We start from the raw sequence: 107,604 nt of genomic DNA on the forward strand, positions 1-107,604 counted from the left end.
GTTCTTGAAAAACACTATAATAGAATAACAGAGTTGGAAGGGACCTTGGAGATCTTCTAGTCCAACCCACTGCTCAAGGAGGAGACCTCATACCCATTCTGGACAAATGGCTGCCCAATCTCTTCTTTAAAACCTCCAGTGATGGAGCACCCACAACTTCTGAAGGCAAATCATTCCACTGATTAATTGTTCTAACTGTCAGGAAATTTCTGCTTTGTTTTAGGTTGGTGGTCTACGAATAAATAAATAATAAGAATAGAAATTTGTGGCTCTCTATTCTTCTATGTATCCTTTTCCCTTATCAGACCCTCACTAATCCTTGTTTCCTTCTCCATTTTTGCCTTATTGCAGCTATTTGAAATTGCCCTTCCAATACCACATTTTCTGAGTCCCCCCCCCCATGTTTTTAGCTCTTTTTCCCCTGAACTTCTCCTGTCTTTTCCTATTATTTCATGACTAATAATATGGTTTGCCAATCTTTGATGAGGGTCATCACTTAAAAAAAATTAATAAACTTTAGTAAACATCAGTAAACTTTATATACATGTGGATGGTCCATCAATTTTCAAAATATATTGGTTTTTCTTTTCTTTTTCTTTAAAGTGACCTTTTTTTGAATACAGTGTGATTTTTCTTCTGTTTAGTCATCCTTTCCACAAATATGGCTTGAATATATCAGAGTGATGATGGCAGCATCAGTCAATCAGTGACAAATGAATTCACTGGCAAGGCAATTTTGGGGGAAACCCCTGAAGTTGGTACATTCCAATGACTTTTTGCCTCTTTTGGATTTTTGCTCCCTGAATTTGGCACATTCCAATGACTTTCTGACTCTTTTGGATTTTTTGCTCTGACTGATGAAGCTGCTTGGATGAAACATCTTAGTTTAATAAAGTTTGGTCCAGTTGCCACGATTCAACCTTGAGACGCCTTTGGCCTGGATGATTGAGTCTTCACTGATAAATTCTCTTGGGAGTTTCTTCAAAACAGACCAATCAGAAGCCTACCTAGATGAAGAACCCATGAGAAACCAGATTTCTTAAATTCCCATGACATGGACCAATCAGGGATTAGTTACAAGAGTCCAGCCATCTCTGCTTCAGTTGCCTGTGGCGATAAATTCACTACAAAGCAACTCAATTTCCAGCCTCGGAAATTGCCAGCCACAACTTCTGGAACAACATCAGGACACCAGAAAACTAGCCATTCAGGTGTCTCCCAAGGTGGCTCAGTGGCTAAGACACTGAGCTTGTCAATCAGAAAGTTTGGCGGCTCGAATCCCTAGTATGGGTCTCCTGCTTGAGCAGGGGGTTGGACTAGATGACCTCCAAGGTCCCTTCCAACTCTGTTACTGTAACTTCGAGAGGCTGAAGCTCATCCTGGCTTCATGAGACAAGCAGCAATAAATGCATTTCTCTTTTGGGGAGCACTTTACAAAAAGAATCATGAATATTCCAAGAAAGAAATATAAGGAAATAATGCACAACCGAGCAAATAGAAAGCTTTCTGATATCACCCATCCATTTACCAGTTCTAAGACTTACATTTCAATATACAGGTAGTCCTCGATTTACCACGGTTCATTTAGTGACCGTTCAAAGTTACAACGGCATTGAAAAGAGTGATTTATGACCATTTTTCGCACTTGCGACCTTTGTAGCAGCCCCATGATCATGGGTGATCAAAATTCAGACGCTCGGCAACTGGTTCATACTTATGACTGTTGCTGTGTCCCAAGTGATCCCCTTTTGCGACCTTTTGACAAGAAAAATCAATAGGGTGAAGCCAGATTCACTTAACAATCGTGTTGCTAACTTATAAACGGCAGTGATTCACTTAACAACTGTGGCAACCAAGATCGTAAAATGGAGCAAAACTCACTTAACAAATGTCTCACTTAACCAAAATTTTGAGTTCAATTGTGGTTGTAATTTGAGGACTACCTATAACCCCCATATCAATATATGCCCAGCCTTATTTAGAGCACAGTTGGCGTGGGGGAAATAGATTGAAGAAAAAGTTATTTTCATATTGTGTTTGATTCTTTCTGTTTACATTTTTGTAGGGTCCTTGGCGCTCTCTGAGTTTGTTTTCTTGCAGATACTTCATTACCCAACTGGGTAACATCATCAGCGCTAGAAGTGAGTGGGATTTGGTCTCTGTTTATATATAGTGGTTTGCCCTGTCATTGTTGATAGGAGTGTTGTTTTCTTCTTGCTAGTTCCACGATTAGATGTTATTTACAGTTCGACTATTTGTCTGAGTTGGTGGTTCTGTGATTGAGGTATTTGTTTCTTTGACTGCTTGTTTGTTGGTCTGGTATTAATCCCCGTTTATCTGCATGTTGATTGCTGGCAAAGAGGTGTTTTGTTTTTGTTTTGGCATATACCATATTTTTCAGAGTATAAGACGCACCTTTCCCCCCCTAAAAGTGGGTGAAAATTTAAGTGCTTCTTATAGACCAAATATGGGCATTTTTCGCTTCCTGAACCCTTTGCGCATCATGTTTTCACCCTCCCCGGCCCCCAGAAGCACTCTTCAGTGCCCCACGCAGCCCATTTTCACAAAAAAATGAGCCCATTTTTGGGCTCCCAAGCCCTCCGCGTGTCGCGTTTTCACCCTCCCCGGCCCCCAGAAGCACTTTGCAGGCAAAAGTGGAGCACTACAGAGTACTTCTGGGAGCCTGGGAGGATGAAAACGCGATGCACGGAGAGCTTGGGAGCCCAAAAATAAGCCCATTTTTGGCGAAAACAGGCCATGCAGAGCACTGCAGAGTGCTTTTGGGAGCCTGAGAGACCAAAAACTATTTTTTTCTTGTTTTCCTCCTGTAAATTTAGGTGCATCTTATAGTCTCGTGCATCTTATAGTCCAAAAAATACGGTATATGCTTAAGGGAATTAATAGCTGTCCCCACCCCCCAACCCTTATGTCTGCATGAAGAGATATAGGTTAAAAGCATTTTGAGGGTTTTTGCCAAAATTTACAACATAGGAGTCTTGTTTGAGCCTGACTTATCCTTCTAGGCCTTCTGTGTTCGCTATCTGTGTGTACAATATTGGCTATCTAGGATAAGGTGTGGCCCATTAAGAATTTGTCATCGGCAACCAGCCCAGGCGTTGTGAGTAATTCCCAAAGATAACTTGCCTCCAGCCTTCACTTTCCCAGAAAGTTTCCATGCAGAAGTGATGCAAGAACCAAAATGTCTGATGAATTGTCTTTTTGAAGGTGATCAACTTGCCAGATAAAGCTTCCATTTTCCCTAATAGTTTCGTTGAAATACTTCGTTCACTATTTTCCTAATTGCCTGAATTTAGTGGGGTATTTTCCACCAGACCACATCCATTCTAGAGGAGCATTTCAGATAGGAGAACAGAATAACAGAGTTGGAAAGGACCTTGGAGGTCATCTAGTCCAACCCCCTGCTCAAGCAGGAGATCCTATACCGTTTCAGACAAATTGTTGTCCAATCTCTTCTTAAAAACCTCCAGTGCTGGAGCACCCACAACTTTTGAAGGCAAGTCATTCCACTGATTAATTATTCTAACTATCAGGAAATTTCTCCTCAGTTCTAGGTTGGATCTTCATTGGTTTCCATCCATAGCTTCTTGTTCTGCCTTCAGGTGCTTCGGAGAATAGGTTGACTCTCTCTTCTTTATGGTAGCCCCTCAAATATCGGAACACTACTGTCATGTCACTTGTAATCACTCTTTTCATTAAACTAGACCTACCCAGTTCCTGCAACCGTTCTTCGTATGTTTTAGCGTCCAGTCCCCTAATCATCTTTGTTGCTCTTCTCTGCACTCTTTCTAGGGTCTCCACATCTTTTTTACATCATGGCAACCAAAACAGGGTGCAATATTCAAGTGCGGTACTAACACTTCATGTGATTTCTTCATTTCATGCATTTCATTGTTATTATTATGGTGATGGAAGAAAAACCAGGTCCAGTTCCAAGCTGGGAAAAAGACCCTGAAATAAAATGGAGGCAGGCTGCAGGAAAGGAGGTCTTTATTCTGGTAGCCAGAAACTTCAGTGACTGCAGTCCTGTCTTTGATCAGAGCAAAGTTCAAATGCAAGATACAAAAAAAATCCAATTCTTTTCATTCCACAGTCTTCATATTGTTATAACTATACAGGTAGTCCTCGACTTACAACAGTTCATTTGGTGATTGTTTGAAGTTACAACAGCACTGAAAAAAGTGACTTATGAGCATTTTTCCCACTTATGACTTTGGCAGCATCCCCAGGGTCCCGTGATTTACATTCCGATGCTTGACAACTGCCTCACACTTATGACGGTTGCAGTGTCCCAAGGTCATGTGATCACCTTTTGCAATCTTCTGACAAGCAAAGTCAATGGGGAAGCCAGATTCACTTAACAACCGGGTTACTAACTTAACAGCTGCAGTGATTCACTTAAAACAAATGTGGAAAGAAAACTCCTAAAATGGGGCAAAACTCACTTAATGAATTTCTCCCTTTAGCAATAGAAATTCTAGGCTCAATTCTAATCGTAAATCAAGGATTACCTGTAATCTTTAAAACTAAAAGATGTCTCTACGCAAGCCCCTTCTTCGCACACGAATGACATTATCTGTGCTCTTGGTGGATTGGAAAGCATTTTTTCACCTTCAAAATCACACCCCAATAGCCACACCGCTCCTAGGCAGGGCTATGGAATGCAACAATCAACAAACATTACAGATTAACCGCCATAATCACCCACAATACTTCATAATCAGAAGCAAAGGAGATAGGTTATGCCCAAAACCATCGGGCCTTGGATGCATGCTCCAAGATTACTCCCAGTTTGACTTTCAACCAAATGCATTTGGAATTAGTCATAGGGGAAAAAAGGAGGGGGGAGGGAATCTTAGGAAATTGGAAATGCCCTCTACATTGTAAAGGCACCAAGGTTACTTCTGGAGTGAAATGGTGTTTGGTGTATGACATGACACCCGAGAACTAAACTGGCTGGGGAAGCATCTATGGTTTTTCTCCATTCACACAATATTTTGATGCTCATGATTCAATCAATTAGATAAGCCTGAGAAATGGTGAGTAATTCAAAGACATCCTGTGAATCTCATGGTTGAGTAGGGATTGAAGCCATGGTCTTCTTAGTCCTGTTGACATTAAGCCAGGGGTCTCCAAACCTGGCAACTTTAAGACTTGTGGACTTCAAATCCCAGAATTCCAGAGACATTTCACAAGAAGAGTCCTCCACTCCTCTGCTCGCAATAAAATACCTTATGCTACCAGACTCCAAATTTTGGGCTTAGACAACTTAGAACTACACAGACTTCAATTTGACCTAAGCATAGTACATAAAATTATCTACCACAATGTCCTTACCTGTCAATGACTACTTCAGCTTCAACCACAACAATACACAAGCAAATAATAGATACAAACTTAAGGTAAACTGCTCCAAACTTGATTGCAGAAAATATGATTTCAGTAACAGAGTGCTCAATGCCTGGAATGCACTACCTGGCTCTCTAGTTTCTTCCCCAAACCTCCAAAACTTTAAGCTTAAACTGTCAACTGTTGATCTCACCCCATTTTCTAAGAGGTCTGTAAGGGACGTGCATAAGAGCACCCGCATGCCTACCGTCCCTGCCCTAATATTCCTTTTTTACTTACTCTTTTCATGTATCCAAATTATGTTTATACTTTTACCTGTTATCTTATATATGACTGACAAATAAAATAAATAAATAAATAAATTCATCAGCCAGCCTGAGGAATTCTGGGAGTTGAAGTCCACAAGTCTTAAAGTTGCCAGGTTTGAAGACCCCTGCATTCGCCCTTCCACCACATTAGATTCACCAGCCATTTTTAACACCTGAGCAGAACTGGCAAGGAAAGACTTAGAATGCAAATAAAATAAAATAAAATAAATAAATAAATAAATACTTCTTCTCCTTTGATGAGTGATTGGCTCAAGGTCATCCAGCTAGCTTGGTGCCTAAATCAGGACTAGAACTCACTGTCTCCTGATTTCTAAACTGATACTTAACCATTTCACCAAACCAGTGCTCCCTTTATTTTCTATTTAAACCTAAATTTTTCAAAAATGAAATCCTATTAACCTCCCCATCCCCTGACAGGACAAGGCCGCTGCCTTCATTCTTGAGCGTTGAGTGAAACCAGGAGAAGATGATGATCTCATGTTTCTAGGCTGTTTGTGATGGAAAAAAGACTCATGATACCATCTGAAACAACTGATATTTCTTTGGGCGTTGTTATGTGGAATAATCTGGTGATAAAAGCTTCCACCTCAAACACACAATACCACCAGTCCACCTCTCTTGACAAGGCTCCCCTCAAGAAGGGTCACTTCTGATGTTATCAACTCACACACCCTTGGTCACTGTGTGTGTCTTTGAGATAGTACGCCAGACAGTTCTTGTGGGAAGATACCATCCTGCAATAAACTGTGGAGTGCTGATTTCAGGGTCAACAACAAACTGTGAAGAACTGAAGGCAGCCTTGGATCTTCTCCATGTTTTCACAATGACCAAGGGTGTCCAGGAGGGGTGGAGTGGAGGAAAAACAGTCACGATGGCTCCATGGCTGCAGTGATCAAAGCACGCATATGTGGAAAAAGGAGGTGGGGTGCAACTTTAATTGCATAGATACCATCCTGACTTCCCTGTGGATGCTTCTGCCAATGATTATGTGGTGAAAACTCCCACCGTTTAATTGAAGGCCAGTAAAATCTCCCGCTTAAAACATACTCCTTCTTAAATATTATGTAACCAAAGTCAGCCAAGTTCTTCCCCAAAGTATTTCCTTCTTCAAGTCAAAAAGAAAAAATAGTGTCCTCTGTGTGAACTAGGGAGTTTTACAGCCTAAATAAATATCATGACGTTTTTATAGGAGAATATTTGATTTCATTTCAGAGGATGATCTCATGATGGTGGGAATCTTTTTTTTTTTTGGAACTGTGAGGCAAGTTCACAGATGTAATTGAAGCCGAAACCAAAGCTAGGGAAGATGTGATAGCTGCCTTCCAATATTTAAGGGTCTGCCACAGAGAAGAGGGAATCAATCACTTGAAGGCAGGACAAGAAGCAATGGATGGAAACTAATCAAGGAAAGAAGCAACCTAGAATTAAGGAGAAATTTTCTGACAGTGAGAGCAATTAACCAATGGAACAGTTTGCTTCCAGAAGTTGTAGGTGCTCCAACCTGGAGGTTTTGAAGAAGAGATTGGACAACCATTTGTCTGAAATGGTATAGGGCAGGGATGGCTAACCTTTTTGTCATTGTGTGCCAAAAGCAGGGGGAGCGGGGGGGGGGGGGTTGCACGCATGCATGACCACACCCATAATTCCATGAGGCCCCCACCCCGTGCATGTGTGTGCGACAACCCCCCGCTTTTGCCACGTGATGGCATGATGGGCCCAGTAGGCCCGTTTTTTGTTCTCCCCAGTTGGGAAACGGGCTGTTTCCGGCCTCCAGAGGGCCTCCCGGGGAGTGAAGAAGGCCATTTTTACCTTCCCCAGGCTCCTAGAAAGGCTCTGGAGCCTGGGGAGAGTGAAAAACGGGCCTTCCCCACCCTCCTGGAGGTCCTCCGGAGGCCGGAAACAGCATGTTTCCTGACTTTCGGTGGGCCCAGAAGGCCCAAAGATCAGCTGGCCGATGCATACATGCACACTGAAGCTCAACTTGTGTGCCCACTGATATGGCTCCGCGTGCCACCTGTGGCACATGTGCCATAGGTTCACCATCACGGGTATAGGGTTTCCTGCCTGAGCAGAGGGTTGGACTAAAAGACCTCCAAGGTCCCTTCCAACTCTGTTATTCAGTTAAAATTAATCAGTTATACTGAAGCTAAGGCAAATAGCCAATCTGGACAAGTCATTCTGGCTGTAGCTTAAGGTTGCATTGGATGCAGTTGGAAATGACACCACAAAAGTTTAAATTTTATATGTGGTGAGGGAGGCGTTCAATGGGTTTCAGAGATTATCTATGCACCTCTCTCGTGTTCAAGTCTTTGCACCAGGAAGAAATATAAAGATTGCAAGGAAATCCTTGGATTTGGGAAAGGGACTGAGCTGTCTGCAATGATATAGGACAGGGGTCAGCAACCGGTGGCTCTGGAGACACATGTGGCTCTTTCATCCCTCTGCTGCACCTCCCTGTCACCGGTTGGCGCCACACTTTTGAGAGGAGCTTCCAGTTTGGGGCGGGGGGGGGGGGAAGCAAGGCACACCAGGAGGAGACTCAATGGCAAGGGACAGGTTTTCTGGTCGGCTCCATAATTCAGTTAGGACAGGTAGAGGAAAAAGGATGCTGCATTAGGAGGAGACTCTATGGTAGGGGAACCGGACTTCCGGTCAGCTCCAGAATTGAATGGGGAGCTTCTAGTTAGGACCTTTGTGGCTCTTTGGGTGTTTAAGGTTGCCGACTCCTGTTATAGGGTCTCCAGCTTGAGCAGCGGGTTGGACTAGAACAGGGGTCCCAACCCCCCGGTCCATGGACTGGCACCGGGCATGCCAAAAACCAGGCCACACAAACAAGCGTAGCCCCATCCGTGGGATGCAAGCAACACACAAATCCACCTCCCCTCCAGTCCGCAGAAGAACCTCCCTTCATGGAACCGATCCCTGGTGCCCAAAAGGTTGGGGGGCCACACTGGACTAGAAGACCTCCAAGGTTCCTTCCAACTCTTCTGTTATTCTGCTACAATATGAAAAATGGGCCTTTTTGATCTTCACACCTCAGTCCCCACTTGTTTCGCAACAACCCAGAGAACAAGGGAAGCAAGGAAGTGAAATTATTTGGCTTGGAGATTAAGGAGGGATATGATCTCACAATACCTGACACCTCAGAGGAGATAGAGGAGTAATATGTGCAAAGGCAATTACAGAAGTACAAAAGGTCACACCTGCATCAAATGTCTTGGCTTCAGGAAATAAAAAAAAGAAGACATCCTTACAATAAAATGCACTGGACAAAGACGTACTTTTGTTCTTCAGGAATGTGTAAATACCTTTCTCCTTCAGGAGTCTGTGAAATCTGTTTCTTGAAAAGACATGAGCTGTTTCCGGGAACAATTGTTTAATTTAGTTCCTTTAAAGCAGACTATAAGTGACAGTTAATGTGAAATATGCAAATGTAGCTAAAAAAAAAAAGAATTACTGGTGCTGGAATTAACTCTTACTGGCAACAACAGCGGTGTGCAAGAAGGGGATATTTAACGCTTCATTTCCCAACTACAATAAGGACAACTATTAAGACATATAGGGGGGAGAAATTCTATTGGTACAACTTTATATCAACTGGTTAATCGGCCCTTATCGTAGAAGCACTAATCCCAGTGAAAACAAAGTCGCAGAGAAAGTAAAAATTGTCCTTGGGCAGATTGGCAAGAAAAGAGAAAAGGACGGGGATATTGGTAGAGTTTTAATTATGAGCTTTTTCAGTTGGGTCTAAGGAAGCTGCCAAGAATATCTGAAAGGGGTAACGTGTTCAGAAAAATGTCCCAAAGGTGCTTTTTCAAAAGAACTGAAGAAACTTCTTGGATGAGAAGGGAAACGTCTTCAAGGAAAAACAAAAAACATCCAGTTGCCTTTTGAAAAAAGCACCTTTGGGACTAACATGACCGGGATGATTGTGAATCTCCATAGACGTATTTAGAATAACAGATGAGGGACAGTTAAAGGAATCAATCCATTTTGTTGAAATAAAAAGATGATAGATGTCAGGTTTCTAAGGAAGAAAGTTAGTGATTATCCGGAGAACTGTAATTCCAGCCATGTCTAGAAGGTACCAAGTTAGGAACAATGAACATAATGGCTACTGCCCTTAATATCTTTCACAACTGTTGCATTCAGATTTGCACCTTTGGTATAACCCAAGGTGATTGTTGGTTAAGAAAAGACAAACAACTCATTCCGTTTAAATAAGAACCATTCTCAAAGCTCTAAACTAGTAATTCCGTGGTGGCAAACCTATGGCACACGTGCCACAGGTGGCACACGGAGCCATATCGGTGGGCACACGAGCTGAGCTTCGGTGTGCATTTATGCATCGGCTAGCTGATTTTCAGGCCTTCTGGGCCCACTGGAAGTCAGGAAACACACTGTTTCTGACCTCTGAAGGGCCTCCGGGGTTTGTGTGGAAGGCCCGTTTTTCACTCTCCCCAGGCTACAAGAACCTTTCTAGGAGCCTGGGGAGGGTGAAAACGGCCTTCCCCACTTCCCCAGAGGCCCTCCGGAAGCCGGAAATAGCCCATTTCCCAACTGGGGAGAGCGAAAAACGGGCCTACTGGGCCCACTGTGCCATCGCGTGCCAAAAGCGGGGTGGTGTTGCACACACATGCACGGGGTGTGTGTGTTTCATGTGATTATGGGTGTGGGCATGCATGCGTGCGACCCCCGCCCCCATGCTCCCCCCGCCCGCTTTTGGCACATGATGACAAAAAGGTTAGCCATCACTGTAGTAATCCATACTGCAAAGGTAATGCCATGATAATTGTGCCGAAAAACAACTACAAATAACAATTGTCACTTGCTTTAAATGTATGGCTGGAGGACTGGTGCCACAGTTATTAGGTGCAGAATCAGTGCAGTTCAGTAAACTGTTTGGTTGTGATTCTGGCTTCCTCCATTGACTTTGCTTGGCAAATGCCAGCTGAGAAGGTCTTAAATGGCAATAACATGGGATGCTGCAACTGTAAACCTATGCCAGTGGCCAAGTGCCAAATTTTGATCACATGACCATGAAGAAGCTGTAATAATTGTAAGTGTGAGGACCGGTTGCCACCTTTTTCAATGCTCTTGTAACTTTGAATGGCCACTAAGTGAATGGTTGTAAGTGGAGGGGTGACGGGTTTTTACCCTTTCTTCTATCCCATCCCATCCCATTCCATTGTCCCAAAGGTGCTTTTTTCAGGAGGCAACTGGACTTCCTTCTTTTTTCTTTCAAGACATTTCGCTTCTCACCCAAGAAACTTCTTCAGCTCTGACAGGATGGTGGGGAATGGAAGGATTTATAGTCCTTGCAGACAGCTGGACATTTGCATCCTTTTAGAGCAGGGGTCTCCAACCTTAGTAACTTTAAGGTTTGTGGACTTCAACTCCCAGAGTTCCTCAGCCAGCAAAGCTGGCTGAGGAATTCTGGGAGTTGAAGTCCACAAGCCTTAAAGCTACTAAGGTTGGAGACCCCTGTTTTAGAGGGTCCTTGAAGCACTTGGAGGTTTATCTGTATCCTCAGAGTCACCTGAGTGGTGCTCCTGGTTGCTGTAGTGTGCAATTTTTTCTATTCCACTCCACTCCACTCCACTACATTCCATTCCATTCCATTCCATTCTATTCTATTCCATTCCATTCTATTCTATTCTATTCTATTCTATTCGTTATTCCATTCTATTCTATTCAATAGTTTCCAATTCTCAGAGACCGCTTGGACCCATCTCTGCCATTTTCTTGGCAAGGTTTTTTCAAAACAGCTTGCATTACTTCCTTCTGAGGGCCGAGACAGAACGAGTGGCTAAAGTTCCCCCAGCTGAACTAACTGGTTTCTAGCTTGCTGCCTTAACCATTGCACCAAATTGGCTCTTGGATTATAATAATAACATCTAATACAAAACCTAAACCTAAAGAAAACATAAAAGAAAGGAGCCTTAAAGCTACTAAGCCTTAAAGTTACTAAGCTAAAGAAAAAAGGAGGGAAGAAGGGAAAAGAACAATATAAATGAGAAAATAAATATATGAAGACATGGCCTCCAATGTTCATGACAAGTATAAACAAATTTAGTCACTCTTCACCATCTCTAAAGCTACAAACATTTTTCTCTTCATCCCATTCAACAATGTCATTGTGTTGAAGGGTTACAACAGAAATTTCCGAGGGCAATTGCAACTGCTTTGCGGCTACACCATAACACTCTCTTTGGAGTGTTGCCTTCGGAAGTTGTGGGAGCTTCATCACTTGAGACTTTCAAGAAAAGATTGGACTGCCATTTGTCAGAAATGGTGTAGGGTCTCTTGGTTGAGAGGGGCGTTGAACTAGATGACCTATAGCCTTGATGGCGAACCTATGACACATGTGCCACAGGTTCAGCTCTGTCGTGCATGCGTGTGCACCTTCTGCCGGCCAGCTGGTTGTGGGGTCTCTGTTGCCCATGTGTAGGGGGGGCATGCATGGGGGGATACACACGCATAAGCTGGAGGCAGGGTATATGTGGGGCACACATGCACATGTGTGGGGGCATGCATGCATGTGTGGAGGCACACATGCATGTGTTGGGGCATACATGAGGGCCATGCATGCCTTGCATTTGAGAGGTTCCTACACGCATGCTTTGGGCACTCAGTTTGGAAAAGGTTAGCCATTACTGACCTATAAGGTCCCTTCCAACTCTGTTGATCTGTTGATCTCAACTCTCCCAGACAGTTTCTACAGAATCCCAAAATGTGTTCAAGCGTTGATTTTTTGCAAGGTTCCTAAGTGAAGAAAAAAAAATACCTCATGAAGTGTTGATGTTTCTTCTGATTCTGCAAGAGACATTTGTTGTGTAAGAATGCCAGTGTCTTATAAGATCCGGTGGATGAGTTGTCCAAGAGTCGCGAAGATTTCACAATTCTGTGAGTTTACCCTTTTTCAAAATTGCTTTTGATACCTGGTGCCTAAAAATGTTAATACCCTCTAAATCAGGTGTGTAGATAGATATAGATAGAAAGATATGATAGATAAATAGAGAGAGAGAGGGATGAGAGAGAGAGAGAGATATGACAGAGAGAGAGAGAGAGAGAGATGATAGAGAGGAGATAGAATAGATATAGAGATAGATAGGAGGGAGAGAGAGAGAGAGAGAGAGAGAGAGACTGTAGATAGAGAGATGATAGAAAGAGATAGAATAGAGATAGATAGAATAAATAGATAGATAGAGATAGATAGACAAGGACAGATATGATAGATAGATAGATAGATAGATAGATAGATAGATAGATAGATAGATAGATAGATAGATATGATAAGTAGATAGAGAGAGGATAGATAGATAGATAGATAGATAGATAGATGATACTGTAGACACACACAGAGAGAGATGATAGAGATAGACTAGAAAGATAGAGATGATAGAATAAATAGATATATGTAGACAGATATGATAGAGAGAGAGAGAGGTAAAAAGATAGATACAGAGATTATAGAGAGAGAGCTAGAATAGAGAGAGATGATAAGTAGAGAGAAAGAATAGATAGATAGATAGATAGATAGATAGATAGATAGATAGATAGATAGATAGATAGATAGATAGATAGATAGATAGATAGATACTGTAGATAGATATATATAGAAATTATATATAGAGAGATAGAATAGAGAGATAGATAGAGACATGATAGATAGAAGAGAGAGAGAGAGAGACAGACAGATATGATAGACAGACAGACAGACAGACAGATACTAGCTAGCTCTTGGCCCTCATTACTCTTTTCAAACAGGGTTTAGGAATTGAATAACAAAGGGGTTTCTGGGATAAAACTGCATAACCTGCTGAATTAGCCTATTAAGGAAGAAACCAGACCAGTCTGGAGCTGCTAATTGGTTGAATTGGGCTACTATGGCTTCTCCAAGAAATCACAACAAATGCAACCCATTATCAACCTGGGTACTGTGTAAAGTTTTTTCCAGAATTTAGTATTAACAGAAATCGTGGCTCAGGATGTAAATCGAATCATAGTTTGAAACTGTTTAAACAGTTTTTCTTTTTTTTAAAAAATGAATATGCAATAAGTAGAGTGGTTACATTGGCCAAGGGCGATGGGGTAAGAGGAAATGGACTTAAAACTCAGTGCCCTATTACCATCCTGAGGCTGGATTTCCCCAAACCCTCTGCATGTTAGTTGCAAAAGAGAAGATGTTTCCGCTTGAGACAAACTTTTTGGTCATGTTTGTTCAGGACACTCACAGAGAAACCTTCCCCTCACACCAGTGGTGTGTTGTTGTTTTTTACTACCGGTTCTGTGGGCGTGGCTTGGTGGGTGTGGTGTGGCTTGGTGGACATGGCAGGAGAAGGATACTGCAAAATCTCCATTTCCACCTCACTCCAGGGAAAGGATACTGCAAAATCCCCATTTCCACCTCACTCCAGGGAAAGGATACTGCAAAATCCCCATTCCCACCTCACTCTGGGACCAGCCAGAGGTGGCATTTGCCGGTTCTCTGAACGACTCAAAATTTCTGCTATCAGTTCTCCAGAACCTGTCAGAACGTGCTGGATTTCACCCGTGCCTCACACATACACAGACACTCTCATATGGCTTAAGAAGGCTGTAAAATTACCTACCTCTGTATTACCTACTTAGGCAAGCGCAAAGGTGCTGCATTTAAGGACAAGTTGCGTGCTGCCGGAAAGAGAGGAAGTATTGAAGCTGTCCCAACTTGGAAAGCAAAGTTTCGATTTTCGTTGGCCAGAGATGGAAAAGGGGGAAGGACCCATTGCAGAAGGGATGAGCCACTGATGTCTCAAGGATGATATACAAGGCAAGAGGTGGAAGGTGAAAAAGTGAAAAAGCAGAAGAAAGTGGAAAGATTACTAAGATTTACAAAAGACGGCCCAAAATGATTGTTATTGTTGGCTTTACTATATGAAGGAAGGAACGGCTCTGTTGTTTCTCCATTTGTCAGCTTCCTGAGTGTGCATCAGTCTTAGATTAACTAAGAATTTCAGGAAAAGTAGAACCGTCATGGCACGAAAGGGAAGCGGCCTCTACATCTGTCTTCTTCTGACCACAGAGCAGGCATTCAATCTAAGGAAGCAGAACTCAAAAGGGCAACGTAGAGAGAAGTAAAGGAAGGAACATGTGACTTGTCACCACCCTCCTACAATTCAGCTTTTTCAGAGAAGAAAAATGAATGTGGAAGCATGATGGTGTTATTGCATAGCCTATGTTATGTCATTTTTATAAATTCTTCCATATTCTGTAGGCGGAGATTGGATGGATGGATGGATGGATGGATGGATGGATGGATGGATGGATGGATGGATGGATGGAAAGAGAGAGATTGATGATAGAGATAGATAAATAGATAGACAAACAAACAGACAGATGATGGATGGAAAGAGACATAGATAGACAGACAGACAGACAGACAGACAGACAGACAGATGATAGATAAGAGATGGATAAAGATAAATATGGATAAATAGATAGATGGAAAGATGGATAGATATAGATGATAGATAGATAGATATAGATGATAGATAGATAGATAGATAGATAGATAGATAGATAGATAGATAGATAGATAGATAAAGAGATGGATAGAGATGGATAGAGAAAGATAAATATGGATAGATGGATAGATGGGTGGAGAGAAAGTTGGATAGATGATAGATAGATAGATATTGGATAGATGGGTAGATAAAATATAGTTAGTTAGATAGATGATAGATAAATAGAGATATAGATGGAGAGATGGAGAGCGATGGAGACAGAGAGTGAGACAGAGACAGAGAGGGGGAGAAAGAGAATACTGTATATGGGTTGATTTTTATCAAATTGATGTCAGCTCTTACCAACCACCTAGATTTTTCCAGGACGGTCCATTCCATCCTGGTGCTTCCACAGACCAGTATGGAATGACAGATTTGAGTCCTAAGACAAAATGAATTACAACCATAACTGAGCCTGGAATGACGGCCATAAGTCATTACGGTTGTAAGTCAAGGCATCACATGACCAGATTTGAAGTTACAGCCATTTTTTAATGATAGCTGTTAAGCAACCATGGCTGTGGTTAGGTGACTGAATTTTCCAGTAGGGGTGTTTTTCGCCAGAACTAGAACTCACCATCTCCTGGTGATTGGCTCAGTCACCCAGTTGGCTTTCATGCCTAAGGCGGAACTAGAACTCACCATCTCTTGGTAATTGACTCAAAGTCACCCAGCTGGCTTTTTTTTTTTTTTGGCAGAACTAGAACTCACCATCTCCTGGTGATTGGCTCAAAGTCATCCAGTTGGCTTTCATGCCTAAGGCGGAACTAGAACTTACCATCTCTTGGTAATTGGCTCAAAGTCACCCAGCTGGCTTTTTTTGGGGGGGGGACACAGAACTAGAACTCACCATCTCCTGGTGATTGGCTCAAAGTCACCCAGTTGGCTTTCATGCCTAAGGCGGAACTAGAACTCACCATCTCCTGGTGATTGGCTCAAAGTCACCCAGCTGCCTTTCATACCAATTGCGGGACTAGAACTCACAACTCCTGGTTTCTAACCTGATTCATTCACACTAGAGTAAACTGGCTCTCCGAATTACTTAGCAGCACAAAATTACTATCCTCTGCAGATGAGGACACGCTCATCAAGATAGAGGATATGATGTCATGCCTCAGGAGCAGTGGGAGGGGGGGAAGAGGTGGAAGGATATGCAGAAATACTACCACTTATTCACTGGAGCCTCACTCCTTAAGCCACCTTCTCACCCTCCAATATTATACAGGAATGAATAATTCTATCAAGGTATTATTTCTCAGCCATATGCAATTTGCAATTCTCAATCTTCCGACACCAACATGGACCCAAGTATTGGGGTGTCCCAAATCCTGGTTTTAGTACGTTGGAATTTTGAGGTCATCCAACTTTTAGGTGGTGCCAAGCTGGCAAATCTGAATTACGTAGCATATATGATGTGGCAGTAACAAGCTTGCATTTTGCCTGCAGTTTTCTGTGAAACAAGGAAATATGACTAAGAGTTGAGGCTTCTTGAGACTAACATCCTCCAGATTGCATTGCAAGTGTTCTTTTCAAATCTCTAGCAGAAGGAGGCTCTGTTAATCTGCTTCCACAGTTCCTACTTGTGGTTGTTAGCACGTGACTGGGAGATCACAAAGAAATCCCAGGATTACAGAACAGGCTAGGGAAGCAAACTAATATTTTGGAAGAAGGCCACGGCAAACCCCCCTGCACTTCTGTCAGGAAATCCAAATAGTGTAGTCCAGGGGTCTGCAAACTTGGCTCTTTTAAGACTTGTGGACTTCAACTCCCAGAGTTCCTCAGCCAGCAAAGCAGCCAGTAGCTGCTTTGCAAAGCAAAGCTGGCTGAGGAACTCTGGGAGTTGAAGTCCACAAGTCTTAAAAGAGCCAAGTTTACAGACCCCCTGCTGTAGTCGGAGTAACTTGATTTTCTGAGATTCTGAGAAGGTTGACTTTTTGCGTCTCACGATACATAACGGACAAAATTTGTAATCCAGAAGCTAAAACATACGAAGAATAGTTGCAGGCCAGTCTAGAGAAAAGAAGGACATGGGGTGGACATGATAGCCCTGTTCCAGTATTTGAGGGGCTGCCACAAAGAGGAGGGGTCAATTTATTTTCCAAAGCACTAGGAGGGCAGGACAAGAAACAATGGATGAAATTAATCAAGGAGAGAAGCAACCTGGAATTGAGCAGAAACTTCCCAATGGTGAGGACAATTAACCAGTGAAACAACTTGCCAACAGAAGTTCTGGGCGCTTCACCACTGGAGGTTTTTAAGAAGGGACTGGACAGTCACTTGTCTGAAATATTATAGGGTCTTCTGCTTCAGAAGAACAGAGTGGTCCAGCCTCTTTTTAAAAACTTCCAGTGTTGGAGCAACCACAACTTCTGGAGGCAAGTTGTTCCACTGATTAATTGTTCTCACTGTCAGGAAATTTCTCCTTAGTTCTAAGTTGCTGCTCTACTTGGTTAGTTTCCATTGCTTCTTGTCCTGCCCTCAGGTGCTTTGGAGAACAGCCTGACTCCCTCTTCTTTGTGGCAACCCCTGAGATATTGGAACACTGCTATCATGTCTCCCCTAGTCCTTCTTTTCATTAAACCAGACATACCCAATTCCAGCAACCGTTCTTTACATGTTTTAACCTCCTAACCCCTAACCACCTTTGTTGCTCTTCTCTGCACTCTTTCTAGAGTCTCCACATCTTTATTACATTGTGGTGACCAAAACTGGATGCAATATTCCAAGGTGGCCTTACCAAGGCATTATAAAATGGTATTAATACTTCAGGGGAACTTGAATTCTTGATTCTATCCCACTTTTGGACTAGAAGACCTTCAAGGTTCCTTTCAGCTCTATTCTGATTGGTTGATAGGTCACCATATATTTTACAATCACCAGGTGGCATACAATTATATGTGCTCCGATTGGCCTTAACTGATCTGTGCGTGCCATCTACTGGCTGCAAAGTGTGTTGTCATCTGCCTCTGGTTTTTAAAAAGAAACGCTGTTTGCAAAGCATTTTGCAAAAAAGTAGCATTTCCCAGATTGCACTGAAATTCAATCTCAGTAATTCCTCACCCCTGCTGGAAATTATGGCAATTGGTCTAACATAGGGTTCCCCAGTAGTCTAGTGGTTAAGGATTTAGCCCTTGCACTGCCACAGCTGGATTCAATTCCTGGTGACTTTTCTTTTCAAAGGAGTTTCTGTAGTGTAGTGGTTATCACGTTCGCCTAACACGCGAAAGGTCCCTGGTTCGAAACCAGGCAGAAACAGCTCTTTGGTCTTTTTAACAATTAATTGGTGGAAGAGCTTCCCTTCAGAAGTCTGCTCCAACACTGGAGGTTTTTTAACAAGAGACTGGGCAAGCCATTTGTCTGAAATGGTATAGGCTGAGTCTCCTGCTTGAGCAGGGGGTTGGACTAGAAGACCTCCAAGGTCCCTTCCAGTCTGTTATAGTGTTTTTCAAGAATTCCCCAGTCATTCAAAGCCCCAGAGATTGAAAACATCTGGGGACTGTCCTTCAGCAGTGCAGGAGTAAGGGGTTGGGGGGGGAGTCAATTTTTACCTTGCAGCTATCAATGACCAAAAGATACCACGCGTGGGTTGGAGAAGACACACTCTGGGGATGATGGAGAAAATAAGGACATTTCTGCATTGTGTCCCAAAGGTGCTTTTTCAAAAGGCAACTGGACTTTCTGGTTTTTCCTTTGAAGACATTTCACTTCTCATCCAAAAAGCTTCTTCAGCTCTGACTGGATGGTGAGAAATGGAAAAAGATTTATATTCCTTGCAGACAGTTGGCCATTTGCATTCTTTAAGCTCCTTTCTTTATCTCTTTTCCCTTCTCCTCTCTCTCCCTCTCCCTCCCTCTCTCTCTCTCCCCTCCCATCTCCATCTCCCTCATTCCCTTTCCTCTCCAGCTGTTTTCTCTTTTCCATTCTTTCTTCTCCATGTCTTCTCCTTTCTCCTTCCTTCCTCTAGCTCCTTTTTTTTTGTTCCATTCCTCCTCCAGCTCTTTTCCTTTTCCTTCCTCCCTTTCTTTCTTCCATTTTCCATCTCCCTCCCTTCCTCCCTTCTTTCCTTCCTTCCTTCTGCCTTCCTTTCTTCCTCTCTCCCTTCCTTCCTTTACTCCCTCTCTTCTTTCCTTCTTCTCCCACTTATGACTGTATGTCTGTAACCTTGTTGCTAGTATCCTTAAGATTTATATTGTTTCCTAATAGGATTTGTTTGCTTATTTGTACCCTATGACTATCATTACCTTATTTTTTATTTTTTCACACAGTATATATAAGCATAAGCATGAAATAATTATATAGTATATAAGCATATATATATATAAGTATGAGTATGTAATAACTATATTAATTGGATATAACGAAAAGAAACAATAGGATAGGAACGGTAGGCATGCTTGTGCTCTTATGCACTTTCCTGATGAACGTATCTTTTCTTTTATGTATGCTGAGAGCATATGCACCAAGACAAATTCCTTGTCTGTCCAATCACACTTGGCCAATAAAAAATTCTATTCTTTTTTAAAATAATTTTTATTACATTTTTTACTTTACATAACTCTAGTACTCTAGTACAAGCTGGCAGGAATAGCCAACACTCCAGAAGATAGGCTCAAGTTACAGAAAGATCTTGAAAGACTTGAACATTGGGCGCTATGTAACAAAATGAAATTCAACAGTGAAAAAAGTAAGGTTCTACATTTAGGCAAAAAAGCCAAAATGCACCGGTACTGTATATGTGGTACCTTGCTCAATAGTATTACCTGTGAGAGGGATCTTGGAGTCCTAGTGGATAACCATTTAGATATTAATCCATATAGAATAGAATAGAATAGAATAGAATAGAATAGAATAGAATAGAATAGAATAGAATAGAATAGAATTTTATTGGCCAAGTGTGATTGGACACACAAGGAATTTGTCTTGGTGCATATGCTCTCAGTGTACATAAAAGAAAAGATACCTTCATCAAGGTACAACATTTACAACACAATTGATGATCAATATATCAATATAAATCATAAGGATTGCCAGCAACAAGTTATAGTCATACAGTCATAAGTGGAAAGAGATGGGTGATGGGAACTATGAAACGATTAATAGTAGTGCAGATTCAGTAAATAGTCTGACAGTGTTGAGGGATGGTTTAGATTTAGATATGAGCCAGCAGTGTGCAGCAGCTGCTAAAAAAGCCAACACAGTTCTGGGCTGCATAAACAGAGGGATAGAATCAAGATCACGTGAAGTGTTAGTGCCACTTTATAATGCCTTGGTAAGGCCACACTTGGAATATTGCATCCAGTTTTGGTCGCCACGATGTAAAAAAGATGTTGAGACTCCAGAAAGAGTGCAGAGAAGAGCAACAAAGATGATTAGGGGACTGGAGGCTAAAACATATGAAAACGGTTGCAGGAACTCGGTATGTCTAGTTTAATAAAAAGAAGGATTAGGGGAGACATGATAGCAGTGTTCCAATATCTCAGGGGTTGCCACAAAGAAGAGGGAGTCAAACTATTCTCCAAAGCACCTGAGGGTAGAACAAGAAGCAATGGGTGGAAACTAATCAAGGAGAGAAGCAACTTAGAACTAAGGAGAAATTTCCTGACGGTTAGAACAATTAAGAAGTGGAACGACTTGCCAGCAGAAGTTGTGAATGCTCCAACACTGGAAATTTTTCAGAAAATGTTGGATAACCATCTGTCTGTGATGGTGTAGGGTTTTCCTGCCTGGGCAGGGGGTTGGACTAGAAGGCCTCCAAGGTCCCTTCCAACTCTGTTGTTATATTATATTATATTAACATAATCAACAGACTGCCCTTCTGCCTTACTCCCTCCCTCCCTCCTTTACTCCCTCTTCCTCCCTCCTTTACTCCCTCTTCCTCCCTTCACTCCCTCCCTCCCTTCTTTTCTTCCCCTTCTGCCTTCCTTCCTTTTCTTTCTCTCTTCCTCCTTTCCTCCCTCCCTCCCTCCCTTCTTTTCTTCCCTTCCTTCCTTCCTTCCTTCCATCCCATCCCACTCTCGGCCTCAATCTCCCCTATTCTTGGCGGCCACCAGATGGATGTCTAGGTGAGGACCGACGGAGAACGCAGCCACTCTGCCGGCCAGCCCAAGGCGAGCGCGGGCGAGGAGGCGGCGGCGTTGCTCCGCTCCCGCCATTAGCCGCCCCTGCGCCATCGGGAAGCCTCCAGCAGGGGCTGCGCTTGTGGAAAAGCGAAAGTGAGCAGCCAGCGAGGGCTGCCGGGAAAGGCGTCGGCAGGAACGGTTTGTGTCTGTTTGGAGCAGAAGGCAGCGGGTCCTGGGAAGGCAGGTAGGGCCCGGGCGTCGGGGATCCGGGAGTAGATAGAGGGGAGTCTTGCGCCAACGAGCAAAGGAGAAGCGGGCGGTTTCAAGATTGCACGCAACTGCGTTGGGGAATCGTACCTTTTCCCCTTGCGCTTTTTTGCAAAATGCACCCGAATAATAAAAACAGGCCCGCTGCTGCCTTTTTCACAGAGCGGGGCTTGTGTCCTCAGCGAAATTATTCGCATAATTAAACCCTCGCGTGGCCAATAAAGCCCGGGGGGGGGGGAAGGATTCCTATTACCGTAGAAAATTTCCACACTACAGGATGTGGGGCTGTCATCCTGTAGTGTGGAAATTTCCCGGATCACCTTCCCTCTTTGGGTGGGTGGGTGGGTGTGCTTATTTTGAATCACCGGTAACTCACTAGTCCTCATGATCTGACCGCCTTAGTAAAACTCACAGCTCTGCTTTTGATCTAAACACCCCCTGGCTAAATGCAAATGACTAAAGAATTACATCTTCCTGTGGGAAATGGCTCCCAGGGTCTTGGGTTGGGTTTTGCCAGAGGGGGAGAAAAAATATAGTCTCTGCCATTGATTGATGTACATCGTACTTAGAAAAAAAATATGCAGCCAGAAGCAAGACTTGATGGGGAGCACTGGGTGGCAATTAAAAGAGATGAATATCAGGATAATTAGGAGGAATTTATTTTTATTTATTTTGTCACAACAATATATATAAGTGTCATACAAAAAAATTATATAATGTATAAACATATATATGAGTAAATATTAGGAGGTATAAGCATATTTATATATGGGAAGAAGAAAAGAAAAACAATAGGACAGGAACGGTAGGCACGTTTGTGCGCTTATGCACGCCCCTTAGGAATGGGGTGAGGTCAATAGTAGAAAGTTTTTGGTTAAAGTTTTTAGGATTATGGGAAGAGACCACAGAGTCAGGTAAAGTGTTCCAAGCACTGATGATTCTGTTACAGAAGTCATATTGGCACTATTGAGCATTGAAATGCTCTGCTTAGAATCATGGCGCTGGATGGATTCCTTTCACAGAATGTTGTCCTGAGAAGGGGTTGGACTAGGTGACCTCTTTGATCCCTTCCATTTTTATGGATAAATGCAGGTCATCCACTGCAAAAGCCCTGGGCAATGTACATTGCAGGTAGTCCTCAACTTACGACTGTAATGGAGGCCAAGATTTTGGTTGCTGAATAAGGCAGTTAGAAGTGAGTTGTGCCACATTTTGTGACCTTTTTGCCCCTGTTAATAGAATAGAATAGAAAAATTTATTGGCCAAGTGTGATTGGACACACAAGGAATTTGTCTTGGTGCATATGCTCTCAGTGTACATAAAAGAAAAGATACCTTCGTCAAGGTACAACACTTACAACACTTAATGATAGTCATGGGCTACAGTTAAGTGAATTACTGCAGTTGTTAAGTGAATCACACCGTCATTAAGTGAACCTGGCTTCCCCCACTGTCTTAGTCGGAAGCCAGGTGGGAAGATGACATGCTGACCACATGACCTGGGGACAGTGCAACTGTCAGAAAGACATGCCAGTTGCCAAGCAACCAAATTTTGATCACATGACCATTGGAGATACTCCAATGGTTGTAAGTGTGAAAACCGGTTATAAGTGACTTTTTTCAGTGCTACTGGAACTTTGAACCGTCACTAAATGAATGGTTGTAAGCAGGGGTGAAATCTAAAAATTTTCCCTACCGGTTCTGTGGGCGTGGCTTAATTGGTGGGTGTGGCTTGGTGGTCAAGTGATTGAATGGGCATGGGCAATAATAATAAATAATAAAAATAATAAAGTATACAAAACTTGGGAGGCACCGGTCTACCTTCTTTAAAAATAGAGGCCCCGGTCTACCAATTGCCTTTTACTGAGAGGCACCGGTCTACTAATTGCCTTTTTTTGGCAGGCACCGGTCTACCTTCCTTAAAAATAGAGGCACTGGTCTATTAGCTGCCTACAGCGCTGATCAGCTGTAGTGCAGCCCTTTGAAGTGCCGCAGCAGTCATTTAAGGCCGTCCACCGAGAGCTTCAGAGAAGAGGAACAGCGAGGCGTGGGCAGTGGGGGTGGGCAGGGATTTTTGTTATTGGTTCTCCGAACTACCTGCCCCCGTTGCTACCGGATCGCACGATCCAGTCCGAACCGGGAGCATTTCACCCCTGGTTGTAAGTCAAGGACTACCTGTATTTTATGTAACATTCAACATTCTAAAATAACCTTCTGACCTTCAAAACAAGCTGTAGATTAGAGTTTCTCAACCTTAAGATATGTGGACTTCAACTCCCAGAATTCTTAGCAATCAATAGCCATACTGGCTGGGGAAATTCTGGGAATTGAAATCCACATCTTAAAAGTTAGCAAGGTTGAGAATCCCTGCTCTTTGGTTATGTTAGATCCAAGTTATTGTTATTGTGTTAACAATTAACAAGTGTTCTTGTAGAATGATGTTCTTCATCCAAGCACATGCGTTGTGACTTTTGTCACAGTTCCGTGTCAGGATATGTAATTGACTGGAAGGTATTGAAGGTGGGGCTGCCTACAGAAGTGTTCTGGAAAGTTTAGATAATTCAGAGACAAACTTAGTTAACCAGACATAGGGTGGAGATCACTCACCAGTTCTGAATCAGCTATATAACCTCTTTACCCTCTCCTGTCTTGGAGATGAATCCAAAAGTCAATCATGAACTTCGAAGCTCTGTTAACACTTGGAATTTGTATATATGTCCCTTTTCATATTGCCCAAAGTCAAGTTTCAAGTATCTTTACCAGGGGTGCTATTCAGCAGGTTCCGACAGGTTCTGGAGAACCAGCAGCAGAAATTTTGAGAACTGGCAAATGCCACCTCTGGCTGACTCCAGAGTGTGGTGAGAATGGAGATTTTGCAATATCCTTCTCCCAGGAGTGGGGTAGGAATGGAGATTTTGCAATATACTTCCCCCAGGAGTGGGGAGGGAATGGGGATTTTGCATTATCCTTCCCCCAGGAGTGGGGAGGGAATGGGGATTTTGCATTATCCTTCCCCCAGGAGTGGGGTGGGAATGGGGATTTTGCAGTATTCTTCCCTTGCCACGTCCACCAAGCCACGCCCACAGAACCGATAGTAAAAAAAAATGGAATTCCACTACTGATTTCCACCATCTGAGAAGACTTTGGCAACTAAGGAAACACAAGTGTGGCTGAGAAATCCTGGGAGTTGAAATCCAAAAATCTTAAAAGTTGCCACATTTGGAGATGCCCACAATAGAAGTTTAGGAGCAATGGACAAACTCTGATCCACTCAAGATTTTATTTGCTTGTTTTTTGTTTTTAAAAAAATTGGTAATTTCAGCTCTGAGGATTCCAGAGACAAGCCTAAGTAGCAAAACCCAAAATTTGCCAGATTTGTGATCTATAAGGAGGTTCTCTGGATTAGGTACCTTTTAGGTGTGTTGGAGTTTGTGACCTCCATCTTTTGACCTCCATCTCCAGTTCATGTAGAAACCGTGGGAATGGACCTAGCACATCTGGAGAGAACCAGGTTAAGGAAGGTCCTGTGGGAATGTTCATAGAAACAAGCAGCTTCGGCTACACCAGGATTTCCCAATCTTGACAACTTCCAGATGTGTGGACTGTGTGACATTCCAGGAGATGGAATCCATATATTTGGAACTTGCCAAAATCCCTGGGTTGGAGCAAGCTCAGCGACCAGTTTAGTTGGCATCGGTGGCTTCATTACCTTCAGTAGATTCATCAAAAATTCTTCGTCCATAAGAACCAGGAGTGAAATCCAGCAGGTTCTGACAGGTTCTGGAGAACCGGTAGCGGAAATTTTGAGCAGTTCGGAGAACTGGCAAATACCACCTCTGCCTGGCCCCAGAGTGCGGTAGGAATGGAGTTTTTGCAATATCCTTCCCCCAGGAGTGGAGAGGGAATGGGGATTATGCAGTATCCTTCCCCTGGAGTGGGGTGGGAAGGGAGATTTTGCAGTATCCTTCCCCTGCCACGCCCACCAAGCCACATCATGCCCACCAAGCCATGCCCACAGAACCGGTGGTAAAAAAAAAATGGATTTCACCACTGATAAGAACTAACTCTTTGGTGTTTCCAGCATGGATCTTTTCATAATCTAATTGGTGATACTGGGAATGAACGTGAGATTTTCTGCATGCAGAATGGTGTTCTAGCAGCAAGTTACAGTTGTTCCCTGTTCTTTGGGTGCTGGGTCCAAAGTTGGGTTGATTTTAAGGAATCTGAATCATAAACTTGGCTGCAGATTTAGGCACTGGGCAATTCATTGAATAGATTCCTAGGTCTGAAACGGTTTCATTTGAATGGGGGGAAAGATTAGTTGCGTGGGGGGGGGGTGTAGTGTATTTTAAGTCTGGGTGAGGATGAAAAAACATCTACCCTGTTTCCCCCAAAATAAGACATCCCCTGATAATAAGCCCAATTGGGCTATTGAGCGCATGGCAATAAGGCCAAGCGCTTATTTCAGGGTTCAAAAAAAATATAAGACAGGGTCTTATTTTCGGGGAAACATGGTAGTTCTGGAGTGAACTATATCTCCCACTATTGGCCATCTCCCACTATCCAGCAACATCTGGAGGGCTTCACATTGTCCCACCCTGAAGCAAGCAGGATGTATCGCAATACGGGAAACAGAAAGGCCAGATATGAAATGAAATATGAAACTAGAGCAGCAAAGATGATTTGGAGACTGGAGGCTAAAACATATGAAAAGCAGTTGCAGGAACTGGTTATGTCTAGTTTAATTAAAAGAAGGACTACGGGTGAGATGATAGCAGTGTTCCAATATCTCAGGGGCTGCCACAAAGAAGAGGGAGTCGGGCTGTTCTCCAAAGCACCTGAGGGCAGGACAAGAAGCAACGGATGGAAACTTATCAAAGAGAGAACCAACCTAGAAATAAAGAGAAATTTCCTGACCATGAGAACAATTAATCAGTGGAACAACTTGCCTCCAGAAGTTGTGGTTGCTCCAACACTGGAAGTTTTTAAGAAGAGACTGGACAGCGAATTGTCTGAAGGGGTGTAGGGTTTCCTGCCTAAGCAGAGGGTTAGACTAGTAGACCTCCAAGGTCCCTTCCAGCCCTGCTGTTCTGAAACCCCAGTTCTCTGTTTTTTTCCAGATTCTCTAGGTGTCAAGATGTTCTTTACTTGTGGCCCCAATGAAGCCATGGTTGTCTCGGGTAAGTGCTCCATTTCCTGTTCCTTTTTCTTAGCTTTCTTTTTTAAAAAAAAAAAAAAGTTTTCACATAGACATATTATAAATGTACAGTCTCTTATCCATTGTTAATCATATATATACTCTTTACACTTTCATATTAATTCATTCATCATCCTAAGAAATTTTTTACAAAATATAATTGTGTGTGTGTGTGCTTTCATAGGTTTTCACGGGTATAGGTATGTAGGTCTTGGCATATTCAGGTCTTTTCCCGTGTAAGGTTGAGAGTATCTTGGCGATGTTTCGACGAGGTCTCACTCATCATCTTCAGGCTGGTGTCTGCGGCTTCGTGCTTCTCGAGCAAAGAGTGGTCGGAGCTGCCGTCTCTCTATAAATAAATAATATAATATAAATAGTATATAATATATATTAATTATATATATATATATATATATGTATGTATGTATGTATGTATGTATGTATGTATGTATGTATGTAGGTAGGTCTTTGGTTATTCGGGTCTTCTCCCGCGTAAAATTGGAAGTGTCCTGGCGACGTTTCGACGAAGTCTCATTCGTCATCTTCAGGCTTCAGCTTCGTGCTTCTGGGAGCAATATATATATATATATATATATATATATATATATATATTCAGGGCTGCTCTTCTACCATTTCTTCTCACTTGTTTTACAACAATCCTTCTTTTCCTTCTTCTCTCTTTCCCTTCCCTCCCTTCTTCCTTTTCTACTTTCTTCTTTCCTCCTCTCCTTTCTCTTCTCTCCTTCCCCTTCCCATCCCCCACTCCTCACTTCTTCCTCCCTTTCTAACCTTCTCTCCTACTCTTTTTTTTCCTTCCTCTCCTTTTCCCTTTCTTCTGTTCCTCTCTCTTCTTCTCCCCTCCTATCTTACCCTCTATTCCTCTTTCCATTCTCTCTCCCTTGTTGTATTTATTTTCAATTCAATATTTTCCTTATTGGTATCCGAGCAGCCCCGATTTTCTAGTCATATTGACTTTCTTTTCAATTTCTTTTCCATTTAGCTAATTTCACACATATCATCATAGTTGTACATTTATGTAATAGCATTTTTTCCTTCCCCCTTTTTCATAGCTTTCTTATCCGATCAGTTCAGCCTTCAGGGCAGCCACAAAATGTGGCTGTATTCCTTTGTTCAAGCTAGCCGTGATTTCTTTCAGATTGCTCTGTTCAGAATGCAACGGATCGCTTTGTACATTCAACCGTTTTTGGCCTGTTCAGATGAAGTTGATGCTTTAGGATTTCGTTTGGAGACACCGTTTTTATTTATTCATTTTATTTGCATTTATTTATTTATTTTGTCAAGCATATATAAGATTACGGATAAAAGTATAAACATGATTGTGAATACATGAAATGCATAAACATGATTAGGAATACATAAGATGGTTACAAATAAATGGGGACAATAGGACAGGGATGGTAGGCACGCTGGAACGCTTATGCACGCCCCTTACAGACCTCTTAGGAATGGGGTCAACAGTAGACAGTCTTAAGTTAAAGTTTTGGGGGGGTTGGGATGAAACCACAGAGTCAGGTAGTGCATTCCAGGCATTGAACACTCTGTTGCTGAAGCTATATTTTCTGCAATCGAGTTTGGAGCAGTTTACCATAAGTTTGTATCTATTGTGTGCTTGTGTGTTTTCTCCTCTTTTTCTTTTTAACTATTCAGTGCTTTTATTTTCACAAAGTGGATTTCCTCCATAAAGGGCTGTCCTCCTGGTTGTGCCAGCTTCCCAACGGTCACATTTTGGCTGCACAGCCATTAAAGCACAGGCTCAAACTTTTTATTAATAGGGCTGTGCAGCATAGGGCAGCTATATAGTCCTAGGAAAAGACACAGCTGCTTTAAAAAGGATGTAAAAAAGATATTGAGACTCTAGAAAGAGTGCAGAGAAGAGCAACAAAGATGATTAGGGGACTGGAGGCTAAAACATATGAAGAACGGTTGCGGGAACTCGGTATGTCTAGTTTAATGAAAAGAAGGACTAGGGGAGACATGATAGCAGTGTTCCAATATCTCAGGGGTTGCCACAAAGAAGAGGGAGTCAAACTATTCTCCAATGCACCTGAGGGTAGAACAAGAAGCAATGGGTGGAAACTAATCAAGGAGAGAAGCAACCTAGAACTAAGGAGAAATTTCCTGACAGTTAGAACAATTAATCAGCGAAACAACTTGCCTCCAGAAGTTGTGAATGCTCCAACACTGGAAATTTTTGAGATTGGACAACCATTTGTCTGAAAAGGTATAGGGTTTCCTGCCTGGGCAGGGGGGCTTGGACTAGAAGTCCTCCAAGGTCCTGTCCAATTCTGTTATTCTATTCTATTCTAGATCACTTTTTTTCAGTGCTGTTGCAACTTCAAACAGTCACTAAACCAATAGTTGTAAGTCGAGGACTACTTGCATTACATTCTGTTTCCTATTCCTTTAATTCAAGGGTTCTCCAAACTTGGCAACTTTTAAGACTTACGGACTTCAATTCTGAGAATTTCCCAGCCAGCATAGAATTCTGGGAGCATAGAATTCTGGGAGAATTTCCCAGCCAGCATAGAATTCTGGGAGTCCCTAAGTCTTAAAGTTCCCAAATTTGGAGACCCCTGCATTAATTGGCCATATTTCTTCATTTTCCCAAAGAAGTGACTAGCTTCTTTACCTGCTGAGCTCTTTTTGCTTTCTGTTGAGCTCTTTTTGCTTTTTATTATCAGTTATCAAAAAAACCCCAAAATGAACAGTTGACCGAGAAATCTGATCGACTGGGCTGATCGAGGGATCTGATTGCCCTGAGTAGATACTGCACTGTTTTATCTCTTTCCCCAGGTTTCTGCCGCAGTCCCCCAGTGATGATCGCTGGGGGCCGGGTGTTTGTGGTACCGTGCGTACAACAGATCCAGAGGTAAATCTTTCTGTGGAGGCTCTAGGATCTCACCAAGGTTGGACTAGTCTTTTCAATGAGCAATGGTATCCTGTTGGTTTTATTTCAGTTGCCCATCCAAGTACTAACCAGGGCTGACCCTGCTTAGCTTGCAAGATCAACCAGAGTCGGTAGGATGCTGAAGCATTCAACCACGTTGGTGTCCTTCAAACATTAGCCTTATAGGGTTCTGTGGATTATAAGTGGAATACAAGTTCACCCTATTTGCCCTCATCGGGTGAATTGATAGAAACACAGGGTGACTATGAAAGATGAAATTGGGCTAAAGGGACTCGTTAGTAGGGTTTATAAGATTATAAACTCTGATGAAAAATTGCAAAGTGTGATGAAGACAAATTGGGAAAAAGATCTTAATATTGAAATACCAGAGTCAGATTGGAATGTGAATTGGAATAGTAGAATTATGAGAACTTTATCTATAAGGATTAAAGAGCATAATTATAAAGTTGTTTGGAAATGGTATTTGACTCCAATAAGATTGTCACAAATGGATAAAAAAATTAGTAAAAAATGTTGGAGGTGTGAGATGGAATTGGGGACTTATGAACATATGTGGTATAAATGTGATAAGATTAAAAAGTTTTGCCAACAATTGGAGAAAATGATATTTGAAATGATGGGGAAAGTAATAATATTGAGAGTGGAAACTATATTATTGTTGGTAATTAAGGAAATAGAATGAACAAAATATGAAAAAGAATTGATTAGAATTATGATTATAATAGGCAGAATTATAATAGCTAGATATTGGAAATTAGATGTGATTTTTAGAATAGAAGAGTGGAATTCTGAAATGTGGAAATTAGCCTTAAATGATAAAATGACATGTGATATTAAAATTAGAAGTGGTGTGTATAAAGAAGATATTTTCTGGAAGACTTGGAAACCATTCGTGGACTATGCGCTTGGAAAATTGGACGCTTCGGTACCTGTACCTCGAGAACGTGGATTTTGGCAATCATGAGGATATATCCGAAGACCCAAATCTTCCTTTTTTTTATGTATAGCACAAGGGTGCAATAATGTATTTTCTTTTTTGTTTATTGGAAAAAAGTAATAAAAAAATTAAAAGAAAAAAAGAAACACAGGGTGACATCTTTTTTACATCTTGAAACTTCATGGATGTGGGGCTTAACTCTTTTCTTTCCACTTTTACAGGATCTCACTTAACACTCTGACCCTGAATGTGAAGAGTGAGAAAGTTTACACCCGGCATGGAGTCCCCATTTCAGTCACTGGCATCGCACAGGTAATATTTTCCATTCAGCAGGACACTGAAGGATATCGTGGGAATATCAAAACAAAACCTGAAGGCAGGACAGGAAGCAATGGATGGAAACTAATCAAGGAGAGAAGCAACCTAAAACTAAACCTAGACATTTCCTGAGAGTGAGGACAATTAACCAGTGGAACAACCTGCCTCCAGAAATCGTGGGTGCCCCAACAGTGGAGGTTTTTAAGAAGAGACTGGACAGTCACTTGTCTGAAATGGTATAGGGTCTCCTGCTTGAGCAGGGGGCTGGTCTAGAAGACCTCCAAGGTCCCTTCCAACTCTGTTATTCTGTTCTGTTCTGAGAAGCAACCTAACCACTGGGGAAAAGCAGACTACAATCCCAACTGAATTCATTTTATTTTCCTATCTAGACCCGTTCCAGTCCGGCTTCCGGCCCGGATACAGCACTGAGACAGCTTTGGTCGCACTGGTGGATGATCTCTGGAGGGCCAGGGATAGGGGTTACTCCTCTGCCCTGGTCCTATTAGACCTCTCAGCGGCTTTTGATACCATCGACCATGGTATCCTGCTGCGCCGGTTGGAGGGGTTGGGAGTGGGAGGCACCGTTTATCGGTGGTCCTCCTCCTCCCTCTCGGACCGGACGCAGACGATGTTGACGGGGCAGAGATCGACTCCAAGGTGCCTCATGTGTGGGGTGCCGCAGGGGTCGATTCTCTCACCCCTCCTGTTCAACATCTATATGAAGCCGCTGGGTGAGATCATCAGTGGCTTTGGGGTGAGATACCAACTGTACGCTGATGATACTCAGCTGTACTTTTCCACCCCGGCCACCCCAGTGAAGCTGTCAAGTGCTGTCCCGTGTCTGGAAGCCGACGGGTCTGGATGGGGAGGAACAGGCTCAAACTTAATCCCTCCAAGACGGAGTGGCTGTGGATGCCGGCACCTCGGTACAGTCAGCTGCAGATGCGGCTGTCTGTCGGGGGTGGATCATTGGCCCCGATGGAGAAGGTACGCAACTTGGGCGTGCTCCTAGATGGTCGGTTGTCCTTTGAAGACCATTTGACGACCGTCTCCAGGAGAGCTTTTTATCAGGTTCGCCTGATCCGCCAGTTGCGTCCCTTCCTGGACCGGGATGCCTTATGCACAGTCACTCATGCTCTCGTTACCTCTCGCCTGGACTACTGCAATGCTCTCTACATGGGGCTCCCCTTGAAGAGCACCCGGAGACTTCAGCTAGTTCAGAACGTGGCTGCGCGGGTTATTGAGGGAGCGGTTCGGAGCTCCCACATAACACCTATCCTGCGCAGACTGCACTGGCTACCTGTTGTTTTCCGGGTGCGCTTCAAGATATTGGTTACCACCTTTAAAGCGCTCCATGGCTTAGGACCGGGCTATCTACGGGACCGTCTACTGCCAGCCTCTATCTCCCATCGTCCGGTACGTTCCCACAGACTCCTCAGGGTGCCGTCAGCCAAACAGTGTCGACTGGCGGCCCCCAGGGGGAGGACCTTCTCTGTGGGGGCTCCAACCCTGTGGAACGAACTTCCCCTCGGACTTCGACAATTACCTGACCTTAGGACCTTTCGCCGCAAACTTAAAACTTATTTATTTCGTATGGCTGGACTAGCCTGATTTTTATCTTTATTTGATGGGTTTTTAAAGTTTTGTGATTTTATGGGGGAGTATGTTATTTTAACATTTGGGCATTTAAATTAGTTTTTTAAGGGATGTTTTTAATTATTGTGTGTATTTGTATTTTATCTGCCTGTTCACCGCCCTGAGTCCTTCGGGAGAAGGGCGGTATACAAATTAAAATATTATTATTATTATTATTATTATTATTTCTCTGGTGGGTTTTAGGTAACGTTTCGGCCGTCCCTGAAATGATACATTATCTTCCACTTGCTTCCTTGTGCAAAATGCATCCAACTGGGCCTCAGTTGTGCCCAGCATTAAAATCACCGAATGCAGGTAGTCCCCAAATGACCAACGATGGTAATAGAGGCCTGCCCATCACGGTTGTAAATCAGGACAGTCGTAAAGCGGGTTGGTCCTGTGCCTGACCCAATTTTACAATATTCTTTGGATGGATGTCGTTAAGGGAATCACAACGGTTGTCAAGTGAACCATTTGTTCGCTATGGACGTGGTTTTGCCCAAAACCAGGACTAAATGCAAGGCTGGGCAAAATTGTAAACTGATCATATGAATGCAGGATACCGTAGTTGTGGCCTGGTTGCCAAGCAGCTGAAGGGCAGTCAGCTGACGGGGGGGGGCGGCATGGGGACAGGATTCAGAACTACAAATCCTGATTTTAAGTACAGTAGTCCTCCACTTACAACCCTTCATTTAGTGACCATTCAAAGTTACAACAGCACTGAAAAAAGTGACTTACGACCATTTTTCATGCTTAACAACCATTGCAGCATCCCCATGGTCACGTGATCAAAATCCAGCTCCTTGGCAACTGGGTTCATATTTATGACGGTTGCAGTGTCTCAGGATCATGTGATTCCCCTTTGATGAACTTCTGACAAGCAAAGTCAATGGGGATGCCAGATTCCCTTAACAACCAGGTTACTAATTTTAACAGCTGCAGTGAATCGCTTAACAACTATGGCAAGAAATGTTGTAAAATGTGGCAAAACTCACTTAACAATTTGTTATGTCCTCCTCGCCTCCGTCCGAATGATAGCTTAATTAACCGGCTCTTATTAGCTCTGGCAGCAAAAGAGCCAGCGTCTGCCAAGAGCCCTCGTTAGCTGCCAAGACGCTGGTGAGTTACAATCTTCGGCTCTAGTCAATCCGTGGATTTGCCTGATACAAAGAGACACACCAGCTCTTGCTGCCTTTTATATCCTGTGGGGTGTGGCTCCATGACTCAGCACTTCCTAGGCCTGCCTCTCCCCTGCTTCTGTTGTTCTCTTCTCTCCTGCCTATGAAACCTGGGATTGAACCAAGCCTGATTGCTGTCAGCTGGGTCTGCAGGCGTGGCCTGGGGGGGGGGGAAGAGTCAGGAGAAGGAGGCCTCGTCTCTTTCGCTTGGCCTGCTTCTGGCTCCTGGAGCTGATCCAGGGAGGCCGTTGCTTCCGAGGTAAGTCCTGATGGCCCTTCCCCCTCACTGTCCAAATCACTTTCTGGCAGCAGGCCTGGCTCCGAGTCACTTTCTGGCAGCAGCCCCGGCTCCAAGGCACTTTTGGGCATGGGGCCAATTTTGGGGGCGGGAGCCACAACACAATTGTTTTACTTAGCAACATACGTTCTGGGCTCAGTTGTGGTTATAAGTCATGTTTACCTCGGAACTAGACTGTGTTGTTTCTCTATGTCACATAATATATTTGGGCATATCCATAATTTTGTATTTATTTATTTTGTCATGTTTATGTAGTATATATTGGAGGTGGTGACCCTTCGAGAGCTGCATGCAACAAAATTTCATTTTAATGTATGCCGATTAGTGTACATTCAAAGTGACAATAAAGTTATTCTAAGTCTGTAACCCCAAGACAGATCTGTCAGAACCTTGAATGATTGCTGAGTCACTGGTCATAAGTCGACCACTGCCTGTTTAATGAAGGGACATGGTGGCTCAGTGGCTAAGATGCTGAGCTTGTCAATCTAAAGGTCGGGACGTTCAGCGGTTCAAATCCCCAGTGCTGCATAACAGGGTGAGCTCCCGTTACTTGTCCCAGCTTCTACCAACCTAGCAGTTCGAAAGCATGTAAAAAAAAAATGCAAGTAGAAAAATAGGGACCACTTTGGTGGGAAGGTAACAGTGTTCCGTGTACCTTTGGCATTTAGTCATGCCGGCCACGTGACCACAGAGACGTCTTCGGACAGCGCTGGCTCTTTGGCTTTGAAACGGAGATGAGCACCGCCCCCTAGAGTCGGGAACGACTAGCACATATGTGCGAGGGGAACCTTTACCTGTTTAATGTTAGGGTGACCTTAAGAGGTCTTTAGCCTTCAACCCAGGGCAGAATTCTCATAATTCTGACAACTGAACCTTTCCTTGATTTGCTGGAACTCTCTTTTGAGACCGAGAGGCAGTCCCTAGTTGCTTAGAGAAGAAACCTCCTTAGCCTGACAAACCCCATAGGGAGGGGGGGGAGGAAAGATCAGATATGAACAGGAAGCGCTTCCCATCCTTTCTTCTTTCACTTTCTAATCTACACCATCTTTTCCCACCTAGGTAAAGATCCAGGGCCAGAACAAGGAGATGCTGGCAGCTGCTTGTCAAATGTTCCTGGGCAAGTCTGAACCAGAAATTGCACATATTGCCCTGGAGACCCTGGAAGGGCATCAGAGAGCCATCATGGCCCATATGACAGTAGAGGTAAGGCTGCTTGTGAAAATGTGTGCGCCAGAGGTGGGTTTCAGTAGGTTCTGACCAGTTCTGGAGAACCGGTAGTGGAAATTTTGAGTAGTTCGGAGAACCGGTAGTAAAATTTCTGACTGGCCCCGCCCCCATCTATTCTCTGCCTTCCGAGTCCCAGCTGATGAGGAGGAAATAGGGATTTTGCAGTAATCTTCCCCTGCCATGCCCACCAAGCTATGCCACGCCCACCAAGCCACACCCACAGAACCGGTAGTAAAAAAATTTGAAACCCACCACCGGGGTGTGTGTGCAAGATATTACCACCGGTTGAAGAATCAGTGAGGTGTGGTGGAAACCAATGAAGGAGAGAACCAACCTAGAACTAACGAGACATTTCTGGAAAGGAAGAACAATTAACCAGTAGAACAGAAGTTGCCTCCAGGGTAAGGTAGGGGAAATAAGAGTAGGAGAGAAGGTTAGATAGGGAGGAAGTAGGGTGGAGGAGGAGAAAGGAAAGGGAAGTAGAGAAGGAGCAGGAGTGGAGAGAAGAAAGGAGGTACGAAGAAAGGCAGGAGGGAAAGGAGTGAAAGGAGAAGAAAGGATTGCTGTGAAAAGGAAATGGAGGAAAGACAATTTCATAAAAACTGAAATAGTTAAAAAAAAATGAAAGGGAATGAATATGAATAAAATATGGAGAAATTGGAACTTGAGGGCAAAAGAAGATGGAGTTAATAAAATGAGCAAGATAATATTAGGAAATAATATTATAAATAATATAATATTTATATTAAATAAATATAAATTTATTTATAAAACTATAATAAAATAAAAAACTATGAAAAAAGAATATTTTGGCAAAAACAGTTAACTAAGTAAAATATGTTTGAATATATTGAATTGTATAAGAGATGATATGGCCAATACTCTGTTCATGAATTGTGTATGTGTGTAGTGGGGGGAAACTAAAAAAATCAATAAAAACGTGTACAAAAAAAAGAAGAAGTTGCCTCCAGAAGTTGGATATGTCCCATCACTGGAGGTGATTAAGAAGAGATTGGACAGCCATTCGCCTGAAATGTTATAGGGCCGTGATGGCGAACCTATGGCATGAGGTGGCACGCAGAGCCCTTTCGGTGGGCACGCGCACCATTGCCAGCTGCTCTTTCGGGTTTTGTCATGCGCATGCGCGCTGGGCAGCTGCTCTCTTCTGGGTTCCGGCACTCCTGCGCACACTCCAGTTTCGGCACTCGGTGCCAAAAAGGTTAACCATCACTGGTATCTCCTGCTAGAACGGGGCGAGACTAGAAGACCTTCTAGGTCCCTTCCAACTCTTGTTATTCTGTTATCCTTAAAAGCTTAGCACCAGGGGTCTGCAACCTTAAACACTCAAAGGAGCCATTTGAGTTTCCCACAGAAAAGAAAACACCGGGAGCCACAAAACCTGGGTGGGCGTGGCCAACTCAACATCACTCATTTCCACCAGTTATATGACCTCCTAGCCATGCCTACCCAGCTGGTCGTTAGGGCAGAGAACTGGTTGTTAACAACACCAGGAACCACAAAACCTTTTTGACATCTCTCTCTCCCTCCCTTCCTCCCTCCCTCTCCCTTTCTATGTCTCTCTCTCTCTCCCCCTCTCTGTCTCTGCCCTGGCCGCTTCTCCATCCCCCAACGTCACCCTCACCTTCTCAGGCCAGGAGAGGCGTGACTGGGAGGGGAGGGCGAGGGGCAGGATCAGTCAGTAATGGGATCACCTGACAGGGAGCCACAGCAGAGCGCCCAAGGAGCTGCATGCGGCTCCAGAGCTGCAGGTTGCTGAGTCACAGCTTAGATGTTTTCTCTCCAGTCGAGTGCACCAGGCTGTTAACTGTAATCTAGCTTTTCAACAGTTTGGTATCCAATTGAAATGAATCAGGGGTATCTGATAGAGGGGGGGGTCAAAAAACTTGTGGCAACCACAAACGTATGATTACAACCGCCCCTCTTTTTTTACAAGATACATTGACAAGGAATGGGCTTTTGTTGACATGGTTGTCTATTTTAATCCACTCCCTGCAGACAATCCTGCACTGAATTATGATTTGCATTAGCCATGGGACACTGGGGCCTTGGAGGCCAACCCCCATGGAGGGGATTCGGTGAAGAAAGGCTGCTTTGAAAATTCACAAAGACACTACCCTAGGCTATAGGTGTTGTGACCCAGGCCCAAGTAGGTATTATTAAACGCAATCAGTTCGAAAACAGACTTTATTAGAACAGCTGAGAATTAAACTCATTCTCAGCGTAGTCCAAACTAATTCAAACCAAATTCTTTGTAACACAATTCTTCAGTCTTATCACCAACCTTGGTCTAATTAGACAAACTGCCAAAGGCTTTTCTTGGCAAAAGTTCAGAAGCAGAAGACGCCGACAAAAAATAAACGCAGCAAGACAAGAAACAAGGCTATCAACGTTGTTTTCCGACAAAGAGGCCAAGAGCCGTTGCTGGTCTGTTTTAAGCCTTATGGGAGGGGCCAATCATCTCTTGGCCCTACTCCCAAGTCGTTCTCTTTGCTTTAGCTGCTCTTTCCTTCTAGCAGCTCTTCTCATGCGTGCATTAGGAACAGGCTCCTCCTGTTCCTCTGCCTCCCTATTGTCAGCCTCTGGAGGCTCTGGAGTCCGCACTTCACTCCCCGATGGCCCTGGCCCCACCTCAGCCTCTGATGCAGAGCCCTCATCTGGGCCTTCCCCAGCCTCCAGGACTGGCCCATGTTCTTCCTTAGCCTCATTGCTCTCTGACTCCATTGCCAGCTCTGCAGGCTGCTGACAGATCACAATAGGCTAAAAAGAAGAGTTTATGCTGCTTTTGTCATCATCACCTTTTAAAGACCCCATAATCCCTTGCGGGGTGGAGTCTAGGCTACTGAATGGAGCGGAGTGTTTACTAGCCAGATGCCCTACCTGTCACTAATGTGGAGGTTTTTTCAGCAAATCTATTCTCACTGTGCGCAGAGAGAGAGAGAGAGAAATATCTGCCTCTATCTAGGTTCGAACTCACAGCCTCCTGATTGTGAGGCGAGAGCTCCACCTCTAGGCCACCGTGCCACTCTAGCTAATGCTGCTTCTAGAAGGGCTTAAAAATGTGAACAGAATCTCTGCTCGGCACTGACATAGTTTCCTCTCTTTGTTAAACAGGAAATCTACAAGGATCGTCAGAAGTTTTCAGAGCAGGTCTTCAAAGTGGCCTCGTCTGACCTGGTCAACATGGGGATCAGTGTGGTCAGTTATACCCTCAAGGATATTCACGATGACCAGGTGCACCTATGCGCTGTTTTGTATCGATGCAAACCATTGTCCATGTCATTGAGAATGTTCAGTCATAAAGCTATCTTAGGCAAGAGATTACCAAGGATGTCTGATTCACAATCTTTCAGCAATAGAAATAGAAAACCACATCAACCTGACCCAACACCAAATAGAATTGCTTAATTGGTTTTTTCCTTGCTAATGGAAAAATAATACAAGGTTCTTTCTGATACTGACAAGTTTTGGGCTGAACATATTTATTGACTGATTGGATTTATAGTTGTCAGTCCTTCAACATTGGCCAAGTCAAGAAATAATTATATTAAGTTCGACCAGAACTCTGTGGTTGTAGGCTATAGCAACAAAACCTTCAAAGTGTTCCCTTCCTATAGTGAATTAAGGTGGAGCCAAAATGATTTTTTTCCCCTCAGTTTCTTGGGCTTAAAACATGTTTTGTTGTTGCAACCATCATTTCCGCATTGTTTCTCCAAGAACATTTTAAGGTAGCATATTATTCTCTTCCTATTTTTCTCCACAATAACCTTATGAACTAGGTTGGGTTGAGAGAGAATAATGGTTCAAAGTGCTTCAGGGGGAGGATTAGAACCTGGGTTTCCTCACCTGGGACAGGATTAGAGCCTGTCCATTCTGCAGTTGTTCAGTCAGCAAGAAAAAAAAATCAGAATTCAGCCATTAAAAGATAAAAGGTAAAGGTTTCCCTCGCACATATGTGCTAATTGTTCCCAACCTAGGGGGCAGTGCTCACCTCTGTTTCAAAGCTGAAGAGCCAGCGCTGCCCAAAGACGTGCCAAAGGCACACAGAACACTGTTTCCTTCCCACCAAAGGTGGTTCCTATTTTTCTACTTGCATTTTTTACATGCTTTCGAACTGCTAGGTTGGCAGAAGCTGGGACAAGTAACTGGAGCTCACCCCGTTACGCAGCACTAGGGATTCGAACTGCCAACCTTTCAATCGACAAGCTCGGTGTCTTAGCCACTGAGCCATTTAATGCCCTTAATTCAGGCATTACCAGATTTTATTTGCACAATGAGTATTTTCTGGATTCTATATTGCTTTTCCTGATCATCATCTCCCCCTCTTGTCATTTGTAGGATTATCTTCATTCTCTGGGAAAAGCCCGAACTGCTCAGGTACAAAAGGATGCCAGGATTGGAGAAGCTGAAGCCAAAAGGGATGCTGGCATCAAGGTGAGCTCTTGGGCAATTGTGGAAGGTCTTTGCCTATGTGACTGTCTACCTGGCTTTAGAGATTGCTGGAGGTTTTTAAGGAAAGATTGGGCAGCCATTTCTCTGGCATGGAATAAGGTCTCTTTCCTTGGGCAGGGAGTTGGACTAGAAGACCTCCAAGGTCCCTTCATGCCCTATGATTCTAAGGAAGTTCAAATCTGGGTATGAATTGGATGGGAGACCACTTGGAAACCTCAGAGCTGTAGAAAGGAAGGCCGTGACCGCCCAACGATTTCCCAGTCGTATCAACAACCCAAATAGACTTTCCCATGAACTCAAACAAAAACTTGAGAATCTTTTTAATTTATTTAATTTATTTATTTATTTATTGTTTTAATTTGTATACCGCCCTTCTCCCGAAGGACTCAGGGCGGTTTACAGCCAGATAAAACAAGAATATAAAAATTAAGAACATTATTAAAAAGCTTATTCGATTTGGCTAACGGATAAAATTAAGTAAAAACTAAAAACTTAAGTTAAACTCCAATTAAAAACCCCATTTAAAATATTAGGCCAGCCCTGTGTGACAGAACAAGAATGTCTTCAGCTCCGGAGGTCAGGGAGGTCAGGGAGTTGACGTATCCCTGGGGGTAGCTCGTTCCAGAGGGCAGGGGCCCCCACAGAGAAGGCCCTCCCCCTGGGGGTTGCCAGTCGATATTGTCTAGCTGATGGCACCCTGAGGAGGCCCTCCCTATGGGAGCGCACTGGTCGATGGGAGGCATTTGGAAGCAGCAGGCAGTCTCGTAAGTAACCCGGTCCTATGCCATGGAGCGCTTTAAAGGTGGTAACCAACACCTTGAATTGCACCTGGAAGACCACCGGCAACCAGTGCAGTCTGCGCAGGAGAGGTGTTACGTGGGAGCCTTGAGTTGCTCCCTCTACTACCCGCGCAGCTGCATTCTGGACCAGTTGGAGCCTCCGAGTGCTCTTCAAGGGGAGCCCCATGTAGAGAGCGTTGCAGTAGTCCAGGCAGGAAGTGACGAGGACGTGAATGACCGTGCATAGGGAATCCTGGTCTAGGAAGGGACACAACTGGCGAATCAGGCGAACCTGATAGAAAGCTCCCCTGGCAACGGCCGTCATATGGTCTTCTAAAGACAGCTGTATATCCAGGAGAACGCTTAGATTGCGAACCCTTTCCACGGGGGCCAATGCCTCGCCCCCTACAGTCAGCGAGGGAGTCAGCTGACTGTATCGGGAAGCCAGTATCCACAGCCACTCAGTCTTGGAGGGGTTGAGTCAAAGCCTCTTTCTCCCTATCCAGACCCGTACGGCCTCCAGACACAGAGACATCATTTCAACGGCTTCGTTGGGGTGGTTAGGGGTGGAAATGTACAGCTGTGTGTCATCAGCGTACAGATGACACCGCAACCCAAAACTATGGATGATCTCAGCTAGCGGCTTCATGTAGATGTTGAACAGGAGAGGCGAGAGAACCGACCCCTGTGGCACCCTACACATGAGGCGCCTCGCGGTCGAACTCTGCCCCCCTGTCAACACCGTCTGCAACCGGCCAGAGAGGTAGGAGGAGAACCACCGATAAACGGTGCCCCCCACTCCCAACCCCTCCAGCCGTCGCAGCAAGATACCATGGTCGATGGTATCGAAAGCCGCTGAAAGATCTAATAGGACCAGGACAGAGGAACAAGCCCTGTCCCGAGCCCTCCAGAGATCATCAACCAACATGACCAAAGCCGTCTCCGTGCTGTACCCAGGCCGAAAGCCAGACTGGAACAGGTCCAGATAGACAGTTTCATCCAGGTACTGGGGGAGCTGTTGAGCCACCACACTCTCAACAACCTTCGCCACAAAACGAAGGTTGGAGACAGGACGATAATTTTCTAAAGCAGCTGGGTCCAGGGAGGGCTTCTTGAGGAGGGGCCTCACCACCGCCTCTTTTAAGGTGGCGGGGAAGACACCCTCCCTCAAAGAAGCGTTGACAATTCCCTGGAACCAGCCTCGCATAACCTCCCGGGTGGCCAGTACCAGCCAGGAGGGACACGGGTCCAGTAAACGTGGTCGCTTTCAGCCTCCCCAGTATCCTGTCCATGTCCTCGGGAACCACAGGGTCGAACTCATCCCAAATAACGTCACCAAGATCTACCTCCGTCATCCCGCCCGCATCTGCCCAATCTGCGTCCAGACCGTCTCGGATCTGAGCGATTTTTTCGTGCAGATATTGTCCATAGTCCTCAGCACGTCCTTGTAAGGGGTCCTCCCGTGCTCCCTGAAAGAGGAGGGAGCGGGTCACCCTAAACAGGGCGGCTGGGCGATTATCTGCCGATGCAATAAGAGCGGAAAAATACTCCCATTTTGCCATTCTTATTGCCACTAGATAGGTCCGAATATGAGACCTTACTAGTGTTCGATCAGATTTAGAACGACTGGCCCTCCACCCACTCTCTAGGCGTCTTTTCCGGCGCTTCATCTCTTTCAGCTCCTCAGAATACCAGGGAGCCAGTCGAGACCGACGCCGGGTCAGAGGCCGCAAAGGCACGACGCGATCCAAAGCCCCAGCTGCCGTCCTTTCCCAGGCGGCGACTAGTTCTTCAGGCAAGCCGTGAGCTAGATCCTCGGGAAATGGCCCAAGCTCCGTCAGGAACCTCTCCGGGTCCATCAGGCGCCTGGGACGGAACCAACGAGTCGGCCCCGTCACCCTGCGGCGAGGGTTGGCGGTTTGAAAGTCCAGACGTAGGAGCGAATGATCCGACCATGACAGGGGTTTGATGATTAAATCCCTAATTCTAGATCAAATCCCCTAATTCTTAATCAAAACTTCTGTGATGCTCATAGCTTTTGCACTACCGCTGAGCTCTTGCCTCTCTCTCTTCCCGTTGAGCACTGCCCCTGAGTTCTCCCATCTTTCCACCTAGGAAGCCAAGGCCAAGCAAGAGAAATTGTCGGCTCAGTTTATGAACGATATTGAGATGGCCAAAGCCCACCGAGATTTTGAGCTGAAAAAGGCTACTTACGACATCGAGGTGAACACACGGAAAGCAGAATCGGACCTGGCCTATCAGCTCCAGGTGAGCTACCCACCATGCAGCCAGTCAAGGGGATCGGCGGATGGCGGAGACAGAATAAGTCATAGCCTATTTTATTCTCAAATGAAACATGCGCAGAAAAATGTTTGCGATTCCTGCCCCTGGGCTTGGTCACATCCTTCATTTAGAGCAGGGCTGTCCAACCATGGCAACTTTAAGTCTTGTGGACTTCAACTCCCAGAATTCCCCAGCCAGCATGGGGAAGACTTGTGATGGGGAAGACTTAGAGCTGATGATTATGCCCTAGACCTGTGGACTTCAACTCCCAGAACTCCCCAGCCAGCAAGGTTGGACAGCCCTCGTCTAGAGCATCATCAGCTCTAAATCTGCCGGATGTTGACATACTGAGCCATGAACAAGCTTCACCAGGAAGTTTCTGAACACTTCAGAGCGGTGGTGGGATTCAAATAATTTAACAGCCTGTTCTCTTCTCTAATGACCGGCTGGGTGGGCGTGGCCATGGTGGGTGTGGCCAGGGTGTGTGACAGGCAGCACCCCACTGGGAGCAAAAACGTCATGGGGGAGAGCCCCCACCCCCTGTGGTCATTTTTGGCCCTAATAGGCCTCCCTGTAGCCTCCTGGAAGCGAAAATGGGCCACAAGGGGCGCTCCCATTTTGGGCCTAAGAGGCTTCCCTGCAGCCTCCTGGGAGTGAAAATGGGCTGCAGGGGAACGCTACACCCCCCTGCACCCCGTTTTGGGCTTAGGAGGCCTCCCTGCACTTACCTGGGAGCCAAAATGGGGCGCGTGGGGACTCCTGGAAGGGGCAGGGAGGGGAGGGGTGGAGCCAGACAGCAATTAGCCTACCAGTTCACACGAACCGGCTGAATCCCATCACTGCTTCAGAGTGTTTTTCTGTATCCTTCACTCAGGTGGCCAAGACCAAGCAGAAAATTGAAGAGGAGAAGATGCAAGTCTTGGTGGTGGAGCGAACTCAGCAGATTCAGATCCAAGAACAGGAGATGATCCGTAAGGAACGGGAGCTGGAGGCCCAGGTTAAGAAACCAGCCGAAGCAGAACGTTACCGCTTGGAGAAATTAGCCGAGGCTGAAAGGTATGGGCGTTAGACTCCCATGTCCCCCTCTTTTTTCCTCCCTGTCCAGAATCTGCTCCTATCCTCCTCTTTTTTCCTCCCTGTCCAGAATCTGCTCCTATCCTCCTCTTTTTTCCTTCCCGTCCAGAATCTGCTCCTATCCCCCTCTTTTTTCCTTCCTGACCAGAATCTGCTGTTATTCATCATAGAAAAGCACTTTTCAAGGAGGAAACTGATACTGGCTATACCCCTTTAGAGTACAGGGAATCCTTGACTTATAACCATAATTGAGCCAAAAATTTCTGCTGCTAAGTGAAACGTTTGCTAAGTGAATTTTGCCCCATTTTACGACCTTCCTTGCCACGGTTGTTAAGTGAATCTGGCTTCCCCATTGATTTTGCTTGTCAGAAAGTCGTAAAAGGTGATCACGTGACTCCCCGTGACGCTGCAACCGACATAAACATGAGTCAGTTGCCAAGCATCTGAATTTTGATCACGGGGATGCTGCAGCTGTTGTAAGTGTGAAAAATGGTCGTAAATCACTTTTTTCAGTGCTGTCGTAACTTTGGGCGGTCCCTAAATGAACTGTTGTAAGCCGAGGGCTACCTGTAAAGCTGGAAGGTTAAATAATGGAACGACTCTCCACAAAAATAACACAGATGGTCCTTGAGTTATGACCATAATGGAACTTGTCTGGTCATTAAGCAAACCAGTGGTTTTTAACGGGGGCTGTTTTTGCCAAAAGCCCAAAGTAAATTTCATGTATTTATTTTTGGCAAAACTGGTATAATGCAGTCGGGTGACCACAGTTCACTGTAAACTGCTATAAATGTGACTTGAATGCTGCATGTCAGGGGGTGTAACTGTAGGGGGTGTCAATGGGCAACTGTCAGAATTTCAAATCCGGGTTGTAGGTTCCCCACAGATACGTCTGTCCAAGCTTCGAACGGCCACTAAGCGACTAGACTACCTGTGCTCCCCACTCACCTGCGATGCGTAATCTGAAAGAGTAGAATCCCAAATCCCAAAATATCTCGTCGTACTAAGCGCTGATGTATCTGGGCAGTGCAGAGAACTGACCTGTGGCAAAGCTATCCTTGGACTGCACCGTTTGAGAATGAATTCTCAATGAGAATGAATTGAGAATGAATAAGGGGCGTGCATAAGAGCACAAAAGTGCCTACCGTTCCTGTCCTATTGTTCCCTTCATTATATCAAATTAACATAGCTGTTGCATACTTTTACTTATATATACATATTTTTCTTTCATGATGTGTTGTTTTTATTTATGACGATGTTTGTGTATACTGTTGTGACAAAAATAAAATAAAATTCATTTAAGGATGGTTTGTGTGGCTGAACGCTTAATTTTCAATCACATATCTCAGGATTCCTGCCCAGCGATGCAGCGTGTCAGGAAGACACAGCGCTCTTGTTGAGATACTTTTTCTAACTCCAAAACTCTTTTTAGAACCCTGTAGCCTTGGAGCAAGGGGTTGGACTACAAGACCTCCAAGGTTCCTTCCAACTCTGTTTCTTCTCTTCCCTATTTCAGATAGAATCAGGGTGAGTTTATACTGACTGTTTACAGGCCAGATGCCCTTCTCAGACACCATAAGTGAACTATTCATTCACATCAGATATATATTTTCTCTGCACCCTAGGAGAGAAACATCTGCCACTACCTAGGATTGAACTCTCAACCTTCCGAGTGGGAGGCGAGCGTCTTCACCACTAAACCACCAGGTCTAATTTTCATCCTTTGGAACACCGTTCAGTCCCGTTCTGCGATTGTCAGCCCATAAATTTCCCATTCTTTTGCCTCAAAAGGCAACTGAACTGTTGTTGTTTTTTCCTGGAGAAAGACAGTTATTTTTGTTTCTGAGGGGGAAAAAAAACCAGTCCAGTTGCCTTTTGAAAAAAGCATCTTTGAGACAATTGTAGATGACTGAGAATCTCCACAAATATTCCTTATCCTTTGCTGTTTGATGCGGACAAGACTTCCCAGCATGGCTTCCACGCTTGTAATCCTTTTTGATTTCCTGCAACTAACTCTCCACCTGAAAACCAGGGATGGGTTACCATGCTGGGCCCTAGAACAGGGGTCTCCAATCTTGGCAACTTTAAGACTTGTGAACTTCAACTCCCAGAGTTCCTCAGCCAGCTTTGCTGGGAGTTGAAGTCCACAAGTCTTAAAGTTGCCAAGGTTGGAGACCCTGCCCTAGAATAATAAGCTGTTTTCTTGCTCTAGGTTTGCCACCTCAAATTACTCTTAAACCCTGTCGTATTTTAACTTACTGCACCTGTGTATCGTTTGCCAATTGCACAGTGGCAGATAGGACAGCACTCCAGAGAGTTAACGTCATTGTCCAGAGGATCATTGGTTGCCCTCTCCCCTCTTTGGAAGAGCTTTATAACTCCCGCTGCCTTAAGAAAGGTCAAAACAGTCTTAGAGATCCATCTCATTCTGGGCACCCTTTTTTTGAACTATTACCATCTGGCAGATGGTACAGGACAATAAAAACAAAGACAAATAGGCTGAAAAACAGCTTCTATCCCAGGGCAATAACTATATTGAATTCTACTGTATAATGCGACACTAATGCAATATCAGAGGTTTTCAATTTACCATATTTTTCGGATTATAAGACGCACCAGAGTATAAGGCGGAGCAAGATTTTGAAGAGGAAAACAAGAAAAAAAAAGTTTTTGGCCTCCGTATGTCGCGTTTTTGCCCTCCCCGTCCCCCAGGAGCACTCTACAGGCCTCCCAAATCCTCTGCGCATCCAGTTTTGAAAAAAATGGGACGCACAGAGGGGTTGGGAGGCCCTGCAGAGTGCTCCTGGGGGTGGCGAGGGGCCTCCCAAACCCTCTGCACATCCCATTTTTGTGAAAAACGGGCCTGTTTTGGCCTCCCAACCCCCCCATGCATCCCATTTTTGCCCTCCCCAGCCCCCAGGAGCACTCTGCAGGCCTCCCAAACCCTCTGTGCATTCTATTTTTTCAAAAAACGGGCCTTGTTTTGGCGAAAACAGGATGTGCAGGCTGGGGTTTCAGGAGGCCAAAAATGGCTGTAATTTGGTGCATAAGACCGAAGTGTGTCTTATATTCCAAAAAGTACGGTAATTGTTTAGAATGTGAAGGATGTGTGTTTTTGTTTTATTTTTATAGTCTTTTTTTATGTATAATGACGATGGCATTTAATTTCATTGTACGAGGTGTATTCTATTCAATTCAATTCCTGGTCTTGCCCTCCATTTTGGGAGGCCAAAAGTGACCTTTGACTGTTGGATGCTGGGCAGACCATGTCCCTGTTTTCTTCCCAAACAGGACTCAGCTCATCATGCAAGCGGAGGCCGAGGCAGAAGCCATCCGGGTGAGCCATTTCTTCTTCTCTACCTCACGGGAACGAAGAGCAGGAAGAGGTGGACGAGAAGCTTAGCTTACCCTGAAATCCCGTTGTCGTTTTTTAGGTGAAGGGCGAGGCTCAGGCGTACGCAGTTGAGGCCAAAGCCCGGGCTGACGCCGAGCAGATGTCGAAGAAGGCAGAAGCTTTTAAGCAGTATCAAGAGGTTGCCATGGTGGACATGCTTTTGGAGAAGCTTCCAGAGGTAAGCACGTCCTCTTTGTGTAATCCCAAGGAGAAAAGAAGGGAGATGGAAGTGCCAAAGGTGCTTTTTAAGGAGGCAACTGGACTTTCTTATTTTTTTCTTCTTCTGAAGACGTTTCGCTTCTCATCCAAGAAGCTTCTTCAGCTCTGACAGGATGGTGGGGGAATGGAAGGACTTATATTCCTTGCAGATAGCTGGTCATTTGCATCCTTTTATCCAAAATTTTTATTGATTTTTACAACACAACACAACACAACACAAACATATATAACACAAACACATATTATGTGTTTCTATTTACATGTCAATTTCGTTCCACATACTTTCTGCTTTAGTATATACTTTCTGTATTCACCATTTTTTCCCCTCTTTTCTTATCTTTATCTTTACCATCCCTTTATATCTAGTTTTATTCATTTACAATATTTTATACATTTATCATGGTGGCTCAGGGGCTAGGACGTTGAGCTTGTCGATCGAAAGGTCGGCAGTTTGGCAGTTCAAATCCCTAGTGCTGCCGTGTAACGGGATGAGCTCCCGTTACTTGTCCCAGCTTCTGCCAACCTAGCAGTTCGAAAGCCCGTAAAAAATGCAAGTAGAAAAAATAGGAACCACCTTTGGTGGGAAGGTAACAGTGTTCCATGCATCTCTGGCATGGCCGCATGACCAGAGACGTCTTTGGACAGCGCTGGCTCTTCGGCTTTGAAACGGAGATGAGCACCGCCCCCTAGAGTCGGGAATGACTAGCACGTATGTGCAAGAGGAACCTTTACCTTTATACATTTATCACCTTCTCTTTGCCATCATTTATTCATATTTACTTTTCCTATTCTCTAACCAATCGTACCACTTAGTCCATACTTGATAGTCTTCTGTCTCTTCCTTTTATTTCTTTCGTTAATTTTGCATCCTTTTAGAGGGTTGTTGAAGCACTTGGAGGTTTATCTGTGTTTTTCCAACCTCTGAAACCTCCATTTGAGAGGCTAGGTGGGACTATATTCAGAGGATAAGACGCACCCAGATTTTCACCCTCTTTTTGGAGGGAAAAAGTCATACTCCGAAAAACGAGGATGAGGAAGGGTCTGAGGGAAGTCCTGCTTTAGCACTTGGCCATAGATGTACCCCTGATACGAGTGACGCTGAACTGGCCACACCCACCCCAGCCATGCCCCCCTCCCCCCGTCTCCCCTGAGGTCAAACACATTCCTGATTCAGCCCTCAATGAAATCGGGTTTGACCCCCCTGATCTAAATGGTTCCTTTGATGGTAATAACATTTTACTTTTATATACTATTTCGCACTGGAAAAGTCTTCAATTAGAATTTTTCCTAATTTTTTTTCCCACCCCAACAACCTTGTAAGGTAGGTTGGTCAGAGAAAGAAGCCCAAAGTCATCTCCACCGCTTTCCTGATCAAGGAGGAACTTGAACTGCAATCTCTATCCAAGTTTGCTATCTTAATCATTGGGCTACCCTCTGTCTTTGCCTTCCCTTCACAGATAGCCGAAGAGATCAGCAAACCGTTGGCTTCCGTGAATAAGATCACCATGGTATCGAGCGGGAACGGAGATGTGGGTGCCGCGAAGATGACCGGGGAAGTCCTGGAAATCATGAATAAACTGCCTGACACTGTTGAGAAACTGACCGGTGTTAGCATCTCTCAGGTATCGCTCAAGGATTGCTGAGCTGCAAGGAGGAAGGGGTGGAGCAAATATAAAGCCCTTATCAGTAGCAACTAGCTAGAGTAAATAGGTAGTTACCTATCCTAGCTTCCATTCCATATTTAGCGGATTAAGTAGAACCCGAAATTTGAGCTGTATGGAAGGAGGAAAAATAATTGGTTGGAGACAAAAGAGGCGCTCCTTAATTAGCCAGAGAGAAATCACAGCTCAAGTGATGAGCAATATCTTGTTGTTATTTCTAGGTTTCATCTCCTGGAAGTAGGTAGCCTGAGGTGCTTTTAATGAGTGTGCTTGCTAGGGATGCTGGGAGTTGTAGTTTTTCAACATTTAATGTGCCACAGATTGCCTATGCCAGAGGTCTGCAAACTTGGCTCTTTTAAGACTTGTGGACTTCAACTCCCAGAGTTCCTCAGCCAGCAAAGCGGGCTGAGGAACTCTGGGAGTTGAAGTCCACAAGTCTTAAAAGAGCCAAGTTTGCAGACCTCTGGCCTATGCCAATGAAGAACATCTCTGTTCTAGCGGCTGTTCCATCTCAGTCAACCTTGCCCAATCTAAACACCTTCCAGAATGAGAGCTCTTTAATTTCTAGAATTCCCCAGCGAGCATGAGTATTATTGAGATCTCTTGGGGATGAAGAAACATACCTAACAGCAATAGCAACAGCACTTAGACATATATATCACTTGACAGTGCTTTTACAGCCCTCTCTAAGCGGTAGTCAGCATATTGCTCCCAACAATCTGGGTCCTCATTTTACTCACCTCGGAAGGATGGAAGGCTGAGTCAACCTTGAGCCTGGTGAGATTCGAACTGCCAAATTGCAGTCAGCCAGCAGTCAGCAGAAGCAGCCTGCAGTACTGCACTCTAACCACTGCACCACCATGGCTCTAATTCATATTTCAGTGGGCAAAGTTTCCATGTTCATGGGAGAGATGCAGAGGTGGGTTTCAGCAGGTCCTGACCAGTTCTGGAGAACCCGTAGCAGGAATTTTGAGTAGTTGGGAGAACCAGTAGTAAAAATTCTGATTGGCCCCGCCCCAATCTATTCTCTGCCTCCCAAGTCCCAACTGATCGGGAGGAAATGGGGATTTTGTAATATCCTTCCCCTGGAGTGGGGTGGGAATGGAGATTTTACAGTATCCTTCCCCTGCCACGCCCACCAAGCCATGCCACGCCCACAGAACCAAGAGTAAAAAATTTTGAAACCCACCACTGACTAAATTTTAATTTTTGGGGTGGGTGGTGTCTCTCCAGCAGATGAATCAAAGAAAACCAGGACGGATGAACTGACGGCTCAGAAGGACACGGAAAAGTCTTCTTGAGGGTGAACACCCATGAATCATCATCAATATGCACCCATATTTAGCGTTCCTCCTATCGGTGCCCTCCTGTGAATGCCACACCTTTCTTACGGACAAGATTGTTGCATGTCGATCAGTATCTGCAAATGCTGAGGTCTTGTTACTCTGCTGTAGCACCGTGATAGCTGGTGATGTCACAGGGTGGGCCTGTGTAGACCGATGTCCACCATCATTTGTAAAACGGGATCCCTGTTGTTCCTTTCCTTGATGCTGTTTTTGCTACCTGAGCCCGCTGGTCCCTAGATACCTTTTTCCTACAAGTAAGCAGTCCTCAAGGATCTAACAATAGTTCTAGTTCTAAAAAAGGGCTGGGAAGGATTTAAGGATGGAGTAATGGATGAAGGTTGAAACCCAAGATCGGTGTTTTTTTTAAAGGCCGGGTGGGTGACTTTGTTTCAGGGATTTCTAGCGAGGTGAAGTAATTTAGGGTTTCGTCCAGTCATTTCCCTAAAATGTCTATTTGCCTATGTACAAAGAGGAATTCGGTTTTACAGTCCTTATCAATCCTAGTGATAAGTGCTGGTGGGTAGCCCAGTTCTGTTGATCTAAACCAAGGGTGGGGAATGATGGCCCCTTTTAGGACTTGTGGACTTCAACTCCCAGAATTCCTGAGCCAGCCATGCTGAGTTCAGCCATGCTGGCTCAAGAATTCTGGGAGTCGAAGTCCACAAGTCCTAAAAGGGGCCATCATTCCCCACCCCTGATCTAACCCTTCCCAACTTGCTTGATATATCAACATCTCCATGTGTGCCATAGTGTTTGGTGCTACCTGTAGCTAAGAGTCCTCAACCAAGCAAACCTCTTCCTTTTGGGTCTTGGTGTCTTTTTCTTCTGTCCTCACCTCCTCACCTCGCCACCACCCTCACTCTCCCAGTCCTTAATCTCATTTTTAGGGGGGAGCCTGTGTCCACAGCAGCTTTCCTGTGTTAAATCAGAAAGATCTCCCTCATAAGAAGGCAATCCACACAGCAACAGGAGATTCCCTCAGGCTATGAACGTTCTAATAGGCCTCTCTTCTGCCTGCATGTTCATCTCCTCTTAAAATCGTCATCTGAATGTGCCTTATATCTGTTGAACTAACAGATTAGATATACATCATCATTTCCCTAGAAGGGAAAAATACAAAAGGTCCTCATTTTCACTGTCTAGTTATTATTATCTCTGCCCCAAGTTTTTGAAGCTTTTCAGTTTTGTACGGTAACCACTGATGCTCTCACCTTTGCTTCTTGTCCCAAATTGTTGAAGGAGGCCACCTGCTCATATCTTCATGAAGCACACTTGGTCAGACGGTAGCCATTCTGCAGTGGCTTAAATATCACCCCTGGACCTGTGCTTCAGGATTCACATATGCCATGTTTGGCCTACTTGCTTGCTTGTTTGTTATGGCCTCAGCATGGTGCCTTGTCTATGTTCGTCTGAAGAGTAGGACAGTCCATTCTTCATGCTACTGAGATTATCAACTAAGAATAAAGGCCAAGATTAATTAATGCATCCCGTAGCCCTTCTGTGTATCCATTTCTACTTTCTGGTCCATGTTTTCACCATCTAATATCTGAACCTTGCTATGAGTACAGGTAGTCCTCAATTTACGACCACAGTTGACCAACTTCATGTTGTTAAATGAGGAATTTGTTAAGTGAGTTTTGCCCCTATTTTACGATTTTTCTTTCCACATTTCTTAAGTGAATCGCTGCAGTTAGTAACACAGGTTGTTAAGAGAATCTGGTTTTCCCGCCGACTTGGCTTGTTGGGAGTTTGCAAAAGGGGATCACATGACCCCCCCCCCCGGGACATTGCAACCGTCATAAATGTGAGTCAGTTGTCTAGCATCCAAATGTAAATCACGTGACCATGTGCACCAAGCCACTGCAATGTGCCCTATGTCACTGCAGTGGTTGTAAGTGTGAAAAATGGTCACAAGTCACTTTTTTCAGTCCTGTTGTAACTTTGAACGGTCACTAAACGAACTGTTGTAAGTCGAGGACTACTTGTATAGAAAATACATGGCGCAAACTGCATTTCTTCTGTTTTCACATGTGATCCTGCTTTATCAGTATAGATATAATATGAATTTTGTCTGCATCATCTCTAACATTCCTTTGGATTGCAATTGCAGTGATTATTATTATGGTTGGTTGCACAGTCATCCAGATTAGGGGTCTCCAACCTTGGCAACTTGAAGACTTGTGGACTTCAACTCCCAGAGAGACCCCTGATCCAGATGATTAGACTGGGTTTGGCATTTTTTTATCCACAAGTTCCTCCCAAGGACCTGGGATAGGCACAGAGTGTTGTGGAATATTAAATTTATCATCACAGAATGTAAGCTGTTCCAGGTAAAGCTGCCTTTTGTAATTGACCGATGCCGATTTTTGTCAATTCCAATGGTGTTCAATGTTGCTTGAGATTGTTATTATCATATCACACATTGATGGTCAATGCAAGAGAGAGAACCTATCTAATACTCCTGCTTTTTATATTCCCCATAACAACAACCCTGTGAGGAGGGTTGGGCTGAGAGAGACTGAGTGGCCCAAAATCACCCAGCCGCCTTTCGTGCCTAAGACAAGATTGGAACTCTCAATTTCCTGGCTTACAGGCCAGCATCTTAACCACTACACCAAACCGGCTCAAACCATGAGTAACCGTGAGTATCTAGGAGCCACAAATTGTATCTCTCTCAATATCTAAGCCAGGGGTGTCAAACTCGTGGCCCGCAAGCCAGATGCATCATGCGTTGGCCACGCCCATCCCCATTTTAGCGAAGGGGGGGTGGAGTTGTGATATGTCACGTGACGATGTCGCGAGCTTGACCACCCCTGGTCTAAGCCATGCAAGCTGCTATGTAAAGAGGTTTGAGCTGTCAGGGATTTTTACTGTGGATAATAAGAGATCATTTAGCTAATTTAGTGGATGGTTTCACATATTCTGTGAAGGCATTAATACCTATTGCTTCATTTGCTTTTTGTTCAGTATGTATGAACCCGGTCCCTTGTTTGTGAATCAAAGTGTATGGCAAAATATATAGATTTAAGACATTAAAATAAACCTTGGTTTTGCGTGATCCATAAATGCAACCGGGCTTGGTACAAGGCAGTGTTGAACCTCAGCAACTTCAAGATGTGTGGACTTCAACCCCCAGAATATCCCAGCCAGCATAAGTGGAATAACACAACCTTCTATGGGTGACCCATCTAGCCAAAAATGCTCCATCTAGCAAGTGGGCCGTTTACACCTTGCTGCAAAGAGGAAGTGTGACTCCGAAAGGGGAGACGGGAGGGCATCTTTCCAAGTCCAACGCAAATTCAGAGCACACACGACTGTTTTAAATAGAAATACAAGGTATTGGACACAAATGGGGATGCTTACCAGCTTCATCCAACTTCCCAAACGTGCTGTTGATGCATATATAACCAAATTCTCGGTCTAAGGTTGCAGTCTGAATCTGGTTGTCTAAAAAACAGTTTTGTCCATGCTGGTGGGTTGCAGAGGTGGGTTTCAGCAGGTTCTGACCAGTTCTGGAGAACCAGTAGTGGAAATTTTGAGTAGTTTGGAGAACTGGTAGTAAAAATTCTGACTGGCGCCACCCCCATCTATTCTCTGCCTCCCGAGTCCCAGTTGATCGGGAGGAAATGGGGATTTTACAGTAATTTTCCCCTAGAGTGGGGTGGGAATGGAGATTTTACAGTATCCATCCCCTGCCATGCCCACCAAGCCATGCCACACCCACAGAACCGGTAATAAAATATTGTGAAACCCACCACTGGTGAGTTGGGATTACAGCTTCCACAATTGCTGGCACTGAATGTTCTGGAGCAGTGGCCCCCAACCTGTTGGGCACCAGGGACTGGTTCCATAGAAGTTTTTTTCCGTGGACCGAAGGGAGTGTGGTTTCTGCGGATGGGGATTTGCTTGTTTGCGCAGCCTGGTTTCTGGCATGCTGCTTCCCGGTGCCTATCCTCAGACCGGGGTTTGGGGGACCCCTGTTCTGGAGGCCTCCACACACACACTCGGAAGGCGTCCCCTTGGCAATGGTTTACGTTAGAGGACTCCCATCAAATGAAGTTCTGTTGTCACACTGCATTTCAGAGGTGTATTTTTTGCAACAAATGGGCAACGCGGTGGCTTAGCGGTTTCTCGGCTGGAAAGCCGGCAGCCCACATTTGAGACTCGAGCGCCACCCGATGGGGCGAGCTCGCATCCTCACCCCAGCTCTGCCAACCTAGCAGTTTAAAAGCATACAAATGCAAGTAGATAAATAGGTACCACTTCGTTGGGAAGATAACAGCACTCGGTGACATCATACTGGCCACATGACCACAGAAATTTCTTCGGATAACGCTGGTTCGATGGCCTTGAAATGGAGAATGGGTACCAGGCCCTGTAGTTGGCAACGACTAGTGGAGTAAAATCCCAATAAACTCATTTATTCTTTTATTCTCTGTAACAAGCTGGGTGCTGACCCTATAAGAGCTGGCTTTAAAAAATTAGGGGCAAATAACGTATGATTTCACAATGCCTGACAATCCATAATACAAAGATCGTCCCAAAGGTGCTTTTTCCAAGAGGCAAGTGGACTTTCTGGTTTTTCTTTGAAGACATTTCGCCTCTCATCCAAGAAGCTTCTTCAGCTCTGACTGGATGGAGGAGAATGGAAGGACTGATAGTCCTTGCAGACAGCTGGTCATTTGCATTTTAGCGAGTTGTTAAGGCTATCTGGTGATTTATCTCTGTCATCAGGATCACCTGAGTGATGCAAATGGGTGTGGAGCCTTCTTGGAACTGTTGACTGTGTTGTAGATTGGAGATAGATGATGTATCCCTTGCCCTCTGTTGAGTCCAATTGTCTCTTGAAAAAGCACCTTTGGGACAACCATGACCTGGATAACTGAGAATCTCCACAGATACGTAGATACCATATTTTTCGGCGTATAAGATGCACTGGACTTTAAGACGCACCTACCTTTTTTGGTGAGGAAAACAAGAAATCTGCCTCTGCCTCCCAGCAATTTTACCTCGTTGCAGCAAACAACAAATAGCCTGCTTTACTTTCATTTTCGTTTTCACCATAGCTTGATTAGCACAAGAAAAAAAAAACCTGCTCCCAGCAATTTATCTCCTTGCAGCAAGCAGCAGAAGCCAGCGCAGCAACAGGCAATGCCAAGCCCTGCAGCCTGAAACAGCTGAGAGTCGGGAGGCCAATCCAAGGGACAATCAACTTGTGCTAATTAGGCTGTGCTGAAGCTGAAATGGGCTGTTTCTTCTTGCTGCAAGGAGGTAAATTGCTGGGAGGCAGAGGCCAAAGGGTGGGGGCCAGTGGGTGGGCTACATTTGGAGTATATGACGCACCCAAATTTTCACCCCCTTTTAGTGGGGGGGGAAGGTGTGTCTTATACTCTGAAAAATACGGTAGTTGATTACAGTTTGTCTAGTGGCCAAGAAGTTTTCAAAATATTGATGCATATGCAAGGATCATATTTCAACAGAGGGATAGTATCAAGGTCACCAGAAGCGTTAGTCTTGCTTTATACTGCACTGGTAATATCACCCTTGGAATACTGCATCTGGGTTTGGTCACCGCCATACACAAAGGATGTTGAGACACAAGAAAGTGCAGAGAAGATCAACAAGGATACAGGGGTCTGGAAGGGGAGAAAGGATTAGGGATACCAGGTCCAATAGCAGTCTTCCAATATTTGAGCGGCTAACACAAAGAAGAGGGGGACAGCTTATTCTCCAAAGCACTGAAGGCAGGACAAGAAGTAACGGATGGAAGCTTATCAAGGAGAGAACCAGGGTTGAAATCCAGCAGGTTTTGACAGGTTTTGGAGAACCAGTAGCGGAAATTTTGAGTTTGGAGAACTGGCAAATACCACCTTTGGCTGGCCCCCAAGTGGGGTGGGAATGGAGATTTTGCAATATCCTTCCCCCCAGGAATGGGGTGGGAATGGAGATTTTGCAGTATCCTCCTGCCACGCCCACAGAACCGGTAATAAAAAAAAAATTAGATTTCACCACTGGAGAGAACCAACCTAGAACTAAAGAGAAATTTCCTGACAGTGAAGAAGGTTAACCAGTGGAACAAAACACTGGGAGGTTTTTAAGAAGAGATTGGATGACCATTTGTCCAAAAAGGGCCGGTTTAGCTCACGCTGGTAAAGCCTGTTATTAAGAACACAGTAGCCTGCAATTACTACAGGTTCGAGCCCGGCCCAAGGTTGACTCAGCCTTCCATCCTTTATAAGGTAGGTAAAATGAGGACCCAGATTGTTGGGGGGGCAATAAGTTGACTTTGTAAAAATATACAAATAGAATGAGACTATTGCCTTATACACTGTAAGCCGCCCTGAGTCTTCGGAGAAGGGCAGGGTATAAATGTAAACAAAAAAAATTAAAAAAAAATAAAAAAAAATAGTATCGCACCGTGATGGTGAACCTATGGCACGTGTGCCAGAGGTGGCACACAGCACCCTCTCTGATGGCACGCGAGCTGTTGCCCCAGTTCAGCTCTGCTGCGCATGCACGCACGCCTCCTGCCGGCCACCTGGTCTTCGGGTCTCGGCACATGCGTGGGGGCGGGGCATATGCGTGGGGGCGGGGCATGTGCATGAGGTGTGCATCCATGTGGGGGGGCACATGCAGGGGTTGCACACGCATGCACGGGGCAGGGCACATGGCCCCTGCACATGTGTGCATTGCATTTTAGGGGTTCATGCATGTGTGCGCGCTTTGGTCCCTTAGTTTGGAAAAGGTTAAGCCATCACTGGTATAGCGTTTCCTGCTTGAGCAGAAGGGTGGATTAGAAGATTTCCAAGATCCATTTCAAGTCTATTATTCTGTTCATGACTCCTGGATAGGATTACGTTCTTCGTTCTGATTCCCTCCTTTCCCCACTCTTTAACAAGCTGCAGCTGAAACAGGCTTCTCATTTAATTCAGCAGGTTTTTAAATCCCCCCAATATTCTCACACGGCTTCTTGGATCCAGACACTAAAGCGGCCCTTCCTGAACTCCAATCCCCGCGTTCGATCTAGTGGGGGAAACGAAGTGAGCTGATCCCAGGCTGTGCGGCTGGGCGTGAGCACAATTCCACACTGAAGACGCCAGCTGCAAGGGGCAGAGCATTTCACAGCAGCCCTTGAAAGACGCAACTTGACAGATGCGCGGTTGCAAAAGAATGGCAGAGAACAAAAGGAACGTCTTGCTGGGCCCTCCTTCCTATGACTCAGGGCTGTTTCCTCTCCAGGATGACGTCAGGCTCACACATCCTGCCTGCAAAGGGACAAAAATCCATCAGGCTAAGCGCAGAGTTGGCTGCTTGCCGTTAGCTATTTAGCCGGCATGAAATTATTATTTTTTCCCAGTCTGTGAGGGGAACGGGGAGGGAAAAAAAACCAGATCAGAAAGCGATGTGCTTCCGTTTAATCATTCTTGAAAGGAAACTTTCTAAATTCCCGCCCATCTAGGTTCACCAGAACCCTGGTGAGTTCCCATTAGTTCCTTATGCTGCTCTCTGGCACTTGGCCTAGTTTGGGTCTAATGACAGTTTCCATAAGCCACAGTGCCTCAGAGGTTGCACCTGCGTAGAACTCACTCCAGGCTATTTCAAGGAATGCAAAACCAGCTCCATATTTTACCGTTGGCATCAACAGATATCTTATCAGGATCTACCAAAAGAAAAAAAGAGAGAGAGAGAGAGAGAACAGGAACAGGCAGCTTTCCTTCGATAGCTCAGCTGGTAGAGCGGAGGACTGTAGAAGCCTGCTTGAGTCATCCTTAGGTCGCTGGTTCGATTCCGGCTCGAAGGAAATTGTTTTTGGAGGCATTTTGTTCTCGTGGTTAAGGCACCTGTCTGGCAAACAGGAAACAGTGAGTTCTGGTCCTGCATTAGGCACAAAGCCAACTGAGTGACTTCGGGCCAGCCACTGTCTCTCAGCTCAACCTACCTCATAGGGTTGTTGTCAGGGGTGGGCTTCAAAAATTTTAGCAAGGGGTTCACTGCCCGGTTGCTGGGTGGGCGTGGCCATGGTGGGCGTGGCCTAGTCAGCCTCCTGCACCATGGGGGGAGAGAACATTTATGCCCTCCCTGGGCTCCTGAGGCTTTTCTTGAGCCTCCGGGAGGACGAAAACAGCCTCTCCAGGCTCTGGAGGCCCTCTGGAGGCCCTCTGGAGGCTGGAAACGAACTCGTTTCCAGCCTTCCCAAACTTCTAGTAGGCCCGTTTTTTGGCCTCCCCAAGACTCTGCACGTGCCCTGCACTTATCTGCATCCAAAACGGGCCATGTGGGGACTCCTGGGAGGGGTGGGGTGGGAAGGGCCAGCCAGGAATGGGATTTGGGGGTTCTCTGAACTGCACAGAATCTTAGCTAGAGGTTCTCTCGAACCCCTGTGAACCCCCAGCAGTCCAACCCTGGTTGTTGTTCTAGAGGAAATAGGAGGAGATGTGTTGGATAGGAGGACGAAGGGCGGTTCAGAAATGTGAACCACAAATAAATTAAATAAATCTAAGTTGTGCTAGCAGGCCTCCCTGAAGCCTCCTGGAATCAAAAACAGGTGTGCGGGTAGGGGTGCCGCACCCCACCCGCTGCACATGCACGCGCAACCCCCTCCACCCCCACCCCGTGTATGTGCATGCATCTCCCAGCAGAGACTTGAAAATCAGCTGGCCGGCAGGAAGCACACGGGCATGTGCGGTGGAACTGACCTGGATATTGGCTCGCGTGCCCGCAGAGATAGCTCCATGTGTCACCAATGGCATATGTGCCATAGGTTTGCCATTGCGGCTATAGGGCTTCCCCACTTTCCTCCTCCTTTCTATAAAGTGGAATCTATCTTTCTATGCAAAGCAGTAGTATTCAGGCCACTATGAACTTTATTTATATGTCAAATTAAATATGCAACATGTCCTTTTTTTTAGACTCCTGGGAAGATAATCTGACCGAGGTTTTTTTTAACTTGGCAAGTTTAAGAGATGTGGACTTTTCAACTCCCAGAATTCTCCCAGCCAGCTTCTTGGATAAGAAATGAAATACTTTCAAGGGGCGGGGGGGAAATCAAGAAAGTCCAGTTGCCTTTTGGAAAAAAAACACCTTCGGGATAACCATGACTGTGATGATTGTGAATCTCCATAGACAGACTCCAGAGTTCTGTAAAGCATTTCTTAGCATGAAAGGGCATGGGTCAACAGAGTTGATTCTGCAATTCATTAACCCAATTATGTCAAAATTACAGCTTTCTTTGCATTTTCCAACATACTGAGCCTACTTGGACCAAGGCTATATAATCACATCCCTCCCAAGTTTAAAAAGAATGGCAAAGCTTTCTTTTATGCTTACAGGTGTTCGCCATTTTCCTTTGTTTTGAATAGAATAGAGCTGGAAGGGACCTTGGAGGTTTTCCAATCCAACCCCCTGCTCAGGGGACCCTCTATGTTCTGTCCCCCTCGCCTCAGTCTGAGTGATGACTTAATTAGCCAGCAACTATCAGCTTCTGGCAGCAAACTAGTGAGCGTCTGCCAAGTGTCTGTTATCTCTCTTGATGCCGATGAGTCAACCAGGAACAAACAGTACTTCAGCTCTAGTTAAGCAGTTGATTTGCTCGCCACGAAGTGGTATAGCAGCCCTTGCTGCTTTTATATCCTGTGGGGTGTGGCTCTATGACTCAGCACTTCCTAGGCCTGCCCCACCCCTGCTTCTGTTGTTCCCGCCTCTCCTGCCTACGAAACGTAGGGTCCAGCCAGGCCTGATTGCCATCAGCCGGGTCTGGAGGCATGGCCTGGGGGGGGAGGGAAGAGTCAGGGAACAGAGGCCTCGTTGTCTCCTCCAGCTGGCCTGCCTCTGGCTCCTGGAGCTGAGCCAGGGAAGCCGGTGCTCCCGAGGTAAGTCCTGACGGCCCTTCCCCCTCACTTTCCGAGTCACTTTCTGGCAGGGGGCCTGGCTTGTGGGGCGCAGACACAACACATCATTTCAGATAGGTGGTTGCTCAGTCTTTTCTTTAAAACCTCCAGTGATGGAGCACCCACAACTTCTGAAGGCAAAGCTGTTCCACTGGTTCAGGGGTGTCAAACTTGATTTCATTCGGGGCCGCATCAGGGTTGTGTTTGAACTTGGAGGGCTGGAGTGGTGGGCGTGGCCGAAGGTGTGTGTGGTGGGCATGGATGGGTGGGGGTGGCCATGGTGGGCATGACACGAGAGTCGTGTCGGGGGGGGACACCTGTGGTGGCCAAGTGCAAGGCAGGACATTCCTGAGACCTCCCCCCACGCCCCATTTTCAGCCTCAACGGCTTCCTGCAGCACTGTGGCAGCCAAAACATGGTGCAGCAAGGCAGGTTCGGCACCCCTGTGCCAGTGGTGAGTTTCAACATTTTTTAGTACTGGTTCTGTGGGTGTGACTTGGTGGGCGTGGCATGGCTTGGTGGGCGTGGCTTGGTGGGCATGGCAGGGGAAAGTTACTGCAAAATCCCCATTTCCTCCCGATCAGCTGGGACTCGGGGAGGCAGAGAATAGATGTGGGCGGGGCCACTCAGAATTTTTACTACCAGTTCTCCAAACTACTCAAAATTTCCGCTACCGGTTCTCCAGAACTGGTCGGGACCTGCTGAAACCCACCTCTGCCCTGCGCCCTGTTTTCGCTAGCAGAGGCACCATGGGCTGGTCCCTTGCTATTTCCAGGCCATCCCTACAGGCCAAATCTAAGCACCTTGTAGGCTGGATCCGGCCTGCGGGCCTTGAGTTTGACACCCCTGCACTTTTTCCTTCATTCCAGATTGCTTGGTCTCCTTGATGAGCTTCCATCCATTGTTTCTTGCCTTCCTTTCCTTTCCATTCTCAATCTATTAGTTGCTCCTGCAAGCAACGGAGCTGGTCTCTCCAGTCATGGGGTTAGAAAATAAATCTGGTGAAGCACACAGGAAGTGTGATAGCTCCACACAGCGTGACCCGCTGGAGCCTGCCTGCTACCATGTATAGAAAGGCTGAGCCCAGACCCTCACCTCCCTTCCTTCTCTGGCAGCCTCTTTCCCATCTGGTTCAGTGGGGCGGCCTGCTTAGCACTTCCTCAGTCTGCTTTTTGCAGCCTTTGTTTACAAAGGGGGGGAAAAGTGCACCCCACAGGGAAATATAAGAGCATTTTCCTCACTACACCCCTGAGCAAACCCAGAAGGCAGTCCGTTTGGCACAGTACAATCTTGTCGCCGTTCATTGACATCTTTAACTGATGTCCTCCATACATGCTAGGCTCTTTTTCATGGTTTTGCAAATCCCAGACGTTTGGAGGGCACTCAAAATTGTATTGAAGAGAGCGCCTGTATGGTGTAGTTAAAAGGGGCTGGCTTAGAAACCAGAGAGGCTGCGAGTTCAAGTTCTGTCTTAGGCATGAAAGCAAGCCCATGGGGAGACTTTGGGCCAGTTACTCTCCCTCAACTCAATCCGTTGTTTTTTTTGGAAAATCGGAGGAAGGAGTATTAGGTATGTTTTGCTGCTTTGTGTTACTTATAAAGTAATAAAGATGGGATAAAAATTAATAAATCTCGGCTGATCCTCACCTCAATTCCAGCAGATTCTGATCTCTTTAGGACATGGTAGTAGTAGTCTCTCTGTGTGTGTGTATGTGTTTGGAGGGGAGAAGGGGGAGCAGCAGTAAATCTTGAGGTCTAGACACTAGACTGGGAACTCCTAGGAGAAATCTTTTAACATGCTCATTAAGTTATCTGGAGGAAACATCACTTGAAGCAAGCTGCTGTCTTTAGGCATCTGAGGTTTGATATAACTGAGCCATAGTTCAGTGTTTAAACATCAGCCTTTTCTGGATAGGCCAGGATCAGAGCCCACCTACCCAGTGCATTAACCAGCCCTCCCCATGAAATCTAGGTTTCTGCCGGTACAGGGGAAGCAGACAGTGACTCAATAAAAATATATGAATATTATCTAAAATACCAATGGAGTTATGAATATTAATTAAAACGTCAGTGGAGTTAATCAGGGCAGACGCCCATTAAGCCAACCAGCTTCTGATAAATTGCTTCTAGAAAGTCCCATCACTCGCGATGGGTCAACCTGGCTGGCCAGCAAAGTTGATCTAACAAGGTAAGGAATAAGGAACATGGCTGCTGAATTAAATAAGTTACAGTGTATTGTTTAATGCATCAATATTGTCTCCCCAATGGTGGGTGACAAACGACAGCACTGTGGTCTTTTCTTTAAAAAAAAAAGACCGTGTTCCCTCCTTTCCGGCATTTTCCCATGTAAATAATTTACACCTCTATAGCTGGTAACATGGTGGGAACACAGTGGCTCAGATGCTGAGCTTGTCGATCAAAAGGTCGAATCACTAGTGCCTTGTAACGGGGTGAGCTCCTGTTACTTGTCCCAGCTTCTGCCAACCTAGCAGTTTGAAAGCATGTAAAAAATGCAAGCAGAAAAATAGGGACCACCTTTGGTGTGAAGGTAAGTGTTCTGTGTGCCTTTGGCGTTTTAGTCATGCCGGCCACATGACCATGGAGACGTCCTTGGATAACGCTGGCTCTTTGAAACCGAGATGAGCACCACCCCCTAGTCAGGAACAACTAGCACATATGTGCGAGGGGAACCTTTCCTTTTTAGCTAGTAACATGTTTTCCAGTCAAACTTTGCTGATCAGATTTCCAGATCTAACCAGTTAGGAAATTTTTTAATGGGGTGAATGAGGCTCTTCCCACAAGGTGAATGATCAGATTCACTCAACGCAAAGAAAACATTAAAAAAAACTTTTATTTGTTCACAGGACTTTTCAAATATGAACAGGGATTTTTTTTTAAGAAGAAAAAGCAAAGAAGGCCAACGAGTGGAACAGGTGAAAAAAAAGTTGGATCAACAAGCAAGAGAAAGGCAGGACAGAGTCCATGCATCTTGGAAGTTGCTGAGTTGAGAAATACTGATCTTTTAGGGGTGACCCAGCTGGCCAAAAATTCTCCATCTAGTATTTGGGGGCAAAGAGTGAATGTGTCTTATGCTCTTCCACTTAGCCACACTAACAAAATGGCGTCCCTATACTTCATGCTTGCTACCACTTAAACAACACATTGGCCATCTACGTCTGCAACAAGATGGCAAATCATGTATTATTAAGTAAACCTGAAGCAAATATTTGAACGGGGAAAGATCCATCCCATCATGCATTGCCCCTTTGCTTTGCACATCCTGGAACATTTGAACTTCCTTCATATTTCTTTTTGGAGCAGACATACCCCTCAAACACATCTATCTCTACACTTCTCCCTAAAACAAATTTAAATCATTAGAACTTAACATGGCACCTTCCCTCCTTCCGATTTAATAGAATTGCTTCTTTGAGCAGCAATTAAGTGAAGTATCTTTATAGCACCTAATTTGAACCAGGTGGAAGTGAGCTTCCTTTTTAGTGCCATCTTATATTAAAATTCATTCTTAAAACATGCATGTACTTTTATGGTCCAAAACTGACACCGTCCCTTAGAAAGGCCTTTAGCTTTTCTGCCTTCATTGCCAAGACAGACAAAAGTCTCAAATGTTATTGAGGACATTTGCAAATGGGACCCTTCTTTGGAAGATGGATGGAATTGTAATCAAGAGAGGTTAGCAATGTTCTATTAAGAATTCAACAAAGATTAGGAGTTAAGATTAAAGCTAAAGTCTGAACAGATGTCCACTTTAGGAAGCAAAATAGTACTCTGAGGCTGGACCGTTGTGGTTGTGTTGTTTTTTTAGTTTTGGCAAGACGTGAAGCTGTGATAAATATCCTTAGATTTAGTCAGAAGATTTAAAACACAAACCCCGAGTGGGATAAGCCGGGTGTGGTGGACAGATGGGACATGAACACTGATGAAAGAAATAAGAGAGCCAAATCCAACCCACACAAGGATTTTTCCGTTGCAGATTAGAGGACGAACGCCTTTAAGGCAAAGACAGGAAGATGAAAAGGAGCATTTGGCAGAACAAGGAAGCGGTTCCATTTTAAAGGCATCACTTTTCCCCTAAAAACAACTCTGCTCCAAACTGTCTACTTCCTTGTCGTAGCTGGAAACCCTTGAAGCTGCAGTTTCGCTTAAGCTGGCAATAGAGATATTGAAGGTTGGGGAATAATAAATACAGTAAGAATGATAGGCAAGGAAAGAAGTGCATATTTTTTCCCAGTGTTTCATACAGCCTCCCCTGACCTGATTTTACTGGGTACCTGCCACAACTAAAAAAAAAAATTACTACACGTAAAAGCCAAGCCAACTTTAAACCATCATTAGAGGCTGCCCTGTAAGAAAAGTCTAGAGAGAAAAAAAGAGAGATGACAGGTTAGGTTTTGAGAAGAAGGAGAAGGAAACAGAGGGTGGAGATGCAATTTTTTTTTTAATTTTTATTTTGGGAGGACTTATTGAACAGGAGTCGAAAGGGCACGAGGTTTGATCTCAAGCTTCTTCCTCCGCCTCTTCTCCAAAATCCTCCTCTTCCTCAGCTGTGGCATCTTGGTATTGTTGATATTCAGAGACGAGGTCATTCATGTTGCTCTCTGCTTCTGTGAACTCCATCTCGTCCATGCCCTCGCCTGTGTACCAGTGTAGGAAAGCTTTACGGCGGAACATGGCTGTGAACTGCTCGGAGATGCGCTTGAAGAGCTCCTGGATGGCCGTGCTGTTGCCGATGAAGGTGACCGCCATTTTCAAGCCACGGGGTGGGATGTCGCACACGGCCGTCTTGACGTTGTTGGGGATCCATTCAACGAAGTAGCTGCTGTTCTTGTTCTGTACGTTCAGCATCTGTTCGTCCACCTCCTTCATGGACATGCGGCCTCGGAAGACGGCGGCCACCGTTAGGTAGCGTCCATGGCGGGGATCGCAGGCTGCCATCATGTTCTTGGCGTCGAAAACTTGCTGCGTTAACTCGGGGACTGTCAGGGCCCGGTATTGCTGGCTGCCGCGGCTGGTCAAGGGAGCAAAGCCAGGCATGAAAAAGTGGAGCCGAGGGAAGGGAACCATGTTTACAGCAAGCTTGCGGAGATCGGCGTTCAGCTGTCCGGGAAAGCGGAGACAGGTTGTGACACCACTCATGGTGGCAGAGACCAGGTGGTTAAGATCCCCATAGGTTGGAGTGGTCAGCTTGAGGGTGCGGAAACAGATGTCGTAGAGGGCTTCGTTGTCGATGCAGTAGGTCTCATCTGTGTTCTCCACCAGCTGGTGGACAGAGAGGGTAGCATTGTAAGGCTCCACCACGGTATCCGAGACCTTGGGAGAGGGCACCACGCTGAAGGTATTCATGATACGGTCAGGGTACTCTTCGCGGATCTTGCTGATCAGTAAGGTGCCCATTCCAGACCCGGTTCCACCCCCTAGAGAGTGGGTCAGCTGGAATCCTTGCAGGCAGTCACAACTCTCGGCTTCTTTCCTCACAACATCTAGGACTGAATCCACCAGCTCAGCACCTTCTGTATAATGACCTTTGGCCCAGTTGTTACCAGCTCCACTCTGGCCTGAAATGTGCAGAAGATCGGGAATAAATCATTAAATTGGGTTAGGAAGCCAGCTTTCCCTTTGACTGCTAGCGACTTCTACTTTCCTGGCCTTTTCCCATCAAATTTATATAGATGATCTTCTTGGACCTGCAACGCTATTCTTCAAACTCGCCATAGGAGGAACCTTCAAACCTTTTACACTCATAAGAGAAACTTCCTAACATGAGGGCAATGAACAGCCACTTATCTGAAATAGTGTAGGTTCTCCTCCTTGAGCGGGGGGACTGGGCCAGAAGACCTTCAAGGTCTCTCCCTGCTCAACTCTGCTCCGCTCCGCTCTACTCTTACATCTTGTATGAATCCAAATTCTGAGATCCTGGGGATACAGCCCAATTAAAGTAGGGAAAATCCATCCATATCTGTCAAACGCCTTTCTCTTAGAGGGGCTCTGGGCGATGACTATGCAATGGTTATTTGGTTTATCATACCAGACTCGTCCACTGCAGCCATGGTCTAAGCCAAAGCTGGCTGAGGAATTCTGGGAGTTGACGTCCACAAGTCTTAAAAGAGCCAAGTTTGCAGACCCCTGGCCTAGCACATCTGGAAGGCACCAGCACTTTAGGTATAAGCGAACTGCGACAGTCCCCTGAAAATTGGGTGGGCTTCAATTCCCAGAATCCTTTTTGTGCCAGCTCAGGAATTCTGGGAGTTAAAGTTCACACAAGCGGAGAGATCCAAAACCTGGAAAGGAAAAACTGAACATTCCAGAAGAAATAGCTACTCCAGCTTGCTCTGAAAATCACTTCTCTTTTCTTGCCCCTCTCTATTGTGTCAATGCTCTGCAAAGTCGTCTTCTCTTCCTTCTTTAATAGCAACATAAATTATCAAGACACATTTGACGAAAGGCGCTGGTTGTTCAAACCTAGTCTAGTCCCCCTATGTTTTTCCCCCATCAATTGTAAGTTACAAGTAGTAAAGGGAAAGAGGTAGATATTTACCAAATACGAAGTTATCTGGTCGAAATATCTGTCCAAAAGGTCCGGAACGCACGGAGTCCATAGTTCCTGGCTCCAAATCAACCAAGATGGCACGAGGGACATATTTGCCACCTAGAGAAAGAAACAACCAACAGGTGTAACAGAAAGTCCATTGCAGTAGCAAACTAAGGTTCCTCTGATGAAGGACCAAATTACAGTTGAGTTCTAGCTATCAGGCAGCTTGCTTCTGACTAGTTGTTAAGATTTCAGAGGAGAGGCTGAGCGTTGGTAAGGCAGTCAATGAATTAAAGGATGCCAGGCATTATCTATAGCAGGGGTCTCCAATCTTGGTCCCTTTAAGACTTGTGGACTTCAACTCCCAGAGTTCCTCAGCCAGCTTTGCTGGCTGAGGGACTCTGGGAGTTGAAGTCCACAAGTCTTAAAGGGACCAAGATTGGAGACCCCTGATCTATAGCATTGATTGGGGTCTCCAAACATGGGAACTTTGTGGATTCCCCAGCCAACACAATATGGGTGGCTGAGGAACTCTGGGAGTTGAAGTCCACAAGCTTTATAGTTGCCATGTTTGGGAGATTCTCGATATATAGGATGGGTGGAAGTGAACACAGAAGCGGATATCAGAGGTACAAAAAAGAGGGAGAGATGGAAAAAAAGAGGCATTTCCATATGGCATTAAAATTATTACAAAATAGTTATCTTTCCAATACTTGTTGGTGTATACCTTTCTCAATCCAATTTATTAGTCTATCTTTGTACGGTAAGCTGAAGTTTAAACCTGAGCCAGGCTTTTTCATTTACCGTATTTTTTTGGAGTATAAGAGGCAACTTTTTCCCCCAAAAAAGAGGGTGAAAATCTGGGTGCGTCTTATATTCCGAATGTAGCTCCGCCCAGCTTCTCAAACAGAGGGTTCAGAGGCTGAAAGAAGCTTCAGAAAAGAAACCCCCAAACAGAGCTTCGGAGGCCTTTTTTCTCAAGTTGTGTTTTGGAGGCTTTCAGAGGCAGAAAAAAGTTTTTTCTGAAACAGTTTCAGAGGCAGAAGAAAAAAAAAGCAAGGCACAGAGCTCACAACCAAGGAACTTTATTTATTATTTATCTATTTATTCAAGCGGGACTGGCATAATAGCGTTATTAATTTTAAATTGGGTTTTTATTGTCTTAGGGTCTTAATTTTAATATTGGCCTTTTGTAATTTGCTTAGTTTTAAATTTTGGTTTTAAATTGTATGTATATCAATTTTTTATCTTTGGCTGTACACCGCCCTGAGTCCTTCGGGAGAAGGGCGGTATAAAAATTTAATAAATAAATAAATAAATAAAAACTTGTTGCTAAAATTCACCTCTGGGAACAGCTGATTGGGGGTATTCCAGGAGGCCATCTACCCGCCAATCAGCTTTTTTCTTATTTTCCTCCCCAAAAACTAAGGTGTGTCTTATACTCAGAAAAATACGGCAATACAGGTAGTCCTCAAATTACAGCCGTAATGGGGTCTGTCCATTATGGTCAGAGGTTGTACAACTAGTTTTCTGTCACATGACGGCCTTGATTTTACAAATTTTTTGCAGCAGTTGCTAAGTGAGTATGGCAGTTGTAACGCAAATGCCATGGTCATTAAGCAAACCCAGGGTTTGCTGTGGAGGCGTGGTTTTGCCAAAAATCAGAAGTACCAATTTTCAGCAAAACTGTCATAAAATGCAACCACATGACTGTGAGATCTGCAAAATCTTAAATGCAGTTGTGTTGCCAAATGCAATGGTCACTTCACCACAGGAATGGGGAAACACCATCAGAATTTTGGATCTGGGTCATAAGTCCCCTTTTTGGGGTTGGTCGCAAGTCGAGTGTTAAGAAATAACTCTTAGTAGGTTACTTTTAAGTTCACGAAACAAATACTGAAATTCTTAGCAAGCTCAGACTATAACTTCCTGCCTGTATACTTATTTCTATATTCCTCTCATATTCAATTTTAATGTACAAGGACGTAACAGAAGGAAGGATTCTAGAGGAAACAATGAGGAAATTCCACAAGGGCTCGTATTTATTTGTTGGAAAACATTTGGATCAAATCATGCCAATACAGGGAGAGAGAGGAGGAAGAGGAGAGGAAGGCTTACCAGTGGCCTCATTGTAGTAAACACTGATGCGATCCAGTTGTAGATCACTGTCACCATGGTAGGTTCCAGTTGGGTCGATTCCATGTTCATCACTGATCACTTCCCAGAACTTCCAAGGATAAATAAAAAGAGAAAAGATTTGGGTTAGGATGGGGGTGGGAGAAAGCTGTATATTCCAGCAGCACATTCCAACTTATTTACACAAGGAAGTATTATTTTTTTCCACTTTCCAGGTTATATGCCAATTTTCCATTCTTAGACTCAGACATTCTTAGAACAATCTGTCAAGAAATTTATCTGCCCAACACTGTGAGACACACCCTTAAAAAGTCCCAAGTTTTCCCCAGCTTGGTACTCTCTTCTGTGGTAGACTAAAACTCTCCATATGCCTTCCCACGGCAAGACCTGCTGAGCCTGGTGGGGTTTCTCCACAGAAATGTCACATCTTGGAGAACCTTTCGACACTTTATACATCCTGTGCTACTAGCCAATTTATAAGCTGCTTAGTTTTATGCAGGGCCCAAGCATTTTGGACACAGAACAAGGAAGCTGTGAAGAGATGCCGTGCATGTTTTCCATTCGGGAGACCCACCCCCTCTTTAAATGCTTGGTTTCTCCAGTATGAAAGAAGGAACACAATCCACAAAATCTCTACCCTAATTAGAAACCACCACCCTCTTTCTCTAATCTGGTGCCCAGCTGTGATGGGATCTCTAGCCAGCACAGTGCTATTGGTAGGGAATTCTGAGGATGATAAACCACCTGGAGAACAGACCATTAAAATGAGAGCTTTTCTATGAGGATAGGTAAAAATAAAGGTTCCCCTCGCACATGTGCTAGTCATTCCTGACTCTAGGGGGCGGTGCTCATCTCAGTTTCAAAGCTGAAGAGCCAGCGCTATCCAAAGACGTCTCCATGGTCATGTGGCCGGCATGACTCAATGCCAAAGGTGCACGGAACACTGTTACCTTCCCACCAAAGGTGGTCCGTATTTCTCTACTTGCATTTTTTTATGTGCTTTCGAACTGCTAGGTTGGCAGAAACTGGGACAAGTAATGGGAGCTCACCCTGTTACGCGGCACTAGGGATCTGAACCGCTGAACTGCCAGCCTTTCACTCGACAAGCTCAGCGTCTTAGCCATTGCGTCCCCTTCTCAGAGGATACGGTGGGAGTTCCTTGTGTGTCCAATCACACTTGGCCAATAAAAATTCTATTCTATTCTATTCTAAAAATACAAGAATCTCTGGCACTGAACCAAATCATATTTTTGCAGTAGACCTAATTGGCTGCAGGCACCTTTGAGCCTAAAGCTCTCTCCCTCGCCTTCAAGGGCAAGATGAGTGAATTCAAGAAATTGTTAGAATTCATTGCTATCCCTTTTATACAGTTCCAAGCTGGAATCTGGGCACCATAAGTAGACTTCAGAGTTCTGCTCCCATCCAGGCCTGGACATGCAATTAAGGGGAAACCAACATGAATGCAAGTGAGAAGGATTTATGCTTATTTTAACAGGCCCAGCCACCCTAAGGCACCAATGATCTTCACATTAATCACAGTCTCCCCTTTTTTAAAGCAGCAACAAAAACTTCCCTCTCAAAGGACAGAGGAGTTGACTAAGCAGCTGCAAGAGTCATATAAAGTCTGCTTTGTTCTCCTGAAGGCCAGGCTTCACAAAGTAGCTCTTAGCTGCAGTGTAATCGTGTCCGTTGGCATTTTTCTCCCCCCCCACCCAATCCATCTTACAGGTGCAGACTACATGTCCCACCATCCCCTCTTTAGAAAACAACTTTTCCTTGCTTATTCATCAGAGGCTTCTTCCATTTACTATAACGGGTCTCCAACCTTAGCAACTTTAAGATTTGCGGACTTCAACTCCCAGAATTCCTCAGCCAGCAAATTCCGGGAATTGAAGTCCACAAGTCTTATAAAAGTTGCCAAGGTTGGAGACCCCTGCTTTAGAGAGGGTAGTAATTTAGACTGTGCAGAAATGAATAGATTGACTTTGATAATTAAAGAAAGAGAGGAATCGAAATATTTTAAGATATGGGGACAATTTTACTGTTGGTTAGAGAAGAGATATACATAGGGCAAACAGATAAATGTATTAATAAGAAATAAAAAATATGGGGAGAATGTTACAGTAAATGAATGGAAAATATTAAGAAATGATGAAGATTGGAGGAGTAAGAAATCACAAAAGACCTACCTAGATAATACATTGAATGATTATGCATTGTATGTATGTTTGTTTATAAAATAAAAAAAAATGTTTATTAAAAAAAAGTGCATGGGCATTTCGAAGCAAGGTTTTAAGATTGTATAAGCGCCCATGATGGTGAACCTATGGCTATGTACGTGTGCTATAGGTGGCATGCGGAGCCATATTGGTAGGCATGTGAGCTCAGCTCCGCCAGCTGATTTTGGGGCCTTCTGGGCCCACCCGAAGTTTCCTGCCTCTGGAGAGCCTGAGGGGGTGGGAAGGCCCAATTTTTGCTCTCCCCAGGCTCCAGAGCCTCTCTAGGAGCATGGGGAGGGCGAAAACTGCTAGAGAGGCTCTGGAACCTGGGGAGAGAAAAAAACGGGCCTACTGGAACCACCGCGTGCCAAAAGTGGGGGGAACGCGGGGGGTAGCACGAGCATGCGCAGAGGGAGGGGCGCATAGAATTTTGGGTGTGGGCACTCGTGCACGAGCCCCCCTGCGCTCCCCTCGCTTTTGGCACTCGATGGCAAAGAGGTTAGCCATCACTGGTATAAGCTGTGCTCAACAGTCCAGGATTCTCATTCTTTCTGTCCTTTTTCCACAGCTTTGGCCCAGACATGTTTCGCCGCTTATTAAAACAAGTCCCAAATCTTTGACTATTCACCAGCACTCACATATAATATTTCAGTCAATTAACCCAACTACAGCAATAAAACTAAACTGGCTAACAATCCATCATAACAGGAGGTATGTTTCCGGATTTTAGGAAGACGTGTTACAAACCAGCTAGTTTATTACAGGTATCAGTTTAATGCATAGCTAAGTTAACATATGTTTGGCTTAGTATGTTGTGCAAGCCCAGCTCGTTTTTAATAAACCTAACTGACTTAACATGTACCATGATATGCTAAGTTATAAAGATTGCATGAATGAATGAATCCATATACAGGTACTCCTTGATTTACAATAGTTCATTTAATGATATAACAGCGCTGAAATGTGACCGACTCTTTTTCATACTTATGACCTTTGCAGCATTTCTCTCCATTGTCATGTGATCAAATTCAGATGCTTGACAACTGACACATATTTATGATGGTTACAGAGTCCCTGTGTCATGTGACCCCCTTCTGAGACCTTCTGACAACAAAGTCAATGGGAAAACCAGATTCATTTAACAACTGTGGCAAGAAAGGTTGTAAAATGGGGCAAAATTCACTTTTTAACAAATGTCTCGCTTAACAACAGAAATGTCGGGCTCCCTTGTAGTCGTAAGTCAAGGAGAGAACAAGGCGCCTAGTGCAATGGCCTTCCTTTGGGCCATAGTGACCATTATTATTATTATTTTTTGCTAGATGCCCACTACTTTTAAAGATAGCAAATAAACCCCAAATAAATCACATTTTGGCTTAGAGCCATTCGTAACGCCAGTTTGCTTATGCTATTTGTGCGCAATCAAACCCACAATAAACGTATTTCTTAACCTGGCAGGAAATATGCCCTTTAAATAACTCCCCTCTTTGGAGATTGAGAAGAGAGATGGGTCTCACTAGCCTACCAGCTTTTATTGCATAGGCGGCTTGTATCTGCGCCTCCAAAGGCATTGTTAATGTTTTGATTAGCTACTCAAAGCAGCAGAGAAAAAGTAACCGCTTATAATCATTCCTGGGGAGATGAGAGGCAGATGGAAGATTTTTCACTATTTCACTCCAAGCAAGCTTTTAAAAAATAGACCAGGATACCTAATAAAAACATCTAGAATTGGATCCAAGCAAGCATCTGCTGACTAAGGACTGTAGGAGTTGAAGTTCAATAAATTGGTGGGGGGAGGAGGAAAAAGATTGGGGAAATTACTCTTTAGACTTGGAATTTATCATACATCTGTATGCCTGCTTTGATAGAATAGGGGATAATTAAAGAACTAAAAACAGCCATTTTCCAATTTAGTGCCTCTCTATTGGCTGGAAATTATAATTATAGTATGAAGAGAAAATAGACTTGCTGTTCCAATTTCCCCGAAGAGCGTAGGGAGAATCTAACTCTGCAAACAATTCAGCATCAATTGCAAAGATGGGTGCGTAGCTGACAAAAATGCTAACAATACAGAAGCAACTTCTAAGCATTGGACTATTTTCCAATGCTACAATGAAATTGCAGGCTATTGCAACTCATCTGTATCAAAAGTGTTACATATCTGTATTTGTATGCTATTTCCTAGACTGTATCGATAGATCAACCCATGGATTATTAAGGACCATCTCATACTTCTCCTAAGCCTCCTGTCTTATCTATTTAAAGATGAGTCACCTCATCTGAGCTGGCTCTACTGGGGCAGAGTGCGGGAGTGTAGAGCAAGAGTTGGCAATGACACATTAGCTAAACAATCAACCACGCTACTTGTGGGGTCCTTGATACTCCTTGAGCTTGGTTGTTTTCTTGTAGATATGTCACTACCCACTTACGATTAGATGGTGTTACCTAGTGTCCGCTTATGTGTAAAGTTCAGATTCCCTCATTTCTAAATTTTCTTTTAGGAGCACTAAAGCAACTGGATCCAAAAGGAAAAAGTTACTGTTAATCATTTAAAAAGTTTCCCTGTCCAGTTGTGTCCGACTGTCTCTAGAGATGTGATGGCGAACCTGTGGCATGCGTAGCCGTAGCGGTGGGCATGCGAGTTCAGCTTCATTTTCGTGCCTTCTGGGCCCACCAGAAAAAGGGGAACAGGCTGTTTCCTGCCTCTGGAGGGCCTCCGGGGGTGGGTGGGTGGGTGGATGGGTGAGGAAGGCCATTTTCGCCCTCCCCAGACTCCTAGAAAGGCTCTGGAGCCTGGTGAGAGAGAAAAACGGGCCTACCGGGCCATCGCATGCCAAAAGTGTGAGGAGCGTGGGGGGGGGGGTCGCATGTGCATGCACGGGGCACGTAGAATTACGGGTGTGGCACGCGCGCGTGTGACCCCCCCCCCACTCTTGGCACGTGATGGCAAAAAGGTTAGCCATCACTGCTCTAGAGCAGGGGTCTCCAACCTTTCAGACCTCAGGGACCACTAAATTCATAATTTTAAATCCCGAGGACCACTAATATGATTTTTAAAAAAAAGATAAATAGTAATTAGTGCAATATAAAAAATGCAAATAAATTTTCTCATGGACCACCAGTGGTCCACGGACACTGGTTGGTGACCACTGCTCTAGAGCATGGTGCTTATCTCCGTTTCCGAGGGAGCCAGCGTTGTCTGAAGACGTTTTCCGTGGTCATGTAACCAACCTGGCTATACACCAAAAGCACACAGCATGCTGTTACCTTCCCACTGAAGTGGTACCTATTTATTTACTTGCATTTGCATGCTTTTGAGCTGCTAGGTGAGCAACAGCTGGGGTAGGAACAAGAGCTCATTCTGTTGTGGGGTCTCGAACCCAGCTGTCAAGCTTTCTCGCTGACAAGCTCTGCATCTTTTAAGCACTACTCTGTGATAAATAAATAGGTAGGAAGCAGGGGGCCTTCTCTAAATCCTCAGTAGGATCCATCTCAAGATGCAGAAAAACAACTTCTTTTTCACTCTCTAGGCCAGGGGTCATCAACCTTAAACACTCAAAGAGCCACAAAGGTCCTAACCAGAAGCCCCTCCCCCCCAAGGTCAATTCTAGAGTGTCCTCCTAGTGTGTCATCCTTTTTCCTCTACCTGTCCTAACCAAAAGCCCTAACAATTGTGGAGCCGACTGGCGACAGGGAGCTGCAGCAGAGGGATGAAAGAGCCACATGCGGCTCCAGAACCGTGGGTTGCCAACCCTTGCTCTAGGCCGTGATTATCAGTGGTGAGGAAAAGAAACATTCCAAGCATTTTTCTAAAACTAGTAATGATTGATTTAAAGGACACGGGGCCCCATGAACAGCCTCTAATCATCCCTGCCCTTATGTCCCTCGAAGGAACATTTTTACAAAGACTTGGAAAGAAAGAAGACACACTTTCTAGAAGGAATTGTTTTTGCTTCTTGCAACTGAAAGGGCAAAGAATCTTGCAGGATCTGAAAGGCAAAACTTGCTTAATAATGTCCAGTGGAATGTGCTGTCTTTTGAGATGTCAAAGCATTCTGACAGGGTTCGTGCAAACTTTTAACTTAACCTTGTAAAACAACATGGCTAACCTGTTTTAGCATGTAATTGTTGACCTGTGTAAAATCTAGCTCTTTAACGAAGAACCTGCCCAGACAATCTTTTCCAAAAAGATACTGATTTCAGACAATGCAATGGGGACCTTCCCAAGTCTGGTGTCTTCTAAGTGTACAGTAAAATCCATCGGTCCAGGAGCCCAGCCTAAGCTTGAATGTTTCCATACTAGTTCATAGCATGTCTTCCGACTCCAACCTACTTTCTCCACTCTTAATATATGCAAAGTTCCTTCTTAAAAGAGCAGACAAAGGGGGCACAGAACCTCTTAGGGTAGGATTGTCAAACTCACAGCCTGCGGGCCAGATGCGTCAAATGTTGGCCACACCCACCACCCATTTTAGCAGAAGGGGGGAAAGTCGCGATGCATCACATGATGATTCAAGTTTGATACCCCTGTCTTAGGGCAGTGGGCTCCAACCTTGGCAACTTTAAGACTTCTGGACTTTAACGTGGCTGACTGATGAATACTGGGAGTTGAAGTCCACAAGCCTGAAAGTTGCCAACGTTGGAGTCCTGCCTTAGGGTTTGTAGACAATTTGGAACGTTCAGACCACATTGATTGATACTTTCTCAAAATGCCCGCCATGTTGTGTCTATTCACAAAATGGCTGCCATAGCAAGCATCTTTGTCCCAAAATACCCATTTATCAGAAGGCAAACAGGTGGATCTGTTCCCTAGAACCCTTGGAGATGATATTCACTTTTTTGCATTTCTGGACAGACAGGCACATTCCTACACATAATGTTTGCATTGTACTGTTGCCATCCAATATTTTTATTTTCTATAAATGCCCTTGGGAATAGTGTGATATGCCAAAACCTTCTTGAAAATAAAGCTGCCAGAAACACTTGGTTGACAACTAATTAATTTTCATTAAAAGAATCCAGAACATAAAATGCAGAACTAGTGAGGAGGAGGGGGGGGGACGCAACATGTAGGCCCCAGCTGAAAGATTTATCGGCACTATAATTCTCTTAGATATGCCTTGCTCTCTGAGCAGAAATTCCTCTTCCTCAAATAAATTGCTCAGTCCTTCTCTGAAATCACTTCATCCATGAAGCCAAACAGTAAAAGAAAGGGGAAGTATTTAAGCAAAACTTTGAACCATAGATTGGACAGGGAAGGGCTCAGTAAGCAAAATCAATGGACAAGTAAAAGCTGAAAAACCCTATTAAAAGGCCACAGAAAATCTAACTGTGTCTCCTCCCTGCCCAAAAATTCTATGGAAGTCTTATAATCAAAAATCCTCCTTTAGAGATCTCCAACCCCAGTGTTTTTCAGATAAATAAGACTTTCAATTCCCCAAATTCAGGGATTTTGTCAATCCCCAAATGACAAACTGGTATAAAAACTGCACTAATCTATCTAATTCAGGAAAATGTAAGAGGAGATTCATACGAATGCACCTTTAACCCAGTTCCAGCCTCCTAAGGAGCTGGCACCTGTATTCTTTCTATCTAAATGTGAGGATTAATAAAACCAAGTTACCCCAGAAAGTCTTTAAAGAATAAAAGGTAAACTCTCCTTCAATGTAAGTTGACTCTTGGCTATTTCATGAATATGCCCATGTAATTTTGTGGCTGACAATATAGAAAATTTTCAGACCGTCCTTGGCTTATTTATTTATTTATTTAAGAGCTGTTTGGAGTTATGACAGCACTGAGAAAAGTGACTTAGAACTGGTCCTCGCACTCATGACCATTGCAGCATCCATGCAGTCACGTGATCAAAATTCAGACACTTGCCAAACAGCATATATTTATGGTGGTTGGAAGGTCCCGAGGTCACTTGTAACTTTTCCCAGAATCTCTTGACAAGCAGTCCATGGAGGAAGCATATGTATGATTCTTTTTAATGACCACAGCACAAGTTCATGAAATTAGCTGCCGCTCACTTCAAGAGCCATGGTGGCACAGTGGTTAGAATGCAGCGTTGCAGGCTAACTCTGCCCACTGCCAGCAGTTTGATTCTGATGGGCTCAAAGTTGACTCAAGACTTCCGTCCTTTCGAGGTTGGTAAAATGAGGACCCAGATTATTGGGGAATAATATGCTGATTCTGTAAACTGCTTAGAGAGGGCCATGAAGCACTGTGAAGCAGTATGTAAGTCTAAGTGCTATTGATATTAACAAACACATTACTTAGCAATGGAATTTCTGGTCCCAAATGTGGTTGTAAGTTGAGGACTACCTGCATAGCATTTATCTGAGTTTTTTTTTTTTCAACTTTCTAGTCTGCTCACCAGCCAAGAACTTGATGTAGGCTTATTATCTATGAATTCACTAAGTCTAGCCCTGATAATATTCCAACCCCAGGCAAGGTTGGATTCTTGAGATAATACAGCTAAGGGACAATCCAATCAACTATTTTTTTTTCTTTGCATGGGTCTTCCAAACTCCCATTATGCATACGTCATCTCTAGAGTAATGTCATGTTGGTTAATAGTTAACATAAATTACCAATGTGTGTAGACAATTATTCCTAGGAGAATTCAATTAACTTATTCGAATTGCCAAACTTTCTGATCGACAAGCTCAGCGTCTTAGCCACTGAGCCACCTAGTCAGGACAATGATCAGAAACTTGTCTTTTTCTACAATGTTAAAATTTGGGAATCCAAAGTATTAAGTGTTTGAGAATGGTAATTTAAGAGGAATGAGAGAGAAGAGTACACGTAGACCTTGACTTAAGACCATAATTGATCCCAAAATTTCTGCTGCTCAACAAGACCCTTGTTAAGTGAGCTTCGTCCCACTTTACAGCATTTCTTGCCACGTTAAGTGAATCACAGAAGTTGGAACACGGTTAAGTAAATCTGGCTTTGCGTGACAGAAGGTCGCAAAAGTTGGATCACACGATCAATTGCCAACCACCCTAAATACAGGCCAATTTCCAAGTCATAGGGATGCTGCAAATGGTTGTAAAAAATGGTCCATTTTCAGTGCCGTTGTAACTTCGAACAGTCACTAAACCAATGGTTGTAAGTAGAGGACTACCTGTGAATCATTCTGATACAGATAGGTACAGAAGAAGAGTGTTGGAGAAGACAACTAGAACTATTTGGGGAGCTTCTGGTTGCCCAACTCTGGTTAGGATTATGGAATTTACTTTTTTATTTACGCATACTCCTCATGATCGCATACTCCTCATGATCGGTTGTCTACAGGTAGTCCTCAACTTACAACCACAAGCGTGACTGGAAATTCATGAGAATCAGATCATAAGCTGAGGTGCCCCATATGACGTTTGTAACCATTGTTAAGTTGAGGCACCCATGACTGGACTCCAATATTACAACCGTTTTTATAACAGTTGTTAAGTGAATCAGGTATAGTTATAAGTCTGAACCCATTCCCCTAAATGGGCGTTTGTGACAGAAACCATCAAAAGAACACCACAAATTGTCACGGGACAGGGATGCTACAACCATTTGTGAATTGGTTGCCAAATGCCCAAAATGTAGCCAGATGACTGCATTTTACAGGGGTACGTTAAAAAAAAGGCTGGAAGTGCATTATAGGCCATAAAGCACTTTTTCTAAGGAATTCCTAACTGTGAACCATAATTACAGAATATACTCCATGAAGACCTCTCATGAAGACATCTCAAAACAGAGAGAGCTTGCTCCTCTTTGCTTGTGCCACAAAATTCGGCAAATGTGTGTGCTGCATACATTAGCAATTCTTTTGAAAAACAGCCTCACATTTTCCTGGAACTATATGTAACAGCCTTTGCGACTGATTCTGGGAAATGATGCAGCTGCTTTAAAGAGCTGCACAAAGGAGCTGGACTCATAGCCCACTCCCCTTTTTCCAAAACACCATTTTGGAATCCAATCTAAGGCACCATACAGTCTGGCACAATAACTTTCTTTCATTGACAGCGTTGCTATGGAAGCAGACAATCCGAGACAGTTACAATGCGGTAAATAAGGCTAGTAATGTGGTTGACTGTGGCTACTACGTGGACAGTAATTCAAGAAAGTATTTGGTAAGGAAGTGCAAAATTCATGAATCCAAGTAAACAGTGTACCAGAGAAGTTAGAAATACTTTTTTTACCTTCAAAACAATCCATTGCAGGTGCATTTTGATAGTTTTCAGAAGTAAATATTCCCAACCGGGAATAATTTACTGTCAGAAACTCCTTATCTGGTCCCAAAATGGTACAGTTCAGTAAGAAATCTGGAAAAAACTGCAGATCGTTCCTATCTTGGATCAATGAATTCTGCATATCCTTAACATTCAGGGTTTTAGGTTATAGGTTTATCATTAACATCCTCTGCCAAAGTCTTCTTTTACTGTAAATCCTACATCTGCCCACTCCAGTTTTCATTATTGTGTATACAGACTAAAAAAGGAACATTTTCAGATTTGCCATCCTATACCAGCTGAAGCATTAGGAAGGCCCCCATCATTGCTTTAAAGAGGTGTTGACAGGATCCATTGTGAAAATTTTGAAATGAATAAAATGTTTTTCATTGTGACCATTATCATCATAATCATCCTCACTGCTACTAGTGCTTATCAACCTGGAACATCTTTTAAGATGTGTGGGAACTTCAGTTCCCAGGTTGGGGGATTCTGGGAGTTGAGCTCCGCATGTCTTAAAGGTGCCAAGTTTGAGAAACACTTGACTTACTAGCACTACCAGGCCAAATCAATTCAATCTAGAATGCAGCCTTTCCATTGATGATTATGGATTGAAATCCACCAATTTGTTAGAATGTAAATTTTTTTTTTCAATTTCTTGAAAAACTCAAGAGTGCCAAGGGTGAATGAATGAATGGACTACCTTTCATACTTAATGAGATTGGAACCTGGATGTCCCCATTTCTAGCCCAGCGTTTAATGTAACTTAACTTATTTATTTATTCCAACTTCACACTGGCTCTCATAAACTCCATCCATTTTTTTTTAAAAAAAGGTTCATTCAATCCGCTCAGAAGCCCTCCCTTGCTTTCCTATTTTCCAGTTCTCTGCGAATAAATGAAATACCACTCTAAATTCAGTTCCTAGTAGCCCTGAATAAAGGGAGCACTTAGGTGGCCACTTCTCCTTCAGGTTCAAAATCCCATTTGGAGCTTGACATGTCAAATAAGTTAACAGAATAACAGCGTTGTAAGGGACCTTGAAGGTCTTCTAGTCCAACCTCCTGCTCAAGCAGGGGTCTGCAATCTTAAAAACTCAGAGCCATTTGGACCCGTTTCCCACAGAAAAGAAAACACCGGGAGCCACAAAACTTTTCCCGTGCCCGACTAGTTCTTGAGCGGCCACAAAACTAGCATGTGTAGTTAAACGTTCTGTTTTCTTCTGAAACTTTTTTCTTTTTTGGGATTTATCCATGGTTGGCCTACCCTGGAGTTGAAAAGCTCAACAAATCGTGTGCTGGCGGGTGTCACACACTGGCTATTGTGACGCATATTTTGAGCGACAAGGAACTGCAGCAGAGGAGTGAAAGAGCCACATGAGGCTCCAGAGCCACAGGCTGCTGATCCCTGCCCTATACTATTCCAGACAAGTGGCAGTCCAATCTCTTTTTAAAAGCTTCCAGTAATGGAGCACCCAGAACTTCTGAAGCGAGCCGTTCTACTGGTTAATTGTTCTCACTGTTAGGTTCTAGATTGCTTCCCTCCTTGATTCATTTCCATCCATTGTTTCTTGTCTTACCTTCTGTTGCAATAACCTAATCTCAACCCTGTAGACCCCAGAACTAAGAAAATGTATTGCATAGTAAAGTTGGGGACAGCCAAAGGTATCATGACTCTTAGCTATGTTCTTCTCAGATCTTCTTTGGTCTAGTAACTTCCAAAGCAGTGGAGAAAGAAAGCATAGAGTGAAACATGATGAATGGTGTTCCCTAAAGCATCGAAAAGGAATGTGCTCTTTTCATAGCAATGGGGGAAGAACAGAGTAGATACTTCCAAGAACCAGACTTGGCTTCAAATGCCTTCCTTGTGGGTAGCTGAATCAATAGCCCATTTATAGTTATCCAGCTTCTAGCATAAGCTTGCTACTGACATGAGCAACGAATGAGGGGGTGTGGCCCATTGGCTGCAATTACATATATTAAGGATTATAATCAAATATGGCTTTCATTCATTGTAATACTTATAACATTTTACTCATGTATATTTATGTATGAATATATGTCCTGTAGGCATTTCTTTCTTTTTGTAGTTTTCTGTTAGGTTTTACCCCTCCCCAATTTCTATATAACTTTCTATAAATATTGTTTGTATTCAATTAATAATTTTTTAAGTTTCTATTGGTTGTATACGGATTTTAAAAATCCTCATTCAGTCATAAGAGATTCAGTTAGAAAGGATTATGCGTGTTGTAGTTTTAGAAACACATTTTTGTCTTCATAGGGATGTACTCCCCCCCCCCAAGGCAGATAGTAATGGTATTTTTGAAAGAAAGGCAAGAGATATATAACCCTCAGATAGTAAGGTTCCTTCATAGTTTGTGGGCAAAGACAGCTGACAAAATTGTTGTACTTTGTGCCTAAGAGATTGCTTCCAATGACCTTGTTCTTCCCAATGTAAATCACTTTTGTCTTCAATTTCAGATGTTTTTACAGGCACTATTTGAAGAAGAAGAAGAAACCTTGGCTCCCAAGGCACTGCAGATATGTGGCCAAACACACCCAAGGCACTGCAGATATATAAATTTTTAAATACACTAGTGGGGAGGAAGGTGGGGAATTGGGTCTAGCCCCACCCCAACTGCAGATCTAATCAGGAGGGGGGGGGAGACAGCATGCAGACAGACAGTGGTCCAAAAAGCCAATGCACACCATTGGAATGTGCATGGATTCCAAAGCTAGGAACTTTAGAGTTCCAGTGGGAAGATATTGTTCTAAAGGATCATGAGTGGGGATTCTTTCTTTCTTGAAAAAAAAAATGCTGCTGCTCTTTATCTAATAGAGGAAGCCTGCAGCTCACTTAGTCTGCTTTTAATTCATCAGGTGCCAGCAAAAAGCTGCAGACACACCCTCACGCATGCCGAAGTGGATGCGTATACCGCAACGTAGGTCATGTAGAGGTGATCAGGGTGGGGCAGAGCTGGGAAGCAGCAGACACTGGATCCCGGAACACCCCTTAAATACCTCTTAAACAGCCTTCTAAGAACAATGCAGCATTTTGGAAAATAAATGATCCCTGGTATTGATTTTTCTTTCCCCTAAATGCCAAATGCACCCTAGAACCAGTTTACCAGAAAGAGAACAAAGCCCAGAAGCCAATTCTACAAATTGTAGGATTCTGCTTTCTCATTGTATCGCTATCATTTATCACAGACACAGTGCAGGTGCTGGATTATTTTTACTACTCCTAAATCCACTGGCAATCCCCTATTCCATAACGTCTAAAATTATAGCATGATCTAGTTCAGGGGAAAAAAAGGGGAGGACAGGAAAAATATAAAGTATGAGTTAGTTATGCCTACAGATCCTTGAGATAACAATCTCCAAGATAGGAAAGCCGATTTTAGTTCCTGTCCTAAGGATACAGGTGAATAGTCCTCTCTAGTCTTTTGATGTAAGTAGCACAAAAGGAGGAAAAAAAACTGACTATCAACTCAATGGATACAGCCTATTGTCTGCTTGGTACAATGCCCTAATTTTAAGGGGTGGGCTTAACATGTGCCAGAAACCCTGATTCACCAAGGATGTCGGGTAGAGCATAATCCAACAAGCTTCTGAAGTGTAGCAACACACAAACTGTTCAAAAGTTTGATTTTCTCAAAAAGGCTTTTTTCTCTCTGAAGGCCTAACTGGGCATCCTTCCTGTCTTTCAACAATGGATGCAGAGCATCCATTGGAAGGGACCTTGGAGGTCTTGTAGTCCAACCCCCTTGGCTCAGGCAGGCAATCAGAATTTCTCACACAGCCAGAAATTTAAGAAAGCAAGAGTTTTTTTTAAAGATAAGAGTTTTTTTTTTAAAAAAATGGGGAATATGGTGGGTGGGCACTGACAACCAGCCATTGTCTCTCTAGCTATGATCTCCCATTCTTTTTTTTTTTAAGCCTGCTCAGCTGAAATGTAACTCAAGGTTTTTAAGAACATCTGTTTTATTCCTTTCTACAGGCTAATTCAAGGGAAGAGAGCAACAGGACGATTTCAACAGCTTGTGTGGGAGGCTTTTCCTATAATCGGGATTTACTGCATGTGAAAGCAGTGGACTGGCCAAGGATCAGGCTCTGAAAGTAATTCTGGGGCTTTTAGCCAGTTCAGTCCCCCAACCCCCCAAAAAAGGTAAAATAAAAAAACCGTTCTGGTATGTAAAAAATTAACCATTCCCCTGCGAAATCTCCACTTCAACCACATGCGAAATCTCCACTTCAACCACACGCCTCGCTGCCATCTCCACCCACCCACCCACCCGGGCGTTGTTTCTTCCCCACCCCCTTTTCTGCTTTCAGAGACCCACCCGGTCATTACAGCGGCCATTACAGGCGCCCACAAAACCCCGTGTCTGCAGCTGCTGCAGCCGGGGCAGAAGTGCGACCATAGGGCTGGAAGGAGAGCTGGGCCGGACGGACAGACAGGCAGACAGGATGGAGGGAGGGAGGGAGTGAAAGGGAGAGAGAGAGAGAGAGAGAGAGGCGAGCGCGCCCAGCGGCCATGTGCTTCCCAGACTGCAGACAAAGACGGCTGGAAATGGTGGGCGGGTTAAAAAAAAAAAAGGTGGGGGGACGGAAGATTTGGCGCCAGTAATGGCATCCGTTCTGCAGTAGAGGAAGTCGATTAAAAAAAAAAAACCACCATTGTACTGATCAAGCTTTGCAAGCCAAGTGTTGTCCCTTATGGTTCTTGATGAACGTATCTTTTCTTTTATGTCCACTGAGAGCGTATGCACCAAGTCAAATTCCTTGTGTGTCCAATCACACTTGGCCAATAAAAAATTCTATTCCAAGCTTTCCTCAACTTGGCGCCCCCAGCAATACTCTCTCGACTCCAGCTCCCATCATCCACCACCACCCCACACCCTCTCAAGCATGCTTGCCTATGAGGGAAGGAAGCCCAAGATGTCTGAAAACTCGTTACAAGGGTTATTTTATTTTTTTTACACTAGGAGGAGTTCCCTTTCCAAGCAACTTTTCCCCTTTTGTAACATTTCAGGCCTCGGGCTTGCAACAAAATTACTGGAGGCCGCGGTTTCCCCCCCCCCCTTTTCTTTCTCCTGGCTTAATCCGAGGTTATTATACTAAGAGGTGCAGCTTCCGCGGTTTGGGGCAGGGTGGCTTTAAGGAGGGCTTAATTTCAAGATGGGATCTAAATGTCAGATAAGGACTTACAAGTCACGGAACCTCTCGACACTCCTAAATAAATATGTTAAATATAAATATATTTTAAAATATATTTTTATTTATAATATAAATATAAATAAATTTAGGACGACCTTTTCTAAAAAAAGGGGGGGGTAGGATTTCCCCTAATTTAAATGCTGTTTTATTCAATCCTAACAAAAACGGATAATTCAAACCGAATTCCGGATCCTTTCCCCCCCCCCCCATGTTTGTGGAGATTTTGGATGGCACATATTATGGAAATAAAAGGATTTGCTTTTTAAACGCCTTTCAAGGCATACCTCGATAAGTTTTAAAACGGGAAGAGCGCTTCGTGGGACCTACTCCCGAGTAAGCCTACCCGGAGTTTGGCTCACCACGTCTTGCAACCCCAGCCGTGCTTACTATAGGAAAGGGATTCAATTTAGTCTCCTAAATTGGTGAGCCGCGCCTCTGGTCGAAATCCCAATTTGGATCCTCTCTCTCTCTCTCCTTTTGCCTCGATCCCGTCTCTTAACGGATCAGGAAATCGGGGTGGGGCTCGGATAAAAAAAGTGGGGGGAATCAACCGCGTGGACACAAGACGATCCCATGGACCGTAATCCGTTCAGAAGAAACCGGGATTCGCTAGTCGCAAAAAAAGAAAAGAGAAAGGGACCGATACGGCGTTGTTGGATTTAGGTGGGGAGGCGGGAAGGGAATCCTGTGTGCGAATCCTCCCGTCTTTTTTCCCCCCCGCTCCGGCTGAGTTCAATTTCAAGCCTGCTTGACCCACTTCGCTTTTTCAATATCTATATAACTATAGAGATCGGCTACACACACAAACACACACCCGCCCTTTCCATTCCGGCGCTGAGTAAAAAAAAACACAAAAGCAACAACAACAGGGCTTTTGTTCTCGTTTTGTCACTCGATTCGGCTCTCTTTCGAAATTGCACTTCCTTTCCTCAGCCGCTTTGGCGCTAGAATTTACAGGCTACGCCGGATTATATCTGGCGGGCATTTGACTCCCCCCTCCCCTCCCCGACTAGAGTGGTGTCCACGGACGGACCTCTGCCATTAAGGACCTAATCCCATTCATTTCTAAATCACAGGATTAAAAGGGAAGGGCGAACAAAGGCAAGGGCCCCTCCCTTTAGAAGGGAAATTAAGTTAAGATGGTTTTAGCGGGGGGGGCGGGGGGCGGGAAGAGAAGGGGGAGCCTCTTGCCCCAATCTTTTTCCCTCGGATAGCGGCTTTAATCTAGAGGCGATCCCTTTATATACGGTACATATATTTATACATTTATTTGTATTTATTATATATATATAAAGGAAAGCACCGCTGTAAAAGGGTTCGATAGCGATCACACCGGGTGTTGTTTTTTTTTGCAACGGCGATCGAACAAAAGGTTTGCCCCGCAGCCCTTAATTTCAAAATTTAACGCAGCCACGTGCTTCTCGCCGCGGGAGCACTTCCGTTTTGCCACCGTGGCAAGGGATGAGATAGAAGCAGCATGGCAAAGCGTTTTGAGCCGTTCCACCTCCCGCTGTTTTTTCATCTTGACTATATTACACGTTTAACGCCGGATGGGGTGGACGGGGGAGTGGAGAGAGAAAGAGAGAAAATTTGCCAGCCTCACCTTTGCTCCGATCTGGTTACCACATTGCCCAGCTTGAATGTGTACGATTTCCCTCATTTTGTCTTTTGCTTCTTAATGCCTCGCCCGCACTTCTGCTTTTTAATAATAATAAAAAAAGAAGATTGTGCTAGCCGGACGCCGCTGCTCCTTTAAGTATAATTTAGAACGTTGCGGAGCTCAAGGTTCTCTTCTCCGAACGCGGCGGCAACAGCGAAACGTTCTAAGGAAGATAGCTGGGTAGCCTGCGGAGAACCAGACAAAGCTTTTATAAACTGGCGGTCGGCTCACGCTCTGATTGGTTGAAAGGGATCAGGAGCGCGCGCTGATAGGGCAGAGGGGGGGGCCACGAAGAGCCACGTGGTAAAAAAGGGAGGGGGTGAAGGCAGAGTTGGGGTGTGGTCGGTGACTGGAGGGAGTCGGGGAGAAAAATGCGATCTCCCCCCCACTTTTTCTTTTTGTGGCGGTGATAAAATGGGAAGGGGCGTTGGAAGGCTTGGCTAATGGGCGAGAAATGATAAAAACCAACAACACATCGTCCGTCCTCTGCATTACAGCAATACGCCACGAGATCCCGTCCGCTTTTGTGTTACGTTCAGTGGGTGATTCTTTCCTTGCTGTGCTCGCCGCCCTCTTGTTTTAAAGACTTTCGGGCATGTATGGGGGTGCAAAACGCATTTGCTGTAATGACTTCATTTTTAAAAGGCTTCATGGTTTCTCAAAATGCCTAGTTAGCGAAACGCCCTTCTTTGTGGCGTGTTGCTTATACCTATCGGGAATAGGGAGGGGTCTTTCAGCGTTTGAAAATGGAGGGGGCAGAATATTATAGTTGGATGTGTGTATGTGTCCCCCTCCCAATCAAGGTATTTATTTAGCCTGGAAAAATGCATTATTCCTTGGTACTAAGGGTTCCCATGAAAGATTAGGAGTTAACCTCTTATACAATGATCTTATTCTTGGCTTTATCTAATTTCTTGTTTTCATGCTATTTATTTACCCTATCTTTTGTATTACTGCTGTAAAGTTGGGCTTAATAGGAGTACCTAGAGTAGTCTAGTTTTCTACAGTGTGGTCCTAGGACCCACGCGCCCACCCCCTCCATCAAAAATCCTCTCAAGGATTCTCAAAATCAAAAGTATTTGCCAGTCAATGTTGAATATATATATATACATATAAAATTTATGTGTACCCTATCACTATCATTAAGTGTTGTACCTTATGATTCTTGATGAACATTTCTTTTATGTACACAGAGAGCATATGCACCAAAGACAAATTCCTTGTGTGTCCAATCACACTTAGCCAATAAAAAAATTATATTCTACTCTTATTAAAATCCCATAATCCTGAGATGCAGTTGTGACTGTGATTGTGTCAATGTTAATTTTATACAGTAAATATTTATAAATATCACCCTAACAGACAAAAGGCTCTTATCCGTTATTTTTAAAAATGAGCAGGAGCCCTGAGAAAGAAAAAGTTTTAAGAAACTGGTTTTGGGGTAGCACGATATTTAGCCACCCTGCCACTGACGGCGAACGATAAAATGTTTTATAGTCCTAATGTGAATTGTGCAATATGTACTGCTAATTGCATTAATGATTTTGGAGATGTCATAGTTTTTTGCATTAATGCATTGTATTTTAATATGGACCCTTGAGGGCATATCTTGCTAGGAAGAGATAACATTGCTGACAATGAACCAGTAATAGTATTATGGGGAAAAATTGGGCGGGATTTAATTAATACAGATTGAAGCTTATTTATTATTCCTCCCCAAAAAAAGAGAGAAAATGCATTTGGGGAAAATTGCAGGAGGAGAGCTGCAATAGTCTAGGTTAGCCAAAAATCAAGGAGACCGTAGTGACTGTTTAGACCCACCAATATTATTTAAAAACCTTTGAATGAACTGCAGCTCCTTGAAACATTATATCTTTTAATAAAATCTTCTAGTGTATGTATGGTGGGTGGGGAGGGGGAGAAAGAAGGCCAGCAAAAAGAAAGACATTTCAGAAGTAAGCAAAATCAAAATGTTACACTTTTCCTTGGTGCGCGCTAATTATTAACCTAGAAAATTAGCAATTCATGTTTTGTACAGTGTTTTGTACATAGCGAGCAATCTTGTTTATTTCTGGCTTTACATTTTTTTTAAACTCTTTTTTTGTCTTAACCTTTTCTAGTTTCTCTTAAGCTTTTAGGTAGGTAGAAACAAATCTGACATTCCGTTATGTCACCATATACGAGGTTTTACATTGCTTACACCTAATCATTGAAAGGAAGGATTTTTGTCTATTATTTTTCACAGTATATACCTGATATACAATAGAACTAAAGTCAACTAGAGCAGGAAGTCCCCTAATAGTTCATATGCAGCCCTAAACAGTCAAACCATTAAAGAAGAAATAGCTTACCGTTCAGACACTAATTCTTGATTTGTGAGGCTGCCTACTATATATTCCCTCAGCTATCAAAAGTATTTCTCTGTTGATTTCCCCCAGGAGCTTCTTACTCTCTGCTCAAATTTCTCTTTTGTTTCCTCAGCCCATAAATTTTCATGGCATGTTCTTTTTCCAAGCTGCTAAATTGCTTTTTCGTTTAAAATCCCTAAGTTACTACCTGCAGTGGGTTGTTGTTTTTTTTGCAGCAGTTTCCTTCTGCACATGTTAAGCTCATCTTTCCTGACTCATCACTACTTTGGGCTTTCTCTATTTTTATACCTATGCCTGTCCTTGCTCCATTCCCCATAGTTGTTGTTTTTTTTTGGAAAACTCATAACCCTGCTGAATAATAAAAGCCCATGTCAGTCAATATACAGGTAGTCCTCAATTTAACGGCCACAATTGGGTCCAAAATTGATTTTGCTAAGTGAAAAATACGTTAAGCCCCATTTTACGGCCTTTCTTGCCATTGTTGCTAAGTGCATCACTGCAGTTATTAAGTTAGTAACACTGTTGTTAAGTGAATCTGGCTCCCCCATTGATTTGGCTTGTCAGAAGGTTGCAAAAGGAGATCACGTGACTCCGGGACGCTGTAACCATCATACATGGGAACTGGTTGTCAAGCATCCAAATGTAAATCACGTGACCACAGAGATGTTGCAACGGTCATAAGTGTGAAAAACGGTCCTAAGTCCATTTTTTTCAGTGCCTTTGTAACTTCAGTCATGAAATGGAACAGTTGTAAGTCAAGGGACGGACTTAAGGGATGCGGTGGCTCAGTGGCTAAAATGCTGAGCTTGTCGATCGAAAGGTCAGCAGTTCAGTGGTTCGAATCCCTAGTGCCAGATAATGGGGTGAGCTCCCGTTACTTGTCCCAGCTTCTGCCAACCTAGCAGTTCGAAAGCATGTAAAAAAAATGCAAATAGAAAAATAGGGACCACCTTTGGTGGGAAGGTAATAACGTTTCGTGCACCTTTGGTATTTAGTCATGCCAGGCACATGATCACAGAGACATCTTTGGACAGCGCTGGCTCTTTGGCTTTGAAACGGAGATGAGTACCACCCCCTAGAGTCAGGAACGACTAGCAGATATGTGCAAGGGTGACCTTTACCTTTAAGTCAAGGACTCTCTTGTATTTTTAATAAGGGCCAACCAACACCCTTGTTCCTCTACAACTGGTGTTTGATATTTGGAGATATGCTATCCCAAACTCAGCGAGGTCAAACACTGGGCCCTATCTAACAAAATGAAATTCAATGGTGAGAAAACTAAGAATAGAATAGAATAGAATAGAATTTTTATTGGCCAAGTGTGATTGGACACACAAGGAATTTGTCTTGGTGCATATGCTCTCAGTGTACATAAAAGAAAAGATACGTTCATCAAGGTACAACATTTACAACACAATTGATGATCAATATAGCAATATAAATCATAAGGATTGCCAGCAACAAGTTATAGTCATACAGTCATAAGTGGAAAGAGATTGGTGATGGGAACTATGAAACGATTAATAGTAGTGCAGATTCAGTAAATAGTCTGACAGTGTTGAGGGAATTATTTGTTTAGCAGAGTGATGGCCTTCGGGAAAAAACTGTTCTTGTGTCTAGTTGTTCTGGTGTGCAGTGCTCTATAGCGTCGTTTTGAGGGTAGGAGTTGAAACAGTTTATGTCCAGGATGCGAGGGATCTGCAAATATTTTCACGGCCCTCTTCTTGATTCGTGCAGTATACAGGTCCTCAATGGAAGGCAAGTTGGTAGCAATTATTTTTTCTGCAGTTCTAATTATCCTCTGAAGTCTGTGTTTTTCTTGTTGGGTTGCAGAACCGAACCAGACAGTTATAGAGGTGCAAATGACAGACTCAATAATTCCTCTGTAGAATTGGATCAGCAGCTCCTTGGGCAGTTTGAGCTTACTGAGTTGGCGCAGAAAGAACATTCTTTGTTGTCTTTTTTTAATGATGTTTTTGATGTTAGCTGTCCATTTGAGATCTTGCGATATGATAGAACCCAGAAATTTGAAGGTTTCTACTGTTGATACTGTGTTGTCAAGTATTGTGAGAGGTGGAAGTATGGAAGGGTTTTTCCTAAAGTCTACCACCATTTCTACGGTTTTGAGTGTGTTCAGTTCCAGATTGTTTTGGTTGCACCACAAGGCTAGTCGTTCGACTTCTCGTCTATATGCGGATTCGTCATTGTCTCGAATGAGACCAATCACTGTTGTGTCATCTGCGAACTTCAGTAGCTTAACAAATGGATCATTGGAGATGCAGTCATTGGTATACAGAGAGAAGAGAAGTGGGGAGAGCACACAGCCTTGGGGGGCCCCTGTGCTAATTGTACAGGTATTTGATGTGATCTTGCTTAGCTTCACCTGCTGCTTCCTGTTTGTTAGGAAGCTTGTGATCCACTTACAAGTCTGTAAGTGTAAGGCAAGTACTTAGGCAAGAAAAACCAAATGCACATGGATAGGTCATTGATGACTGACCTTTTTGCCATCGTATGGCAAAATCTAGGGGGAGCGCGGAGGGGGTTGCGCACGTGTGCCCACACCCATAATTCTATGCGCCCTGCCCCTACACATGCACGTGTGACACCCCCCCCATGCGACCCCTGCTTTTGGCACATGATGGCACAGTGGGCCCGGTAGGCCCGTTTTTTGGTCTCCCCAGGCTGCAGAGCCTCTCTAGGAGCCTGGGGAGGGTGAAAATGGCTTTCCCCCCCCCGAGGCCCTCCAGGGACCAGAAACTGCCCGTTTGCCAACTTCCAGTGGGACAGGAAGGCTTGTTTTGTGCTCTCCCCAGGCTCCAGAGCCTCTCTGGGAGTCTGGGAGGCAAACGCCTTCCCACCAAAGATGGTCCATATTTTTCTACTTGCATTTTTTTACGTGCTTTCGAACTGCTAGGTTGGCAGAAGCTGGGACAAGTAACGGGAGCTCACCCCGTTACGCGGTATAGGAATTCGAACCACTGAACTGCCGAGCTTTCAATCAACAACCTCAGCATCTTAGCCACTGGCTTAATTGAAAATGTCAGTTAATTTAACCATGGCTGTAAAAACCCAATTATTGCTTTACAGTAATTTCTCTTTGGCGACTCACCTTTAGGTCTTGACTTGTGTTACGACATCCTATTAACCATTTTGTTGAAGATATGAACATCAACCTGCCCTTTACCCCACCACAGAAGGATCTCCACTTTCCTTTTTGCCATCGTATGGCAAAATCTAGGGGGAGCGCGGAGGGGGTTGCGCACGTGTGCCCACACCCATAATTCTATGCGCCCTGCCCCTACACATGCACGTGTGACACCCCCCCCATGCGACCCCTGCTTTTGGCACATGATGGCACAGTGGGCCCGGTAGGCCCGTTTTTTGGTCTCCCCAGGCTGCAGAGCCTCTCTAGGAGCCTGGGGAGGGTGAAAATGGCTTTCCCCCCCCCGAGGCCCTCCAGGGACCAGAAACTGCCCGTTTGCCAACTTCCAGTGGGACAGGAAGGCTTGTTTTGTGCTCTCCCCAGGCTCCAGAGCCTCTCTGGGAGTCTGGGGAGGGCAAAAACGGCCTTCCCCACCCCCTTGTACGCCGGAAATGGCCCGTTTGCCAGCACTGTCCGAAGACGTCTCCATGGTCATGTGGCCAGCATACCTTAACGCCAAAGGTGCACGGAACATTGTTACCTTCCCACCAAAGATGGTCCATATTTTTCTACTTGCATTTTTTTACGTGCTTTCGAACTGCTAGGTTGGCAGAAGCTGGGACAAGTAACGGGAGCTCACCCCGTTACGCGGTATAGGAATTCGAACCACTGAACTGCCGAGCTTTCAATCAACAACCTCAGCATCTTAGCCACTGGCTTAATTGAAAATGTCAGTTAATTTAACCATGGCTGTAAAAACCCAATTATTGCTTTACAGTAATTTCTCTTTGGCGACTCACCTGTAGGTCTTGACTTGTGTTACAACATCCTATTAACCATTTTGTTGAAGATATGAACATCAACCTGCCCTTTACCCCACCACAGAAGGATCTCCACTTTCCTTTTTTTGCCAGGTTTCCAAAGTGGCGTTTTACAGTTCTTCACATCAGTTGTGCTGTCCAGTTTGCCTGAAATACAACATGCTGAACTATGGGCCCCTTTGAAGGAAGACAGTAGCTCACATGGTTAAGATGCAGGGTTGGAAGTTAGCAAGCCCCTGTTTAAGACCTGAGTGCTGCATTGGGGTGGGGTGAGCTCCTGTCCTTTGTTCCAGCTCCTGTCGGGGTCATGAAAGGAGCCCCCAACTGGCCATCCCCTGGACAACAGCTTCTGACAAGAGTGTGATGCGATAAGCCCCTTTGTTCCCAGTGGCTACCTGAGCTGCCAACCAGCAGTGAAATCCAATTTTTTCAACTACCAGTTCTATGAGTGTGGCTTGGTGGGATGACAGGGGAGGATACTGCAACATCCCCATTTCCTTCCCACTCCAGGGGAAGGTTATTGCAAAATCCCAATTCCTCCCAATCAGCTGAGACTCTGGAGGCAGAGAATAGATGGGGGCGGGGCCAGTCAGAGGTGATATTTACCGGTTCTCCAAACTACTCAAAATTTTTCTTCAGAACTGGTCAGAACCTGCTGGATTTCACCCCTGCTGCCAACCCTCTGGCTCCTGGCCACTGACTTTCAGGGCCATTTGTCTTTGGGAAGTGAGAGAACTGGGTTTTTCTACTGGGCCACAAGACTATCTGTTCAATTCTCTGACCCACCCTGAGGATCAGGAGAAGCAGAAAGAGAAGGACGATCTTTCTGAGTGGCAGTCCTGGCACCTGCGTATCTGTTGCTGCTGCTAGTGGCTGCCACCAAAAGAGGCATTTTCCACACTTGTCTCATTTGCGATGGAATCTGACTGTGAGTTGCAGGAGGTGGTGAGGGGGTTTAGGTGTCTTTCCCAAGGTGCTAAGAGGCAAATCAGTCTTGTCCTTGGTATGCAGAAGGAGGGCCAGGAGGAATCCTCCCTAAACCTTCATATGTCTGATAGTTTTGCAAAACGCGCTTTAGTCTGGCAAGATTCCTGCCTAGGAGTGAACAGCAGTAAAGAAACTACTCAGCAATTCGAGGTGTGGTTCTTGATTCCTTGTGCCTGACACCTTGCTTCTTTTGCAGACAGCAACACTTCTCTCTCTCTCTCTCTCTCTCTCTCACTCTCTCTCTCTCTCTCTCACACACACACACACACACACACACATACACAAACACACACCATCTGCTTAGTTGTAAGAGTTGAAATTGAGGTCAGCACTTCTATAAGCTGGCACAATTTCTTGCCAGTTCCCATCCTGGATGACAGTGAATTTTGCACACTGGTTCCTTCAGATCAGAGGAAAATCAAAAGCTCTCATTATTTTGTGGTGGCTTTCATCAGGCACCAAAGCCTGGGTTGTTCCACGTTCACATCCCTTTTGGTTATACCCTAGAAACAAAATCAAAGCAAATCATAACACTGGGATAAGGGATTTTTTTCTTTCCTGAAATAAACCTTAATATCGCAGGAAGTAAAGTCGTATAATTAGAAAGTTTGATGTCTTTTTTATTGTCATTCCCCATCCCTACACCTCCAGCAGCTGTACATAGCCCTGAAACAGCTGGAAGATGGCTTAAAACTGTAGGAAGTGAGCACCCACCCCTCTCCTAGAAGAATGAAGTATTTTAGGAAATATTAAAAAGGCAGAATATATTTCCCTGGATGAGAAATGGAGAAACATGATTTAAAGACAGAGCAGCTCCCACCTTCCTGCCTCCCCCCCCACCTTTGTCAATGGGCCAGAGCAGTGGTGGGTTTCAAATTTTTTTACTACCAGTTCTGTGGGTGTGGCTTGGTGGGTGTGGCAGGGGAAGGATACTGTAAACTCTCCATTCCCGCCCCACTCCAGGGGAAGGTTACTGCAAAATCCCCAGTTCCTCTTGATCAGCTGGGACTCGGGAGGCAGAGAATAGATGGGGGTGGGGCCAGTCAGAATTTTTACTACTGGTTCTCCGAACTACTCAAAATTTCCACTACCGGTTCTCCAAAACTAGTCAGAACCTGCTGAAACCCACCTCTGAGGCAGAAATTCATTCTCCCCACCTTTGTCAATGGACCATCATCTGCAACACAATAGGACCCATCTAGCAACACAAACTCACCACATGGTACCTGGGAAGATTACATCAGCCAGCAAGGCTAGCTAAGACGCCCACCCCCTGGGAGTCTGACAACTAATCAAGATACTCTTCCTGTGCCCCAGGAAGTTCAAAGCTCAGAGAGGGCACAAAACCCAGGCACTCTCAGTATCTCAGCCCTTTTCTGTTCAGGAACTCAAACCATGTGATCCTGTCCACCATTAAACCATCTTTCCAAGCAGTCTCCATGTTTCTAGTGTCTTTTTCCCCACTTGGAACTGAACCCAGATGGACATTTCTCCCAACAAAACAAAGAATAGGAAAATCACAGCACGTGTCCTGGTGTTCTGTTTCCCTTCCCCCAATACTCCCAGCAAAGAGTCCGTCAGAGGCCTTCCTTTTTTTTCCTTTTATTTACATAGATACATGTCCTGGCCACGTCTACCCACGGGCCTGCCAAGTTTCTGGAGATAACGAGGAAATTATAGATAAGGCCAGAATTACTCACGAATATATTCTTCCCTCCATGAATTAGCTTGCGCCAAATTCATTGTTTTGTCCGAGACAAAAAACCAGGAAGTCCCGCCTCCTATTTATAGTCTCTGCAGATGTCACTGCATGACAATTATGACTTGGCTTTGTCCCAACTCTTCCGCTGCTGCGCACGCCGATCAAGCCTTCGTAACCTTGCGTCCCTCCAAAACTGTTCTTGGGGCGCTACAATCAGAAGAAAGCCGGAGAATCAGGCCCCGCCGGCCCTCCCTCTGAGTGGGTGCCAGGGAGGGAGAGGGCTCAAGAGAAGCAGGGCTTGCCAGGTCTTCCTCATTTTCTGAATCATCGGAGTCCAGGAGTCTGGGTCCAGGAACCTGGGTCACAACACTATCCCTCACCGCAGGGCCCTTCCCCCGGGGCTGACGATCGGGATGCGGTCGGGCTGGGTTCTGCTCATGGAAGGCCTGCACCAGGTCAGGGGCATGAACGCCGGAGGCATCTACCCAGGAGAAATCAGTCCCGTATCCCTTCCACGCGATCAAATATTGAAACGACCTTTAGCCAGCGAGAGTCTCAGACGCTGTGGACTTCAGATTCCTCAGATCCGTCCTCAGCGACAGTGACGGTGCTGTTGGGCACCGAAGGGGACTCGTGTGGCCTCAGGAACCAGAAGGGACCGGTGAAAACGGGTGGATCCGCATGGATCGTGGCAGGGTCAGTCGGTAGGCTACCGGGTTGATGACTGCCTCGACAGGGAACGGGCCGATGAATCGGTGGTCCAACTTCTTTACCGGGCGGTCGGACGGGAGGTGTTTGGTGGAGAGCCACACCCGGTCTCCAACTGCCAGCGGGGGCGTTGCCCGTCGGGAGCGGTCGGCGGACCGTTTGTAGTCCTCCTTTGCCCGATTCAGCTGCTGACGTACCAACTGTTGGACCGCATGCAATTCCGTCAGGAAGGTCTGCGTTTCGGGAACAGGAGAGTCCGGTGGTGCCAGAGGGAAGAGCCGCGTGTAGCTGCTCTAACTGCTGCTGTACCTGCTGCTGATCCATCTTTGGTGGAAGATGTTTTAGTCAGGTCTCGGACAAAATGTTCTGTTTCCCTTCCCCCAATACTCCCAGCAAAGAGTCCGTCAGAGGCCTTCCTTTTTTTTCCTTTTATTTACATAGATACATGTCCTGGCCACGTCTACCCACGGGCCTGCCAAGTTTCTGGAGATAACGAGGAAATTATAGATAAGGCCAGAATTACTCACGAATATATTCTTCCCTCCATGAATTAGCTTGCGCCAAATTCATTGTTTTGTCCGAGACAAAAAACCAGGAAGTCCCGCCTCCTATTTATAGTCTCTGCAGATGTCACTGCATGACAATTATGACTTGGCTTTGTCCCAACTCTTCCGCTGCTGCGCACGCCGATCAAGCCTTCGTAACCTTGCGTCCCTCCAAAACTGTTCTTGGGGCGTTGCCAAATCAGAAGAAAGCCCGGGAGAATCAGGCCCCGCCGGCCCCTCCCTCTGAGTGGGTGCCAGGGAGGGAGAGGGCTCAAGAGAAGCAGGGCTTGCCAGGTCTTCTCCCTCATTTTCTGAATCATCCGAGTCCAGGAGTCTGGGTCCAGGAACCTGGGTCACAACACCTGGTTTCTTTTTTTACTAGGACATTTTGGCCTAAACAAGCACAAATGGAGTAGTAATTCTTAATCTCTTATCATACTGGTTTTCAGCATTGTAATATTTGATTTAACATTAATTGTGCTTTATCTTGTTGGAAGTTAAAACCCACCCCTCTCCTAGAAAAATGAAATATTTTAGGATATACTGAAAAGGCAGAATATTTCCCCTAAAAGGGAGGCAGAAACTCAGCCCCCACTCCACCTTTGTCAATGGGTCATTAAGGCCTAGGCCAGTCTATTCTACATAACAAAGATCTACCACCTTCAAGCAGAGCCATTTCATTGGAATATTGCATCCAGTTTTGGTCGCCATGATGTAAAAAAGATGCTGAGACTCTAGAAAGAGTGCAGAGAAGAGCAACAAAGATGATTAGGGGACTGGAGGCTAAAACATATGAAGAACGGTTGCAGAAACTGGGTATGTCTATGTTGTGTCTTGTCCGCTCTCACCGCAGCCGGGGTCTGCTTATCTGCTCCCGAACACGGAGGAATGTTTGCCTCCTGGCCCCAGTTCTGGCTCCATGCCCAGACAAGCTGCAGAGGAGGGGGCACCTCCCGGTCCCAGCCCTGGCTCCATGCCCAAGCAGGCTGCAGAGGAGGGAGCATCCCCCAGCCCCAGCCCTGGCTCCATGCCCAGGCAAACGGAGCAGCTAGACCCCTCCCCCTCCTCCACAGCATGTGAGCCTGAGGAAAGTTTACTTCCAACAACAGCTGATTGGAGTGACCCTTGCATCAGAAGATTGGATAGGCGGAGGCAACAGAAGGAAGGGAGGGGCAGGCCTTAATGAGTGCTGAGTCATGGAGCCACACCCCATGTCCTATATAAAGGATCTGCTTTCTGGCAGTCTCTGAGTCAGGCAAAGTCGAACTTATCTTGCTGAAGTCACTTACTGGTCTCCTGCCTGCTCTGAGGACTTTGCTAGGACTTTGGGCAGAGCTGCAGAGGCAAGCCTGATTCGGATTTCCCTGACCCGGCCGTCAGCGGAGGAGTGGGACACGACAATCTAGTTTAACAAAAAGAAGGACTAGGGGAGACATGATAGCAGTGTTCCAGTATCTCAGGGGTTGCCACAAAGAAGAGGGAGTCGGGCTGTTCTCCAAGGCACCTGAGGGTAGAACAAGAAGCAATGGGTGGAAACTGATCAAGAAGCAACTTAGAACTAAGGAGAAATTTCCTGTCGGTTAGAACAATTAATAAGTGGAACGACTTGCCTGCAGAAGTTGTGAATGCTCCAACACTGGAAATTTTTAAGAAAATGTTGGATAACCATCTGACTGAGATGGTGAAGGGTTTCCTGCCTGGGCAGGGGGTTGGACTAGAAGGCCTCCAAGGTCCCTTCCAACTCTGTTGTTATATTATTATATTATATTATATTATATTATATTATATTATATTATATTATATTATATTATATTATATTATATTATATTATATTATATTATATTATATTATATTATATTATATTATATTGCCCTTCATTGCATCACCCACCACGTTTCAACCAAACTTAGCACATGGACAACTGAAAAGGATAGCTATGACCTTTGACAGCAACCAATCAGGATACTCTTACTGTGCCCCAGGAAGTTCAAAACCAGAGGGGGTATAAAACCCAGGGACTCCTTTTTTTTTCTTTCATCCAACATCTTCAAGGCATGTGATCCATTAAAACCATCTTTCCAAACAGCCACCATGTTTCCAGTGTCTTTTTCCCAACTTGGAACTGTTGGAAGAAATGTCCATCTGGGTTGAGTTCCAAGTGGGGAAAAAGACACTGGAAACATGGAGACTGCTTAAAAAGATGGTTTAATGGTGGACAGGATCACATGGTTTGAGTTCCTGAGCAGAAAAGGGCTGAGATGCTGAGAGTGCCTGGGTTTTGTGCCCTCTCTGAGCTTTGAACTTCCTGGGGCACAGGAAGAGTATCTTGATTAGTTGTCAGACTCCCAGGGGGTGGGCGTCTTAGCTAGCCTTGCTGGCTGATGTAATCTTCCCAGGTGCCATGTGGTGAGTTTGTGTTGCTAGATGGGTCCTATTGTGTTGCAGATGATGGTCCCATTGACAAAGGTGGGGAGAATGAGTTTCTGCCTCTGGCCCATTGATAAAGGTGGGGGGAGGCAGGAAGCTGCAGGGAGCTGCTTTGTCCTTAAAACATGTTTCTCTATTTCTCATCCAGGGAAATATAATATTCCGCCCTTTTTAATATTTCCTAAAATATTTCATTTTTCTAGGAGGGAGGGGGGGTGCTGACTTCCTACAGAACTGAACCCAGAAGGATATTTCTTCCAACAATCTGTTGCATACATTTTGAGCCAGTCAGTCTCTCTCACTTGATACATTCACATAAGGTAGCTCAACTGCACCTCCCATACCCAGATTACAGTTGCCAGATTCAGTAAATTTAAAATGACTGCTACTCCAGATCTGGATAACACTGAAACTAAGTCTTTAGTTATACACAATGTGGATTAAGATGGCATTATCTACACATTTGGTCACTTCCCGACTGCCATCTGCTCCAGTCTCCAGTCTCTGGGGCAGTTTGCCACAATCTGCGTGTTAAAAGCAAGTAATATACTGTAAATTTCCTCCTTGATCTGTTGAAAGCACTTAAAAATTGAATTCTTTTATAATCTGATCTGATGCGGCCATCTTTATTTTCATTTTAATGCTATTATATTGGGAAGAGATATTCCATTGTTAAAGAAGGCAGTTGTTGAATTGTGTGCAATTTTATGACTTTACTTTTGCTACAGTTGTGAGTCACGCAGTTGTTAAAACAAATCCAGATTCCTCCTTTGACTTTGATAGGTGTTCCTGTTTTAGGAGGGGGCTGGACTTGAAGACCTCCAAGGTCCCTTCCAGTTCTATTCTATTCTATTCAAATGGTGATCACATGACCCTGGGATGCTGCAAACATCGTAAATACATGCTGAATTTTGTAAAGAAAAGTCACTGAGTTTTATTTATTTATTTATTTATTTTATTTTATTTTATTAGATTTATAAACCGCCCTTCTCCCGAAGGACTCAGATCACATGACCATGGTTGCGACCATTGTAAGTGCGAGGACCATCTATAAATCACTTCTTTCGATGCTATTTATTACTCTGAATGATCGCTAAAAGAACGGATGTAAATCGAGGAATAAATGCAGTTGCTGTAAAAAGCCACGGGGGGAGGTTTAGTCACCCTCTCCCTCAAATTTGAACAAAGCATCTCATCCACAGCATCTAAAAAAAAAAATCAGCTGATGTAGCAACTTGAAATGTGTGACAACTGATCCAAAAGTGACAATATCATGGAAATACACAACCCATCTTGGAGCAGGCAAGTGCCATGTGTCAGATACCAATAGCACTTAGACTTATATATTGCTTCAGAGCTCTCTCTAAGTGGTTCACAGTCAGCATATTAGCCCCCCAAACAATCTGGATCCTCATTTTACCAACCTCAGAAGGATGGAAGGCTGAGTCAACCTTGAGCCTGGTGAGATTTGAATTGCCGAACTACTGACAGCCGGCAGTCAGCAAAATTTGTTAGCCTATAGTACTCCATTCTCACCACTGCGCCACCCCGGCTCTTTTATTAACCGAAACATTTCTTGCAGCTACAACTATATCCATAGTTAACATGAACAGATACATTATTTTACAATGTGGCAGCATTGTAAAGTTTTAAGCTGTTGTTGGAAGAAATATCTTTCTGGGTTCAGTTCCAAGTGGGGGGAAAAGACACTGGAAACATAGAGGCTGCTTAGAAAGATGGTTTTAATGGTGGACAGGATCACATGCCTTGATGATGTTGGGTGAAGAAGAAAAAGGGCAGAGATGCTGAGAGTGCCTCAGTTTTATGCCCTCTCTGGGCTTTTGAATTTGAGCTTGTATTCTGATTGGTTGCCAGACTCCCATGGGGCCACAGAGGGGCAACTCTGTAGGCTGTGTTTTTGAGCCCCTGGCTTGGTTGAGCCTTGCTGGGTGATGCAATCTTCCCAGGTGCCAGGTGCTGAGTTCTGTTGCTAGATGGGTAGAGGGCTAATCCTACCTTTGTTGCATCTTGGGTGAGGGCATTTTGCCTATGAATAGACATAGCCATCTCTTTATCTCTTAAGAGCTGACACCTGCTGTGGGCTATTGAGGAGGTTGGGGGCTTTAAAGAGTGAGTCTGCTTCCTGCCTAAAAAAAAGCTGGCTGAGGAACTCTGGGAGTTGAAGTCCACAAGTCTTAAAGAGACCAAGGTTGGAGACCCCTGACCTAGGTCACCTCCACCATGGATGTGCGCACGCCAGCCAGCTGATTTTCGGCTGGCCCCGCCAACACGGCCCCTTCCTTCCTAGGAGTCTCCACACGGCCCATTTTGGATGCCAGGTAAAGTACAGGGCTCGTGCGGAGGCTCTGGGAGGATGAAAAACGGGTCTCCCGGAAGTCCAGAAACAACGTGTTTCTGACCTCTGGAGGGCTGGGGAAGGCTGTTTTCAACCTCCCCGAGCTCCAGGAAAGCTTCCGGAGCCTGGGGACGATAAAAAACGGGCCTAACAGAAGTCTGGAAACCAGCCGTTTTTGGCCTCCAGAGGGTCGGGGGAGGCCATTTTTGCCCTCCCCAGGCTCCAGGAAAGCCTCCAGAGCCTGGTGAGGGCAAAAAACAGGCCTACCGGAAGTCCAGAAATGGGTTGTTTCCGGCCTCCAGAGACTTCAGGGAGGCCTGCTAGGCCTAAAATGGGGCACGGGAGGGGGGCACCGGCACATGTGCAGGGGACAGGGCAGCATGGGTGGGGGAGACACATGTGCGGGGGGGGCATTGCATTATAGGTATGGGCACGCATGCATGCGACACCCCCCCCCCCCGCACTCCACCCGCTTTTGGCACACCACGGCAAAAAAGGTTTGCCATCACTGCCTTAGAGCGAATTGGCTTCTCTCTCCCTCCATACAAACAATGCCAGACTGCAGGGGAAACTTCTCTGGTTCATTCCCCAAAGCCTCTCAAAGATGCTTTAAATGTTTTAATTCACAGCCAGCTGCTCAGAGGGATGCTGAATGTTAAAAGGTCGGGTTAGAAAGTTTTTCTTTCGTTCAGAAATGGGTTTCAGAAGTTGAGATGTGTCATCTGTGGAAGCGAAACGGAGGTCAAATCAATGAAAGCCAATTCTCACGGAGATTTCTTTTTTTTTTTTTATACAAAAGCAAGCTGACATCGGGGGGGGGGGGCATTTATGTACTTTACCTCTGAATAATTTAGGCACCAAGCAATGTCCATTTTGTTCCTCTGAGCTTTTAAAAGCACTTAGGATGTGTATCCATTTGGCCTCCTTCCAGAACATAGCTTTGGATACGTATCATTTCTTCTGCTGGAAGGTTTGGTTTTCATTATTGTTGGAATTTGATCCTCTCTAAAATGGATTCACATGCCATTTTCAGAGCTTGCATATGAGAAAGAGTGACACAGGCGTTCTACTGAGGCACTTAAGCAATGTTCGTTTCTAGACATAATGGGTTTACCAGACTACACGGTATCAGTATAAGGATTATTTGATTTTTCACTGTGCTGAAAACTCCCCTCTTTATTTTACTTGCGTACAGCTCCAAACTTTTGCCTTCAAGACCAGCCTTCAAGGAGCCATCCAAATTTTTATTTAAATATCTTCTGCTGTCTCTGGTTTAAAAAAAAAAAAGAGAGAGAGAGAGAGAGAGATAGCTTAGCTGTGTATGAAATGGTGAAAGAGTTGGGCAATTTAAATGAAATTTTGAAGAAGGGTTTTTTAAACACATCATTCAAAGGTAGAGAAGTTTTCTGTTTTACATGTTAGCATCTCACAGCAGGAAACACCTTCCTCTGAATTATTCAATCTGTGTTTCTCAGCGTTGGCAATTTTAAGATGTGTGGACTTCAAGCCCCAGAATTCCCCAGCCAGCATGTTCACTGGAGAACTCTGGGAGTTGAAGTCCACACATATTTAAATGATAAAGGTTAGAAACACCGGTTTGGAAGATGGAGGGGGCTGCTGAACTCAATTAATGGTAACTATAAGCAGTGTACCTCAATTTTTAAAAAAATTTAGTACAGGGAGTCCTCGACTTCATTTATTGACCGTTCAAAGTTACAAAAGCATTGGAAAAAAAACAAAGCAATTTATGACCCTTTTCACACTTACGACTGTTGCAACCTCCCTGTGGTCACATGATCAAAATCCGGATACTTGGCAACTGGTTCGTATTTATGACCATTGCTGTGTCCCAAGGTCATGTGATCACCGTTTTGCCACCGTTTGCCAAGCAAAGTCAATGGGGAAGTCAGGTTCACTTAACAAGTGGGTTACTAACTTATCAGCTGCAGTGATTCACTTAACAAGTGTGGCAAGGAAGGTCATAAAATGGAACAAAAGTAACCTGACAAATGTCTCCATTGACCACAGAAATTTTGGGCTCAATTGTGGGTGTAAGTTGAAGACTGACTGTAATAACTTTACAATAGCAACCAAAATTGAGGAGTAAAAATTGTGACACCAGGGGCACAGCACAAGGCACCAATTTTTTTTTAAATTTATTTATTTGTCGAGCATATACAGTATAAGATAACAGGTAAAAGTATAAACATGATTATGAATACATGAAATTGATACAAATAAAAGGGGACATTAGGACAGGGATGGTAGGCACGTTGGTGTGCTTATGCACGCCCCTTACAGACCTCTTGGGAATGGGGTGGGATCGACAGTAGACAGTCTAAGGTTAAAGTTTTGGGGGTTTGGGGAAGAAACCACAGAGTCTGGTAGTGCATTCCAGGCATTGGCCACTTTCAAAGACGTCCAAAGACGTCTCTGTGATCATGTGGCCGGTATGACTAAATGCCAAAGGCAGATGGAATGCTGTTACCTTCCCACCAAAGGTGTTTCCTATTTTTCTACTTGTACTTTTTACGTGCTTTCGGACGGCTAGGTTGGCAGAAGCTGGGACGTAACCGGAGCTTACCCCGTTACGCGGCATTGGGGATTTGAACTGTCGAACTGCTGACCTTTCGATTGACAAACTCAGTGTCTTAGCCATTGAGTCACCGCATCCTTATAGTGCTAATATATCCTATAACAATAGCATAGAATTCCTGGAATCCTTTTCTTGACTCAGCCTACCTTGAGAACTGATAATACTGATGATACTTTAAGCAACTCGTGATCTTACTCAGCAACCTGCATATGGATTTAAAGCGGAGAGTGTTGAACCTTGAGACACCCAATATTGGCACCAATGGTGAAAACCCTACGATGCATCTGTAGAATAGAAATAGAAATAGAACAGAACAGAACAGAACAGAATAGAATAGAATAGAATAGAATAGAATTTTTTATTGGCCAAATGTGATACAAGGAATTTGTCTTGGTGCATATGCTCTCAGTGTACCTAAAAGAAAAGATACATTCATCAAGAATCATAAGGTACAACACTTAATGATAGTCATAGGGTACAAATAAGCAAACAGGAAACAATATCAATATAAATGGTAAGGGTACAAGCAACAAAGTTACAATCATAGAGTCATAAGTGGAAGGAGATGGAAGTGGAAGGAGATAACCATTCTGTCTTCCCTTCTCCTTTCCTTTCCTGATTATTGGACACCAATATGTTTTTTAAAAGAAGAAATTGGCGATTTTAGTTAACCCTTCGGGTGAACAAAAAGCAATTGAAGTTCAAAGGAATGTAATCATGTGCTCCATTCAGGACAGCAATTATTTTATCCCTATTGACTTTATTCTGTGGAAGAATTATTATTAGATTTATGGATGATCCCATTCTTTTATTTACAGTATATATCAGCAGTTTGGAAATTTAACAGAAAAACCGCAGAACAGATTATGCATTTATATTATTTCGAAACATTTTCTGAGAATACAAGATGAGTTGGTTATCCCTCTTCTATATAAGGATTAGAAAAATACAGGTAGTCTTACAACTTTTCATTTAGTGACCTTTCAAAAGTACAATAGCAATAGTAAGGTGACCAATCGTCCTCCTTTAGGGAGGACAGTCCTTCTTTTGTAAGTTCTGTCCTCTCTTGAAAAGTGTCCTCCAACATGTCCTCCTTTTCGATATTTGAAGACTAATCTGTAAATCTCCGAATTTGATCGATGCCGATTGGATCCGTTGCATGTGAGGTATTTGTATTTCACATGACGATTCGTCAAGGCTTGGTACAGGGGAATTGTTTTGAGAGAGTGCGCCATGCGCAAGTGGCTTTGTTTACTTCTTACCGAAACATGACACGGCACACATGCACACATTAGACTCACTTCTTTCTCAGTGAATATTCAATCATACATCGGTGAGCACAATAATTCATGTTTTATTAATTCATTATCTATTTAATAATTTCCAAATATGTATAATTTTATTTACAAGTTTATTTATTCAATGGAAAAGTATTCTTTTAAATAATAATAGGCATGTAAGCATAATGACAATATAAATGTTATTGTTACAAATGCTTTTTATTATTCATTTATCATATTATAGTGTATTCTGTATTGTTGCAATGAATAAAATGTTTTTTTTTATTTATGATATTTTTTTTCTTCAATTTATTTGTGTCCTCCTTCTCATTGTAAAAAAGTTGGTCACCTTAGCAATAGCAACAGCACTCAGACTTATATACCACTTCACAGTGCTTTACAGCCCTCTCTAAGCGGTTTTACAGAGTCAGCATATGGCCCCCATACAATCTGGGTCCTCATTTTACCAACCTCCGAAGGATGGAAGGCTGAGTCAAACTTGAGCCTGGTGAGATTCGATCTGCCAAATGGCTGGCAGTCGGTGATCAGCAGAAGTAGCCTGCAGTATTGCACTCTAACCACTGTGCCACTCCGGCTCTGAATGTCACTAAAACAAGTGATTTATGACCATTTTCACACTTATGACTGCAACAAATGAAATGTAGCATATCTAACCTGAATATAAAATAAAACTAGTTTTGATTGTTATATGAGAAATAAATTCTTGTGGAATTCATTGTCTTTTTTATTTTTATTTTAGAAAAAGCATATTTATATAGAATAGAATAGAATAGAATAGAATAGAATAGAATAGAATAGAATAGAATAGAATAGAATAGAATTTTTTTATTGGCCAAATGTGATTGGACACACAAGGAATTTGTCTTGGTGCATATGCTCTCAGTGTACATAAAGAAAAGATACCTTCATCAAGGTACAACATTTACAACACAATTGATGGTCAATATATCAATATAAATCATAAGGATTGCCAGCAACAAAGTTACAGTCATACAGTCATAAGTGGAAAGAGATTGGTGATGGGAATGATGAGAAGATTAATAGTAGTGCAGATTTAGTAAATAGTTTGACAGTGTTGAGGGAATTATTTGTTTAGCAGAGTGATGGCCTTTGGGAAAAAACTATTCTTGTGTCTAGTTGTTCTGGTGTGCAGTGCTCTATAGTGTCGTTTTGAGGGTAGGAGTTGAAACAATTTATGTCCTGGATGTGAGGAATCTGTAAATATTTTCACGGCCCTCTTCTTGATTCGTGCAGTATACAGGTCCTCAATGGCATGTAAATACTGTTGCTTCCCTCTCAGATTCAAAAGGGCAGGGTTCACATTTGACATTTACACTACAGTTTATAACATCAACAGTTTTCTGAATCAAAACAGGATGGACGTTACACATTTTCCATCATGGCTCCAGCTCTTCAAAATACCTTAGCTCTTCAAAACAATAGCTGGATACTCAGAAATATGCTAAGCCTTTATATGGTCGGTTTGGCTTATGGCCTGTGTTGTGTAAATTTAACCAAAGTTGGATTATTATAGAAAACACAAATGGTTTTATTCTCACAGCATACCAAACACCGTTTTTCCCTTTCTGTTCAATTGTATTTGATCCTTGGAGATGGTGTTATTGAGGGAGGGGATGGCCTGGAAGGGGGACAAACTCTATGTTTCTGAAACTCTACAGACGCAAGTCTTGCAACTGGCTACTTTGGGTTCCTAAAAACCTTACACCTGACCGAACGACAATTCTGGTGGCCAGGCATGAAAAAGGACATAGAGAGCTGTATAAAAAGTTGCACTGCGTGTGCTTCCATGTGGACCAGGAAAGTCCACAAGTCTTAAAGTTGCTAAGGTTGGAGACCCCTGCTTTAGACAAACCTTCTGATAAGCAAAACCCCGGCAATGAAGTGGCTGAGCCAACCTGGCCTTGGGAGGAAATAGCTAAGGACTTTATAGTCAAACTCCCAGAAAGCAGGGAGCGGGGAGGAATACTGTAATCTGAATTGTAGTTGATTTGTTCTCTAAGATAGCTCACTTTGTAGCCTGTCCGAGCCTCCCGTTAGCCCAGGGTTCTGCATTAAGACTAAGCAAGTCCCTGCAGGTTTTCTTTACAAAGTTTATCAGAAATGGTTTACAATTGTCTCCTTCCTAGAGCTAAGTGACTGACCCAAGGTCACCCAGCTGGAGTTGTGCCCAAGGTGGGAATAGAACTCATGGTCTCCCAGTTTCTAGCTTGAGGCCTTAAGCCAGTGGTT

At 44.3% G+C, this 107,604-nt stretch overlaps 2 protein-coding genes and 2 non-coding genes across 6 annotated transcripts; 3 read left to right on the forward strand and 1 right to left on the reverse strand.

Annotated features, from left to right (window-relative positions):
• The first annotated feature begins 18,423 nt into the window (after nucleotides 1–18,423).
• TRNAV-AAC (transfer RNA valine (anticodon AAC)) lies at nucleotides 18,424–18,496 on the forward strand. Its single transcript has one exon. It is a non-coding gene; the product is annotated as a tRNA-Val (tRNA).
• Nucleotides 18,497–21,447: 2,951 nt separating this feature from the next.
• FLOT1 (flotillin 1) lies at nucleotides 21,448–53,577 on the forward strand. 3 transcript variants are annotated; one of them, XM_058169882.1, is made up of 13 exons: nucleotides 21,448–21,544; nucleotides 26,687–26,746; nucleotides 29,578–29,653; nucleotides 30,851–30,941; nucleotides 35,118–35,261; nucleotides 38,418–38,537; nucleotides 39,642–39,737; nucleotides 42,650–42,802; nucleotides 43,692–43,873; nucleotides 47,183–47,228; nucleotides 47,326–47,463; nucleotides 48,962–49,126; nucleotides 50,399–53,577. In XM_058169882.1, exons 2-13 carry the CDS (start codon nucleotides 26,704–26,706, stop codon nucleotides 50,432–50,434), a joined length of 1,290 nt encoding a protein of 429 aa, XP_058025865.1. In that variant the 5' UTR covers nucleotides 21,448–21,544; nucleotides 26,687–26,703; the 3' UTR covers nucleotides 50,435–53,577. The 3 variants fall into 3 exon arrangements, with proteins under 3 accessions (XP_058025865.1, XP_058025866.1, XP_058025868.1); XM_058169883.1 differs by having other exon boundaries at nucleotides 50,402–53,577; XM_058169885.1 differs by having other exon boundaries at nucleotides 21,476–21,540.
• Nucleotides 53,578–58,224: 4,647 nt separating this feature from the next.
• TRNAY-GUA (transfer RNA tyrosine (anticodon GUA)) lies at nucleotides 58,225–58,312 on the forward strand. Its single transcript is given in 2 exon segments — nucleotides 58,225–58,261; nucleotides 58,277–58,312. It is a non-coding gene; the product is annotated as a tRNA-Tyr (tRNA).
• Nucleotides 58,313–63,231: 4,919 nt separating this feature from the next.
• On the reverse strand, nucleotides 63,232–86,609 carry TUBB (tubulin beta class I). The gene is made up of 4 exons (XM_058170366.1): nucleotides 86,344–86,609; nucleotides 69,067–69,175; nucleotides 66,955–67,065; nucleotides 63,232–65,974 (listed from the first exon to the last, which is right to left on the reverse strand). The coding sequence occupies exons 1-4, from the start codon at nucleotides 86,398–86,400 to the stop codon at nucleotides 64,917–64,919; spliced, it is 1,335 nt and encodes a 444-aa protein (XP_058026349.1). The 5' UTR covers nucleotides 86,401–86,609; the 3' UTR covers nucleotides 63,232–64,916.
• Nucleotides 86,610–107,604: the final 20,995 nt, after the last annotated feature.

This window comes from Ahaetulla prasina, chromosome 2 (assembly GCF_028640845.1).
Source record: "Ahaetulla prasina isolate Xishuangbanna chromosome 2, ASM2864084v1, whole genome shotgun sequence".
In the NCBI taxonomy this organism is placed as follows: domain Eukaryota; kingdom Metazoa; phylum Chordata; class Lepidosauria; order Squamata; family Colubridae; genus Ahaetulla; species Ahaetulla prasina.

Coding starts and splice junctions, on each gene's coding strand:
- FLOT1 (XM_058169882.1), top strand. CDS start 26,704: ATGTTCTTTACTTGTGGCCCCAATGAAGCCATGGTTGTCTCGG. Junction 42,803..43,691: donor ACCTGGCCTATCAGCTCCAG/GTGAGCTACCCA, acceptor TCCTTCACTCAG/GTGGCCAAGACCAAGCAGAA. Junction 43,874..47,182: donor AAATTAGCCGAGGCTGAAAG/GTATGGGCGTTA, acceptor CTTCCCAAACAG/GACTCAGCTCATCATGCAAG.
- TUBB (XM_058170366.1), bottom strand. CDS start 86,400: ATGAGGGAAATCGTACACATTCAAGCTGGGCAATGTGGTAACCAGATC. Junction 69,176..86,343: donor GTAACCAGATCGGAGCAAAG/GTGAGGCTGGCA, acceptor TATCCTTGGAAG/TTCTGGGAAGTGATCAGTGA. Junction 67,066..69,066: donor TTACTACAATGAGGCCACTG/GTAAGCCTTCCT, acceptor TTCTTTCTCTAG/GTGGCAAATATGTCCCTCGT.